Genomic DNA, 116,181 nt, shown 5'->3' with positions numbered 1-116,181 from the left:
GGAATTTTCCAAGCTGTTTAAAGGCACAGTCAGGTGGCGGGCACAATACAAATAGTCTGGTTAGCCAGTCTTATGGCTTGGAGGTAAAAGCTGTTGAGAAGCCTTTTGGTCTTAGACTTTACGGTAGCAGAGGGAACAGTCTATGACTGGGGTGGCTGGTGTCTTGGACAATTCTTAGGGCCTTCCTCTGACACTGCCTGGCGTAGAGGTCCTGGATGGCAGGCAGCTTAGCCCCAGTGATGTACTGGGGCGTACGCACTACCCTCTGTAGTGCCTTGCGGTCAGAGGCCGAGCAGTAGTCGTACCAGGCAGTGATGCAACCAGTCAGGATGCTCTTGATGGTGCAGCTGTAGAATCCTTTGAGGATCTGAGGACCCATGCCAAATATTTTCAGTCTCCTGAGGGGGAATAGGTTTTGTCGTGCCCTCTTCATGACTGTCTTGGTGTGTTTGGACCATGTTGGTTTGTTGGTGATGGGGACACCAAGGAACTTAAAGCTCTCAACCTGCTCCACTACAGCCCCATCGATGAGAATGGGGGCGTGCTCAGTCCTCCTATTCCTGTAGTCCCACTCCAATGTCAGTGAAGACATCTGCCAGTTGGTCAGCACATGCCTGGAGCACATGTCCTGGTAATCTGTCTGGCCCAGCGGCCTTGTGAATGTTGACCTGTTTAAAGGCCTTATTCACGTCGGCTAAGGAGAGCGTGATCACACAGTCAGTTTGTTGTCTGTAGTAGTTTGCAAGCCCTGCCACATCTGACGAGTGTCGGAGCCGATGCAGTACGATTCAATCTTACTCCTGTATTGGCGCTTTGCCTGTTTGATGGTTTGTTGGAGGGCATAGCAGGATTTCTTATAAGCTTCCTGGTTAGAGTCTCGCACCTTGAAAGCAGCAGCTCGACACAGTGTGAATGTTGCCTGTAATCCACGGGTTCTGGTTGGAGTATGTACGTACAGTCACTGTGGGGAATGACGTTCTCGATGCACTTATTGATGAAGCCAGTGACTGATGTGGTGTACTCCTCAATGACATCGGAGGAATCCCAGAACATGTTCCAGTCTGTGCTAGAAAAACAGTCCTGTAGTTTAGCATCTGCTTCATCTGACCACTTTTTTATAGACCGAGTCACTGGTACTTCCTGCTTTAATTTTAGCTTGTAAGCAGGAATCAGGAGGATAGAATTATGGTCAGATTTGCCAAATGGAGGGCGAAGGAGAGCTTTGTATGCATCTCTGTGTGTGGAGTAAAGGTGATTTAGATTTCTTTTCCCTCTGGTTGTGCATTTAACATGTAATATTGATGGTAAGGGCAGATATCCCACACTCGCCATCGGCGGCTCCTTACAAGGCACCCTGCCCTGTGTCCACTGTACCTGGGTCTCTTTCTCTTGCCAATGACAGGGATTTCGGCCTTGTCGTGTGTCTGAAGTACATCCTGTTGGTTGAAGAAAAAATCTTTGTCTAATCCGAGGTGAGTCATCGCTGTCCTGATATCCAGAAGCATTTTTTTTGCCGTAAGATACGGCAGAAACATTATGTACAAAATAAGTTACAAATAACGCAACAAAAAACACATAACAACACAATTGGTTGGGCGCCCGTAAAACTGCTGCCATTTCTTCCGGCGCCATCTCAGATTGGGAGTCCCATAAGGCGGCGCACGATTGGCCCAGCGTTGTCTGGGTTAGGGTTTGGCCGTGGGAGGACGTCAATGTATATAAGAATTTGTTCTTAACTGACTTGCCTCGTTAAATAAAGGTTAAATAAAAAAATGAATATGTAGCCCATGTAACTGATGCTGTCTGGACAGCGAAACAGCACCACTCTGTCTCAGTATGTGTAGACCATGTATCTGATGCTGTCTGGACAGTGAAACAGCACCTCTCTGTCTCAGTATGTGTAGACCATGTAACTGATGCTGTCTGGACAGTGAAACAGCACCTCTCTGTCTCAGTATGTGTAGACCATGTATCTGATGCTGTCTGGACAGTGAAACAGCACCTCTCTGTCTCAGTATGTGTAGCCCATGTATCTGATGCTATCTGGCTAGAAATAGTATGACATGCCATACTCTGGGTCCAGACAGCATCAGATACATGGTCTACACACACTGAGACAGAGAGGTGCTGTTTCGCTCCATTGGATGCTTTATCTGAGATTGATGAGTCTTTCTGTTGGGCGCATTTCAGTCAAATAAATGATAAATATTTAAACATTTTATTTGGACGGGCAAGGGGGTACGATAGGGCGGTCCAGGCCCCCTAAGGCCTGCCCATAATCCTAGCCCTGTGTGCTAGCATGCTAGTTAGCACGCTCCTGCCTGCTGTGTACCAGACTAGCTAAGCTAGCACACAGTCTCCTTCGCTCCTACCCGCCGAACACCTGCCCTCGCCGTCGTTAACAGAACTGCGGGAAAACTGCCTGACAGGAGGGGACGAAAGACACTGTCTACAGGTGTACAGCTAGCTAACTAGCGTTGTCACCCCAGACCCTTTTTTCTGTGGGGTTTATCGGCGGCTGGCATCCAATATTATTGTGCATTAACGCCACATACTCCACTGGAGCGCCCCCGCCTCTCACCTGTCCTAGCTTAAACATGGTCCAATAGAAATATAAAGAGGGGTTCCTGCAGATGCTGGAACGCCCACATGCAAGAACCCTTCTCGTTGTTCGGGACCACCAAGCCCTTAAACTCGGTTGCTATGACAGTTGTAAGTAAACATCGGCTAAAATATTGAATTCAATTGTAACACAGTTATAGTCACCAACCCTCATGATAACCTGAAAACACTCAGCAGCTCTGCTGGGGTGAGTAAAATGTTCAGAGGGAGGTGGATTTTGAATGTTTTATTACGTTTATTTGTCAGGGACCAATGCCACTGCACCAGATTTAGCTAGGTAGTTAATGTTCATCTCCCTGGACAGAAAACAATCAACATCATTACTTTAATACACACTATAAAAATATAGATATAAAATACAAATAATCCTAATATTACATCAGAGTTTAAATGTCCCTTGGTTCTACAGTATTTAAAAACATTTTTTTTAACTAGGCAAGTCGGTTAAGAACAAATTCTTATTTACAATGATGGCCTAGGAACAGTGGGTTAACTGCCTTGTTCAGGGGCAGAACGACAGATTTATACCTTGTCAGCTCGGAGATTTGATCTAGCAACCTTTTGGTTATTGGCCCAACGCTCTAACCACTAGGCTACCTGCCTCCCCCTCTAACCACTAGGCTACCTGCCCCCCTCCACTCTAACCACTAGGCTACCTGCCTCCCCCTCTAACCACTAGGCTACCTGCCCCATTCCACTCTAACCACTAGGCTACCTGTCTCCTCTACACTCTAACCACTAGGCTACCTGCCTCCTCTACGCTCTAACCACTAGACTACCTGCCTCCTCTACACTCTAACCACTAGGCTACCTGCCTCCTCTACACTCTAACCACTAGGCTACCTGCCTCCTCTACACTCTAACCACTAGACTACCTGCCTCCTCTACACTCTAACCACTAGGCTACCTGCCCCCCCCCCTACACTCTAACCACTAGGCTACCTGCCTCCTCTACACTCTAACCACTAGGCTACCTGCCTCCTCTACGCTCTAACCACTAGGCCACCATGCCGCCCCTCCACTCTAACCACTATGCTATCTGCCCCCCTACACTCTAACCACTAGGCTACCTGCCACCTCTACACTCTAACCACTAGGCTACCTGCCTCCTCTACGCTCTAACCACTAGGCTACCTGCCTCCTCTACACTCTAACCACTAGGCTACCTGCCTCCTCTACGCTCTAACCACTAGGCTACCTGCCTCCTCTACACTCTAACCACTAGGCTACCTGCCTCCTCTACACTCTAACCACTAGGCTACCTGCCTCCTCTACACTCTAACCACTAGGCTACCTGCCTCCTCTACACTCTTACCACTACGCTACCTGCCTCCTCTACGCTCTAACCACTAGGCTACCTGCCTCCCCCTCTAACCACTAGTCTACCTGCCTCCTCTACACTCTAACCACAAGGCTACCTGCCACCTCTACACTATAACCACTAGGCTACCTGCCTCCTCTACACTCTAACCACTAGGCTACCTGCCTCCTCTACGCTCTAACCACTAGGCTACCTGCCACCTCTACACTCTAACCACTAGGCTACCTGCCTCCCCTACACTCTTACCACTACCCTACCTGCCTCCTCTACGCTCTAACCACTAGGCTACCTGCCTCCCCCTCTAACCACTAGGCTACCTGCCACCTCTACACTCTAACCACTAGGCTACCTGCCTCCTCTACACTCTAACCACTAGGCTACCTTCCTCCCCCCTAACCACTAGGCTACCTGCCTCCTCTACGCTCTAACCACTAGGCTACCTGCCTCCTCTACACTCAAACCACTAGGCTACCTGCCACCTCTACACTCTAACCACTAGGCTACCTGCCTCCTCTACGCTCTAACCACTAGACTACCTGCCGCCTCTACACTCTAACCACTAGGCTACCTGCCTCGTCTACACTCTAACCACTAGGCTACCTGCTTCCTCTACACTCTAACCACTAGGCTACCTGCCACCTCTACACTCTAACCACTAGGCTACCTGCCTCCTCTACACTCTAACCACTAGGCTACCTGCCTCCTCTACGCTCTAACCACTAGGCTACCTGCCTCCTCAACGCTCTAACCACTAGGCTACCTGCCTCCCCCTCTAACCACTAGGCTACCTGCCACCTCTACACTCTAACCACTAGGCTACCTGCCTCCTCTACACTCTAACCACTAGGCTACCTGCCTCCCCCCTAACCACTAGGCTACCTGCCTCCTCTACGCTCTAACCACTAGGCTACCTGCCTCCTCTACACTCAAACCACTAGGCTACCTGCCTCCTCTACACTCTAACCACTAGGCTACCTGCCACCTCTACACTCTAACCACTAGGCTACCTGCCTCCTCTACACTCTAACCACTATGCTACCTGCCTCCTCTAAACTCTAACCACTAGGCTACCTGCCTCCTCTATACTCTAACCACTACGCTACCTGCCTCCTCTACGCTCTAACCACTAGGCTACCTGCCTCCTCTACACTCTAACCACTAGGCTACCTGCCACCTCTACACTCTAACCACTAGGCTACCTGCCTCCTCTACACTCTAACCACTAGGCTACCTGCCTCCTCTACGCTCTAACCACTAGGCTACCTGCCTCCCCCTCTAACCACTAGGCTACCTGCCACCTCTACACTCTAACCACTAGGCTACCTGCCTCCTCTACACTCTAACCACTAGGCTACCTGCCTCCTCTACGCTCTAACCACTAGGCTACCTGCCTCCTCTACACTCTAACCACTAGGCTACCTGCCTCCTCTACACTCTAACCACTAGGCTACCTGCCTCCTCTAAGCTCTAACCACTAGGCTACCTGCCACCTCTACGCTCTAACCACTAGACTACCTGCCTCCTCTACACTCTAACCACTAGGCTACCTGCCTCCTCTACACTCTAACCACTAGGCTACCTGCCTCCTCTACACTCTAACCACTAGGCTACCTGCCTCCTCTACACTCTAACCACTAGGCTACCTGCCACCTCTACACTCTAACCACTAGGCTACCTGCCTCCTCTACACTCTAACCACTAGGCTAACCACTAGGCTACCTGCCTCCTCTACACTCTAACCACTAGGCTACCTGCCACCTCTACACTCTAACCACTAGGCTACCTGCCTCCTCTACACTCTAACCACTAGGCTACCTGCCTCCTCTACACTCTAACCACTAGGCTACCTGCCTCCTCTACACTCTAACCACTACGCTACCTGCCTCCTCTACGCTCTAACCACTAGGCTACCTGCCTCCCCCTCTAACCACTAGGCTACCTGCCACCTCTACACTCTAACCACTAGGCTACCTGCCTCCTCTACAATCTAACCACTAGGCTACCTGCCTCATCTACGCTCTAACCACTAGGCTACCTGCCTCCCCTACACTCTAACCACTAGGCTACCTGCCACCTCTACACTCTAACCACTAGGCTACCTGCCTCCCCTACACTCTAACCACTAGGCTACCTGCCGCCCCTACACTCTAACCACTAGGCTACCTGCCACCTCTACACTCTAACCACTAGGCTACCTGCCTCCCCTACACTCTAACCACTAGGCTACTTGCCACCTCTACACTCTAACCACTAGGCTACCTGCCTCCCCTACACTCTAACCACTAGGCTACCTGCCTCCCCCTCTAACCACTAGGCTACCTGCCTCATCTACGCTCTAACCACTAGGCTACCTGCCTCCCCTACACTCTAACCACTAGGCTACCTGCCTCCTCTACACTCTAACCACTAGGCTACCTGCCTCCTCTACACTCTAACCACTAGGCTACCTGCTTCCCCCCTAACCACTAGGCTACCTGCCTCCTCTACACTCTAACCACTAGGCTACCTGCCACCTCTACACTCTAACCACTAGGCTACCTGCCTCCTCTACACTCTAACCACTAGGCTACCTGCCCCCCTCCACTCTAACCACTAGGCTACCTTCCTCCCCCCCTAACCACTAGGCTACCTTCCTCCCCCCCTAACCACTAGGCTACCTGCCTCCTCTACACTCTAACCACTAGGCTACCTGCCTCCCCCCCTAACCACTAGGCTACCTGCCTCCTCTACACTCTAACCACTAGGCTACCTGCCACCTCTACACTCTAACCACTAGGCTACCTGCCTCCTCTACACTCTAACCACTAGGCTACCTGCCTCCCCCACTCTAACCATTAGGCTACCTGCCTCCTCTACACTCTAACCACTAGGCTACCTGCCTCCTCTACACTCTAACCACTAGACTACCTGTCTCCTCTAAGCTCTAACCACTAGGCTACCTGCCTCCTCTACGCTCTAACCACTAGACTACCTGCCTCCTCTAAGCTCTAACCACTAGGCTACCTGCCTCCTCTACACTCTAACCACTAGGCTACCTGCCTCCTCTACGCTCTAACCACTAGACTACCTGCCTCCTCTAAGCTCCAACCACTAGGCTACCTGCCTCCCCACCAGCAGCCGACAGAGTCAGAATGTGTTAATGTTCACATAACTGGTTTACCTTCAGCCATCTTTTCAGGTTTTCTTTGAAGCTAGCATGGGTACTGCACTCTCTCACACTGGTTTCCAGGTTGGTCCATCATCTAGACGCTCTGACTGGAAAAGTTGTCTGGACAAATTTGGTGGATCTAAAGTGAGTTGAGCAGGCCCCTCTGGTTGAAGCTCTTGTTGTCCTGGTATTGTCCTTGCGATATGTAACAAACTGTATGAGGAGGTGGAGGGGTAAGGCTGTGAATGATCTTAAAAAGCAGAGAGGTGTCGGCAAAGCATAAGAACGCTCAGTTGGTTGTATTTCTTAATGGTATTGCAGTGGTGATAGGTGTTTTTTTTTTGAGTTTGTTTAAAGAGTTTTGGAGTGGTTTCATTGCTGTGTTGTAAAGGAGTTGGGATAGAATCATTGAGTGCATGTACAGTTTGGCAGCATCTATTGACATGTGGTTTCTGATTAATTTGAAATTTACCAGGTTGCATTTTGCTGTTCCATATACTTTTTTTTTTAAATGTGTGTGTGTTTTTTTTAAAGGAAAGCCTCAATCCTCTCTGTCCCTTTACAGTTATCCCTGGCTGATGGTGGCTCCCGAGTGGCGCAGCAGTCTAAGGCACTGCATCTCAGACTTAGAGGTGTTACTGCAGACCCTGGTTCGATTCTGGGCTGTATCACAACTGGCTGTGATCTGGAGTTCCATAGGGTGGTGCACAATTGGCCCAGTGTTGTCTGGGTTAGGGGAGGCAGGGGTGGGCAATCAATGTAAATAAGAATTTGTTCTTAACTGACTTGCCTAGTTAAATAAAAGATGGGTCTCACTTGCCTTCACTCATTGTGTGCTCTCTTGATTGTGTCTGCAAGTACAGTAGCGAGCAAGCTAGCCAACTTTAACCTGTTAGCTTGGCTGCCATCGTGAGGTCAAAATGCTCGGATCAACCAGTGTGCTCTCTGAACGCCCCGAGAGCGAAACGCACTGAATTTATGAACGGACAACTGACAAGCCTCTGAATTTATGAACTGACAAGGCTCTGAATTTATGAACTGACAAGGCTCTGAATTTATGAACTGACAAGGCTCTGAATTTATGAACTGACAAGCCTCTGAATTTATGAACTGACAAGGTTCTGAATTTATGAACTGACAAGGCTCTGAATTTATGAACTGACAAGCCTATGAATTTATGAACTGACAAGGCTCTGAATTTATGAACTGACAAGCCTCTGAATTTATGAACTGACAAGCCTCTGAATTTATGAACTGACAAGGCTCTGAATTTATGAACTGACAAGCCTCTGAATTTATGAACTGACAAGGCTCTGAATTTATGAACTGACAAGCCTCTGAATTTATGAACTGACAAGCCTCTGAATTTATGAACTGACAAGGCTCTGAATTTATGAACTGACAAGCCTCTGAATTTATGAACTGACAAGGCTCTGAATTTATGAACTGACAAGCCTCTGAATTTATGAACTGACAAGGCTCTGAATTTATGAACTGACAAGCCTCTGAATGTATGAACTGACAAGCCTCTGAATTATGAACTGACAAGGCTCTGAATTTATGAACTGACAAGCCTCTGAATTTATGAACTGACAAGGCTCTGAATTTATGAACTGACAAGCCTCTGAATTTATGAACTGACAAGGCTCTGAATTTATGAACTGACAAGCCTCTGAATTTATGAACTGACAAGCCTCTGAATTTATGAACTGACAAGGCTCTGAATTTATGAACTGACAAGCCTCTGAATTTATGAACTGACAAGGCTCTGAATTTATGAACTGACAAGCCTCTGAATTTATGAACTGACAAGGCTCTGAATTTATGAACTGACAAGCCTCTGAATGTATGAACTGACAAGCCTCTGAATTTATGAACTGACAAGGCTCTGAATTTATGAACTGACAAGCCTCTGAATTTATGAACTGACAAGGCTCTGAAGTTATGAACTGACAAGGCTCTGAATTTATGAACTGACAAGCCTATGAATTTATGAACTGACAAGGCTCTGAATTTATGAACTGACAAGCCTCTGAATTTATGAACTGACAAGCCTCTGAATTTATGAACTGACAAGGCTCTGAATTTATGAACTGACAAGGTTCTGAATTTATGAACTGACAAGCCTCTGAATTTATGAACTGACAAGGCTCTGAATATATGAACTGACAAGGCTCTGAATTTATGAACTGACAAGCCTCTGAATTTATGAACTGACAAGGCTCTGAATTTATGAACTGACAAGGCTCTGAATTTATGAACTGACAAGCCTCTGAATTTATGAACTGACAAGCCTCTGAATTTATGAACTGACAAGGCTCTGAATTTATGAACTGACAAGGCTCTGAATTTATGAACTGACAAGCCTCTGAATTTATGAACTGACAAGGCTCTGAATTTATGAACTGTCAAGGCTCTGAATTTATGAACTGACAAGGCTCTGAATTTATGAACTGACAAGGCTCTGAATTTATGAACTGACAAGCCTCTGAATTTATGAACTGACAAGGCTCTGAATTTATGAACTGACAAGCCTCTGAATTTATGAACTGACAAGGTTCTGAATTTATGAACTGACAAGGCTCTGAATTTATGAACTGACAAGCCTCTGAGTTTATGAACTGACAAGGCTCTGAATTTATGAACTGACAAGGCTCTGAATTTATGAACTGACAAGCCTCTGAATTTATGAACTGACAAGCCTCTGAATTTATGAACTGACAAGGCTCTGAATTTATGAACTGACAAGCCTCTGAATGTATGAACTGACAAGCCTCTGAATTTATGAACTGACAAGGCTCTGAATTTATGAACTGACAAGCCTCTGAATTTATGAACTGACAAGGCTCTGAATTTATGAACTGACAAGCCTCTGAATTTATGAACTGACAAGGCTCTGAATTTATGAACTGACAAGGCTCTGAATTTATGAACTGACAAGCCTCTGAATTTATGAACTGACAAGTCTCTGAATTTATGAACTGACAAGCCTCTGAATTTATGAACTGACAAGCCTCTGAATTTATGAACTGACAAGGCTCTGAATTTATGAACTGACAAGCCTCTGAATTTATGAACTGACAAGGCTCTGAATTTATGAACTGACAAGCCTCTGAATTTATGAACTGACAAGGCTCTGAATTTATGAACTGACAAGGCTCTGAATTTATGAACTGACAAGGCTCTGAATTTATGAACTGTCAAGGCTCTGAATTTATGAACTGTCAAGGCTCTGAATTGACTTACTACCCAGATCGCACTCTGCCACTCCAGACTGAATTTAAAAACGCACCATGTGATTGGCGGTAAAGATGATCTATTATATTGCCAAGATAGTCGAGTGACCGCCCTAACAATGGAAATACATGTCCTGAATGAGTGAAGGCAAGTGAGATCAGGTGGGACCATTCTAGCCAATGAGAGGGCGTATATGCGTGAGAACAACAGTCGTTTTTCCTCAAAGTTGCCGGAATGACACACGTCTCCACTTATATCAGTATATTTGTAACAGGCTAAACATTACGAAACGTATATTCTATAAACTAAGCCTCATGTAATTCGACAGACTATACTATCACTCCATAGAGAAAAGTCTTATCTGACGCGGACAGATTGTGGGCAGAGTAAATCCTCTCTGTTAGCGGCCGTAATAAATTGTTGGACGTGGAATCAGCGGATGAGACAGTTGAGGAATACGGACATCACAACGAGTTTGGACGTTTATTTATTTATTTCTGTATTAAAACCCGTTTCTTACGCCTATATATATATTTATTTTTTCTGCCGAAGACTGGCAGTATTTACGTGGATATAATAATGGTGTGAAGGTGGAGAAAACGGCCGGGGACCGAGGGACGGTATGTTGATCTCACCAACGCTTCTCCGGGATATCGGTGTTAATCAGTGTCTGAACGCCGTTTGACGTGAACATGGACATCACCGATGGAGTAGAGGAGCTTTCCTTGGAGGAGATCTTATCGTTGTACAACCAGCCGATCAATGAAGAGCAGGGATGGGCTGTTTGTTACCAATGTTGCAGAACTTTGGTCCAGAAACACCGGAGGAGACAGTCCAGGACCTCCAGCGCTTCAGTTGGGGATTTACCGAGAAGGATTGAAGGACCTGGAGATGTGCGGATTCTGAGAGATGGAACAGTGACGTTACACCACCGAGACAGCACAGGTAAACAACACAATGTCTGTCAAAATGGGAATAGAGTTAGGCTTCAAAAAGCTTAGTAGGTCCAATCTAGGCTCCCCTATTTGCATGGTTAACTGAAGTGTCCCTGGCTAATTGGTTAGGATATACATGGATAGACGCCATGCTTCTCTGAGATTGAATCGGATTTCCTCATCTTTACTCTGGCAGAGGCCTAAACCAATTACTTTATACATATTTGTTTCGTTTAGCCAAATCAAATGTATTTGTCACATATACATGGTTAGCTGATGTTAATGCGAGTGTAGCAAAATGCTTGTGCTTCTAGTTCCGACCATGCAGTAATATCTAACAAGTAATATAACCTAACAATTTCACAACAACTACCTTATACACACAAGTGTAAAGGAATGAATACGAATATGTACATAAAAATATATGAATGAGTGATGGCCGAACGACATAGGCAAGATGCAGTAGATGGTATAGAGTACAGTATATACATATGAGATGAGTAATGTAGGGTATGTAAACATTATATAAAGTGGCATTGTTTAAAGTGGCTAGTGGTACATCTAATTACATCAAGATGGCAAGATGCAGTAGATGGTATAGCGTACAGTATATACATATGACATGAGCAATGCAGGGTATGAAAACATGATCTAATTTCAACATATAAAGTGGCTAGTGATAAATTGATTACATCAATTTTACCATTATTGAAGTGGGTGGAGTTGAGTCAGTATGTTGGCAGCAGGCTCTCTGAGTTAGTGATGGCTGTTTAACAGTCTGATGGCCTTGAGATAGAAGCTGTTTTTCAGTCTCTCGGTCCCCGCTTTGATGCACCTGTACTAGAGGTCGACTGATTAATCGGAATGGCCGATTAATTTGGGCCGATTTCAAGTTTTCATAACAATCGGTATTTTTGGCCACCGATTTGCCTATTATTTAAAAAAAACAATTACACCTTAATTTAACTAGGCAAGTCAGATTAAGAACACATTCTTATTTTCAATAACGGCCTAGGAACGGGGGTTAACTGCCTTGTTCAGGGGGATTCGGGGATTCGTTAACGAGACGTTGTGTGATCATAACAACATACAGGAACTCAAGTCCTTTTGTTCATCCGACTTAGAATTCCTCACTATCAAATGCTGACCGCATTATCTACCAAGAGAATTCTCTTCGATCATAATCACAGTCGTGTATATCCACCCTCAAGCAGACACATCGACGGCCCTGAAAGAACTTTATTGGACTCTATGTAAACTTCCGGTTACTTGTCCAACGCTCTAACCACCTGCCTTACATTGCACTCCACGAGGAACCTGCGTGGCAGGCTGACTACCTGTTATGCGAGGGCAGCAAGAAGCAAAGGTAAGTTGCTAGCTAGCATTAAACTTCTCATAAAAAACTATCAATCTTAACATAATCACTAGTTAACTACACATGGTTGATGATAAACTAGTAATATCTAACGTGTCCTGCGTTGCATATAATCGATGCGGTGCCTGTTAATTTCTCATCGAATCACAGCCTACTTCGACAAACGGGTGATGATTTAACAAGCGCATTTGCGAAAAAAGCACTGTCGTTGCATCAATGTACATAACCATAAACATCAATGCCTTTCTTTAAAATCAATACACAAGTATATATTTTTAAACCTGCATATTTAGTTAATATTGCCAGCTAACATGAATTTGTGTCACTTCTCTTGCGTTCCGTGCAAGCAGTCAGGGTATATACAGCAGTTTGGGCCGCCTGGTTCATTGCGAACTGTGTGAAGTGTATTTATTCCTAACAAAGGCCGGAATTAATTTGCCAGAATTGTACATAATTATGACATAACATTGAAGGTTGTGCAATGTAACAGAAATATTTAGACTTAGGGATGCCACCCGGTTCCGTATTTCACTGAAATAATAAACGTTTCATTTTTGAAATGATAGTTTCCGGATTCGACCATATTAATGACCTAAGGCTCGTATTTCTGTGTGTTATTATGTTATAATTAAGTCTATGATTTGATATTTGATAGAGCAGTCTGACTGAGCAATGGTAGGCAGCAGCAGGCTCGTAAGCATTCATTCAAACAGCACCTTCGTGCGTTTTGCCAGCAGCTCTTCGCAATTCTTCAAGCATTGCGCTGTTTATGACTTCAAGCTTATCAACTCCCAAGATTAAGTTGGTGTAACCGATGTGAAATGGCTAGCTAGTTAGCGGGTGCGCGCTAATAGCGTTTCAAACGTCACTCGCTCTGAGACTTGGAGTAGCTGTTCCCCTTGCTCTACATGGGTAACGCTGCTTCGAGGGTGGCTGTTGTCGATGTGTTCCTGGTTCGAGCCCAGGTAGGAGCGAGGAGAGGGACGGAAGCTATACTGTTACACTGGCAATACTGAAGTGCCTAAAAGAACATCCAATAGTCAAAGGTATATGAAATACAAATCGTATAGAGAGAAATAGTCCTATAATTCCTATAATAACTTCAACCTAAAACTTCTTAACTGGGAATATTGAAGACCACCAGCTTTCTTATGTTCTCATGTTCTGAGCAAGGAACTTTAACGTTAGCTTTTTTACATGGCACATATTGCACTTTTACTTTCTTCTCCAGCACTTTGTTTTTGCATTATTTAAACTAAATTGAACATGTTTCATTATTTATTTGAGGCTAAATTGATAGTATTTCTGTATTATTTTAAGTTAAAATAAGTGTTCATTCAGTATTGTTGTAATTGTCATTATTACAAATAAATAAATAAAAAAATTGTCCGATTTAATTGGTATCGGCTTTTTTTGGTCCTCCAATAATCGGTATCGGCGTTGAAAAATCCTAATCCGTTGACCTGTAACCTGTGAAGTTATTTTCCAGACACCACACTCCGAGGGCCCTCACCTCCTCCCTGTAGGCCGTCTCGTCGTTGTTGGTAATCAAGCCTACCACTGTAGTGTCGTCTGCAAACTTGATGATTGAGTTGGAGGCGTGCATGACCACGCAGTCACAGGATAGGGCTGAGAACGCACCCTTGTTGGGACCCAGTGTTGAGGATCAGCAGGGTGAAGATGTTGTTTCCTACCTTCACCACCTGGGGGCGGCCCGTCAGGAAGTCCAGGACCCAGTTGCACAGGGCGGGGTCGAGACCCAGGGTCTCGAGCTTAATGACGAGTTTGGAGGGTACTATGGTGTTAAATGCTGAGCTATAATCGATGAACAGCATTCTTACATGGGTATTCCTCTTGTCCAGATGGGTTAGGGCAGTGTGATGGCGATTGCGTCGTCTGTGGACCTATTGGGTCAGTAAGCAAATTAGAGTGGGTCTAGGGTGTCAGGTAGGGTGGAGGTGATATGATCCTTGACTAGTCTCTCAAAGCACTTCATGATGACAGAAGTGAGTGCTACAGGGCGGTAGTCATTTAGCTGAGTTACCTTAGCTTTCTTGGGAACAGGAACAATGGTGGCCCTCTTGAAGCATGTGGGGACAGCAGACTGGGATAGGGATTGATTGAATATGTCTGTAAACACACCAGCCAGCTGTTCTGCGCATGCTCTGAGGACGCGGCCGGGGATGCCGTCTGGGCCGGCAGCCTTGTGAGGGTTAACGCGTTTAAATGTTTTACTCACGTTGACTACAGTGAAGGAGAGCCCGCAGGTTTTGGTAGCGGGCCATATCAGTGGCACTGTATTATCCTCAAAGCGAGCAAAAAAGTTGTTTAGTCTGTCTGGGAGCAAGGCATCGTTATCCGCAATGTGGCTGGTTTTTCTTTTGTAGTCAGTGATTGTCTGTAGACCCTGCCACATACCTCTTGTGTCTGAGCCGTTGAATTGCGACTCCACTTTGTCTCTGTACTGATGCTTAGCTTGTTTGATTGCCTTGCGGAGGGAATAGCTACACTGTTTGTATTCGGTCATGTTTCCGGTCACCTTGCCCTGATTTAAAAGCAGTGGTTCGCACATTCAGTTTTGCGTGACTGCTGCCATCAATCCGCAGTTTCTGGTTTGAGAAAGTTTTAATAGACGCTGTGGATACGACATCGCCGATGCACTTGTTAATGAACTCGCACACCGAATCAGCGTATTCGTCAATGTTATTCGCCGCTATGCGGAACATATCCCAGTCCACGTGATCGAAGCAATCTTGAAGCGTGGAATCCAATTGGTTGGACCAGCGTTGAACAGGCCTGAGGGCGGGAGCTTCCTGTTTTAGTTTCTGTCTATAGGCTGGGAGCAACAAAATGGAGTCGTGGTCAGATTTTCCGAAGGGAGGGCGGGGGAGGGCCTTATATGCGTCGCGGAAGTTAGAATAACAGTGGTCTAGGGTTTTGCCAGCCCTGGTAGCACAATCGATATGCTGATAGAATTTGGGGAGCCTTGTTTTCAGATTAGCCTTGTTAAAATACCCAGCTACAATAAATGCAGCCTCAGGATATGTGGTTTCCAGTTTACATAGAGTCCAATGAAGTTCTTTCAGGGCCGTCGATGTGTTTGCTTGAGGGTGGCTATACACGACTGTGATTATGATTGAAGAGAATTCTCTTGGTAGATAATGCGGTCGGCATATGATAGTGAGGAATTCTAAGTCGGATGAACAAAAGGAGTTCCTGTATGTTGTTATGATCACACCACGTCTCGTTAATCATAAGGCATACACCCCCGCCCTTCTTCTTACCAGAGAGATGCTTGTTTCTGTCGGCGCGATGCGTGAAGAAACCAGGTGGCTGTACCGACTCAGATAGCGTGTCTCGAGTGAGCCATGTTTCCGTGAAACAAAGAACGTTAGTCTCGGATTTCTCTCTGGAATGCTACCCTTGCTCGGATTTCGTCTATCTTGTTGTCAAGAGACTGGACATTGGCGAGTAGTATGCTCGGGAGCGGTGCGCGATGTGCCCGTCTACGGAGCCTGACCAGAAGACCGCTCCGTCTTCTACGTCGTCGTTGTTTTGGGTCGCCGGCTGGGATCCGATCCATTGTCCGCTTCTGGAAAGTCGTATTTCTGGTTGTAATGTTGGTGAGTTGACGTTGCTCTTATATCCAACAGTTCCTCCTGACTCTATGTAATAAAACCTAAGATTACCTGGGGTAACAATGTAAGAAATAACACAAAAAAACGAAATACTGCATAGTTTCCTAGGAACGCGAAGAGAGGCGGCCATCTCTGTCGGCGCCGGAAGTCAATGAAGCTGCTTAGTAATGCCTGTTAATTATGAATGAATTTATTTGTTCATGATTAATCACTGTATCAATCATTTTTGATTGCAATATGCCTAGTAATCAAATGATATATGTTTGTAAACAAGGCCTTTGACCAGGATCCATCACTCACAGACCTGATTCCCAAAGGGTATTTGTTTGGCCAGAGGTAGGTTGCGTCCAAATAATCTCTCCTTTCTCCCGTAGAGTTGTCTTATTCACTTCCCTTCATTGATTTTGAAAAGAAATGACTGGTATTTGGAAACTCCCTCTAGTCTAACTGATGCCTACGCTTTTACATGTGTGGGGAGTAGTGAACCAGTGCACACTTCGGGAGGAAGGAGAGATTATTGGGACGCAATCATGGAGTTAGAGCGGCTGCTTGCCTGTGTAGTGTTGGTGAGCCTGTGGTATAAAGCCGTAGTCTGTCTAGCATGTGGTTTAACGTCTGAGTAGGTAAGGGGGGGAGGATAATTAGTTGACAACACAGCCGCTTGATTTCCTTTTCATGCTGTTGTTGATATATTATTACCCTCTACCACACACACACTCTCTCACTGCCGGAAGCCATTGGATGGTGAGAAATAATGGCCCCCTGGCTGGGATTGGTTGTGTTCTGGTTTGGATTGGTTGTGTTCTGGTTTGGATTGGTTGTGTTCTGGTTTGGATTGGTTGTGTTCTGGTTTGGTTGTGTTCTGGCTGGGATTGGTTGTGTTCTGGCTGGGATTGGTTGTGTTTTGGTTTGTCAAACCTGCGTAACGTCACATCCAGAGCACAGTCTCTGTTAATGTGTGTATCACACTTCATCAGAAAATGCAAAAACAACCCTCCTGTTTGACTGAATCAGAACCTGAGTGGTTGTTGTCCAGCAGCTTTATAAGGTGAGGTATTTTGGGAAGGAAGGTCTGCCTGTCCTGCCTCTGATTATGGCGGGATGAAAAACACGTGAGGTCTATTAGGTTGATGCCTAGCGCTTGCTAGCTCTGCAGCTTACCACCGGAGCAGTGTTCTACAGTTGAAGTCGGAAGTTTACATACACTTAGGTTGGCGTCATAACTTGTTTTTCAACCACTCCACATATTTCTTGTTAACAAACTATAGTTTTGGCAAGTCGTTTAGGACATCTACTCTGTTCATGACACAAGTCATTTTTCCACCAATTGTTTACAGGCAGATTATTTCACTTATAATTCACTGTATCACAATTCCAGTGGGTCAGAAGTTTACATACACTAAGTTGACTGTGCCTTTAAACAGCTTGGAAAATTTCAGAAAATTATGTCATGGCTTTAGAAGCTTCTGATAGGCTAATTGACATCATTTGAGTCAATTGGAGGTGTACCTGTGGCTGTATTTCAAGGCCTACTTTCAAACTCAGTGCCTCTTTGCTTGACATCATGGGAAAATCCAAAGAAATCAGCCAAGACCTCAGAAAAAACATTGTAGACCTCCACAAGTCTGGTTCATCCTTGGGAGCAATTTCCAAATGCCTGAAGGTACCACGTTCATCTGTACAAACAATAGTACGCAAGTATAAACACCATGGGACCATGCAGCCGTCATACTGCTCAGGAAGGAGACGCGTTCTGTCTCCTAGAGATGAATGTACTTTGGTGCGAAAAGTGCTAATCAATCCCAGAACAACAGCAAAGGACCTTGTGAAGATGCTGGAGGAAACGGGTACAAAAGTATCTATATCCACAGTAAAACGAGTCCTATATCGACATAACCTGAAAGGCCGCTCAGCAAGGAAGAAGCCACTGCTCCAAAACCGCCATAGAAAATCCACACTACTGTTTGCAGCTGCACATGGGGACAAAGATCATTCTTTTTGGAGAAATGTCCTCTTGTCTGATGAAACAAAAATAGAACTCTTTGGCCATAATGACCATCGTTATGTTTGGAGCTGAAGAACACCATCCCAATCGTGAAGCACGGGGGTGGCAGCATCATGTTGTGCGGGTGCTTTTCTGCAGGAGGGACTGGTGCACTTCACAAAATAGATGGCTTCATGAGGAGGAAAATGATGTGGATATTTTGAAGCAACGTCTCTATGTATCTAGTGGTGGTGCTCGGGTCTGTGTTGGAGGTTGACGGATTATGATTTTAACGCCAATACTGATTATTGGAGGATTTGGCTTTTTTATTATATATATATTTATTTATTTTCTTTTCTTTTATTTATATATATATATATATTTGTGTTTTTAACAATGAGAATTACAACAATACTGAATGAACAATGAACCCTTTTATTTTAACTTCATATAATAAATATTATACATCAATAAAATCTATTTAGTTGCAACTAAATAATGAAACATGTTCAATTTGGTTTAAATAATGCAAAAACACAGTGTTGGAGAAGAAAGTAAAAGTGCAATATGTGCCATGTAAAATAGATAACATTTAAGTTCCTTGCTCCGAACATGAGAACATGTGAAAGCTGGTGGTTCAATATTCCCAGTTAAGAAGTTTTAGGTTGTAGTTATTATAGGAATTTTGACGTGTCGACTATACCTTTTGACTATTGGATGTTTTTATAGGCACTATAGTATTGCCAGCCTAATCTTGGAAGTTGATAGGCTTGAATTCATAAACGGCGCTGTGCTTCAAGCATTTCTAAGAGCTGCTGGCAAACACAGGAAGGTGCTGTTTGAATGAATGCTTACGAGCCTGCTGCTGCCTACCACCGCTCAGTCAGACTGCGTTATCAAATCATAGACTTTATTATATTAAACACACAGAAATACGAGCCTTAGGTCATTAATATGGTCAAATCCGGAAAATATAATTTAGTAAACAAAATGTTTATTCTTTCAGTGAAATACGGAACCGTTCTGAATTTTATCTAACGGGTGGCATCCATAAGTCTATTAATGTTACATTGCACAACCTTCAATGTTATGTCATAATTATGTAAAATTCTGGCAAATTAATTACATTCTTTGTTAGGAAGAAACACACTTCGCAACGAGCCAGGCGGCCCAAACTGTTGCATATACCCTGACTCTGCTTGCACTGAACGCAAGAGAAGTGACACAATTTCCCTAGTTAATATTACCTGCTAACATGCATTTATTTTAACTAAATATGCAGGTTTAAAAAAATATACTGTGATTGATTTTAAGACGGGCATTGATGTTTATGGTTAGGTACACTTGTGCAACGAATGGGCTTTTTTTCGCAAATGTGTTTTTGTTAAATCATCACCCGTTAGGTGAAGTAGGCTGTGATTCAATGATAAATTAACAGGCACCGCATTGATTATGTGCAACGCAGAACAAGCTAGTTCACCGAGTAATAGCATCAACCATGTGTAGTTAACTAGTGATTATGTTAAGATTGATTGTTTTTTTTTAATGAGAAGTTTAATGCTAACTTGCACCTTACCTTGGCTCATTACAGCTACAAGGTCCTGTTGACAAGGCACTCGCGTAACAGGTGGGCAACCTGCCGTGCAGTTTCCTCATGGATTGCAATGTAATCAGCGTCCAAAAAGGCAGATTACCGATTTGTTATGAAAACTAGTAATCGGCCATGTCGATTAATCGGTCGACCTCTAGTCCGTCGCGGTGTATATTTAATTAACTTCTCTCTTTTTCTTTCTAGATCAACCCAGACCTCCTAACACGTCCTTAGAGGTGAGCTACATATACCATGCTTCCAGAACTGGGCCTTGTATTCTGCTTTTAGGCTTTTACAGTAGCGTAAGACTGTGGTGTATAACATTTAGCCAGCTGTGTTTAATGGAATGAGAACCAACCCAGTTACAGAGCCCAGTGCCCACCATGAAAACCATTATAAACCGTCTGTACCAGCCTAGCGTGACCACTGTGGTTTGTACCAGCCTAGCGTGACGCGGTGGGGTTTGTACCAGCCTAGCGTGACGCGGTGGGGTTTGTACCAGCCTAGCGTGACGCGGTGGGGTTTGTACCAGCCTAGCGTGACGCGGTGGGGTTTGTACCAGCCTAGCGTGACGCGGGGGGGGTTTGTACCAGCCTAGCGTGACGCGGGGGGGTTTGTACCAGCCTAGCGTGACCACTGTGACGCGGTGGGGTTTGTACCAGCCTAGCGTGACCACTGTGACGCGGTGGGGTTTGTATCAGCCTAGCGTGACCACTGTGACGCGGTGGGGTTTGTACCAGCCTAGCGTGACGCGGGGGGGTTTGTACCAGCCTAGCGTGACCACTGTGACGCGGTGGGGTTTGTACCAGCCTAGCGTGACCACTGTGACGCGGTGGGGTTTGTACCAGCTTAGCGTGACCCCTATGCTCCATTGTGAAGCCCCACAGCATGGGCCCAGCATTCCCCCCACAGCATTCCCCCACAGCATGGGCCCAGCATTCCCCCACAGCATGGGCCCAGCATTCCCCCACAGCATGGGCCCAGCATTCCCCCACAGCATGGGCCCAGCATTCCCCCCACAGCATTCCCCCCCACAGCATGGGCCCAGCATTCCCCCCCACAGCATGGGCCCAGCATTCCCCCCACAGCATGGGCCCAGCATTCCCCCCCACAGCATTCCCCCCACAGCATTCCCCCCCACAGCATGGGCCCAGCATTCCCCCCACAGCATGGGCCCAGCATTCCCCCCACAGCATGGGCCCAGCATTCCCCCCACAGCATTCCCCCCCACAGCATTCCCCCCCACAGCATTCCCCCCCACAGCATTCCCCCCCACAGCATTCCCCTGCTGACATGAACTGTCATCATATTCTTCTTTTTATGACATTTTAGAACTTGTTTTCAAATAATTCAGATTCTTAATGTTCACAATCTCTCTGTGGGATTGTTTGCTCCACCTAAATAATAACCCTATAGTGTTGCCTCTCTCTCTGATGCGATTCAGCTGGTCTAAATGAGTTTCCCTCTGGGTCTAATCTCTGGCTCTAATCTGGCTCTCACTTGTGTGGATCCCTGACCCACTTTCACAGTCAACTCCTCTAATGGGATGGCTGCTGCAGCTTGGTTAGAACATGCATACAGAGGGAATTGGTCAAACTAGGTGCTGAGCGATTAACCAACAGTTTGTTTTTTCGTTTTTTTAAACGAATTGACCGTCTGTTCAATTATTTCAAATTCCATTACGTTGATTAGTTTCTGTAAAGATAATTTAGATGAAGTCTGAACTGTGCGATGTTGTAGTTTCTAACAGGCCGATATTCTAAGAAGTTTAGTGCAGAAAAAGTGTTAATTAACTACAATGACAATAATCCATTGCATGCCTGCTTAGACTTGTCTAATAAATCAATAAATAAAACACATTTTATTAAAGTAATGTGAATAAATAATGGTAAATCAGTAATGGGCAGTCACTACCACCATAAGACTTGTTGTCAATGTTGTTGCTAGGGGTGTCAACATTATATTTGGTGGTGTTGCTAGGGAGTGTCAACATTATATTTGGTGGTGTTGCTAACGAGTGTCAACATTATATTTGGTGGTGTTGCTAGGGGGGCAACATTATATTTGGTGGTGTTGCTAGGGAGGGCAAAATTATATTTGGTGGTGTTGCTAGGAGGGGTCAACATTATATTTGGTGGTGTTGCTTGGAGTGTCAACATTATATTTGGTGGTGTTGCTAGGGGGGGGTCAACATTATATTTGGTGGTGTTGCTAGGGGGGGGTCAACATTATATTTGGTGGTGTTGCTAGGGGGGGTCAACATTATATTTGGTGGTGTTGCTAGGGGGGGGTCAACATTATATTTGGTGGTGTTGCTAGGATGGGTCAACATTATATTTGGTGGTGTTGCTAGGGGGGTCAACATTATATTTGGTGGTGTTGCTAGGGGGGTCAACATTATATTTGGTGGTGTTGCTAGGGTGGTCAACATTATATTTGGTGGTGTTGCTAGGTGGGTCAACATTATATTTGGTGGTGTTGCTAGGAGTGTCAACATTTATATTCGGTAGTTTTGTGCTACTGTGGTGAATTTGTGAGGCATGCAAGAAAGTGAAGACATTGCGAGATGCAGTTTACCAAGACTGTCTCTCTGTCTCTCTGTCTCTCTGTCTCTCTGTCTCTCTGTCTCTCTGTCTCTCTGTGTCTCTGTGTCTCTGTGTCTCTGTCTCTCTATCTCTCTGTGTCTCTCTGTGTGTCTCTGTCTCTCTGTCTCTCTGTGTCTCTGTCTCTCTGTCTCTCTGGTAGACAGACAGGAGTTTAACCTAGTCGGTCTCTAGTTTAGAGATTACGTTGATATATTAAAGTGGGATTATGGGAAGCATCCTATTAGGGTGGTGTCCCAAATGACCTTTGGTGTCCCATGGGGCTCTGGTCTAAAGTAGTGCATTGAATAGGGTGCCGAATTCTGAACTAGAGGGTGGATGGCTTGTTCAGCTGTCAGCTAGGGCAGGGCAGTACTCTATCCTAGTTACATTCATTACAAAACGTTGCCCCTCCATCTTGTTCACTTCCCTTTTCAGGTCTCAGAGGACTGTTTGGGCCTGGTGATACATTATTGAACTAGTCTACTCCTTCAATTTTTATTTATTGTGTCAAGAACCTATGAAAATATGTTCTGTTAAGTAAACACAGATTACATGTTGAGAAACCATATAGAATTGCAGAGAAATGGTTTGGGAGAACCCCCCCAAACCTGCCAGATTGTGCACCCCTACTTTTAAACAAATAAATATACAATGAAGGGATTAAACTGAAAGACTATCGGCTTATTTCAATATATTTAATACCATATTAGTATCATTAGCTTTTATAACCTTCAGTCTGTTTTTCTTTTATCACATTTGGACCAGAATGAGGCTCTTTCTCCACTACCTATTGTTCCTGCAGTGAGGATTCAACATCATCATCAAAAGGTTTTCATAATTTATCTGCAGATAACAGCCATAAAGCACTAGGAGCCTACCACTATTAATCTGCAGATAACAGCCATAAAGCACTAGGAGCCTACCACTATTAATCTGGAGATAACAGCCATAAAGCACTAGGAGCCTACCACCATTAATCTGGAGATAACAGCCATAAAGCACTAGGAGCCTACCACCATTAATCTGGAGATAACAGCCATAAAGCACTAGGAGCCTACCACTATTAATCTGCAGATAACAGCCAAGAAGCACTAGGAGCCTACCACCATTAATCTGGAGATAACAGCCATAAAGCACTAGGAGCCTACCACTATTAATCTGGAGATAACAGCCATAAAGCACTAGGAGCCTACCACTATTAATCTGCAGATAACAGCCATAAAGCACTAGGAGCCTACCACTATTAATCTGGAGATAACAGCCATAAAGCACTAGGAGCCTACCACCATTAATCTGGAGATAACAGCCATAAAGCACTAGGAGCCTACCACTATTAATCTGGAGATAACAGCCATAAAGCACTAGGAGCCTACCACTATTAATCTGGAGATAACAGCCATAAAGCACTAGGAGCCTACCAGTATTAATCTGGAGATAACAGCCATAAAGCACTAGGAGCCTACCAGTATTAATCTGGAGATAACAGCCATAAAGCACTAGGAGCCTACCACTATTAATCTGGAGATAACAGCCATAAAGCACTAGGAGCCTACCAGTATTAATCTGGAGATAACAGCCATAAAGCACTAGGAGCCTACCACTATTAATCTGGAGATAACAGCCATAAAGCACTAGGAGCCTACCAGTATTAATCTGGAGATAACAGCCATAAAGCACTAGGAGCCTACCAGTATTAATCTGGAGATAACAGCCATAAAGCACTAGGAGCCTACCACTATTAATCTGGAGATAACAGCCATAAAGCACTAGGAGCCTACCAGTATTAATCTGGAGATAACAGCCATAAAGCACTAGGAGCCTACCACTATTAATCTGCAGATAACTGCCATAAAGCACTAGGAGCCTACCACTATTAATCTGCAGATAACAGCCATAAAGCACTAGGAGCCTACCAGTATTAATCTGGAGATAACAGCCATAAAGCACTAGGAGCCTAGCACTATGCGAAATAATGTCTCTCACCGATGCCATTCAGTTCACGCCGTTCTAAACGATCTGTCCAGAAAAAGCAGTTTGTTCCTGAAAAACCCATCACTAGGCTATACTGACGAGTCACTTCAGCCGTCACTGGTAGGGTCTCGACATGGGCTTTGAATCCAAGGAAAATACAAAACAAGATCTTTGGTTTACTTGTCCCGACGCGATACCATGGACATACATTCAGAGTATTAATACCCCTTGACTTAATGTTGAATTACAGCCTGAATTCAACATGGATTAAATTAGATGTATTTCTCCCATATATAATGCCCATGTGAAAACAACATGTTTCTATACATTTTTGCAAATGTATTGAAAATATAAATACAGAATTGCATCTCATTTCCGTAAGTAGTCACCCCTGGTGGCAGCATCGTGCTGGGGGGGATGTTTTTGGAGAAGGTCAAGGGGTCGAAATACTTTCCGAATGGCGGTGTGGTTTTTAATAAATAAACACACACAGGACTCTGACATTGCTCGTCCTAATATTTATTTATATATATTTTTTAATTCCTTTATTTAACTTTTTTAGATTTGTGTGTATTGTTAGATACTGCTCTTGGAGTTAGGAACACAAGCACCTGCAATAATATGTGTATGTGATCGATAAAATTTGATTTGATATCGTTCATTCTAGCAGGAGAAGGCTATACAGACGAAAAAGTAGCTGTCTGACAATGAGTCTGTTATCAGCTGTTTAACCTGGCCTGTGCTGCCTGTCAATCACATTCCTCCACATGCCCACCCCTGCCTGGTGCCCAGAGACACACGGATTAGGTTACATAATACTAAAACACTTCTGATGATTTACTTTAGCCATGGAGTGGATTATAATCCAACACATCTGATAACACGCGACCAGGGGAACGGGCTCACGCGACCAGGGGAACGGGCTCACGCGACCAGGGGAACGGGCTCACGCGACCAGGGGAACGGGCTCACGCGACCAGGGGACGGGCTCACGCGACCAGGGGAACGGGCTCACGCGACCAGGGGAACGGGCTCACGCGACCAGGGGAACGGGCTCACGCGACCAGGGGAACGGGCTCACGCGACCAGGGGACGGGCTCACGCGACCAGGGGAACGGGCTCACGCGACCAGGGAACGGGATCCATTTTATGAGCTGAATCGAAGCCTATACACGTTTCAAATTCAATCAATCAATCGGATTTTAAAAAGCCCTTTTTACATATGCAGTTGTCACCAAAGTGCTTTAGAGATACCAGCCTAAACCCCAAAGAGCAAGCAATGCAGGGTTATAGCACGATTTAATAGTGTCCAGTATGTATTTATTTATGACCTGTGAAGTGTCATTGAGAATGAGGTGTTCGTTAGGTCACAACTCACGATAAAAGTTTATTTATTTCATGAGAGAAATTACCGCTGCCACACAGCCCAATCAACACCCCTCGGTCCTCCCTTGGTCTGTCCTCCCTCCTTCCCTCTGTCCGTCCTCCCTCCTTCCCTCTGTCCGTCCTCCCTCCTTCCCTCTGTCCGTCCTCCCTCCTTCCTTCGGTCCTCCAGACAGACTGGTGCTGTACCCAGCCAGATGAGACACCGCCCTGGCAGCTGCTGGACCGTAGCCACCCTCACCCAGCCTCTCCCTGGATGACTGTTTGGGCACCTTCCTTCCATAACTACACCCCCTCAGAACCAGGGGTAATGACCCCTAACTACACCCCCTCAGAACCAGGGGTAATGACCCCTAACTACACCCCCTCAGAACCAGGGATAATGACCCCTAACTACACCCCCTCAGAACCAGAGGTAATGACCCCTAACTACACCCCCTCAGAACCAGAGGTAATGACCCTTAACTACACCCCTTCAGAACCAGGGGTAATGACCCCTAACTACACCCCTTCAGAACCAGGGGTAATGACCCCTAAATACACCCTCTCAGAACCAGGGGTAATGACCCCTAACTACACCCCCTCAGAACCAGATAGTACTGTGTGGCTAAATGTAGAGCTGTGCCCTCATCTGTCCCAGCGCTCACCTGCTGTTAGCCATCTGTCTGTCTGTGGGCATGGCAGCATAGCTGATTGTAGATGCTCTGTCTGTGGACATGGCTGATTTTGTAGATGCCCTGTCTGTGGACATGGCAGCATAGCTGATTGTAGATGCTCTGTCTGTGGACATGGCAGCATAGCTGATTGTAGATGCCCTGTCTGTGGACATGGCAGCATAGCTGATCGTAGATGCTCTGTCTGTGGACATGGCAGCATAGCTGATCATAGATGCTCTGTCTGTGGACATGGCTGATTTTGTAGATGCCCTGTCTGTGGACATGGCAGCATAGCTGATTGTAGATGCCCTGTCTGTGGACATGGCAGCATAGCTGATCGTAGATGCTCTGTCTGTGGACATGGCTGATTTTGTAGATGCTCTGTCTGTGGACATGGCAGCATAGCTGATTTGTAGATGCCCTATGTCCGCACACAGGGCATCGACTCTGTGAATACAGGTCCTGATCTATGTTCAGCACTCTGTTTTGGTCTGCTTGTTGGCCCCTCCCTCTTACCTAGTTAGAGGGATTATATCTGTAGAGGGGATGCCTGGCCTTGTTGGCCCCTCCCTCTGATGTGTCAGCAATTTATGTTATTCTTCAATAACACAAATTCCAAAGCAAATCAGGGGGAGAAAAATATCTTCATTTGAAAAGGACAAATCAAGATGTCATGCTGGGAGATGTTCAGTCTCCCCTGTCCTCAGCTTTTCTCCACCGAACAAAGGAACAGGAAGCCATTTATAACCCCCCCCCCACCACCCTAGCGTGGGGTTGACCAATCAGAAGTCCTTGCAGTACCACTGGGCCAATGGCCAAATAACAAGTATCCTGCTCCAGACTCGATGTAAAGAACGTAGCACACGTCGCTCTGAGTTCAGGAGTGACATTCCACAGATTCTAAACAGATGATGAACTGAAACACAACTCCTATTTACAATTCCCTATTGACCATTAGTACTCTAGTTTTTAGTCCTCTCATCCTCTGCGTTGTGTATTTATCTTCAAAATATTCTTATAGTCCCCCCTAGACCTTAAAAAAAATTAGTTCAAATGTCTTTTTAGAAAATATGAAGAAATAGATAGAATAAAATAAATTAGCAGTAAGCATAAAATCATTCACATTAAACACCTTGCATTCCTATAAAACACACAGGGCATATTTTACTTGCCGTTGCAATAAGAAATAGATTTCACCCAAAGTTATAGAAAAGAGCTCTTAACAGGTGTGATGCGACATCTGAGAGAGTATGGTTCATTTACAGCACCGAGGACAGTTACCACGGACACATTGACCAGTTGATCATGAGGCTTGGTGTGATGATGAAGACCCCTATGATCCCAACCACATTCTGGTGAACACCACTGACGCCCATCTACAAAAGGACACGGTTTATTAGTCTTATGATATCCCCTGTCACGTAACCGTTGGATTTTAGCAGACAAACATCGGGCTGTAAAGGGGATCCCTGGTCTTGTTGGCCCCTCCCTCTCACCTGGAGAGTGATCCTATATGGAAAGGGGATCCCTGGGTAGTGATCCTATATGGAAAGGGGATCCCTGGTCTGGGGAGTGATCCTATATGGAAAGGGGATCCCTGGTCTGGGTAGTGATCCTATATGGAAAGGGGATCCCTGGTCTGGGGAGTGATCCTATATGTAAAGGAGATCCCTGGGTAGTGATCCTATATGGAAAGGAGATCCCTGGGTAGTGATCCTATATGTAAAGGAGATCCCTGGGTAGTGATCCTATATGGAAAGGGGATCCCTGGCCTGGGTAGTGATCCTATATGGAAAGGGGATCCCTGGGTAGTGATCCTATATGGAAAGGGGATCCCTGGTCTGGGTAGTGATCCTATATGGAAAGGGGATCCCTGGTCTGGGGAGTGATCCTATATGGAAAGGGGATCCCTGGTCTGGGGAGTGATCCTATATGGAAAGGGGATCCCTGGTCTGGGGAGTGATCCTATATGGAAAGGGGATCCCTGGTCTGGGTAGTGATCCTATATGGAAAGGGGATCCCTGGTCTGGGTAGTGATCCTATATGGAAAGGGGATCCCTGGTCTGGGTAGTGATCCTATATGGAAAGGAGATCCCTGGGTAGTGATCCTATATGGAAAGGGGATCCCTGGGTAGTGATCCTATATGGAAAGGGGATCCCTGGTCTGGGTAGTGATCCTATATGGAAAGGGGATCCCTGGTCTGGGGAGTGATCCTATATGGAAAGGGGATCCCTGGTCTGGGGAGTGATCCTATATGGAAAGGGGATCCCTGGGTAGTGATCCTATATGGAAAGGGGATCCCTGGGTAGTGATCCTATATGGAAAGGGGATCCCTGGCCTGGGTAGTGATCCTATATGGAAAGGGGATCCCTGGGTAGTGATCCTATATGGAAAGGGGATCCCTGGCCTGGGGAGTGATCCTATATGTAAAGGGGATCCCTGGGTAGTGATCCTATATGGAAAGGGGATCCCTGGTCTGGGGAGTGATCCTATATGGAAAGGGGATCCCTGGTCTGGGGAGTGATCCTATATGGAAAGGGGATCCCTGGTCTGGGGAGTGATCCTATATGGAAAGGGGATCCCTGGTCTGGGGAGTGATCCTATATGGAAAGGGGATCCCTGGTCTGGGGAGTGATCCTATATGGAAAGGGGATCCCTGGTCTGGGGAGTGATCCTATATGGAAAGGGGATCCCTGGTCTGGGTAGTGATCCTATATGGAAAGGGGATCCCTGGGTAGTGATCCTATATGGAAAGGGGATCCCTGGTCTGGGGAGTGATCCTATATGGAAAGGGGATCCCTGGGTAGTGATCCTATATGGAAAGGGGATCCCTGGGGAGTGATCCTATATGGAAAGGGGATCCCTGGGGAGTGATCCTATATGGAAAGGGGATCCCTGACCTTTTTAATAGGGTCACATTTTTACTGACTGAGTTGTTTTCACAGGGTCCGGTTCTTATTCAGCGCTGTGTGTTTGTTCATTAATATTTAGAAGAGTCATATATATATATATATATATATATAACATTAAATTACACCTGGCCCTGCAACCAACCAAGTTCCACGTTTGGGATGATTGAGTTGTTTTTGCAGGGCATGGGGGGGACGGACGGACGGACAAGTACTTTTCACTAGAAGGACCACCCCAGTGGAACTTGGTATGTTCGTAGATTAATATCGGTTTGTGTGACGTAAGGACAGTCATGCGCTGACTTCCAGTCCAATGGAACAGGATTGACTGAACGAACCAATCACAGACTGAGTCACCACATTAGACAGATTTGTTATTTGGGTTCAGGAACTATTTTTTTATGTCATGGTTTCACTTGGACCTGAGGTCATGGGACATTGATTTGTCTGTCAGTTACCACCCTGATCTGGTCCAGGATGGTCCATCTGATACATGATGTATATGTCTGGACTGGTCTTCATATTGTCATTGGGGAATCCTAATGGTAGTAGGAGTTGGTAGCAGTTGGTTAGTGTTTACTGGCTCTGTATATGACTGAGTAACGGCCTGTTGTGTTTTTTTTGTCCTGTAGGTGATTGAATCTCTGGGAATCATGATCTACAAGGCGTTGGACTACAGTCTGAAGGAGAGCGAGGAGAGAGAGCTCAGTCCGCCTCTGGAACAACTCATCGACATGATGACCAACATGGCAGAGAAGGAGAGGGACAGTGACCCCTGCCCTGATGAAGGTTACGAGGCCACCGAGGAGGAGGAAGACGAGGGAGACCCAAACACTGTCTGTAATGTTAAAGGATTCAGAGACGTCATTATGGTTCGTCCTGTCTCACTGTCTCACCTATAGTTACCTGTACCAGTCTCACTGTATCCCCTATAGTTACCTGTAACAGTACTAGTATCCACTATAGTTACCTGTACCGGTCTCACTGTATCCCCTATAGTTACCTGTAACAGTACTAGTCTCCACTATAGTTACCTGTAACAGTACTAGTCTCCACTATAGTTACCTGTAACAGTACTAGTCTCCACTATAGTTACCTGTAACAGTACTAGTCTCCACTATAGTTACCTGTAACAGTACTAGTCTCCACTATAGTTACCTGTAACAGTACCAGTTGCTCCCCAGGGAACATCAGGGTTTACTGGCTAGGGCCCGTTGCTCCCCAGGGAACATCAGGGTTTACTGACTAGGGCCCGTTGCTCCCCAGGGAACATCAGGGTTTACTGACTAGGGCCCGTTGCTCCCCAGGGAACATCAGGGTTTACTGGCTAGGGCCCGTTGCTCCCCAGGGAACATCAGGGTTTACTGGCTAGGGCCCGTTGCTCCCCAGGGAACATCAGGGTTTACTGACTAGGGCCCGTTGCTCCCCAGGGAGCATCATCCATCAACAATCTCTCTCCGTCACACTCTGTTCTGGGCTGTCTTCTCAAGCTCTTTCCTCTAATGATAATGATTTGTGTATACGTTAAATGATCAGTTTATTACTGTGACCCCCCCTCCCTCCTCCCTCCAGCTGTGTACGTCCCACCTGCCCAGCCCGTCTGATGCCCCTAACCACTACCAGGCTGTGTGTCGGGCGCTCTACGCCGAGACCAGGGAGCTACGCACCTTCCTGGAGAAGATCAGGAGTGCCAAAGAGGTGAGAACGCCCCTGACACGTTTATTCACCCAATCACTGACACACTAGAGAGGTGAACGCCCCTGACACGTTTATTCACCCAATCACTGACTCACTAGAGAGGTGAACGCCCCTGACACGTTTATTCACCCAATCACTGACTCACTAGAGAGGCCCCTCACTCAGCAGCTGATCAATTTGACATAACGGGTGTTGGAGAGGCCCCTGACTCAGCTGGAGGAGAGGAGAGGAGAGGCCTGGAGTCTGATCAACAGCTCTACCAGTAGTGTTTAAATGATCAATTAGCTATAATGATCCCATATTCTCCAGACCTGCTCAGAATGAGGATCTTAACCAGGCACATCTCCAAAAGGAGACAAGGCTGCTTGGTGTTGTCAGTTCATCCATATTGGAACAGAAAACACTGTCCAGGTTTCAGCCTGTTCAGAAGGCTTCCTGGACCTAATTAATTCACTGAGTCAGTAAGGAGATGAATGATTTACTTGAGAGTTTCAACAGATTAATGATTCACAAGGGAGCGTTTCAACGGGGTCGAGTCCACCGCACAGTGAGCAGCCAGTCAGAGGGAAGCCCTGGGTGTGATGGGATGACAGCAGGGGATTGACTGGTTTAACTGGGTCAGTGAGGCAAAGGACACTGGGAGGTCTCCGTGCTGGATCTAAATAGATCTAAACAGTCCTTCCCCACTTCCCCTCTCGCTCTCCCTCACTCCTACCCCATCCCTTACCTCCCCCTCACTCCTACCACCATCCCTTACCTCCCCCTCACTCCTACCACCATCCCTTACCTCCCCCTCACTCCTACCACCATCCCTTACATACAGAAGGGACGTCGCGTGCGCCATCCGTATGGTTAGTGAGAAAGTCCATGTTGCAAATGTACCCTCCCTTACTAGACGTCCGACCACGTCCGATAAATCCGCGGACGGCGTCGGGCCGATCGCGGGGGCCGGATCTTCCAGGAAGTCATCGAACGAAGTCTCTCGGACCTTCGGTTTCCGTTTAATTAAATTTTCAAATTTTGGTCATTTTCTTGCAGTCCCGGATTATTCCACGAGAGGGCGTATGGAATCATATTGCAAATGTAACATATATCACCAAATGCGACACGGCTTTTTCTCCTAAACCGAAGATAATTCGAAGACGAAACTCGGTCTGCGTGGGTTTGGCATAATGGGCAGTTGGCCCCGAACAGGATGGAGTCGAGGCCTCGACGCTTTTCGAGTTAAGGCTATTTTTCTGGGATTGAAAGTCAAAGAGGAAAATAGAGTGCTGATTTGACCGCTTCACATCAAACTACATGAGCCTACGGTGTCAGGAGAAAAGGAACCATGCATTTACCAATGTTCATTTCAGAGAAATTGTACAATGACACATTGGTGATATTCAACAACAAGAGGGTTTTTTTTCAAAAAAGTTACATATCCAGTTGCAGCGTGTTCAGATGAGTCCGTTAAGGCAGGTTTCGGAGCTCTGCGAGATTTCTGTGATTTTCTGTGATTTTCTGAAACAACACACACTTGTTCAACCCTCTGTAAATAAGTCAGTTCTTAACAGAAACACTTAAAACTCAATATTCTATAAGAGCCTAACGTTCAGATTCCTGTGTCAACCAGAAATGCCTTATAATGGTGTCATAGGGGCTGCTTTGAAGGGTTAAAAAGGTCAGATCTTTCCACAACTTCATATGTGTGACTAGGCAACCATCATGAACTGTAAATCAGTCATTTATCCCATCAGATGTCAAAGAAAAGCTCTCTCAAACACACACACAGCAAGGACGGAGTGACACAGAGCGGTGCTTAAAGACACAAAGAGCCTGCAATGGCATTACCATTATCTCTAGGCTGAGACGAGTTCAATGAGACGCCCCGCTTGACCGTAGCTTGCTCGGTATGAGCGCAGCGACCGTGAGAAAACTAGGCCCAAAATGAGGCCTGCACCAATATGTCAAGTGCTTATGGGTGACAGTGAGAGAACCATTAGGGTTAGAAGCACAATTCAACCTCAGGAGCGTTCCTGAGGTCCTCCCGATCTGTGCAAGCCTAACCTTGACCCTGTGGCATTAACCCTTCACAGTGAAAAGAAGGTGTTTAGATCAAACTGTGTGCAATGACTTCTCTCCCCATAGGAATACATTGACAATTCTCCTAAATTCAACCTGAAGTCTATGTGGGTTATGAATGCCTTATGAACCTGTCTTCTATAACAATCCATCAGGCTACTGTGAGGTCTACCTGTGTCGATTCTAAGGTTCCTGGAGCAACCGGAAAATGTTAAAATCACCCTAGAGCTATTGTCATATAAGCAACCTGCAGATAGTGAAAATCACGCAACTCAACCATCTGTCATTCAGTCAATTCTTAAGGTAGAGACTTCATATTCAGGATTCTGTTTATGTCTACCCCAAAGACAACGTGTGTGAAGCAAGAGCTTCCTGTGACAACCGGAAGTACTTAAAAACAGCCAAGAGCTATTGTCATATGGTCAACCGGCATATAGTGAAAATCACGCAACTCAACCATCTGTTATTCAGTCAATTCTTAAGGTAGAGACTTCATATTCAGGATTCTGTTTATGTCTAACCCAAAGACAACATGTGTTGAGTAAGAGCTTCCTGTGACAACCGGAAGTTGTTAAAAACAGCAAAGAGCTATTGTCATATGGTCAACCAGCATATAGTGAAAATCACGCAACTCAACCCTATGTCATCCAGCCAATTCTTTAGGTAGAGACTTCATATTGAGGATTCTGTATATGCCTACCCCAAAGACAACGTGTGTCTATTCTTTTTGCAAAAAAAAACAAAAACACACACACACAATTTGGCCATAGGGACATAGTGTGGGGCTTAGAGTCTTATACCGCCTTCAATAGTTACTTTTGTTGAAACGATTCAAGAACCGTCAGACCTAGAGCTCCGAAATTTTAGAAACCTGTTCTAGAGCTCAAGTCGATAGTGCACGGTGATTTATGGGGCTCTAGAAGGTTCTCTGACCGAGAAACCACCTCGTACATTTGCAATATTTTCAATTCATTTTCAATATCACGGACATGGCGACATTTAGAAATGTCCCAGAGTCGCAAGACTAGGTGCATTGAAACCGCCTCGGCCCGTAGAGACGGACCCCAATGTCTCTGTCCGATAGCTCATTCAGGGACCCCGTAGTAACGCCCTGAAAAAGTGGATTTTCAGCACCAATTAAGGCCATTGCTTGGGCACCAAATGACCTATCGAGCCGAAACTTGGGATTCGGGGTCGCCTCACATAGGCCTACACATAATGTCAGAACTGGACCCGCAGCTATAACGTAACTATGTGTTTTAGGTTTTTTTATGGTTAAAATTGAAAGCACTGTGAATTATGGGCCTTCTCTGACATATGTGATAGTTGGCTTCTATACGAGTTGGAAAAAGTGGATTTGGTGTCAGATGCTATCAGTTTGGTGTCAGAATGACAACTAATTGACTGATGGACGCTGACTGCTGGGTGACGAGCAATGGAGATTAACCACAGTCACTGCCCGGCCATCCCGAGTTCATCGGGCCAGTCAATTATGCATTTCTGCAGTATTTTTGAGCATGCCTAAATTTGTGATGCTAAATGCCCATTAAATCATATTGCAAACGTAACGCGCTATATTGCAAACGTAACGTGCGTTTGCAATATGATTCAACAGCAGAAAATATCACCAAAGTTGACATGATGAAATCAACACAATGAGCGACAGAGAGGAACCACAGTCACTGCCCGGCCATCCCCAGTTCATCAGGCCAGTCAATTATGCATTTCTGCAGTATTTTTGAGCATGCCACATTTGTGATACTAAATGCCCATTAAATCATATTGCAAACGTAACGCGCTATATTGCAAACGTAACGTGCGTTTGCAATATGACTCAACAGCAAAAATATCACCAAAGTTGACATGATGAAATCAACACAATGAGCGATAGAGAGGAACCACAGTCACTGCCCGGCCATCCCCAGTTCATCGGGACAGTCAATTTTGCATATCTTTAGTGTTTTTGAGCATGCCAAATTCGTGATGTTGAGGCCCATTGAATCATATTGTAAATGCGCATCAGTGCACATGGTGACCCGAAATGGGTTACCAGGAGTAATTTTTTAGAAGGGTTTTAAATGCCTTTAGAGGGTGCAAGGGGTGCACGGTTGGGTAGGGAGCACCTTCCATCAGTGCCCATCCAGTATGGGGCGCCCCTAGTCATTTTGGACATTTTTCAAAAAAATTGCTAAAAAACGACAATCCCACTTCTCTCATGTCACCATCAAGCCATTGAGAGGAACCACAGTCACTGCCCGGCCATCCCCAGTTCATCGGGACAGTCAATTTTGCATATCTTTAGTGTTTTTGAGCATGCCAAATTCGTGATGTTGAGGCCCATTGAATCATATTGCAAATGCGCATCAGTGCACATGGTGACCCGAAATGGGTTACCAGGAGTAATTTTTTAGAATGGTTTTAAATGCCTTTAGAGGGTGCAAGGGGTGCACGGTTGGGTAGGGAGCACCTTCCATCAGTGCCCATCCAGTATGGGGCGCCCCTAGTCATTTTGGACATTTTTCAAAAAAAATTGCTAAAAAACAACAATCCCACTTCTCTCATGTCACCATCAAGCCATGGAGAGGAACCACAGTCACTGCCCGGCCATCACCAGTTCATCGGGACAGTTAATTTTGCATTTCTGCAGTGTTTTTAAGCATGCCAAATTCGTGATGTTGAGGCCCATTGAATCATATTGCAAATGCGCATCAGTGCACATGGTGACCCGAAATGGGTTACCAGGAGTAATTTTTTAGAATGGTTTTAAATGCCTTTAGGGTGGTGCAAGGGGTGCACGGTTGGGTAGTGAGCACCTTCCATCAGTGCCCAACCAGTATGGGGCGCACCTAGTCATTTTGGACATTTTTCAAAAAAATTGCTAAAAAACGACAATCCCACTTCTCTCATGTCACCATCAAGCCATGGAGAGGAACCACAGTCACTGCCCGGCCATCACCAGTTCATCGGGACAGTTCATTTTGCATTTCTGCAGTGTTTTTAAGCATGCCAAATTCGTGATGTTGAGGCCCATTGAATCATATTGCAAATGCGCATCAGTGCACATGGTGACCCGAAATGGGTTACCAGGAGTATTTTTTTAGAAGGCTTTTAAATGACTTTAGGGTGGTGCAAGGGGTCCGCGGTTGGGTAGGGAGCACCTTCCATCAGTGCCCATCCAGTATGGGGCGCACCTAGTCATTTTGGACATTTTTCCAAAAATCACAAAAAAAACTCACCATCAAGCCATGGAGAGGAACCACAGTCACTGCACAGCCATCCCCAGTTCATCGGGACAGTCAATTATGCATTTCTGCAGTGGTTTTGAGCATGCCAAAGTTGTGATGCTAAATGCCCATTGCATCATATTGCAAACGTAACACGCAATATTGCAAATGTAACGAGCATTTGCAACATGATTCAACAGCAAAAAATATCACCAAAGTTGACATGATGAAATCAACACAACGAGCGATGGAGAGGAACCACAGTCACTGCACGGCCATCCCCAGTTCATCGGGACAGTCAATTATGCATTTCTGCAGTGATTTTGAGCATGCCACATTTGTGATGCTAAATGCCCATTGAATCATATTGCAAACGTAACATGGAATATTGCAAATGTAACGCGCATTTGCAACATGATTCAACAGCAAAAAACATCACCAAAGTTGACATGATGAAATCAACACAACGAGCGATGGAGAGGAACCACAGTCACTGCACGGCCATCCCCAGTTCATCGGGACAGTCAATTATGCATTTCTGCAGTGGTTTTGAGCATGCCACATTTGTGATGCTAAATGCCCATTGAATCATATTGCAAACGTAACATGGAATATTGCAAATGTAACGCGCATTTGCAACATGATTCAACAGCAAAAAACATCACCAAAGTTGACATGATGAAATCAACACAACGAGCGATGGAGAGGAACCACAGTCACTGCACGGCCATCCCCAGTTCATCGGGACAGTCAATTATGCATTTCTGCAGTGGTTTTGAGCATGCCAAAGTTGTGATGCTAAATGCCAATTGAATCATATTGCAAATGCGCATCCGTGTATTTGCAATATGATTCAACAGCAAAAAATGTCACCAAAGGTGACATGATGAAATCAACACAACGAGCGATGGAGAGGAACCAGGAGCGTTCCTGAGGTCCTCCCGATCTGTGCAAGCCAACCTTGACCCTGTGGCATTAACCCTTCACAGTGAAAAGAAGGTGTTTAGATCAAACTGTGTGCAATGACTTCTCTCCCCATAGGAACACATAGACTATTCTCCAAAATTCAACCTGAAGCCTATGTGGGTTATGAATGCCTTATGAACCTGTCTTCTACAACAATCCATCAGGCTACTGTGAGGTCTACCTGTGTCGATTCTAAGGTTCCTGTGACAACTGGAAGTGGTTAAAAACACCCAAGAGCTATTGTCATATTAAGTGCGCATAGTGAAAATCACGCAACTCAACCATCTGTTACTCAGTCAATTCTTAAGGTAGAGACTTCTTATTCAGGATTCTGTTTATGTCTACCCCAAAGACAACGTGTGTGAAGCAACAGCTTCCTGTGACAACCGGAAGTGGTTAAAAACACCCAAGAGCTATTGTCATATTGCCACCTGCAGATAGTGAAAATCACGCAACTCAACCATCTGTTACTCAGTCAATTTTTAAGGTAGAGACTTCTTATTCAGGATTCTGTTTATATGTACCCCAAGGACAACGTGTGTGAAGCAATAGCTTCCTGTGACAACGGGAAGTGGTTAAAACAGCCTAGAGCTATTGTCATATGGTCAACCTGCATATAGTGAAAATCACGCAACTCAACCATCTGTTTCTCAGTCAATTCTTAAGGTAGAGACTTCTTATTCAGGATTCTGTTTATGTCTACCCCAAAGACAACGTGTGTGAAGCAACAGCTTCCTGTGACAACCGGAAGTGGTTAAAAACACCCAAGAGCTATTGTCATATTGCCACCTGCAGATAGTGAAAATCACGCAACTCAACCATCTGTTACTCAGTCAATTCTTAAGGTAGAGACTTCTTATTCAGGATTCTGTTTCTGTCTACCCCAACGACAACGTGTGTGAAGCAAGAGCTTCCTGTGACAACCGGAAGTGGTTAAAATCACCCAAGAGCCATTGTCATATTACGTGCGCATAGTGAAAATCACGCAACTCAACCATCTGTTACTCAGTCAATTCTTAAGGTAGAGACTTCTTATTCAGGATTCTGTTTATATGTACCCCAAGGACAACGTGTGTGAAGCAAGAGCTTCCTGTGACAACCGGAAGTGGTTAAAATCACCCAAGAGCCATTGTCATATTACGTGCGCATAGTGAAAATCACGCAACTCAACCATCTGTTACTCAGTCAATTCTTAAGGTAGAGACTTCTTATTCAGGATTCTGTTTATATGTACCCCAAGGACAACGTGTGTGAAGCAATAGCTTCCTGTGACAACGGGAAGTGGTTAAAACAGCCTAGAGCCATTGTCATATGGTCAACCTGCATATAGTGAAAATCACGCAACTCAACCATCTGTTACTCAGTCAATTCTTAAGGTAGAGACTTCTTATTCATGATTCTGTTTATGTGTACCCCAAAGACAACGTGTGTGAAGCAAGAGCTTCCTGTGACAACCGGAAGTGGTTAAAATTACCCAAGTGCTATTGTCATATTACGTGCGCATAGTGAAAATCATGCAACTCAACCATCTGTTTCTCAGTCAATTCTTAAGGTAGAGACTTCTTATTCAGGATTCCGTTTATGTCTACCCCAAAGACAACGTGTGTGAAGCAAGAGCTTCCTGTGACAACCGGAAGTGGTTAAAATCACTCAAGAGCTATTGTCATATTACGTGCGCATAGTGAAAATCACGCAACTCAACCATCTGTTTCTCAGTCAATTCTTAAGGTAGAGACTTCTTATTCAGGATTCTGTTTATGTCTACCCCAAAGACAACGTGTGTTGAGTAAGAACTTCCTGTGACAACGGGAAGTGGTTAAAACAGCCTAGAGCTATTGTCATATGGACAACCTGCATATAGTGAAAATCACGCAACTCAACCATCTGTTACTCAGTCAATTCTTAAGGTAGAGACTTCTTATTCAGGATTCTGTTTATGTCTACCCCAAAGACAACGTGTGTGAAGCAAGAGCTTCCTGTGACAACCGGAAGTGGTTAAAAACACCCAAGAGCTATTGTCATATTGCCACCTGCAGATAGTGAAAATCACGCAACTCAACCATCTGTTACTCAGTCAATTCTTAAGGTAGAGACTTCTTATTCAGGATTCTGTTTCTGTCTACCCCAAAGACAACGTGTGTGAAGCAAGAGCTTCCTGTGACAACCGGAAGTGGTTAAAAACACCCAAGAGCTATTGTCATATTGCCACCTGCAGATAGTGAAAATCACGCAACTCAACCATCTTTTACTCAGTCAATTCTTAAGGTAGAGACTTCTTATTCAGGATTCTGTTTATGTCTACCCCAAAGACAACGTGTGTGAAGCAAGAGCTTCCTGTGACAACCGGAAGTGGTTAAAATCACCCAAGAGCTATTGTCATATTACGTGCGCATAGTGAAAATCACGCAACTCAACCATCTGTTTCTCAGTCAATTCTTAAGGTAGAGACTTCTTATTCAGGATTCTGTTTATGTCTACCCCAAAGACAACATGTGTTGAGTAAGAACTTCCTGTGACAACGGGAAGTGGTTAAAACAGCCTAGAGCTATTGTCATATTAAGTGCGCATAGTGAAAATCACGCAACTCAACCATCTGTTTCTCAGTCAATTCTTAAGGTAGAGACTTCTTATTCAGGATTCTGTTTATGTCTACCCCAAAGACAACGTGTGTGAAGCAACAGCTTCCTGTGACAACCGGAAGTGGTTAAAAACACCCAAGAGCTATTGTCATATTGCCACCTGCAGATAGTGAAAATCACGCAACTCAACCATCTGTTACTCAGTCAATTCTTAAGGTACAGACTTCATATTCAGGATTCTGTTTATGTCTACCCCAAAGACAACGTGTGTGAAGTAAGAGCTTCCTGTGACAACCGGAAGTTGTTAAAAACAGCCAAGAGCTATTGTCATATGGTCAACCTGCATATAGTGAAAATCACGCAACTCAACCATCTGTTACTCAGTCAATTCTTAAGGTAGAGACTTCTTATTCAGGATTCTGTTTATGTCTACCCCAAAGACAACGTGTGTTGAGTAAGAACTTCCTGTGACAACGGGAAGTGGTTAAAACAGCCTAGAGCCATTGTCATTTGGTCAACCTGCATATAGTGAAAATCACGCAACTCAACCATCTGTTACTCAGTCAATTCTTAAGGTAGAGACTTCTTATTCATGATTCTGTTTATGTGTACCCCAAAGACAACGTGTGTGAAGCAAGAGCTTCCTGTGACAACCGGAAGTGGTTAAAATCACCCAAGTGCTATTGTCATATTACGTGCGCATAGTGAAAATCATGCAACTCAACCATCTGTTTCTCAGTCAATTCTTAAGGTAGAGACTTCTTATTCAGGATTCCGTTTATGTCTACCCCAAAGACAACGTGTGTGAAGCAAGAGCTTCCTGTGACAACCGGAAGTGGTTAAAATCACTCAAGAGCTATTGTCATATTACGTGCGCATAGTGAAAATCACGCAACTCAACCATCTGTTTCTCAGTCAATTCTTAAGGTAGAGACTTCTTATTCAGGATTCTGTTTATGTCTACCCCAAAGACAACGTGTGTTGAGTAAGAACTTCCTGTGACAACGGGAAGTGGTTAAAACAGCCTAGAGCTATTGTCATATGGACAACCTGCATATAGTGAAAATCACGCAACTCAACCATCTGTTACTCAGTCAATTCTTAAGGTAGAGACTTCTTATTCAGGATTCTGTTTATGTCTACCCCAAAGACAACGTGTGTGAAGCAACAGCTTCCTGTGACAACCGGAAGTGGTTAAAAACACCCAAGAGCTATTGTCATATTGCCACCTGCAGATAGTGAAAATCACGCAACTCAACCATCTGTTTCTCAGTCAATTCTTAAGGTAGAGACTTCTTATTCAGGATTCTGTTTATGTCTACCCCAAAGACAACGTGTGTTGAGTAAGAACTTCCTGTGACAACGGGAAGTGGTTAAAACAGCCTAGAGCTATTGTCATATGGACAACCTGCATATAGTGAAAATCACGCAACTCAACCATCTGTTACTCAGTCAATTCTTAAGGTAGAGACTTCTTATTCAGGATTCCGTTTATGTCTACCCCAAAGACAACGTGTGTGAAGCAAGAGCTTCCTGTGACAACCGGAAGTGGTTAAAATCACCCAAGAGCTATTGTCATATTACGTGCGCATAGTGAAAATCACGCAACTCAACCGTCTGTTTCTCAGTCAATTCTTAAGGTAGAGACTTCTTATTCAGGATTCCGTTTATGTCTACCCCAAAGACAACGTGTGTGAAGCAAGAGCTTCCTGTGACAACCGGAAGTGGTTAAAATCACCCAAGAGCTATTGTCATATTACGTGCGCATAGTGAAAATCACGCAACTCAACCGTCTGTTTCTCAGTCAATTCTTAAGGTAGAGACTTCTTATTCAGGATTCCGTTTATGTCTACCCCAAAGACAACGTGTGTGAAGCAAGAGCTTCCTGTGACAACCGGAAGTGGTTAAAATCACCCAAGAGCTATTGTCATATTACGTGCGCATAGTGAAAATCACGCAACTCAACCATCTGTTTCTCAGTCAATTCTTAAGGTAGAGACTTCTTATTCAGGATTCCGTTTATGTCTACCCCAAAGACAACGTGTGTGAAGCAAGAGCTTCCTGTGACAACCGGAAGTGGTTTAAAATAGCCTAGAGCTATTGTCATATTGCCACCTGCAGATAATGAAAATCACGCAACTCAACCATCTGTTTCTCAGTCAATTCTTAAGGTAGAGACTTCTTATTCAGGATTCTGTTTCTGTCTACCCCAACGACAACGTGTGTGAAGCAAGAGCTTCCTGTGACAACCGGAAGTGGTTAAAAACACCCAAGAGCTATTGTCATATTACGTGCGCATAGTGAAAATCATGCAACTCAACCATCTGTTTCTCAGTCAATTCTTAAGGTAGAGACTTCTTATTCAGGATTCTGTTTATTTCTACCCCAAAGACAACGTGTGTGAAGCAACAGCTTCCTGTGACAACCGGAAGTGGTTAAAAACACCCAAGAGCTATTGTCATATTGCCACCTGCAGATAGTGAAAATCACGCAACTCAACCATCTGTTTCTCAGTCAATTCTTAAGGTAGAGACTTCATATTCAGGATTCTGTATATGCCTACCCCAAAGACAACGTGTGTCTATTCTTTTTGCAAAAAAAACAAAAACACACACACAATTTGGCCATAGGTACATAGTATGGGGCTTAGAGGCTTATACCGCCTTCAATAGTTACTTTCGTTCAAACGATTCAAGAACCGTCAGACCTAGAGCTCCGAAATTTTAGAAACCTGTTCTAGAGCTCAAGTCGATAGTGCACGGTGATTTATGGGGCTCTAGAAGGTTCTCTGACCGAGAAACCGCCTCGTACATTTGCAATATTTTCAATTCATTTTGAATATCACGGACATGGCGACATGTAGAAATGTCCCAGAGTCGCAAGACTAGGTGCATTGAAACCGCCTCGGCCCATAGAGACGGACCCCAATGTCTCTGTCCGATAGCTCATTCAGGGGCCCCGTAGTAACGCCCTGAAAAAGTGGATTTTCAGCACCAATTAGGCCATTGCTCGGGCACCGAATGACCTATCGAGCCGAAACTTGGGATTCGGGGTCGCCTCACATAGGCCTACACATAATGTCAGAGCTGGACCCGCAGCTATAACGTAACTATGTGTTTTAGGTTTTTTTATGGTTAAAATTGAAAGCACTGTGAATTATGGGCCTTCTCTGACATATGTGATAGTTGGCTTCTATACGAGTTGGAAAAAGTGGATTTGGTGTCAGATGCTATCAGTTTGGTGTCAAAATGACATCTAATTGACTGATGGACGCTGACTGCTGGGTGACGAGCAATGGAGAGGAACCACAGTCACTGCCCGGCCATCCCGAGTTCATCGAGCCAGTCAATAATGCATTTCTGCAGTATTTTTGAGCATGCCTAAATTTGTGATGCTAAATGCCCATTGAATCATATTGCAAACGTAACGCGCAATATTGCAAATGTAACGCGCATTTGCAAGATGATTCAACAGCAAAAAATATCACCAAAGTTGACATGATGAAATCAACACAACGAGCGATGGAGAGGAACCACAGTCACTGCACGGCCATCCCGAGATCATCGGGCCAGTCAATTATGCATTCTGAGCATGTCAAATTCGTTAAAAATGTTAAAAGCAACAGAGTCCCACTTCTCCCTCATCATACATGACAAGTAGACCATCTGCGTTGATTGATGGCTCAACATAGGGATATATATCATTTGGGCAGTATAAATGCCATTTGGAACATGGTTCACTGACTTTTGGGTTTGGAAACCGACTTCCTATGATCGTACATGGCAAACGGACAAACATACTGATTTGGCACATTCAATACTTTCATACATGTATAATTGACAAAAAAAGAATTGGACATTTAATTTGCACATTTCTAATGGCATTTGGCAAAAAATATAAATATGTGACTTTTGACTTCCTATGAAATCATATTCCAAATGCACAAATCATATGCCTTATGCACAAGCAAATATGTCACTTTTGACTTCCTATGAAATCATATTCCAAATGCACAAAACATATTCCAAATGCCTTATGCACAAGCAAAAACAACCCAAAAAATTATGTCAATAAAATATGTCAAAAGTATGTCCATACAGCTCTTATACATGTGTAATTGACATAAAAATCAAAAAAAATTCGAAAAACGGTCCAGAAACCACTTTTTTAGGGTTGAAAAGTTTTCAAAAAATATGTCATTTTTTCAAAATTTGACACTTGGGACTTGAATTGTGTTACATTTGCAATATGAAAATTCACTGCGGAGAGCTCTAGCTATCTTTTGGATATTTGCTGTAATTTGGCACTTGCAATACTTCCACAAGTGACAAAAAAAAGCATTGGATATGTCATTTTGCAAAAAAAATGAAAAAAAAAATGTCACTTTTTTCCTATGAAATCATATTCAAAATGCACAAATCATATGCCTTGCGCACAAGCAAAAGCAACCCAAAAAACGACATCAATAAAAAACGTCAGAAGCATGTTCATACAGCTCTTATACATGTGTAATTGACATAACAATCGAAAAAAATTCGAAAAACGGTCCAGAAACCACTTTTTTACAAGATGCTACGTTTTCAAAAAAAATATCATTTTATCAAAATCTGAGACTTGGGTAAGAATTGGGTATCATTTGCTGTATGAAAAACCAAGGTGGAGCACGCTCGCCATCTAAAGGAAATTTGGGGTGTTACAATTGGCAATTGCCATCGGAAAATTGCCATATGATTGGCCCGGAGATGGGCCGATTTGGGTGGTTATTTCAATCGTGTGTATGATTCGTGCTATGCCAATATGTTGCCATGTTATTTTGTCCAAATCAGGGGGGTAATCCCTTACCTCCCCCTCACTCCTACCACCATCCCTTACCTCCCCCTCACTCCTACCACCATCCCTTACCTCCCCCTCACTCCTACCACCATCCCTTACCTCCCCCTCACTCCTACCACCATCCCTTACCTCCCCCTCACTCCTACCACCATCCCTTACCTCCCCCTCACTCCTACCACCATTCCTTACCTCCCCCTCACTCCTACCACCATTCCTTACCTCCCCCTCACTCCTACCACCATTCCTTACCTCCCCCTCACTCCTACCACCATTCCTTACCTCCCCCTCACTCCTACCACCATCCCTTACCTCCCCCTCACTCCTACCACCATCCCTTACCTCCCCCTCACTCCTACCACCATCCCTTACCTCCCCCTCACTCCTACCACCATCCCTTACCTCCCCCTCACTCCTACCCCATCCCTTACCTCCCCCTCACTCCTACCACCATCCCTTACCTCCCCCTCACTCCTACCACCATCCCTTACCTCCCCCTCACTCCTACCCCATCTCTTACCTCCCCCTCACTCCTACCCCATCCCTTACCTCCCCCTCTCCTACCACCATCCCTTACCTCCCCTCTCTCCCTCACTCCTACCCCATCCCTTACCTCCCCTCTCTCCCTCACTCCTACCACCATCCCTTACCTCCCCTCTCTCCCTCACTCCTACCACCATCCCTTACCTCCCCTCTCTCGCTCTCCCTCACTCCCACCACCATCCCTTACCTCCCCTCTCCCTCACTCCTATCACCATCCCTTACCTCCCCTCTCTCGCTCTCCCTCACTCCTACCACCATCCCTCCTCTCTCCCTCACTCCTAGCACCATCCCTCACTCTCTCTCCTGCATCCCCTCTCCCTCCCTCACTCCTACCACCATCCCTCACTCTCTCTCCTGCCTCCCCTCTCCCTCACTCCTACCACCATCCCTCACTCTCTCTCCTGCCTCCCCTCTCCCTCACTCCTACCACCATCCCTCACTCTCTCTCCTGCCTCCCCTCTCCCTCACTCCTACCACCATCCCTCACTCTCTCTCCTGCCTCCCCTCTCCCTCACTCCTACCACCATCCCTTACCTTCCTATTTAACAGATGTTCCTCCAGGTGTAGTGAAAGCCCCTAGCTTCAACAGTGCAGTAATACACACATCTAAAAAGAATGGAATTAAGACGAGCGATGTCAGTGTGTGTGTGTGTGTGTGTGTGTGTGTGTGTGTGTGTGTGTGTGTGTGTGCACTACCGGTCAAAAGTTTTAGAACATTTACTTATTCAAGGGTTTTCTACATAAATATAGTAACACTTTTTTGGTTACTACATGATTCCATGTGTGTTATTTCATAGTTTTGATGTCTTCAGTATTATTCTACAATGTAGAAAATAGTACAAATAAAGTGAAAAGCCCTTGAGTATGTGAGTGTTATACTAGACCTTCTATCTTAATACTTGCATAGAATAGTATTTACAGCAATATTTGAATAGGATGAAATTTCACTAGAATACAGTACATAATTTTTCCACATTTTGTTACGTTACAGCCTTATTCTAAAATTGATAAAACATTTTTAAAAATCAGTCTACACACAATACCCCTTAATGACAGAACAAAAACGGAAATATCACATTTACATGCATACATACATGCATACATACATGCATACATACATACATACATACATACATACATGCATACATACATGCATACATACATACATACATACATACATACATACATACATACATACATACATACATACATACATACATTATTACATACATTATTACATACATACTTTTTCAGACGGTTTAACTCAGTTCATTGTTGAAGCACCTTTGGCAGTGATTACAGCCTCGAGTCTTCTTGGGTATGACGCGACAAACTTGGCACACCTGTATTTGGGGAGTTTTTCCCATTCTTCTCTGCATTCAAATTCAAGTCTGGGCTCTGGCTGCGTCACTCAAGGACATTCTGAGACTTGTCCTGAAGCCACTCCTGCGTTGTCTTGGCTGTGTGCTTAGGGTCATTGTCCTGTTAGACTGGGGAGAAGGTTCACCTTCCATGGTCCTGAGACTGGAGCAGGTTTTCATCAGGGATCTCTGTCGTTTGCTCCGTTCATCTTTCCCTTGATCCTGACTAGTCTCACAGTCCCTGCCACTGAAAAACATCCCCACAGCATGATGCTGCCACCACCTTGCTTCACTGTAGTGATGGTGCCAGGTTTCCTTCAGAAGTGACTCTTGGCATTCAGGCCAAAGAGTTCAATCTTGGTCACCTCCCTGACCAAGGCCCTTCTCCCCCGATTGCTCAGTTTGGCCGGGCAGCCATCTCTAGGAAGAGTCTTGTTGGTTCTGAACTTCTTCCATTTAAGAATGATGGAGGTCACTGTGTTCTTGGGGATCTTCAATGTTGCAGACATTTTTTGGTACCCTTCCCCAGATCTGTCTCGACACAATCCTGTCTCGGCGCTCTACGGACAATTCGTGACATGCACTGTCAAGTTTGCGACCTTATATAGACTGTGTGTGTGTGTGTGTGTGTGTGTGTGTGCGCCTTTCCAAATCATGTCCAATGAATTGAATTTACCACAGGTGGACCAATCAAGTTGTAGAAACAGCTCAAGGATGATCAATGGAAACAGGATGCACCTGAGCTCAATTTCAAGTCTCATAGCAAAGGGTTTGAATACTAATAATCATAAGTTATTTCTGTTTTTAAATATAATACATATCCTAAAGTTTCAGCTTTTCGCTTTGTCGTTATGGGGTATTGTGTGTAGTTTGCTGAGGATTTTTGTTTAATCCATTTTAGAATAAGGCTGTAACAAAATGTTTCATTCATGTGGACAGGGAAACAACTCCAATCTTGAAGCATGGATTCCAATTGGTCAGACCAGCATTGAACAGTCCTTAGCACGGGTACTTCCTTTTTTAGTTTCTGCCTGTAGGAAGAGAGGGGTGGAATGGAGGCGTGATCTGATTTGCAGAAGGGAGGGTGGGGGAGGGCCTGTTAATCATTCTGAAAGGGTGAGAAGCAATTGAGTTTTTGATGCGCGAGTAGCGCAGCCAATGTGTTAGTAAAAATGTTGTAGCGTATTATTCAGATTAGCTTTTTTAACATCCCGTTACAAGAAATGTGGCCTCAGGATATGTGGTTTCCAGTTTGAACCAAATCTAGTGTATTTCCTTGAGCGCCGTCGTGCCAACGGCTTCAGGAAGAATATACACGGCTATGACGATGACCGAAGAGTACTCTCTCTCGGGAGGTAATGAGGTCGGCATTTGATTGAGGTATTCTCGGTTGGTTAAACAAAAGGACTTGAGTTTGTGTTCGTTACCACAATCGCACCATGAGTAAGTTACTCATGATGTACACCTCCAACTTTTTCCCCAGAGTTCTTTAATCCTGTCTGAAAACCTCCCCAGAGTTCTATAATCCTGTCTGTGCAATATACTGAAAACCCAGCTGGCTGTATAGACTGGGACAGTATATCCGGAGAGAGCCAGTGGGGCTCTGCTGTGACCAACAGTAGTGAGGAGCTGACAGACAGATGATTTTAAATGCATCATTAATTCCACATTGCTTTATCCCCACTGAGAAGTTCAATGTGGACTGTCTGCTTGAACAAGACCTATATCTGAATATATATCTAAAAACATATTGATTTTTAGAAGTGTGCCGGACATAAAACGGATAAATAACACTGCCCATGATCTTCTAGTGTTGACCCAGAGCCATAGTGCATAGCAACACAGGGAAAATAACTCCCACAGTGTATTAAACATATAACCTCTCACGCTCTCCATTCCTGTCTTCCCCCTTGTAGAACCTTCGGCGGATGGAACGAGACACTGGAGAGGAACCAATCAGAGATGTCAACGAGCTACAGAATGCTGACTGGGTAAGAGTAACCTAATGTAGCGGGCGCTACAGAACGCTGACTGGGTAAGAGTAACCTAATGTAGCGGGCGCTACAGAACGCTGACTGGGTAAGAGTAACCTAATGTAGCGGGCGCTACAGAACGCTGACTGGGTGAGAGTAACCTAATGTAGCGGGCGCTACAGAACGCTGACTGGGTGAGAGTAACCTAATGTAGCGGGCGCTACAGAACGCTGACTGGGTAAGAGTAACCTAATGTAGCGGGCGCTACAGAACGCTGACTGGGTAAGAGTAACCTAATGTAGCGGGCGCTACAGAACGCTGACTGGGTAAGAGTAACCTAATGTAGCGGGCGCTACAGAACGCTGACTGGGTAAGAGTAACCTAATGTAGCGGGCGCTACAGAACGCTGACTGGGTAAGAGTAACCTAATGTAGCGGGCGCTACAGAACGCTGACTGGGTAAGAGTAACCTAATGTAGCGGGCGCTACAGAACGCTGACTGGGTAAGAGTAACCTAATGTAGCGGGCGCTACAGAACGCTGACTGGGTAAGAGTAACCTAATGTAGCGGGCGCTACAGAACGCTGACTGGGTAAGAGTAACCTAATGTAGCGGGCGCTACAGAACGCTGACTGGGTAAGAGTAACCTAATGTAGCGGGCGCTACAGAACGCTGACTGGGTAAGAGTAACCTAATGTAGCGGGCGCTACAGAACGCTGACTGGGTGAGAGTAACCTAATGTAGCGGGCGCTACAGAACGCTGACTGGGTGAGAGTAACCTAATGTAGCGGGCGCTACAGAACGCTGACTGGGTGAGAGTAACCTAATGTAGCGGGCGCTACAGAACGCTGACTGGGTAAGAGTAACCTAATGTAGCGGGCGCTACAGAACGCTGACTGGGTAAGAGTAACCTAATGTAGCGGGCGCTACAGAACGCTGACTGGGTAAGAGTAACCTAATGTAGCGGGCGCTACAGAACGCTGACTGGGTAAGAGTAACCTAATGTAGCGGGCGCTACAGAACGCTGACTGGGTAAGAGTAACCTAATGTAGCGGGCGCTACAGAACGCTGACTGGGTAAGAGTAACCTAATGTAGCGGGCGCTACAGAACGCTGACTGGGTGAGAGTAACCTAATGTAGCGGGCGCTACAGAACGCTGACTGGGTGAGAGTAACCTAATGTAGCGGGCGCTACAGAACGCTGACTGGGTGAGTAACCTAATGTAGCGGGCGCTACAGAACACTGACTGGGTAAGAGTAACCTAATGTAGCGGGCGCTACAGAACGCTGACTGGGTGAGAGTAACCTAATGTAGCGGGCGCTACAGAACGCTGACTGGGTAAGAGTAACCTAATGTAGCGGGCGCTACAGAACGCTGACTGGGTAAGAGTAACCTAATGTAGCGGGCGCTACAGAACGCTGACTGGGTAAGAGTAACCTAATGTAGCGGGCGCTACAGAACGCTGACTGGGTGAGAGTAACCTAATGTAGCGGGCGCTACAGAACGCTGACTGGGTGAGAGTAACCTAATGTAGCGGGCGCTACAGAACGCTGACTGGGTGAGAGTAACCTAATGTAGCTAAAAGAAGCGGGAGCGGAGTCCCAACATCACTTTTTCAGGGGAAATGGAAGTTAGTTTGAAAATACTGTATCCCTGAAAACCAGAAAAAAAATCTGCTTTCTGACGACACTGCGGACGGTGCGGTAAGAAAGACCATAATTCTCTTATCCGTCAACACAGGAACAGGTCTGATACTTGACACCTAGATGCATACTGTAAAGATCTAAATGTTGACACTATTGTCTGTGGTTGGGGTCAATTTCAAAAATCAGGAAGTACACTGAAAGTTGCATTCCAATTCTCTAAAATGAGGAAAATGTAGAATTTGACATTTTGCTTTACTTTCTGAATTAGAAATGAAATGAACCCCAACCCTGCTATTATTATCTGGTGTTCCTCAGGCTAAGTTCTGGATGCAGGTGATGGGTGACCTGCGTAACGGGGTCAAGCTGAAGAAGGTCCAGGAGAGACAGTACAGCCCTCTACCTATAGAGTTCCAGCTCACACCTTACGAGATGCTAATGGACGACATCCGCTTCAAACGATACAAACTACGGAACGTCACGGTGAGGGAGTTAAACATGGAAGAATATTATCTTAAGGAATGATGGATGTTCATGTTTTTTGAAGTCATCGTGAAGGGAGGGTCTCATCTGTTAGCCTGTTTCTACGTCTCTGAGCTCGAATTCACTGGGGGGGCAGGGTAGCCTAGTGGTTAGAGAGGGAGGCAGGTAGCCTAGTGGTTAGAGGGGGGAGGCAGGTAGCCTAGTGGTTAGAGGGGGGAGGCAGGTAGCCTAGTGGTTAGAGGGGGGAGGCAGGTAGCCTAGTGGTTAGAGGGGGGAGGCAGGTAGCCTAGTGGTTAGAGAGGGAGGCAGGTAGCCTAGTGGTTAGAGGGGGGAGGCAGGTAGCCTAGTGGTTAGAGGGGGGAGGCAGGTGGCCTAGTGGTTAGAGGGGGGAGGCAGGTAGCCTAGTGGTTAGAGGGGGGAGGCAGGTAGCCTAGTGGTTAGAGGGGGGAGGCAGGTAGCCTAGTGGTTAGAGGGGGGAGGCAGGTAGCCTAGTGGTTAGAGGGGGGAGGCAGGTAGCCTAGTGGTTAGAGGGGGGAGGCAGGTAGCCTAGTGGTTAGAGGGGGGAGGCAGGTAGCCTAGTGGTTAGAGGGGGGAGGCAGGTAGCCTAGTGGTTAGAGGGGGGAGGCAGGTAGCCTCGTGGTTTAGAGGCAGGTAGCCTAGTGGTTTAGAGGGGGGAGGGGGGGGGGGCGGCAGGTAGCCTAGTGGTTTAGAGGGGGGAGGGGGGGGGGGCGGCAGGTAGCCTAGTGGTTTAGAGGGGGGGGGGGGGGCGGCATGTATTTTTCTGTTGTTTATTCCCACTATTCCAATTCTGGGGCTGTGTCTATACATTTACTACTGGCAGTGAGGCAGGCATTTGGGCCCGCCAGGGGGTTAACGGGGGGAGACTGGGGAGACAGCAGCCATTGTTCCTATCTCGGGCACAGGGGTAGTTTCTGGGGCCTGGACTTTCTTCTTTCCTTTGTTGGTTATTTCATCACGCTGTAACTGGGTCAGTCTTCTCTGAATGTCTTTTCCCTGTTCAATCGGTCTCTGTTCATCCTTCCTGTGTTTTTCCACAGCATGAATCATATAGTCACAGAACTCCTTGTAAGGTTTTGAAGTAAGTCCCACCACATCCTCCAGCCGGCTCCTTACTGGCTTCCACCACTGAAGTCCGGAACATAGTTATTAGTTCGTTCCCCTCTGGATCTTGTTCTGTCTCCATCCTCCATCTTTTCAGTTGTCCATGTAGGTATGTAGCCGGGTTTTCTGTATCTCCAATGGCTTCACCTCTCAGAACTTTGGGGTCAACTTTCGTTGGGTACGCTGTCCTTAATGCCCGCCAGATTGCGGGTCTATATCTGTTGAACATCAGTCCATCCATCAGCACTTCCTCTTCTGTGCCGTTGATGCCACCGTTCTGCATAATCTCTCCCATTCTCTGCACGCTCGTTACCCTTGCTAACAATGCCTTTAAGTCACCCACCGCCAGCAATTTCCCATTGTGTGTTCTTCAAAGGTACTGATCCACTTCCCTGCTCCCTTATGGAGATCTGGCAAGCAGGCAACCAACCCTTCCAGGTCCTGCGCAGCCCATGGTATATAGTGTCCCTCATGTCCTTTTATCAGGATTGGACCCTGTTTTCCGTAAAAGCCAGATTCTTTCCTTGACCCTTCTCTACGGGCCCTGGGGTAGTTGTCTGCAGGCTCATCCCTCATATCCTCATGCATAACTGTGGGCCACAGCCTCGTCTTGTCTTTCTTGCCTTCTCTTTGCTTTCTTCTTGTTTTGATTTGAACCATTGCTCATCTATTTTTTGTTCCATTACTTGACTTTCTCTTTCTAGTCTATCCTTATAGGATCTATCACTCTATTCCTCTTCTGCTTCACTGAGACTGTTCTGCTTGGTATTCTGCTAGTATTTTTAGGCCTTTCCTAAAGTTCTCTTCCTTTCTGTCTTTTGTTCTTCTTTTTTCTCTTGTATGTGGCCCTGATGACTCTCTTTCTCCTATTGCGGTTTCCATTGCTGTCAGTGCTTTCCTCAGGCCCCCATAGCAATTGAAACTGCTCTGTTCTTGTGTGCTTCACAGTCCTTGTCTTGCCTTTGTCTGTTGAGTGAGAGGGTGCACATATTGCACCAGCCTCTTCTCTTTCTTCCGGCATCTCTACTTCACCTTTTATTTCCATATGTCCAGTTATCATTGGAAACTGCCCGTTGGAATAAGGTGGGGGTTTAGCCGCCCGTTCTGCTTTTCCTTTGTTCGCTTCGTCATCTTTCTTCAGTGTTTCTCTTGCTGCCTTCATGTTTTGTAACAAACCCACTCCTTCTTCTTCTTTGAACATTCTCAGTATTTCATTTTCTCTTTCTCGTTTATTTTTCCTTTTCTGTTTTTTTGTCATTTGGTTTATGGTTCTTTATCAAAGTCTCCATTTCCTCACACAGAGAGACATTTAATGTCCCTACCTCTGGCCATTTGGTGTTCAGCTTTCTTGTGCATTTTTCCCATTTTTTTATAGAAGTTTTTATTATTTATTTTTGGTTTAGGGGGTGTCTAGCCCCTAAGATCTCCACTGGTGTTCTATTCATTTTATCAATTGTCTACTCTGTTGCTTTTAACTTTATTCAATGTAGGAAATCCTATTTAATACCCTTTTTCCTTCTAATTTAGTTATTTGTAATGTCTATCCTTTCTTGTCATTTCTTTATTTGCGATATCCTATCTTTTTATTACTTATTGTTTCGTTTCTGATTTTACTCTGTCTATTCTCAGCACCAGTTCCTATTTTACTAAATTTCTCTCTTCTGATGTCTGTTACCTTACACTTCTGTCCTCCCCTCAGACTGTAATCAAGGAGAAGCAGAAAGACACTGTAAAGAAGCAGATAGTCTTCTACGCAGGGTTATTACAGGGTTCTGCTGCTACACAGTGTTTATCTGTCCACTGTTTTCCTCCTAGTGGTTCTTCACGGTACTATAATATCTTTAGCTGGTACTATAGACTATACCACGGTATTGTTCCTTATGTATTTGTTGTCACTGTTTATTTTAGTCTGAGTTTATTGTAATCGTATAGTGTAGTTTGTGTTCATCCGTATGTTTTATTTTCCCACTTCACACCCCGTTATATACTATGTGTCTTGCTTAATTATTTTCAGCACATTTTATATAATCCGCAATGGTCACTTTAACACACTATTATGTCAATGTCCTATCTTTGCATAGCTTCTTTTGTCCACTATTTATTGATTTTGCTCTCTCTCTTCCCAGTTGAGAGTTAGATGCACTCTCCTTAACTTAATTCAATTACCTGTCACAGAGAGTCAGTCCCTCCTCTGGACACACACACACACACACACACACACAGCAGTTTCTAGCTTGCTCTGATGCACTTCCTCAACACAGAGAAACTTTCACTTCATTCAGGCATTTATCTTCCACTCATTCAGATTTTTATTCTTATTCGTTCACACACACTACGTTTTACCTATAACGACCTATAGTTTTTAGCCTGACCTGATTCAGTTCCTCAACACAGGAGACATTTTACAGGATTTTATGGTATGACGGAAGTTCTGCCTAATCGGGTCAGTCTCCCGTCATATCCTGTTCACCCACCTAGTGCTGGCCTCTGTTTTTTCCTTCAGAGCGGTATCGTGGTGTGACCTGCTGATTTACAGACCCCAGTTAGCTAGACGGAGCATTTTATCCGCAGGATTTGTTTTTGCAGTTGAACCTCGCCTAATCGGGTCGACGTTTTCCTGCACCCTATCTGTTCACCCAAGCAGACCCCCAATCTTGGGGCGTTATTGTGAACATGCCACCCAGGCAGATCTCTTTCTAATTGTTTAAGAACGATATCGTGGATTTTTATTTTATTTGTGTTGACAATATGTCCAGGCAGCCGAAGCCCCACACCAGGCCAGGCAGTCCAGCCAAGGAGAGCAAACAAATGCACCAATTGGGCCACACAAGGTCCCCAGATGAATGGCCCAGCGAGAGGGGCAACCCGAATCACACACCCAACATGATCCGCCTGATCAGGTTGATTGGGCTGTATTAACTTCTCAGGGCTACGTGGGACGCTACCGTCCCACCTGCGGGACGCTACCGTCCCACCTGCGGGACACACTATTCAACAGCCAGTGAAATAGCAGGGCGCGAAATACAAAACAGTAAAAATCTCATAATTTCATTTTCTCAAACAATCAACTATTTTACACCATTTTAAAGATAAGACTCTCGTTAATCTAACCACATTGTCCGATTTTCAAAAAGGCTTTACGGCGAAAGCATAAAATTAGATTATGTTAGGACATAAACTTCACAAGAAAAACCACACAGCCATTTTCCAAGCAAGGACATGCATCACAAAAACCAAAAGTACAGCTAAAATATTCACTAACCTTTGATCTTCATCAGATGGCATTCATAGGACTTCATGTTATGCAATACATGTATGTTTTGCTCGATAAAGTTCATATTTATATCCAAAAACAGCATTTTACATTGGCGTGTGATGTTCAGAAAATGTATTCCAACCAAAACTTCCAGTGAATATGCACATCAATTTACAATAATACTCATCATAAACGTTGATAAAATTGACAACAGTTATTGAAAGAATTATAGATACACTACTCCTTGACCCAACCGCTTTGTCAGTTTTCAAAATAACTTTATGGAGAAAGCACATTGTTCAATATTCTGAGTACATAGCTCAGCCATCGAAGCAAGCTATACAGCTACCCGCCAAGTTCTGGCATCAACAAAACTCTGAATTAGTATTACAAATATTCTCTTACCTTTGCTGATCTTCGTCAGAATGCACTCCGAGGACTCCTCTTTCCACAAGAAATGTTTTTGTTCGAAATACTCCATATTTATGTCCAAATACCTCTGTTTTGTTCGTGCGTTCAGATCACTATCCAAAGGCATAAAGCGCGAGCGCAGTTCCAGAGACGAAAAGTCAAATAGTTCCATTACTGTTCGTAGAAACATGTCAAACGTTGTTTACAATCAATCTTTAGGGTATTTTTAACATAAAACGTCGATAATATTCCAACCGGACAATAGCATATTCATTCAAGAAGAAAAAGGAGGGGCGCGCTGTCGGGCTCGCGCATCACCAAGTCGTTTGTCCTCAGGCAGTCAACTCATTGACTGAGCTACTATTCTCTGCCCGGTAACAGGAGAATGATGAAAAAACTTTCTGAAGGCTGTTGACAGCCAATGGAAGCCTTAGGAAGTGCAACGTGACCCCACAGACACTGTAGTTTCGATAGGCATTCAAAAGAACTACAATTCTCAGATCTCCCACTTCCTGGATGGATTTTTTCTCAGGTTTTTGCCTGCCATATGAGTTCTGTTATACTCACAGACACCATTCAAACAGTTTTAGAAACTTCAGAGTGTTTTCCATCCATATCTACTAATAATATGCAAATATTTGACTCTGGGCCAGAGTATTAGGCAGTTTACTCTGGGCATGTTTTTCATCCGAAAATGAAAATACTGCCCCCTACACCCTAAAAGGTTAACGCACATCCCAAAACAGGTCCTGAAACAGTCGAGCTCGGCCAAGCAGAATCAAACGGGACAACCCCACCCAACCGGCCCAAACATGCAGGTCCGTTGAACGGTCCAACCAACGCAAGTGCAAGCCCCCCCCCCCCCCCCCCCCCGGCTAAACACCCGACAACAGCAAGGTCCACAACCCCCCACAAACTCAGCCCTCACAAATGTGCATGCAAAATTACATTCACCAAAGCTTAAGCAATTTATTGAATTCAAAAGCTCTTAGAATTACTAGGTTGTTTAGAAATATAAGGACGTGTCGCCTCTCCTGCTGAGACCGAATCTCGGAAGCAATCTGCACAAACATTCAACTATGTAAGAACAAGCTTACCTGATATAGTTGGGTGGCCACCCGTTTGCGAGATCGCCCAGAAAAACTGTCGCCAGTCAAAAACGCCACTGTCGGATGGTCCCTTCAGCTCCTGGCTAGCTCGCCATTTATGTAGTGGAATATTGCCTCAAAAATATAACACTCTTACAAGAACTTGTGAATTCAATATAGGCTTTAATACAAAGTAGCAAAGCCGAGCTGGTCCATGGAACAACTGACTCCCCTCAGCACTGGCTTTGCTTTTATACACATACAGCATATGGGTACATCCCATATGTAAATGAAATTACTTCCCTTAGTCCTTCTGCCACCATTATCTTTTAGTTCGAGTTCTTTGCTTGTTTACGCCCAGTAACGCCCATCTCTGCTTCTGGTTAGATTATAATGGTGGCAGGACCCCTTATGTCAGACAAAAAATAATACATTTATTGTATACTAATATTTCACTTGTTGGGCATTTTACCACCATCCTCCTTCCTGTGTCCTTCTGACATTAGTACGTCTGACTGTCATAAATGTGCTTATGGCCCTGACTTAATGCTGCCATAAATGTACTTATAGCCTCAGCTAATGTATGTCCAGATGTAGCCAATGTAACCATTGTTCCTGTGTTTCCTTAACATAGCAGTTGCACCTAGTTACATTACATTAACATAGCAGTTGCACGTAGCTACATTACATTAACATAGCAGTTGCACCTAGCTACATTACATTAACATAGCAGTTGCACCTAGCTACACTACATTAACATAGCAGTTGCACCTAGCTACACTACATTAACATAGCAGTTGCACCTAGCTACATTACATTAACATAGCAGTTGCACCTAGCTACATTACATTAACATAGCAGTTGCACCTAGCTACATTACATTAACATAGCAGTTGCACCTAGCTACATTACATTAACATAGCAGTTGTACCTAGGGTCATTACATTAACTCCCACATCTCCATTACAATAACAGGGGATGTTAGCATTTTATATCATACCCCTAAGACATGCTAACTTCTCTCCATTACCATAACAGGGGACGTTAGCATTTGTGTGTACTCACTACCTCTCCTGTTCTGATGTGTTGTTACTCCAGCTGAATGGAGACATCCCTCCCAGGTTAAAGAGTGGTCATGAGGTCATCCTGGACTTCATCCGCTCCCGACCACCTCTCAACCCTGTGAGTACTGACCTGGTCTCTGACCACCTCTCAACCCTGGGAGTACTGACCTGGTCTCTGACCACCTCTCAACCCTGGGAGTACTGACCTGGTCTCTGACCACCTCTCAACCCTGGGAGTACTGACCTGGTCTCTGACCACCTCTCAACCCTGGGAGTACTGACCTGGTCTCTGACCACCTCTCAACCCTGGGAGTACTGACCTGTTCTACGACAGACATGATGGGGATGATGAGGAGGATGAATTGAAAAGATGGTGTATTGCTACGACTGAGAGCACAGTTGTACACTCTAGACTGTAATTGTTGCCCTTACTGTGACGCCTTCTTGCTCCTAAGGGGATGAATCCAGTTTTGTTGAATTGAAAGGAAGGGCAGCTGCTTCAGTGTGTTGCTTCAGTACGTGTTTTTATTGTGGATGGTTGATGAGCTGTCTCATTATCTGCTTGTCTGTCTACTTGTAGGTTACTGCTAGGAAGTTGAAGCCTCACCCAGCGTGGCCGCAGACCCTCCATGAGCGTCTCTTAGAGGGCATCAAACAAGAGAGGAAGCTACGGCCTGTATCACCTGACATGATCCGACGCAACCGCCTGGGTGAGCAGGGGACGCACGGACGCAGCCGGGACGCCCGACTCGGGCGGTGTTACACAAAAGTTGACCCTCGCTCCATTTCATACCCACATATGACACATGTTATATTAGTGTCACAGATTATAATTTTTTATTTTGTTAGCAGGTTTAGTATCATAATACTCGATACCAAAACGATACCACGGCAAGAAAAGAAGGCATATTAGCCAAAGTCACAGAATGGCACTTGATCCAGAGGCCTGCTCGCTGAAGTGTTTTAGGGAGTGTTTGACAGTGATGGGTGATCGTTTGACCGCGGACCAATTACGCACGCAGGCAATGATCGCGGAGATCCTGTTTGAAGACAGAGGTGTATTTGGAGGGCAAGTTGGTCAGGATGATATCTAAGGGGATGCCCATGGTTACGGATTTAGGGTTGTACCTGGTAGGTTCCTTGATAATTTGTGAGATTGAGGGCATCTAGCTTAGATTGTATGACGGCCAGGGTGTTAAGCATGTCCCAGTTTAGGTCACCTAACTGTACGAACACTGAAGATGGGGGGGCAATCAATTCACATATGGTGTCCAGGGCACAGCTGGGGGCAGAAGATGGTCTACAGCAAGCGGCAACAGTGAGAGACTTGTTTCTGGAAAGGTGGATTTTTTTTAAAGTAGAAGCTCAAATTGTTTTGGTACAGACCTGGATAGTAAAACAGAACTCTGCAGGCTATCTCTGCAGTAGATTGCAACTCTGCCCCCTTTGGCAGTTCTATCTTGTCAGAAAATGTGATTGTTAGGGATGAACATTTCAGGGGTTTTGGTGGCCTTCCTAAACCAGGATTCAGAAATGGCTAAGACATCCGGGTTGGCAGTGTGTGCTAAGGCAGTGAATAAAACAAACTTAAGGAGGAGGCTTCTGATGTTAACATGCATGAAACCAAGGCTTTTACAGTTACAGAAGTCAACAAATGAGAGCGCCTGGGGAATAGGTGTACTACTGGGGGCTAAAGGGCCTGGATTAACCTCTACATCACCAGTGGAGGAGTAGGATAAGGGTACGGCTAAAGGCTATAAGAACTGGTCGTCTAGTACGTCCGGAACAGAGAGTAAAAGGAGCAGGTTTCTGGGCGCGGAAGAATAGATTCAAGGCATAATCTACCATACCCTTGTCTGTACGATGTGAATACAGTGGAGGTAAACCTAGGCATTGAGTGACGATGAGAGAGGTTTTGTCTCTAGAGGCACCAGTTAAGCCAGGTGAAGTCACGGCATGTGTGGAGGGTGGAACAAAAGGGCTAGCTAAGGCATATTGAGCAGGGCTGGAGGCTCTACAGTGAAATAAGACAAATCACTAACCAAAACAGAAATAGACAAGGCACATTGACATTAAGGAGAGGCATGTGCAGCCGAGTGATCATAGGGTCCAGTGAGTAGCTAGGCTAGCTGGAGGCACGGTGATTCAGACAGCTAGCAGGCCGGGGAAAGCAGAAGGGCCTCAGAGGGACGTCGCAACATGATGCAGCCCAGACTCCCAGGCTAGCAGTGAGTTAGTGGAGATAACATGATGCAGCCCAGGCTAGCAGTGAGTTAGTGGAGCTAACATGATGCAGCCCAGGCTAGCAGTGAGTTAGTGGAGCTAACATGATGCAGCCCAGGCTAGCAGTGAGTTAGTGGAGCTAACATGATGCAGCCCAGGCTAGCAGTGAGTTAGTGGAGCTAACATGATGCAGCCCAGGCTAGCAGTGAGTTAGTGGAGCTAACATGATGCAGCCCAGGCTAGCAGTGAGTTAGTGGAGCTAACATGATGCAGCCCAGGCTAGCAGTGAGTTAGTGGAGCTAACATGATGCAGCCCAGGCTAGCAGTGAGTTAGTGGAGCTAACATGGTGCAGCCCAGACTCCCATGTTAGCAGTGAGTGGGGAGCTAACATGATGCAGGCTAGCAGTGAGTTAGTGGAGCTAACATGATGCAGCCCAGACTCCCAGTACAGGCTAGCAGTGAGTTAGTGGAGCTAACATGATACAGCCCAGACTCCCAGGCTAGCAGTGACTTAGTGGAGCTAACATGATACAGCCCAGACTCCCAGTACAGGCTAGCAGTGAGTTAGTGGAGCTAACATGATGCAGCCCAGACTCCCAGGCTAGCAGTGAGTTAGTGGAGCTAACATGCTACAGCCCAGACTCCCAGTACAGGCTAGCAGTGACTTAGTGGAGCTAACATGGTGCAGCCCAGACTCCCAGGCTAGCAGTGACTTAGTGGAGCTAACATGGTGCAGCCTAGCAGTGACTTAGTGGAGCTAACATGGTGCAGCCCAGACTCTCAGGCTAGCAGTGAGTTAGTGGAGCTAACATGATGCAGCCCAGACTCCCAGGCTAGCAGTGACTTAGTGGAGCTAACATGGTGCAGCCCAGACTCCCAGGCTAGCAGTGACTTAGTGGAGCTAACATGGTGCAGCCCAGACTCCCAGGCTAGCAGTGAGTTAGTGGAGCTAACATGATGCAGCCCAGACTCCCAGTACAGGTTAGCAGTGAGTTAGTAGAGCTAACATGGTGCAGCCCAGACTCCAAGGCTAGCAGTGACTTAGTGGCGCTAACATGGTGCAGCCTAGCAGTGACTTAGTGGAGCTAACATGGTGCAGCCCAGACTCCCAGGCTAGCAGTGAGTTAGTGGAGCTAACATGATGCAGCCCAGAATCCCAGGCTAGCAGTGAGTTAGTGGAGCTAACATGGTGCAGCCCAGACTCCCAGGCTAGCAATGAGTTAGTGGAGCTAACATGATGCAGCCTAGACTCCCAGGCTAGCAGTGAGTTAGTAGAGCTAACATGATGCAGCCCAGACTCCCAGGCTAGCAATGAGTTAGTGGAGCTAACATGATGCAGCCCAGACTCCCAGGCTAGCAGTGAGTTAGTAGAGCTAACATGATGCAGCCCAGACTCCCAGTACAGGCTAGCAGTGAGTTTGTGGAGCTAACATGATGCACCCCAGACTCCCAGGCTAGCAGTGAGTTAGTGGAGCTAACATGATGCAGCCCAGACTCCCAGGCTAGCAGTGAGTTAGTGGAGCTAACATGATGCAGCCCAGACTCCCAGGCTAGCAGTGACTTAGTGGAGCTAACATGGTGCAGCCCAGACTCCCAGGCTAGCAGTGAGTTAGTAGAGCTAACATGGTGCAGCCCAGACTCCCAGGCTAGCAGTGAGTTAGTGGAGCTAACATGATGCAGCCCAGACTCCCAGTACAGGCTAGCAGTGAGTTAGTGGAGCTAACATGATGCAGCCCAGACTCCCAGGCTAGCAGTGAGTTAGTGGAGCTAACACGATGCAGCCCAGACTCCCAGGCTAGCAGTGAGTTAGTGGAGCTAACACGATGCAGCCCAGACTCCCAGGCTAGCAGTGAGTTAGTGGAGCTAACACGATGCAGCCCAGACTCCCAGGCTAGCAGTGAGTTAGTGGAGCTAACACGATGCAGCCCAGACTCCCAGTACAGGCTAGCAGTGAGTTAGTGGAGCTAACATGATGCAGCCCAGACTCCCAGGCTAGCAGTGAGTTAGTGGAGCTAACATGATGCAGCCCAGACTCCCAGTACAGGCTAGCAGTGACTTAGTGGAGCTAACATGATGCAGCCCAGACTCCCAGTACAGGCTAGCAGTGAGTTAGTGGAGCTAACATGATGCAGCCCAGACTCCCAGTACAGGCTAGCAGTGACTTAGTGGAGCTAACATGATGCAGCCCAGACTCCCAGTACAGGCTAGCAGTGAGTTAGTGGAGCTAACATGATGCAGCCCAGACTCCCAGGCTAGCAGTGACTTAGTGGAGCTAACATGGTGCAGCCCAGACTCCCAGGCTAGCAGTGAGTTAGTAGAGCTAACATGATGCAGCCCAGACTCCCAGGCTAGCAGTGACTTAGTGGAGCTAACATGGTGCAGCCCAGACTCCCAGGCTAGCAGTGAGTTAGTAGAGCTAACATGATGCAGCCCAGACTCCCAGTACAGGCTAGCAGTGACTTAGTGGAGCTAACATGATGCAGCCCAGACTCCCAGTACAGGCTAGCAGTGACTTAGTGGAGCTAACATGATGCAGCCCAGACTCCCAGTACAGGCTAGCAGTGACTTAGTGGAGCTAACATGATGCAGCCCAGACTCCCAGTACAGGCTAGCAGTGACTTAGTGGAGCTAACATGATGCAGCCCAGACTCCCAGGCTAGCAGTGAGTTAGTGGAGCTAACATGATGCAGCCCAGACTCCCAGTACAGGCTAGCAGTGAGTTAGTGGAGCTAACATGATGCAGCCCAGACTCCCAGTACATGCTAGCAGTGACTTAGTGGAGCTAACATGGTGCAGCCAGACTCCCAGGCTAGCAGTGAGTTAGTGGAGCTAACATGGTGCAGCCAGACTCCCAGGCTAGCAGTGAGTTAGTGGAGCTAACATGATGCAGCCCAGACTCCCAGGCTAGCAGTGAGTTAGTGGAGCTAAGATGGTGCAGCCCAGACTCCCAGGCTAGCAGTGAGTTAGTGGAGCTAACATGATGCAGCCCAGACTCCCAGGCTAGCAGTGAGTTAGTGGAGCTAAGATGGTGCAGCCCAGACTCTCAGTGCTGGCTAAGTGGAGAAGGCACACTTACAAACTCCAATTCAGTCAGTCAAATCACCGTTTCCTTTGTGTTCATTAAATTACTCTGACAATATCACCCCCCCATCTGATGAATGTCATGTTCAACTTTTCAAATCTACCAGGTTCAGACCCAAACACTGACAGACATGCTTTAAAGTAATCCACTGGCAGCCGTCTGCACTGCCTTTTTGCCTTCACGCCCAGTCAGTGTTTGACAGAGCTGAGTGGAAATGTATTTCAGAACACTACCAAATGGTATCTGTAAAATCAACTGTCTTTGTGGGCACCTATTTGCGTCTCTCTTGCGTCTTTACTGACGGTATCATCAATATTTAGTTCAGTCTTCCTTCTCACAGTAATAATTGACGTTGCCTCTAGAGGTAAAGTAACCCCTAACCCCTAACCCCTAACCCCTACCCATACCCCTAACCCCTAACCCCTAACCCTAACCCCAACCCTAACCCTTAACCCTTAACCCTTAACCCCTAACCCTAACCTATTTAGTCCCATCGTAATGCTGGTGCCTTTTTTTAACAGTGTGTTTCTGTACTTACAACGTTTTATACAATATCACTAAGCTATATGGAATTGTTTTAAGAAGGTCATACCAAAGATCATTTTGATTTAGAATTTTAGGACCCCTTGAAGTATTCAAAATATATACAGTATACAAAATGATTTGATTAATGTTTAGTTGGCCTTACTGCTATTAGCCCATACAAACGCATTGAATAACAGATTGACCATATGAAACAACAGAGTCCCGTCCCTTTTAAAGGAGGTTTGTTCTGAAGTTTCTGTCCTATATCTGAGAGACATAAGAAAGATCAGGAAACCATTTATTTATTTTTGTACATGTATTTAACCCTTTAGTTTAGGCACTGAACAGTCTCCACTAACAGTCAAAAGTTTGGACTGACCTACTCATTCAATAGTTTTTCTTTAATTTTCCTATTTTCTTGTCTCCCTGTGACTAATCTTCTCCTTTCCTCTGTCCTCTCTGACTCCTCCCACAGACCTGTCCACTCCAGACGCCCCGAGGAAGCACGCCACCAGCACCCTGTCCTGTCCCTCAGCTCACGGGGTGGGAGGGGCTCTGTGTCAGAGGAAGAGGCTTCTGAAGGCGCCCACGCTGGCTGAACTGGGAAGCTCAGAGTCTGATGTACGTGTGTGTGTGTGTGTGTGTGTGTGTGTGTGAGAGAGAGTGGGGACAGTGTGTGTGGATAGATTGTTTGTTATCCATACCTCCAGCCCACGTCTAGTCCATACATCACCTACACAAAAGCCTCTTTCCTACTACGAGGAGAAAGCTCTTGACCTGCACACAGAAACAAGTATTTCTAGTCCTTTATCCAGCCCATATCCAGAGTCTGTCTAGTCCTTATTTATCCAGCCTGTATCCAGACCGCGTCTAGTTCGTATTTATCCAGACCGCGCCTAGTTCTTATTATCCAGACCGCGTCTAGTTCTTATTATCCAGACCGCGCCTAGTTCTTATTATCCAGACCGCGTCTAGTTCTTATTATCCAGACCGCGTCTAGTTCTTATTATCCAGACCGCGTCTAGTTCTTATTATCCAGACCGCGTCTAGTTCTTATTATCCAGACCGCGCCTAGTTCTTATTATCCAGACCGCGCCTAGTTCTTATTATCCAGACCGCGCCTAGTTCTTATTATCCAGACCGCGCCTAGTTCTTATTATCCAGACCGCGTCTAGTTCTTATTATCCAGACCGCGTCTAGTTCTTATTATCCAGACCGCGCCTAGTTCTTATTATCCAGACCGCGTCTAGTTCTTATTATCCAGACCGCGCCTAGTTCTTATTATCCAGACCGCGCCTAGTTCTTCTTATCCAGACCGCGCCTAGTTCTTCTTATCCAGACCGCGCCTAGTTCTTCTTATCCAGACCGCGTCTAGTTCTTATTATCCAGACCGCGCCTAGTTCTTATTATCCAGACCGCGCCTAGTTCTTATTATCCAGACCGCGCCTAGTTCTTATTATCCAGACCGCGCCTAGTTCTTATTATCCAGACCGCGCCTAGTTCTTATTATCCAGACCGCGCCTAGTTCTTATTATCCAGACCGCGCCTAGTTCTTATTATCCAGACCGCGCCTAGTTCTTATTATCCAGACCGCGCCTAGTTCTTATTATCCAGACCGCGCCTAGTTCTTATTATCCAGACCGCGCCTAGTTCTTATTATCCAGACCGCGTCTAGTTCTTATTATCCAGACCGCGCCTAGTTCTTATTATCCAGACCGCGCCTAGTTCGTAATTATCCAGACTGTATCCAGAGTGTCTCGTTCTTGTTATCCGGTGGCTGAAATGAGTCGACATTGTCACCTGAACTGATCATGTTTGCTGAGGAGCAGGTTAGTCTCTTTTGTAATGGTGTCTATGCCTTCATCAGTAATGTATATCTCCTCATTAACAGGATGAGCCCAGTCACCGCTCCTCCAGTTTGTCAGTATCCATGTTGGACGCCTCGTCTCCGGGATCTGTCCTGGGGAAGAACAGTAAGATACCTTAACTCTCTCTTTGTTGTTTTTCAAAGTTGTTTTTATAAAATGTTCACTATGATATTCATAAACCATTCCATATTCCACGAAAACATACACATTATTGAATGGAAAAGTACATTCCATAACACCATGTGTACTAGCTAGTACACTAGATCCGTCCACTCTTTGAAGGCTCCTGAGGTATACAACACTAATATTGCATCCCAAATGGCACCCTATTCACTAGATAGTGCACTACTGTTTTATCAAGCTATTTTGATTTGAAAGATTATACAGACAATACATACAAAACACTGTGATTCCCCCTAGCACATAAACACCCCTCATGCTCCAACAGAGTCCAACAGACTTTAATTCAACATTATATAGATATACACTTGAAGTCGGAAGTTTACATACACCTTAGCCAAATACATTTAAACTCAGTTTTTCACAATTCCTGACATTTAATCCTAGTAAAAATTCCCTGTCTTAGGTCAGTTAGGATCACCACTTCATTTTAAGAATGTGAAATGTCAGAATAATAGTGAGAGAATTATTTATTTCTGCTTTTATTTCTTTCATCACATTCCCAGTGGGTCAGAAGTGTACATACACTCAATTAGTATTTGGTAGCATTGCCTTTAAATTGTTTAACTTGAGTCAAACGTTTTGGGTAGCCTTCCACAAGCTTCCCACAATAAGTTGGGTGAATTTTGGCCCATTCCTCCTAACAGAGCTGGTGTAACGGAGTCAGGTTTGCAGGCCTCCTTGCTCGCACACGCTTTTTCAGTTCTGCCCACAAATGTTCTATAGGATTGAGGTCAGGGCTTTGTGATGGCCACTCCAATACCTTGACTTTGTTGTCCTTAAGCCATTTTTCCACAACTTTGGAAGTATGCTTGGGGTTATTGTCCATTTGGAAGACCCATTTGCGACCAAGCTTTTACTTCCTGACTGATGTTGCTTCAATATTGACAGCATGGCCAATGTATTCAACCTTTTCTAGCCTATGGTGTTGAATGTTTATCCTTTTAAGCTTGGAAAAGAGACCCTTAAACCCAGACTTGTACCACACACCCTCTCCACTGAATATCTGGTTAGTTATTGCTTTGCAACATTAATCAATCAATCAAATGTATTGATGAAGCACTTTTTACATCGGTTGACATCAAAGTGCTATACAGAAACCAGCATTCTGTGGTGGTGAATTTCTTAACTATCAAATGAGGAGAGACAAACTTATCACACAAGTCAGTTATACTTAAACGATATCTTTATTCACTTATTATTTAGGGAGCGGGTCAATACAACACACACATGCAGTGAATCGATTGAGTGCTCTACGATAACAATGGCTGGTCGACGAATCACCCTGAGATGATTCGTTGAGAAACAAAAGTACTTTTATAGCAAAGATACACCCCCTTCAGTCTACATGACGAACAACAGATGTATGGAATAGGTCACATGGTTAAGATTTGTATGAAAGATACTTATAATTTACAACAGACAGTATCTGCTGGTAAAATAGTACTCTTTGTGTAGAGACCAGGGTCTGGCCCTGGGGGGGTCATCTCTCCCTGGTACCTTTATAGAACAGAAACATTAACTTATGCTATGGAATGCGGTCTCATTTTTTGTTTTATCACCCAAAAGACATCATAAATCTCCTGTCAGCATTATCTCCCAGAGGCCCATCCTCAGTAGAACACAGATGAGCGTTCCCCTCATTCTGTTGCATAAAACAACCATTTAAAGCAATAACAAATCAAATTTCAAATCAAATTTATTTATATAGCCCTTCGTATATCAGCTGAAATCTCAAAGTGCTGTACAGAAACCCAGCCTAAAACCCCAAACAGCAAGCAATGCATGTGAAAGAGGCACGGTGGCTAGGAAAAACTCCCTAGGAAAAACTCCCTAGAAAGGCCAAAAACCTAGGAAGAAACCTAGAGGAACCAGGCTATGAGGGGTGGCCAGTCCTCTTCTGGCTGTGCCGGGTGGAGATTATAACAGAACATGGCCTAGATGTTCAAATGTTCATAAATGACCAGCATGGTCAAATAATAATAATCATTGTAGTTGTCGAGGGTGCAACAAGCACGTCCGGTGAACAGGTCAGGGTTCCGTAGCTGCAGGCAGAACAGTTGAAACTGGAGCAGCAGCATGGCCAGGTGGACTGGGGACAGCAAGGAGTCATCATGCCAGGTAGTCCCGAGGCATGGTCCTCGGGCTCAGGTCCTCCGAAAGAAAGAAAGAGAGAATTAGAGAGAGCATATTTAAATTCACACAGGACACCGGATAAGACAAGAGAATACTCCAGATGAAACAGACTGACCCTAGCCCCCCGGCACATAAACTACTGCAGCATAAATACTGGAGGCTGAGACAGGAGGGATCAGAAGACACTGTGGCCCCATCCGATGATACCCCCGGACAGGGCCAAACAGGAAGGATATAACCCCACCCACTTTGCCAAAGCACAGCCCCCACACCACTAGAGGGATGTCTACAACCACCAACTTACCGTCCGAAGACAAGGCCGAGTATAGCCCACAAAAATCTCCGCCATGGCATAACCCAAGGGGGGGCGCCAACCCAGACAGGAAGACCACGTCAGTGGCTCAACCCACTCAAGTGACGCACCCCTCCCATGGACGGCATGGAAGAACACCAGTAAGTCAGTGACTCAGCCCCTGTAATAGGGTTAGAGGCAGAGAATCCCAGTGGAAAGAGGGGAACCGGCAAGGCAGAGACAGCAAGGGCGGTTCGTTGCTCCAGCCTTTCCGTTCACCTTCACACTCCTGGGCCAGACTACACTTAATCATAGGACCTACTAAAGAGATAAGTCTTCAGTAAAGACTTAAAGGTTGAGACTGAGTCTGCGTCTCTCACATGGGTAGGCAGACTATCCCATAAAAATGGAGCTCTATAGGAGAAAGCCCTGCCTCCAGCCGTTTGCTTAGAAATTCTAGGGACAATTAGGAGGCCTGCATCTTGTGACCGTAGCGTACGTATAGGTATGTACGGCAGGACCAAATCGGAAAGATAGGTAGGAGCAAGCCCATGTAATGCTTTGTAGCTTAGCAGTAAAACCTTGAAATCAGCCCTTGCCTTAACAGGAAGCCAGTGTAGGGAGGCTAGCACTGGAGTAATATGATCACATTTTTTGGTTCTAGTCAGGATTCTATCAGCCGTATTTAGCACTAACTGAAGTTTGTTTAGTGCTTTATCCGGGTAGCCAGAAAGTAGAGCATTGCAGTAGTCCAGCCTAGAAGTAACAAAAGCATGGATTAATTTTTCTGCATCATTTTTGGACAAAGTTTCTGATTTTTGCAATGTTACGTAGATGGAAAAAAGCTGTCCTTGAAACAGTCTTGATATGTTCTTCAAAAGAGAGATCAGGGTCCAGAGTAACACCGAGGTCCTTCAGTTTTATTTGAGACGACTGTACAACCATCCAGATTAATTGTCAGATTGAACAGAAGATCTCTTTGTTTCTTGGGACCTAGAACAAGCATCTCTGTTTTGTCTGAGTTTAAAAGTAGAAAGTTTGCAGCCATCCACTTCCTTATGTCTGAAACACAGGCTTCTAGCGAGGGCAATTTTGGAGCTTCACCATGTTTCATTGAAATGTACAGCTGTGTGTTGTCCGCATAGCAGTGAAATTTAACATTATGTTTTCGAATGACATCCCCAAGAGGTAAAATATAGAGTGAAAACAATAGTGGTCCTAAAACGGAACCTTGAGGAACACCGAAATTTACAATTGATTTGTCAGAGGACAAACCATTCACAGAGACAAACTGATATCTTTCCGACAGATAAGATCTAAACCAGGCCAGAACTTGTCCATGTAGACCAATTTGGGTTTCCAATCTCTCCAAAAGAATGTGGTGATCAATGGTATCAAAAGCGGCACTAAGATCTAGGAGCACGAGGACAGATGCAGAGCCTCGGTCTGACGTCATTAAAAGGTCATTTACCACCTTCACAAGTGCAGTCTCAGTGCTATGATGGGGTCTAAAACCAGACTGAAGCGTTTCGTATACATTGTTTGTCTTCAGGAAGGCAGTGAGTTGCTGTGCAACAGCTTTTTCTAAAATTTTTGAGAGGAATGGAAGATTCGATATAGGCCGATAGTTTTTTATAATTTCTGGGTCAAGATTCTGCTTTTTCAAGAGAGGCTTTATTACTGCCACTTTTAGTGAGCTTGGTACACATCCGGTGGATAGAGAGCCGTTTATTATGTTCAACATAGGAGGGCCAAGCACAGGAAGCAGCTCTTTCAGTAGTTTAGTTGGAATAGGGTCCAGTATGCAGCTTGAGGGTTTGGAGGCCATGATTATTTTCATCATTGTGTCAAGAGATATAGTACTAAAACACTTTAGTATCTCCCTTGAGCCAAGGTCCTGGCAGAGTTGTGCAGACTCAGGACAATGGAGCTTTGGAGGAATACCCAGATTTAAAGAGGAGTCCGTAATTTGCTTTCTAATGATCATGATCTTTTCCTCAAAGAAGTTCATAAATGTATTACTGCTGAAGTGAAAGCCATCCTCCATTTGCGAATGCTGCTTTTTAGTTAGCTTTGCGACAGTATCAAAAAGAAATTTCGGATTGTTCTTATTTTCCTCAATTAAGTTGGAAAAATAGGATGATCGAGCAGCAGTGAGGGCTCTTCGATACTGCACGGTACTGTCTTTCCAAGCTAGTCGGAAGACTTCCAGTTTGGTGTGGCGCCATTTCCGTTCCAATTTTCTGGAAGCTTGCTTCAGAGCTCGTGTATTTTCTGTATACCAGGGAGCTAGTTTCTTATGACAGATGTTTTTAGGGGTGCAGCTGCATCTAGGGTATTGCGCAAGGTTAAATTGAGTTCCTCGGTTAGGTGGTTAACTGATTTTTGTCCTCTGACGTCCTTGGGTAGGCAGAGGGAGTCTGGAAGGGCATCAAGGAATCTTTGGGTTGTCTGAGAATTTATAGCACGACTTTTAATGCTCCTTGGTTGGGGTCTGAGCAGATTATTTGTTGCAATTGTAAACGCAATAAAATGGTGGTCCGATAATCCAGGATTATGAGGAAAAACATTAAGATCCACAACATTTATTCCATGGGACAGAACTAGGTCCAGAGTATGACTGTGGTAGTGAGTAGGTCCAGAGACATGTTGGACAAAACCCACTGAGTCGATGATGGCTCCTAAAGCCTTTTGGAGTGGGTCTGTGGACTTTTCCATGTGAATGTTAAAGTCACCAAAAATTAGAATATTATCTGCTATGACTACAAGATCCGATAGGAATTCAGGGAACTCAGTGAGGAACACTGCATATGGCCCAGGAGGCCTGTAAACAGTAGCTATAAAAAGTGAGTGAGTAGGCTGCATAGATTTCATGACTAGAAGCTCAAAAGACGAAAACGTCATTGTTTTTTTTTTTGTAAATTGAAATTTGCTATCGTAGATATTAGCAACACCTCCGCCTTTACCGGATGCACGGGGGGTATGGTCACTAGTGTAACCAGGGGGTGAGGCCTCATTTAAAACAGTAAATTCATCAGGCTTAAGCCATGTTTCAGTCAGGCCAATCACGTCAAGATTATGATCAGTGATTAGTTCATTGACTATAACTGCCTTGGAAGTGAGGGATCTAACATTAAGTAACCCAATTTTGAGATGTGAAGTATCACAATCTCTTTCAATAATGGCAGGAATGGAGGAGGTCTTTATACTAGTGAGATTACTAAAGCGAACACCGCCATTTTTAATTTTGCCCAACCTAGATCGAGGCACAGACACGGTCTCAATGGGGAAAGCTGAGCTGACTACGCTGACTGTGCTAATGGCAGACTCCACTAAGCTGGCAAGCTGGCTAACAGCCTGCTGCCTGGCCTGCACCCTATTTCATTCTGGAGCTAGAGGAGTTAGAGCCCTGTCTATGTTCGTAGATAAGATGAGAGCACCCCTCCAGCTAGGATGTAGTCCGTCACTCCTCAACAGGCCAGGCTTGGTCCTGTTTGTGGGTGAGTCCCAGAAAGAGGGCCAGTTATCTACAAATTCTATCTTTTGGGAGGGGCAGAACACAGTTTTCATCCAGCGATTGAGTTGTGAGACTCTGCTGTAGAGCTCATCACTCCCCCTAACTGGGAGGGGGCCAGAGACAATTACTCGATGCCGACACATCTTTCTAGCTGATTTACACGCTGAAGCTATGTTGCGCTTGGTGACCTCTGACTGTTTCATCCTAACATCGTTGGTGCAGCATTATAACACAATCTTATTTCCACCAGAGGTGCAACTCTGGGAAAAAAAGCAATGAAGTTTCTATTAATTTTGTCTCTGCATCCAGTATGAAGGAAGGTAGTTTCCGTGAGCCAATGCTAACTTGCGTTAGAGCAATGACTATTATCTCCTCCAAGTGGGGCGGCAGGTAGCCTAGTGGTTAGGGGGGGGGCTAGTAACTGAAAGGTTGCAAGATTGAATCTCTGAGCTGACAAGGTAAAAATCTGTCGTTCTGCCCCTGAACAGTTTAACCCACTGTTCCTAGGCCGTAATTGAAAATAAGAATTTGTTCTTAACTGACTTGCCTAGTTAAATAAAGGTTAAATAAAATAAGTACATAATGGTTCTTGTACCAAATCCAAGAGTTTGGTTCATGTTCAAAACATGTGCAATAAAGTAGCAGGAGTGATGGTGCACTACTTTAGTCCTCTGGGCCCTGGTCAAATGTAGTGCACTACTTTAGTCCTCTGGGCCCTGGTCAAATGTAGTGCACTACTTTAGTCCTATGGGCCCAGGTCAAATGTAGTGCACTACACTATAAAACTGCCTGTCTCAACTCTCGCTCTCTCCCCCCCTCCTGAACTCTGTAATGCTACTGTTCTCTCTCTCCCCCCTCCAGCACCCTCTAGGTTCCTTCCCATCTCCATGACTCCCCAGCCTGACAGTCACCCCTCCCCTCAGAGGAGACGCTCCATTGAGAAGGAGCCCCCCACCAGCGTACGACCCTTCACAGCCCCCACCAGACAGAGCTCCAAGTCTCTGGTATGTACACTACTGTGTGCTACAGACAGTCGAGCCTCTCCATGGTATTATAGTGTACACTACTTCACTACTGTAAAGAGGGGACTCCGGGATGCTGGCCTTCTAGGCAGAGTTGCAAAGAAAAAGCCATATCTCAGACGGGCCAATAAAAATAAAATATTAAAATGGGCAAAAGAACACAGACACTGGACAGAGGAACTCTGCCTAGAAGGCCAGCATCCCGGAGTTGCCTCTTCACTGTTGACGTTGAGACTGGTGTTTTGCGGGTACTATTTAATGAAGCTGCCAGTTGAGGACTTGTGAGGCATCTGTTTCTCAAACTAGACACTCTGTTCTTTGCTCTTGCTCAGTTGTGCACCGGGGCCTCCCACTCCTCTTTCTATTTTGGTTAGAGCCAGTTTGTGCTGTTCTGTGAACGGAGTATTACACAGCGTTGTACGAGATTTTCAGTTTCTTGGCAATTTCTCGCATGGAATAGTCTTAATTTCTCAGAACAAGAATAGACTGACGAGTTTCAGAAGAAAGTTCTTTGTTTCTGGCCATTTTGAGCCTGTAATCGAACCCACAAATGCTGATGCTCCAGATACGAAACTAGTCTAAAGGCCAGTTGTATTGCTTCTTTAATCAGAACAACACTTCTCAGCTGTGCTAACATAATTGCAAAAGGGTTTTCTAATGATCAATTAGCCTTTTAAAATGATAAACTTCGATTAGCTAACACAATGTGCCATTGGAACACAGGAGTGATGGTTGCTGATAATGGGCCTCTGTACGCCTATGTAGATATTTCATAAAAAATCAGCCGTTTCCAGCTACAATAGTCATTTACAACATTAACAATGTCTACACTGTGTTTCTGATCATTTTGTTATTTCATTGGACAAATAATTTGCTTTTCTTTAAAAAACAAGGACATTTCTATGTGAGCCCAAACTTTTGAACGGTGGTGTACCTTACCATCTCTACCCCTTCAGGACCAACTACCTACCTACCTTACCATCTCTACCCCTTCAGGACCAACTACCTACCTACCTTACCGTCTCTACCCCTTCAGAACCAACTACCTACCTACCTTACCGTCTCTACCCCTTCAGAACCAACTACCTACCTTACCATCTCTACCCCTTCAGAACCAACTACCTACCTTACCGTCTCTACCCCTTCAGAACCAGCTACCTACCTACCTTACCGTCTCTACCCCTTCAGAACCAACTACCTACCTACCTTACCGTCTCTACCCCTTCAGAGCCAACTACCTACTTTACCGTCTCTACCTTCAGAACCAGCTACCTACCTTACCATCTCTACCCCTTCAGAACCAACTACCTACCTACCTTACCATCTCTACCCCTTCAGAACCAACTACCTACCTTACCGTCTCTACCCCTTCAGAACCAACTACCTGCCTTACCGTCTCTACCCCTTCAGAACCAACTACCTACCTTACCGTCTCTACCCCTTCAGAACCAACTACCTACCTACCTTACCGTCTCTACCCCTTCAGAACCAACTACCTACCTACCTTACCGTCTCTACCCCTTCGGAACCAACTACCTACCTACCTTACCGTCTCTACCCCTTCAGAACCAACTACCTACCTTACCGTCTCTACCCCTTCAGAGCCAACTACCTACCTTACCGTCTCTACCCCTTCAGAACCAACTACCTACCTTACCATCTCTACCTTCAGAACCAACTACCTACCTACCTTACCGTCTCTACCCCTTCAGAACCAACTACCTACCTACCTTACCGTCTCTACCCCTTCAGAACCAACTACCTACCTACCTTACCGTCTCTACCCCTTCAGAACCAACTACCTACCTACCTTACCGTCTCTACCCCTTCGGAACCAACTACCTACCTACCTTACCGTCTCTACCCCTTCGGAACCAACTACCTACCTACCTTACCGTCTCTACCCCTTCGGAACCAACTACCTACATACCTTACCGTCTCTACCCCTTCAGAACCAACTACCTACCTACCTTACCGTCTCTACCCCTTCAGAACCAACTACCTACCTACCTTACCGTCTCTACCCCTTCAGAACCAACTACCTACCTACCTTACCGTCTCTACCCCTTCAGAACCAACTACCTACCTACCTTACCGTCTCTACCCCTTCAGAACCAACTACCTACCTTACCGTCTCTACCCCTTCAGAACCAACTACTTACCTTACCGTCTCTACCCCTTCAGAGCCAACTACCTACCTTACTGTCTCTACCCCTTCAGAACCAACTACCTACCTACCTTACCGTCTCTACCCCTTCAGAACCAACTACCTACCTACCTTACCGTCTCTACCCCTTCAGAACCAACTACCTACCTACCTTACCGTCTCTACCCCTTCGGAACCAGTGTAGCTGGATATATTTGGGGCTCCCGAGTGGCACAAGGCACTGTATCTCAGTGCTAGAGGCGTCACTACAGACCCTGGTTCGATTCCAGGCTGTATCACAACTGGCCGTGATTGGTAGTACCATAGGGCGGCGCACAACTGGCCCAGCATCGTCCGGGTTTGGCGGGGGGGTAGGCCGTCATTTTAAATAAGACTTTGTTCTTAACTGACTTGCCTGGTTAAGTAAAGGTTAAATAATATGATGAGCCTGGTGGCAGACAGCGAGAGCCCCCTTCTCTGGTATGATGAGTTAATTAGGATCCTCACCAGCTGCTTGCTTTCTTCTCCCTCTCCTTTTGTATGAATCTCATTTTCTATCAAAGTTGGCCAGCTCAGAAGAGCAGTTTGTACCAGACGGTGTTTTTGTCATCTTCAGAGGCAGATATAATGATAGAATGGCATTCTGGAGGAGGAGTCAGGTTAGTGGTCCTGTCAGGTTAGTGGTCCTGTCAGGTTAGTGGTCCTGTCTGGTTAGTGGTCCTGTCTGGTTAGTGGTCCTGTCTGGTTAGTGGTCCTGTCTGGTTAGTGGTCCTGTCTGGTTAGTGGTCCTGTCTGGTTAGTGGTCCTGTCTGGTTAGTGGTCCTGTCAGTAGTCCTGAGGAGGAGTCAGTAGTGGTCCTGTCAGTAGTGGTCCTGTCAGTAGTGGTCCTGTCAGTAGTGGTCCTGTCAGTAGTGGTCCTGTCAGGTGGAAAACCCGGCCCCCAGTAGTGGTGCTAAGGTGGTATGTCATGGCTGTATTATACCACTCCACTCTAACTATGGATGCGTCCCAGGTCGTCACCACATTGATGTATAATATAACAATATTCAGATATTATTGGACCCCAGACTCCAAAAAAAGATGACCTGGAAACGCACACAATTACTTCATCAATGATCACCTAATACAGCTTTTAGTGTTAAAACTAACACTGTTTGGGAAGACATTTTAGACATTATACACTCCAACTTACTACATGACTCACTGGGTGTTAAGATGTCCTCAGAGCTGCTGTGTTGCTCACTTCATTATTATCAGTCTGGGCATGCTCTGTGTGCTCCCTGGGAGTAATATCCTGGGGGGGGGGTTAATAACACAACGGGGGGGGGGTTAATAACACAACGGGGGGGGGTTAATAACACAACGGGGGGGTTAATAACACAACGGGTGGGATGGGGGGGTGTAGTGGCTTCCTTTCCTCTTTACCATAGCCACTGCCCAAGCCTGAAGCGGGGTTGTTTGGTACGCATACAGTCCACACTCAAGGTTTCCAAAAAGCCAAACATTCAATGTGATCCAGGGATATGGTGCAACAAAAATGTTTATTCTTCTTATATCTAACAGGAAAATGAATATCCAATCAACTTAAAACATAGGTTACTTGATATGGAAAATACACAATATGACCTGTCTGTATGTCTGTATGTCTGTATGGTCAAAAAACTATACCGCTCCCGCGTCTAGCAAGGACTCCTCCCCCCAAAGGCCCAACTTCCTGCTTTTATCCTAACACACTTACTGCAGTACAATGAATGGGCAAGAGGGGGGAACAAAAACTAAGTTACACTAACAACAAGTGAATACATCTCAATCAGGTAAATATAAATCATAAAGGTACGTACCTAATATTTCATCATATACATTCATATTTACACAAATATACATGGAGCTCTGAATGTTCTGTCTTTTATACAAATATGTCCAAATCGGCTCTAACAGGGGGTTTAATAACACAACGGGTGGGATGGGGGGTTAATAACACAACGGGTGGGATGGGGGTTAATAACACAACGGGTGGGATGGGGGTTAATAACACAACGGATGGGATGGGGGGGTTTAATAACACAACGGGTGGGATGGGGGGTTAATAACACAACGGGAGGGATGGGGGGTTAATAACACAACGGGTGGGATGGGGGTTAATAACACAACGGGTGGGATGGGGGGGTTTAATAACACAATGGGGGGGGTTAATAACACAACGGGTGGGATGGGGGGTTAATAACACAACGGGTGGGATGGGGGTTTAATAACACAACGGGTGGGATGGGGGTTTAATAACACAACGGGTGGGATGGGGGTTTAATAACACAATGGGTGGGATGGGGGGTTAATAACACAACGGGAGGGATGGGGGGTTAATAACACAACGGGTGGGATGGGGGGGTTTAATAACACAATGGGGGGGTTAATAACACAATGGGGGGGGTTAATAACACAACGGGTGGGATGGGGGTTAATAACACAACGGGTGGGATGGGGGGGTTTAATAACACAATGGGGGGGTTAATAACACAATGGGGGGGGTTAATAACACAACGGGTGGGATGGGGGTTAATAACACAATGGGTGGGATGGGGGGTTAATAAAACAACGGGTGGGATGGGGGTTTAATAAAACAACGGGTGGGATGGGGGTTAATAACACAACGGGTGGGACGCGGTGGGGGGGTTAATAACACAACGGGTGGGATGGGGGGGTTAATAACACAGCGGGTGGGACGCGGTGGGGGGTTTAACACAACGGGGGGATGGGGGTTAATAACACAACGGGGGGGATGGGGGGTTAATAACACAACGGGGGGGATGGGGGGGTTAATAACACAACGGGTGGGATGGGGGGTTAATAACACAACGGGTGGGATGGGGGGTTAATAACACAACGGGTGGGATGGGGGGGTTAATAACACAACGGGTGGGATGGGGGGTTAATAACACAACGGGTGGGATGCGGTGGGGGGGGTTAATAACACAACGTGGGGGATGCAGTGGGAGGGTTAATAACACAACGGGGGGGATGCAGTGGGAGGGTTAATAACACAACGGGTGGGATGCGGTGGGGGGGTTAATAACACAGCGGGGGGGATGCAGTGGGGGGGTTAATAACACAACGGGTGGGATGGGGGGAATTGAGGAGCCGCACTCTTCCATAATGGTGTTGTTTCCATGGTAACCAGCCACCATCTTGTTCTGTTGTGCTTAGAAAGAAAGTTGTTGTTGGGCTGTAGATTAACTCAAAGATGCTTTGTTAAAGTGATCATTTTCATGTCAGAATAAAGGTACCACTCCTCTATGGCATGTTGAGCCTTTCCTTTGTCATGGAGCTTTAATACCCTGGTCCCACACCGGTTTTGCATCACAAACAGGCTTGTACCCAGGCTACTTTGTGAAAGCTAAACAGCTGTCTCTGTCTCTGTGTTATTTCAGGAGGACTTCTCCTACCCTGTAGAGTGTCTGGCTCTAACAGTAGAAGAGGTGATGCACATCAGACAGGTTCTGGTCAAAGCTGAGCTGGAGAAGTTCCAACAGTACAAAGACATCTACAACGCACTGAGGAAAGGAAAGGTGAGACCTGGGCCTGTCTAGATACTGTACCAGCAGGGCTAGACCCTGGGCCTGTCTAGATACTGTACAAGCAGGGGCTAGACCCTGGGCCTGTCTTGATACTGTACCAGCGGGCCTGGGCCTGTCTTGATACTGTACCAGCGGGCCTGGGCCTGTCTAGATACTGTACCAGCGGGCCTGGGCCTGTCTAGATACTGTACCAGCGGGCCTGGGCCTGTCTAGATACTGTACCAGCGGGCCTGGGCCTGTCTAGATACTGTACCAGCGGGCCTGGGCCTGTCTAGATACTGTACCAGCGAGCCTGGGCCTGTCTAGATACTGTACCGGCGGGCCTGTCTAGATACTGTACCGGTAGGGGTGGGCCTGTCTAGATACTGTACCGGCAGGGCTGGACCTGTCTAGATACTGTACCGGCGGGGCTAAACCCTGGGCCTGTCTAGATACTGTACCGGCAGGGGTGGGCCTGTCTAGATACTGTACCAGTAGGGGTGGGCCTGTCTAGATACTGTACCAGCAGGGCTGGACCTGTCTAGATACTGTACCAGCGGGGCTAAACCCTGGGCCTGTCTAGATACTGTACCGGCAGGGCTAGACCTGTCTAGATATTGTACCAGCGGGGCTAGACCCTGGGCCTGTCTAGATACTGTACCAGCGGGGCTAGACCCTGGGCCTGTCTAGATACTGTACCAGCGGGGCTAGACCCTGGGCCTGTCTAGATACTGTACCGGCAGGGCTAGACCTGTCTAGATACTGTACCAGCGGGGCTAGACCCTGGGCCTGTCTAGATACTGTACCAGCGGGGCTAGACCCTGGGCCTGTCTAGATACTGTACCAGCGGGGCTAGACCCTGGGCCTGTCTAGATACTGTACCAGCGGGGCTAGACCTTGGGCCTGTCTAGATACTGTACCAGCGGGGCTAGACCCTGGGCCTGTCTAGATACTGTACCAGCGGGGCTAGACCCTGGGCCTGTCTAGATACTGTACCAGCGGGGCTAAACCCTGGGCCTGTCTAGATACTGTACCAGCGGGGCTAGACCCTGGGCCTGTCTAGATACTGTACCAGAGGGGCTAGACCCTGGGCCTGTCTAGATACTGTACCAGCGGGGCTAGACCCTGGGCCTGTCTAGATACTGTACCGGCAGGGCTAGACCTGTCTAGATACTGTACCAGCGGGGCTAGACCCTGGGCCTGTCTAGATACTGTACCAGCGGGGCTAGACCCTGGGCCTGTCTAGATACTGTACCAGCTGGGCTAGACCTTGGGCCTGTCTAGATACTGTACCAGCGGGGCTAGACCCTGGGCCTGTCTAGATACTGTACCAGCGGGGCTAGACCCTGGGCCTGTCTAGATACTGTACCAGCGGGGCTAGACCCTGGGCCTGTCTAGATACTGTACCAGCTGGGCTAGACCTTGGGCCTGTCTAGATACTGTACCAGCGGGGCTAGACCCTGGGCCTGTCTAGATACTGTACCAGCGGGGCTAGACCTTGGGCCTGTCTAGATACTGTACCAGCGGGGCTAGACCCTGGGCCTGTCTAGATACTGTACCAGCGGGGCTAGACCCTGGGCCTGTCTAGATACTGTACCAGCGGGGCTAGACCCTGGGCCTGTCTAGATACTGTACCAGCGGGGCTAGACCCTGGGCCTGTCTAAATGCTGTACCAGCGGGGCTAGACCCTGGGCCTGTCTAAATGCTGTACCAGCGGGGCTAGACCCTGGGCCTGTCTAAATACTGTACCAGCAGTAAAGTAGTCTGACTGTATTTTCTTGTGCCAGCCCTGTATCGCTTAATGTCTTTGACTTGATATTTACTTGATTTCTGAAATAACCGTACTCCTCCTCTCTCCTGTAGCTGTGTTTCTCCTGTCAGACTACAAGGTTCTCCTTCTTCACCTGGTCATACACCTGCCAATTCTGCAAAAGGTACATTTTATAGTACAGCTGTATTTATAGTACAGTTGTAGGTTTTTATAGTACAGTTATTTTGTAGACAGGGGTTGGAACCAAAATCATTTTCCAATCGTTTCGTTCTGAACAGAATGTAATTTTATTTTGGTTCCGACCTGCAAAATAAGGTTCTGAACCAATTTTTTGTTGTTGTTATTGTTCCTTTCTCTTCTGTTTTAAGCCTCTGAAATCATTTTTTTTATTCATTAGCTTGACATTAAATGACTTCACCAATCAGTGCAGATAGAGCAGCTTGCTATGGACATGGGGCAAGCTATAGTTGTTTTAGCCTATGCATATTTATATGTACATATTCTTATTCATTCCTTTACACTTGTGTGTATTAGGTAGTTGTTGTGAAATTGTTAGGTTAGATTACTTGTTAGATATTACTGCATGGTCTTAACTAGAAGCACAAGCATTTCGCTACACTCACAATAACATCTGCTAAACGTGTATGTGACCAATACAATTTGATTTGATTCTGCAGCCGATAGTGCATGGTTACTCTCGGCTGCCTACGCTATAGTTGATTACATGTGCGATGGACAGACAAGTGTAGGGCGTGAGATGCAACTGAAATGTTGTTGGTGTGAGAGAGAGCGAAAGAGGGTGGAGGAGGCTTGACTTCAAATGCTGGGCATGTTGTTATGAAATGCATTATCTGAATTATGCAGGCAGTTTACTACGGGCACAGAATTACACCTACGGAGGAGCGATTTCTATTTTTATTTTATTTATTTCACCTTTATTTAACCAGGGAGGCTAGTTGAGAACAAGTTCTCGTTTACAACTGCGACCTGGCCAAGATAAAGCAAAGCAGTGTGACACAGAGTTACAGTTCCTCTATGGAGGACCTTTGAATGGCTGAACTTCAGGGAGTTGGCTTAAAGTTGGACCAGAGCAAGCTAGCAAAGCTTGTGTGTGTAGAGCGGCACCAGAATTAAAAACAAGTCTTACAATTTTTGTAGTTAATAAATCCAATGTGAAACGTTATAACTGTAGTTATAACTGTAGTATCCGCAACTAGCATTGAAACGTTAATGCATTCTTCTCTAATTAAAAATCTCTCCCTAATTTCTGAATCACGCTTGTAACGTCAGTGCAGTAGCCTACGCTACGGAGAGTCCGGTTGCCAACACATACTGCCAAAAATGTTCAGCTGACCGCCAGACACTGGAATACATTTCTATGTGACAGAGTAAGGGCTTTGCATAGGCGCCTTGTGTTTTTTTGTGGGATGCCAGGGGGAAAAAAATATCTTGACGGTAAATGAGCGTTATTAACTGGTTCCCGTGCTTTTAAAACAACTGTTCTGTTCCGGAGCAGTATAGATCACTTTCGTTCCTGGTTCTCTTTCTGTTCCTCAAAAAAACGTAAAAGAACAACATTTTTGGTTCTGTTCCCTGAACCGGTTCCAACCCCTGATGTTTATTATTGTCTTTCTCTAAAGTAAATTTCACCCAAAAACAATCTCATCATAACGGCAGTATTTCTGTATTTTGAAAGTTCTACATCTTAACTTGATTGCTGACATGCGAAACAGTTTGGAACTACATCAACAATGGACTAATGATACAAATACCGAAAGTAGAGTTTTTGGGTGTAATTTTTGTTCAGAAATTCTCCAGAATTTTGGTGACTACGAAGTATTTTTCAAACCTCCCACTTTGGGCTGGATGTGTCAATGTATAGTTCATACATGCAGAATTAGTCTAACCTCAAATCCCTAGTTTGAAGCGACTGTTTTTCTAGAAGTTGTGCTGCACCATATTTCCTACATTTTCTCCCACATAGACCAGCCCACTAGCAATTTGAATTCTAGCCAATGAGCTTCAGCCCCTCGCCATTTGAGTGACAGCTAGCAAGATGCCCACGCACACACAGCAGAGAGAGAACAATGACGTATTTGTACGTGTGTGTGTGTGTGTGATGTACTACGCAATTTTCGTTGACCACTTTTGGCACTTAAACACTACTTTCAGGACTACTGGCTAAAAAGTATACAAAAATACCTGAGAATATCTTAACCTTAATCAGAATGAATGAGACTTGTTGTGTGACTGAATATTTCTCTCTCTCTCCAGGCCTGTGTGCTCGCAGTGCTGTAAAAAGGTGAGCCAAAGTCCTCCTTGTCCACCCATTGACCACACTTGCCCTTTAATTGTTGACAGATTGGATGTTCAGATCCTCTATTTATCTGACCGTCCTAACTCTGTCCCGTTGTTTCCAGAAGAGACTTCCATCTAAGCCGTATGCCAACCTGTCCATCTCCTCTCTGGGTCCTACTGCCACTCTACCCAGGGAGGAGGCAGAAGGGACATCAGCCTTGGACATCCCAGAGAACCCTTCCTCCAGCCAGCACCACATCCGGACCGTCTCAAGGTACTCAATAACATTATTATCGGTCTTTGGGCTTAGAGATGTGACGAGTAACATTTAAACTGCTATTCCTTTTATTGTTTTAAATGATAATAAAATAATTCACAATTCAGATATGGTCCTGAGTATGACCACTAGGGGACAGTACACTTCAATCTACTGCAGTCCTGGCTACCTACCAGACAGAGCAGTTCAATCTACCACAGTCCTGGCTACCTCCCGGACAGAGCAGTTCAATCTACCAAAGTCCTGGCTACCTCCCGGACAGAGCAGTTCAATCTACCACAGTCCTGGCTACCTCCCGGACATAGCAGTTCAATCTACCGCAGTCCTGGCTACCTACCGGACAGAGCAGTTCAATCTTGTTGGTCAGAAGGCTGCAGGGCTAGGTGGTTGGCTCGGTGCCTGGTCTTGTTACTCAGAAGGCTGCAGGGCTAGGTGGTTGGCTAGGTATCTGGTCTTGTTGGTCAGAAGGCTGTAGGGCTAGGTGGTTGGCTAGGTACCTGGTCTTGTTACTCAGAAGGCTGCAGGGCTAGGTGGTTGGCTAGGTACCTGGTCTTGTTGGTCAGAAGGCTGTAGGGCTAGGTGGTTGGCTAGGTACCTGGTCTTGTTACTCAGAAGGCTGCAGGGCTAGGTGGTTGGCTAGGTACCTGGTCTTGTTGGTCAGAAGGCTGCAGGGCTAGGTGGTTGGCTAGGTACCTGGTCTTGTTGGTCAGAAGGCTGTAGGGCTAGGTGGTTGGCTAGGTACCTGGTCTTGTTACTCAGAAGGCTGCAGGGCTAGGTGGTTGGCTAGGTACCTGGTCTTGTTACTCAGAAGGCTGCAGGGCTAGGTGGTTGGCTAGGTACCTGGTCTTGTTACTCAGAAGGCTGCAGGGCTAGGTGGTTGGCTAGGTACCTGGTCTTGTTACTCAGAAGGCTGCAGGGCTAGGTGGTTGGCTAGGTACCTGGTCTTGTTACTCAGAAGGCTACAGGGCTAGGGGGTTGGCTAGGTACCTGGTCTTGTTGGTCAGAAGGCTGCAGGGCTAGGTGGTTGGCTCGGTACCTGGTCTTGTTACTCAGAAGGCTGCAGGGCTAGGTACCAGGTCTTGTTGGTCAGAAGGCTGCAGGGCTAGGTGGTTGGCTCGGTACCTGGTCTTGTTACTCAGAAGGCTGCAGGGCTAGGTGGTTGGCTAGGTACCTGGTCTTGTTGGTCAGAAGGCTGCAGGGCTAGGTGGTTGGCTAGGTACCTGGTCTTGTTACTCAGAAGGCTGCAGGGCTAGGTGGTTGGCTAGGTACCTGGTCTTGTTACTCAGAAGGCTGCAGGGCTAGGTGGTTGGCTAGGTACCTGGTCTTGTTACTCAGCATTCTACAGGGCTAGGTGGTTGGCTAGGTACCTGGTCTTGTTACTCAGAAGGCTGCAGGGCTAGGTGGTTGGCTAGGTACCTGGTCTTGTTACTCAGAAGGCTGCAGGGCTAGGTGGTTGGCTAGGTACCTGGTCTTGTTACTCAGAAGGCTGCAGGGCTAGGTGGTTGGCTAGGTACCTGGTCTTGTTACTCAGAAGGCTGCAGGGCTAGGTGGTTGGCTAGGTACCTGGTCTTGTTACTCAGAAGGCTACAGGGCTAGGTGGTTGGCTAGGTACCTGGTCTTGTTACTCAGAAGGCTACAGGGCTAGGTGGTTGGCTAGGTACCTGGTCTTGTTACTCAGAAGGCTGCAGGGCTAGGTGGTTGGCTCGGTACCTGGTCTTGTTACTCAGAAGGCTACAGGGCTAGGTGGTTGGCTCGGTACCTGGTCTTGTTACTCAGAAGGCTACAGGGCTAGGGGGTTGGCTAGGTACCTGGTCTTGTTGGTCAGAAGGCTGCAGGGCTAGGTGGTTGGCTCGGTACCTGGTCTTGTTACTCAGAAGGCTGCAGGGCTAGGTACCAGGTCTTGTTGGTCAGAAGGCTACAGGGCTAGGTGGTTGGCTCGGTACCTGGTCTTGTTGGTCAGAAGGCTACAGGGCTAGGTGGTTGGCTCGGTACCTGGTCTTGTTGGTCAGAAGGCTACAGGGCTAGGTGGTTGGCTCGGTACCTGGTCTTGTTGGTCAGAAGGCTACAGGGCTAGGTGGTTGGCTCGGTACCTGGTCTTGTTGGTCAGAAGGCTACAGGGCTAGGTGGTTGGCTAGGTACCTGGTCTTGTTACTCAGAAGGCTACAGGGCTAGGTGGTTGGCTAGGTACCTGGTCTTGTTGGTCAGAAGGCTACAGGGCTAGGTGGTTGGCTAGGTACCTGGTCTTGTTGGTCAGAAGGCTACAGGGCTAGGTGGTTGGCTAGGTACCTGGTCTTGTTGGTCAGAAGGCTACAGGGCTAGGTGGTTGGCTAGGTACCTGGTCTTCCTAAATAAAGGAAGTAGTAAAAAGGACCCTCTTGAAGTCTTTGTCAGGTTGTCATTGTAAATGGGAATTAGTTGACCCACCTGGTTAAATAAAGTTTAAAGTGAAACCTCCCTTCTGCTCTCCTCCCCCAGGTTATCCAAACGCAAAATGGAGGGGTCTCGTGACAAGCTGGCTCTTCCCAAGGAGCTCACAGAGGATTGGTGTACCATGGAGGTCTGCATCGACTGTAAGATGTTCATCTCTGAGATCATCTCCAGCAGCAAGCGCTCTCTGGCCACCAAGCGAGCCCGTCTGAAGAGGAAGACCCAGTCCTTCTACTTGTCTTCAGCTAACACAAACGACTACAGACCCTCTGAGAGGACCGTCAACGAGGTTTAGACTACAGACCCTCTGAGAGGACCGTCAACGAGGTTTAGACTACAGACCCTCTGAGAGGACCGTCAACGAGGTTTACACTACAGACCCTCTGAGAGGACCGTCAACGAGGTTTAGACTACAGACCCTCTGAGAGGACCGTCAACGAGGTTTACACTACAGACCCTCTGAGAGGACCGTCAACGAGGTTTAGACTACAGACCCTCTGAGAGGACCGTCAACGAGGTTTAGCTTTAGGGTCAGACCTCTCTCTGTCCACTCCTTGGGGGCATCTCAAATCCAAATTGTATTTGTCACATGCTTCTAAAACAACAGTGAAATGCTTCCATTTCATGAACAACTTCTCCATACCGTGCTGCACTTTGACCAGAGCTCAAAGGGACCAGGCTGTTTGTTGGCCATCTAGCTGTGTGATGTATTTAGGCTGAGACTACTGACCCTGGCTGTCACAGTACTCTATAGACCCTGGTCTAAAGTAGTGCACTATATAGGGAATAGGGTGCCCTTTGAGACAGTCATACTGTTTCAGCTCTCTGCTGCTCATCACTGTGCAATAATGATAGAGGTGACCATTGTAGAAGATGTGTTTCGTATATATTACCTACCTGGATGGATGGTTCTAGACAGGTGTTCAGTGTGTTAGTGTATAGTACCTACCTGGATGGATGGTTCTAGAAAGGTGTTCAGTGTGTTAGTATATATTACCTACCTGGATGGATGGTTCTAGACAGGTGTTCAGTGTGTTAGTATATACTACCTACCTGGATGGATGGTTCTAGACAGGTGTTCAGTGTGTTAGTATATACTACCTACCTGGATGGATGGTTCTAGACAGGTGTTCAGTGTGTTAGTGTATACTACCTACCTGGATGGATGGTTCTAGACAGGTGTTGTGTGTTAGTATATACTACCTACCTGGATGGATGGTTCTAGACAGGTGTTCAGTGTGTTAGTATATACTACCTACCTGGATGGATGGATGGATGGTTCTAGACAGGTGTTCAGTGTGTTAGTATATACTACCTACCTGGATGGAAGGTTCTAGACAGGTGTTCAGTGTGTTAGTATATATTACCTACCTGGATGGATGGTTCTAGACAGGTGTTCAGTGTGTTAGTATATACTACCTACCTGGATGGATGGATGGTTCTAGACAGGTGTTCAGTGTGTTAGTATATACTACCTACCTGAATGGATGGTTCTAGACAGGTGTTCAGTGTGTTTAGTATATACTACCTACCTGGATGGATGGTTCTAGATAGGTGTTCAGTGTGTTAGCATATACTACCTACCTGGATGGATGGTTCTAGACAGGTGTTCAGTGTGTTAGTATATACTACCTACCTGGATGGATGGTTCTAGACAGGTGTTCAGTGTGTTAGTATATACTACCTACCTGGATGGATGGTTCTAGACAGGTGTTCAGTGTGTTAGTATATACTACCTACCTGGATGGATGGATGGATGGTTCTAGACAGGTGTTCAGTGTGTTAGTATATACTACCTACCTGGATGGAAGGTTCTAGACAGGTGTTCAGTGTGTTAGTATATATTACCTACCTGGATGGATGGTTCTAGACAGGTGTTCAGTGTGTTAGTATATACTACCTACCTGGATGGATGGATGGTTCTAGACAGGTGTTCAGTGTGTTAGTATATACTACCTACCTGAATGGATGGTTCTAGACAGGTGTTCAGTGTGTTTAGTATATACTACCTACCTGGATGGATGGTTCTAGATAGGTGTTCAGTGTGTTAGCATATACTACCTACCTGGATGGATGGTTCTAGACAGGTGTTCAGTGTGTTAGTATATACTACCTACCTGGATGGATGGTTCTAGACAGGTGTTCAGTGTGTTAGTATATACTACCTACCTGGATGGATGGTTCTAGACAGGTGTTCAGTGTGTTAGTGTATACTACCTACCTGGATGGATGGATGGTTCTAGACAGGTGTTCAGTGTGTTAGTATATATTACCTACCTGGATGGATGGTTCTAGACAGGTGTTCAGTGTGTTAGTATATACTACCTACCTGGATGGATGGATGGATGGTTCTAGACAGGTGTTCAGTGTGTTAGTGTATACTACCTACCTGGATGGATGGTTCTAGACAGGTGTTCAGTGTGTTAGTATATACTACCTACCTGGATGGATGGTTCTAGACAGGTGTTCAGTGTGTTAGTATATACTACCTACCTGGATGGATGGTTCTAGACAGGTGTTCAGTGTGTTAGTATATACTACCTACCTGGATGGATGGTTCTAGACAGGTGTTCAGTGTGTTAGTATATACTACCTACCTGGATGGATGGTTCTAGACAGGTGTTCAGTGTGTTAGTATATACTACCTACCTGGATGGATGGTTCTAGACAGGTGTTCAGTGTGTTAGTATATACTACCTACCTGGATGGATGGTTCTAGACAGGTGTTCAGTGTGTTAGTGTATACTACCTACCTGGATGGATGGTTCTAGATATTTGTTGAATAGACAGCATGGGTTCTCTTCCCCTAACCCCTAGTCTCAGGAACGATTGGATTAGTGTATTGTTACAGCTGTGGGCGGACGACTAGCTAGCCGTTGACAGAAACAAATTCACAGTATAATAGTCCATGGATAAAGTATCTACCACAGTACAGATGAGCTATTATAATATTTAACCATTTCTCATTCGCTCACGTTATGTGATTAACCCCAATATACTGAACAAACATATAAACGCAACATGCAACACTGAGTTATAGTTCATAAAAAAGGAAATCCAGTCAATTGAAATAAATGAATCAGGCCATAATCTATGGATTTCACATGACTGGGCAGGTTGCAGCCATGGGTGGGCCTTGGTGGGCAAAGGCCCAACTGCTTGGCTGCCAGGCCCAGCCAATCGGAATGAGTATACTCCTCAGCCCCCCGCCCCCCCTCCCCCCCAGACGATCCATCAGATGAAGAAGCCGGAAGTGGAGGTCCTGGGTTGGCGTGGTAACTTGTGGTCTGCGGTTGTGAGGCCGGTTGGATGTACTGCCAAATTCTCTAAAACGATGTTGGAGGAGGCTTATGGTAGAGATATTAACATTTAATTATCTGTAAACAGCTCTGGTGGACATTCCTGCAGTCAGAAGACCAATTGCGCACTCCCTCAAAACATAAGACATCTGTGGCATTGTGTTGTGTGACAACTTCACATTTAAGTGGTCTTTTATTATCCCCAGCACAAGGTGCACCTGTGTAATGATGTTTGTTTATCTTCTTGATATGCCACACCTATCAGGTGGATGGATTATTTTGGCAACGGAGTAATGCTCACTAACAGGGATGTAAACGAATTTGTGCACAACATTTTAGAGAAATCAGCTTTTTATGCATATGGAACATTTCTGGGATCTTTTATTTCAGCTCATGAAACATGGGACCAACACTTTACATGTTGCGTTTTATACTTTTGTTCGGTGTATTTAGGGGAGTTGAATTAGGGGGACCATTCAAACAGCTGCTGAGATCACCGAGGTGGTTGGTCGGTCGGGACACTGCCCTAGTCTAACAGGCAATGCACTATAGAGCCATCAGGTCTTAACAGGCTGGTTTCCATAGGCATGATCAATCTAGGCATTTTAATTCTAAGGCAGTCTTTGCCACGCCCCAGCCAATAAAATTAAACCAAATGACATACCTATGGTAGTCTCTGTCACGCCCCAGCCAATAAAATTTAACCAAATGTTACGCTACTCCAAATTTTTTGCCTTTTTTTTTTTTTTTGTCTTCTAAAATTGGATTGGCTGGGAAACAGGGTCAGGTCAGATGTCAAATGATTTGGTGTGTTTTAGTCACTTGTTTACTATGATGTATTTGGATCATTTCTGTGCCTGGTGCCAAACGAAATGCCCCTCCTGTCTGAATACCATGTCATTCTATGGACCTGTAGTATATTGGCAATAACCTTATGAGGGAGTGATATGGGGATTCTAGAAGCAGTATTTTCTTTTCTTTTTCTTTTTTTTTCTTGGTTCCTAGTTGACCAATAGGATCTCAGAATGGTGGCATGTGATTGTGTACATGCTGTATCTAAAACCGTCCATGATCTATTATATTCTAGTGTGTGTGTGTATATATATATATATATATATAAAACAATGTTTTTCCAGGAATATTATCTTAAAGATTTGTATATTTTTTTTTGTATGTAATATTGACTTTATCTCCTGTCGGGATCAGAACAGATCACATAGACAGTCCTTCTAGACCAGTTAGGTCTGGATCAAACCAGATAGATAGATAGACCTTCTCGGGCCAGTTAGGTCTGGATCAAACCAGATAGATAGGTAGTCCTTCTCGGCCAGTCAGGTCTGGATCAAACCAGATAGATAGGTAGTCCTTCTCGGCCAGTCAGGTCTGGATCAAACCAGATAGATAGGTAGTCCTTCTCGGTCAGTCAGGTCTGGATCAAACCAGATAGATAGGTAGTCCTTCTCGGCCAGTCAGGTCTGGATCAAACCAGATAGATAGGTAGTCCTTCTCGGCCAGTCAGGTCTGGATCAAACCAGATAGATAGGTAGTCCTTCTAGGCCAGTTAGGTCTGGATCAAACCAGATAGATAGGTAGTCCTTCTAGACCAGTCAGGTCTGGATCAAACCAGATAGATAGGTAGTCCTTCTCGGCCAGTCAGGTCTGGATCAAACCAGATAGATAGGTAGTCCTTCTAGACCAGTTAGGTCTGGATCAAACCAGATAGATAGGTAGTCCTTCTCGGCCAGTTAGGTCTGGATCAAACCAGATAGATAGGTAGTCCTCGGCTAGTCAGGTCTGGATCAAACCAGATAGATAGGTAGTCCTTCTCGGCCAGTCAGGTCTGGATCAAACCAGATAGATAGGTAGTCCTTCTAGACCAGTTAGGTCTGGATCAAACCAGATAGATAGGTAGTCCTTCTCGGCCAGTTAGGTCTGGATCAAACCAGATAGATAGGTAGTCCTCGGCTAGTCAGGTCTGGATCAAACCAGATAGATAGGTAGTCCTTCTCGGCCAGTCAGGTCTGGATCAAACCAGATAGATAGGTAGTCCTTCTCGGTCAGTCAGGTCTGGATCAAACCAGATAGATAGGTAGTCCTTCTCGGCCAGTCAGGTCTGGATCAAACCAGATAGATAGGTAGTCCTTCTCGGCCAGTCAGGTCTGGATCAAACCAGATAGATAGGTAGTCCTTCTAGGCCAGTTAGGTCTGGATCAAACCAGATAGATAGGTAGTCCTTCTAGACCAGTCAGGTCTGGATCAAACCAGATAGATAGGTAGTCCTTCTCGGCCAGTCAGGTCTGGATCAAACCAGATAGATAGGTAGTCCTTCTAGACCAGTTAGGTCTGGATCAAACCAGATAGATAGGTAGTCCTTCTCGGCCAGTTAGGTCTGGATCAAACCAGATAGATAGGTAGTCCTCGGCTAGTCAGGTCTGGATCAAACCAGATAGATAGGTAGTCCTTCTCGGCCAGTCAGGTCTGGATAGCACTTTTACTGTACCAATGTATTGTTGTTTTTGAAGTTCCTTCTCTTTACTCATTTAATTTAAAATCTTAATCTTTTGTTTGTTCCACGTTGTGAAGTTAGTGTGAAGTGACGGTATCCTAGAGTTAATGGTGTGTGTTAGAGGGGTTTGGAAGCAGGTGTCAGCAAAGCACATCTTTCTAAAAGTACAGGGTTTCATGTTTTTAACATCTCTTATTTCAAGTCATTTCAAGTAATCTAAATCTATTTACAAAGATTTTTAATGCCACCTTAAAATAATAATTTATTCACACACACGATCCATTCATAGTCTGCCTAGAGACAACACATGGACGCGTTGTCATTCATACACATAAATCCTACAGACACTCACCCAATCTGCAATGTTCTAATTGATTTATTTTCTGACCTCTTGTACCATCTGCGGCAGAAAGATCAGAAGTATAACAAGTTTGACATGAGTAATGCCAATATCATCCTCCCATTAAATGTTCATTTGGACCATATGGATACAGTGAGGAAGGAATGGTGTGCATGCTATAATTATTTTTTCTATTCTTTTTTTTCTTTTCTTTTTTTAAAATGGCAATAAAATTCTTTCTTTTGAATTCTGTGTTGTAGTATTTCTGCTCTTCAAACGACAAGGTTGAAATGAAGTATTCCTTTAATAAATTACAGTATTGTGTATGTCAGAGGTCAGCTCAACAGTTAAAAAAAAAAACATCCCAACTTGAGATGTACGCAACTGATAGAACATACCTATCAGCCATGGATATCAGCCATGGATATCACTGCATGATTAAAGTAGTGTTTATCAGACATGGATATCACCGCATGATTAAAGTAGTGTTTATCAGCCATGGATATCACCGCATGATTAAAGTAGTGTTTATCAGCCATGATTAAAGTAGTGTTTATCAGCCATGGATATCACCGCATGATTAAAGTAGTGTTTATCAGCCATGGATATCACCGCATGATTAAAGTAGTGTTTATCAGCCATGGATAAAGTAGTGTTTATCAGCCATGGATATCAGCCATGATTAAAGTAGTGTTTATCAGCCATGGATATCAGCCATGATTAAAGTAGTGTTTATCAGCCATGGATATCAGCCATGATTAAAGTAGTGTTTATCAGCCATGGATATCACCGCATGATTAAAGTAGTGTTTATCAGCCATGGATATCACCGCATGATTAAAGTACTGTTTATCAGCCATGGATATCACCGCATGATTAAAGTACTGTTTATCAGCCATGGATATCAGCCATGATTAAAGTAGTGTTTATCAGCCATGGATATCAGCCATGATTAAAGTAGTGTTTATCAGCCATGGATATCACCGCATGATTAAAGTAGTGTTTATCAGCCATGGATATCAGCCATGATTAAAGTAGTGTTTATCAGCCATGGATATCAGCCATGATTAAAGTAGTGTTTATCAGCCATGGATATCACCGCATGATTAAAGTAGTGTTTATCAGCCATGGATATCAGCCATGATTAAAGTAGTGTTTATCAGCCATGGATATCACCGCATGATTAAAGTAGTGTTTATCAGCCATGGATATCACCGCATGATTAAAGTAGTGTTTATCAGCCATGGATATCACCGCATGATTAAAGTAGTGTTTATCAGCCATGGATATCACCGCATGATTAAAGTAGTGTTTATCAGCCATGGATATCAGCCATGATTAAAGTAGTGTTTATCAGCCATGGATATCACCGCATGATTAAAGTACTGTTTATCAGCCATGGATATCACCGCATGATTAAAGTACTGTTTATCAGCCATGGATATCACCGCATGATTAAAGTAGTGTTTATCAGCCATGCATATCACTGCATGATTAAAGTAGCGTTTATCAGCCATGGATATCACCGCATGATTAAAGTAGTGTTTATCAGCCATGCATATCACCGCATGATTAAAGTAGTGTTTATCAGCCATGGATATCACTGCATGATTAAAGTAGTGTTTATCAGCCATGGATATCACCGCATGATTAAAGTAGTGTTTATCAGCCATGGATATCACCGCATGATTAAAGTAGTGTTTATCAGCCATGCATATCACCGCATGATTAAAGTAGTGTTTATCAGCCATGGCTATCAGCCATGATTAAAGTAGTGTTTATCAGCCATGGATATCTCCGCATGATTAAAGTAGTGTTTATCAGCCATGGATATCAGCCATGATTAAAGTAGTGTTTATCAGCCATGGATATCAGCCATGATTAAAGTAGTGTTTATCAGCCATGGATATCACCGCATGATTAAAGTAGTGTTTATCAGCCATGGATATCAGCCATGATTAAAGTAGTGTTTATCAGCCATGGATATCACTGCATGATTAAAGTAGTGTTTATCAGCCATGGATATCACCAGTCGGATCAACACTCCAAACAGCCTACCGACCGATCGGAGGCGTCCGCGTGGTCCTAAAGCACACCGTTGCATCGTTTTGTATCACATTTCAATAATAAAACTCGGGGGGACAAAAGTGCAAATTCAGAATGTGGGCATGCCCCCCCCCGATCCCCGGTGAAAGTTGTGCCCCTGGATTTAAGGGAAGATGCTACGCAGTGCATTTGGGAAGTATGCAGACATTTTGATACATTACAGCCTTGTTCTAAAATAGATTTTTTTTAAATCGACACAACACCCCATAATGACAAAGCGAAAACATTTTTTTATTTTTTTGCAGCTGTATACAATAATAAAAATGTACACCTTATTTACATAGCTATTCAGACCCTTTGCAATGAGACATAAAATTGAGTTCGGGTGCATCCTGTTTCCATTGATCATCCTTGATGTTTCTACAACTTGGAGTCCACCTGTGGTAAATTCAATTGATTGGACATGATTTGGAAAGGCACACACCTGTCTATATAAGGTCCAACAGTTGACAGTGCATGTCAGAGCAAAAACCAAGCCATTGTCTGTAGAGCTCTGAGACAGGATTGTGTCGAGGCACAGGGCTGGGGAAGGGTACCAAAAAAATTCTTCAGCATTGAAGGTCCCCAAGAACTCATTGGCCTCCATCATTCTTAAATGGAAGCACTTGGAACCACCAAGACCTTTCCTTAGAGCTGGCCGCCTGAGCAAACAGCAATCGGGGGAGAAGGGCGTTGGTCAGGGAGGTGACCAAGAACCTGATGGTCACTCTGACAGAGCTCCAGAGTTCCTCTGTTGAGATGGGAGAACCTTCCAGAAGGACAACCATCTCTGCAGCTCTCCACCAACCACACCTTTATAGTAGAGTGGCCAGACGGAAGCCACTCCTCCATAAAAGGCACATGACAGCCCACTTGCCTAAAGGACTCTGACCATGAGAGACAAGATTCTCTGGTCTGATGAAACTAAGATCCACTGCATTTAACCATGGAAAGAGGTCTGGTGATATGGCTGAATATAAACTGTAGTTATTCCCTCCGCAAGACAATCAAACAAGCAAAATGCCAGTACAGGGACAAGGTGGAGTCGCAATTCAACAGCTCAGACACGAGACGTATGTGGCAGGGTCTACAGGAAATCACAGACTACAAAAACAAAAATATCCACGTCACGGATACCGACGTCACGCTTTCAAACAAACTAAACACCTTCTTTGCCCGCTTTGAGGATAACACACCATTGTGACTTTCTAACAAAGACTTCTCCCCCCCCAGCAGCACTTATTTCTGTCATCATGAAGTGCTTTGAGAGACTAGTCAAGGATCATATCACCTCCACCTTACCGGCCACCCTAGACCCACTTCAGTTTGCGTACTGCCCCAACAGGTCCACAGACGACATAATCGCCATCACACTGCACACTGCCCTAACCCATCTGGACAAAAAGAATAACTATGTAAGAATGCTGTTCATTGACTACAGCTCAGCCTTCAACACCATAGTACCCTCCAAACTCATCATTAAGATTGAGGCCCTGGGTCTCAACCCCGCCCTGTGCAACTGGGTCCTGGACTCTGATGGGCTGTCCCCAGGTGGTGAAGGTAGGAAACATCTCCACTTCACTGACCCTCAACACTGGGGGCCCCACAAGGGTGTGTGCTCAGCCCTCTCCTGTACTCCCTGTTCACCCATGACTGCGTAGCCATGCAAGCCTCCAACTCAATCATCAAGTTTGCAGACGACACTACAGTGTTAGGCTTGATTACCAACATCGACGAGACGGCCTACAGGGAGGAGGTGAGGGCACTCGGAGTGTGGTGTCAGGAAAATAACCTCTCACTTAACGTCAACAAAACAAAGGAGATGATCGTGGACTTCAGGAAACAGCAGAGGGAGCAGCCCCCCATTATTATCGACAGGACAGCAGCGGGGAAGGTGGAAAGTTTGAAATTCCTGGGCGTACACATCACAGACAAACTGAAATGGTCCACTCACACAAACAATGTGGTGAAGGCGCAACAGCGCCTCTTCAACCTCAAGAGGCTGAAGAAATTTGTCTTGTCACCCAAAACCCTGACAAAGTTTTACAGATGCACAATCGAGAGCATCCTGTCGGGCTGTATCACCGCCTGGTACGACAACTGCACCGCCCATGACCGTAAGGCTCTCCAGAGGGTGGTGCGGTCTACACAACGCATCACCGGGGGCAAACTACCTGCCCTCCAGGACACCTACACCACCCGATGTCACAGGAAGGCCAAAAAGATCATCAAGGACAACCACCGCTATCATCCAGAAGGCGAGGTCAGTACAGGTGCATCAAAGCTGGGACCGAGAGATTGAGAAACAGCTTCTATCTCCAGGCCATCAGACTGTTAAACAGCTTCTATCTCCAGACCATCAGACTGTTAAACAGCTTCTATCTCCAGACCATCAGACTGTTAAACAGCTTCTATCTCCAGGCCATCAGACTGTTAAACAGCTTCTATCTCCAGACCATCAGACTGTTAAACAGCTTCTATCTCCAGACCATCAGACTGATAAACAGCTTCTATCTCCAGACCATCAGACTGGTAAACAGCTTCTATCTCCAGACCATCAGACTGATAAACAGCTTCTATCTCCAGACCATCAGACTGTTAAACAGCTTCTATCTCCAGACCATCAGACTGATAAACAGCTTCTATCTCCAGACCATCAGACTGTTAAACAGCTTCTATCTCCAGACCATCAGACTGTTAAACAGCCATCACTAACTCAGAGAGGCTGTCATCTACTTAGAGGCTCATATCACTGGCCACTTTAATAAATGGATCATTAGTCACTTAAAACAATGCCATTCTAAATAATGGCACGTTAATGTTTACATATCTTAAATTACTCATATCATGTGTATATACTGTGTTTTACTGCACCTTGTCTATGTTGCTTGGCCATCGCTCATCCATATTTATATGTACATATTCTCATTCACCCCTTTAGATGTGTGTGTATTAGGTAGTTGTTGGGGAGTTGTTAGATTACTTGTTGGATATTACTGCACTGTTGGAACTAGAAGCACATCGCTACAATTGCATTAACATCTGCTAACCGTGTATGTGACCAATAAGATTTGATTTGAGATTGAACTCCGGGAAATATAAATGGAGCAAAGTATAGAGAGATCCTATATGAAAACCAGCTCCAAACTGGAGTGAAGGTTCACCTTCCAACAGGACAACGACCCTAAGCACACAGCCAAGACAACGCAGGAGCGGCTTTGGGACAAGTCTCTGAACGTCCTTGAGTGGCCCAGCCAGAGTCTGAACTTGAACCTGATTGAACATCTCTGGAGAGACCTGAAAATAGCTGTGCAGCAACGCTCCCCATCCTACCTGACAGACTTTGAGAGGACCTGCAGAGAAGAATGGGAGAAACTCCCCAAATACAGGTGTGCCAAGCTTGTAGCGTCATACCCAAAAAGACTCAATGCTGTAATCGCTGCCAAAGATACTTCAACAAAGTATCTAAATATGATATTTCTGTTTTTTTTAATATACATTTGCAAAAATCTCAACCTGTTTTTGCTTTGTAATTATCGGCTATTGTGTGTAGATTGAAGAGAAGAAACAATTTAATCAAATTTGGAATTAGGCTGTAACAAAATGTGGAAAAGTGAAGGGGTTCTACTTCTACTAGTACTTTACGAATGCACTGAGCATTACAGTTGAAGTCGGAAGTTTACATACACTCAGGTTGGAATCATTAACTTGTTTTTTAACCGCCCCACAAATGTATTGTTAACAAACTATAGTTTTGGCAAGTCGGTTAGGACATCTACTTTGTGCATGACACAAGTCATTTTTCCAACAATTGTTTAGAGATTATTTCCCTTATTCACTGTATCACAATTCCAGTGGGTCAGAAGTTTACATACACTAAGTTGACTGTGCCTTTAAACAGCTTGGAAAATTCCAGAAAATGATGTCATGGCTTTAGAAGCTTCTAATAGGCTAATTGATATAATTTGAGTCAATTGGAGGTGTACCTGTGGATGTATTTGAAGGCCTACCTTCAAACTCAGTGCATCTTTGCTTGACATCATGGGAAAATCGAAAGAAATCAGCCAAGACCTCAGAAAAAAAAGTCTGGTTCATCCTTGGGAACAATTTCCAAACACCTGAAGGTACCACGTTCATCTGTACAAACAATAGTACGCAAGTATAAACACCATGGGACCATGCAGCCGTCATACCGCTCAGGAAGGAGACGCGTTCTGTCTCCTAGAGATGAACGTACTTTGGTGCGAAAAGTGCAAATCAATCCCAGAACATCAGCAAAAGACCTTATGAAGATGCTGGAGGAAACAGGTACAAAAGTATCTATATCCACAGTAAAACGAGTCCTATATCGACACAACCTGAAAGGCCGCTCAGCAAGGAAGAAGCCACTGCTCTAAAACTGCCATAAAAAAGCCAGACTACGGTTTGCAACTGCACATGGGGACAAAGATTGTACTTTTTGGAGAAATGTCCTCTGGTCTGATGAAACAAAAATAGAACTGTTTGGCCATAATGACCATCATGTTTGTAGGAAAAAGGGGGAGGCTTGCAAGCCGAAGAACACCATCCCAACCGTGAAGCACGGGGGTGGCAGCATCATGTTGTGGGGGTGCTTTGCTGCAGGAGGGACTAGTGCACTTCACAAAATAGATGGCATCATGAGTGTTACGCCTCTAGGAAGAGGGAACGCAACACCCTGCTACAACTCAACTCCCCGTGGTATGCGACTGTAGGTGCGAGTAAGGATGATAAAAGGCAGAGAATTACCATTTACAGGGAATTTATTCACACGGTAATTTTGGGGAAAAGGGGCTGGACGGAACCAAAGCAAAGAAAGTAAATATCAAAGCCCCCTCTCCTACCTTACCTGCCTACCCACTACTGACCTAACTAGCACCACCTGGTGCACTAACCAAAATACAGGGGATGGTCCGCCCAGGTCTTTCCTAGTGTGCAGTGTATATGTACGCCCGCGGGCCTCTTGCCTAAGCACTCCCTAGGTGCATTCCCCTTCCCCCTGGAATCAAAACAGAATACAAACGTAAGTACACAATTTCAATAATCAAAAACACTGCATCCTATGGGCACACGCATACCTTAAATCAGCGGCTACAAAAATACTTAACAAAAACCAACACAGGACACATTCATCTCCTAACAACAACCAACACTGGTTATCACCCTCATCTCTCTTCTCTCAGCTACAACCAACATGGGACACACTAATCATCAGCCTCATCTCTCAACAACACTAACCAAAATACAGGACATACTGAGAATCTGCCCTCTTCTCTCAGCAATCATCTGGTCCTCTTCTGAGCAACAGAACTCTGGCTTATAAAGCTTCAGAAGGAGTTGGTAATTGGAGACAGCTGCGTCCTGACGAGGGGGCGGGGTCAGCTCTCCAATTAGCAATGGGGGCCGACCAATCAGCTGCTTGGGAAGAATTTCAGGAAGCCATTTCCTGAAACACACACATACAAATAAACAAACCACAACACAGAAACTGGGGAACGTAACAATGAGGAAAATGATGTGGATATATTGAAGCAACATCTCAAGACATCGGTCAGGAAGTTAAAGCTTGGTCGCAAATGGGTCTTCCAAATGGACAATGACCCCAAGCATACTTCTAAAGTTGTGGCAAAATGGCTTAAGGACAACAAAGTCAAGGTATTTGAGTGGCCATCACAAAGCCCTGACCTCAGTCCTATAGAAAATTTGTGGGCAGAACTGAAAAAGTGTGTGTGAGCAAGGAGGTCTACAAACCTGACTCAGTTACATCAGCTCTGTCAGGAGGAATGGGCCAAAATTCACCCAACTTATTGTGGTAAGCTTGTAGAAGGCTACCCGAAATGTTTGACCCAAGTTAAACAATTTAAAGGCAATGCTACCAAATACTAATTTACATTTACATTTACATTTAAGTCATTTAGCAGACGCTCTTATCCAGAGCGACTTACAAATTGGTGCATTCACCTTATGATATCCAGTGGAACAACCACTTTACAATAGTCCATCTAAATCTTTTAAAGGGGGGGGGTTAGAAGGATTACTTTATCCTATCCCAGGTATTCCTTAAAGAGGTGGGGTTTCAGGTGTCTCCGGAAGGTGGTGATTGACTCCGCTGTCCTGGCGTCGTGAGGGAGCTTGTTCCACCATTGGGGTGCCAGAGCAGCGAACAGTTTTGACTGGGCTGAGCGGGAACTGTGCTTCCTCAGAGGTAGGGAGGCGAGCAGGCCAGAGGTGGATGAACGCAGTGCCCTTGTTTGGGTGTAGGGCCTGATCAGAGCCTGAAGGTACGGAGGTGCCGTTCCCCTCACAGCTCCGTAGGCAAGCACCATGGTCTTGTAGCGGATGCGAGCTTCAACTGGAAGCCAGTGGAGAGAGCGGAGGAGCGGGGTGACGTGAGAGAACTTGGGAAGGTTGAACACCAGACGGGCTGCGGCGTTCTGGATGAGTTGTAGGGGTTTAATGGCACAGGCAGGGAGCCCAGCCAACAGCGAGTTGCAGTAATCCAGACGGGAGATGACAAGTGCCTGGATTAGGACCTGCGCCGCTTCCTGTGTGAGGCAGGGTCGTACTCTGCGAATGTTGTAGAGCATGAACCTACAGGATCGGGTCACCGCCTTGATGTTAGTGGAGAACAACAGGGTGTTGTCCAGGGTCACGCCAAGGTTCTTAGCACTCTGGGAGGAGGACACAAGGGAGTTGTCAACCGTGATGGCGAGATCATGGAACGGGCAGTCCTTCCCCGGGAGGAAGAGCAGCTCCGTCTTGCCGAGGTTCAGCTTGAGGTGGTGATCCGTCATCCACACTGATATGTCTGCCAGACATGCAGAGATGCGATTCGCCACCTGGTTATCAGAAGGGGGAAAGGAGAAGATTAATTGTGTGTCGTCTGCATAGCAATGATAGGAGAGACCATGTGAGGATATGACAGAGCCAAGTGACTTGGTGTATAGTGAGAATAGGAGAGGGCCTAGAACAGAGCCCTGGGGGACACCAGTGGTTAGAGCACGTGGTGCGGAGACAGATTCTCGCCACGCCACCTGGTAGGAGCGACCTGTCAGGTAGGACGCAATCCAAGCGTGGGCCGCGCCGGAGATGCCCAGCTCGGAGAGGGTGGAGAGGAGTGTATGTAAACTTTTGACCCACTAGGAATGTGATGAAAGAAATAAAAGCTGAAATAAATCGATCATTCTCTCTACTATTATTCTGACATTTCACATTCTTAAAATAAAGTGGTGATCCTAACTGACCTAAGACAGGGAATTTTTACTAGGATTAAATGTCAGGAATTGTGAAAAACTGAGTATAAATGTATTTGGCTAAGGTGTATGTAAACTTCTGACTTCAACTGTAGATATGCGTGTTCACAAGCATTCTATTATAAAGGCTGTCATGGCTAACTGCAATATTAGTGTATTGTTTTTTTCTCAAGACTTGAGTGTCATTTGCAATAAAGTCTAGGCAACAAATGACATTGGAATGCTCTCAATTTGTTAGCTGTGAGTTAGGTCCACATTAACCACTATTTATTTTACACACAGGGACTGATCATGTAGATCATATTATTTGTTGTTTAATTAGTTTCAGTACAACAAAAAAAGTGTCTCCTTTTTGGGCCCTCACCAGTTGAAAGTCACTGAGCTCTTCAGTAAGGCTAATGTTTGTGTATGGAGGTTGCATGGCTGTGTAGCAATGGGTGTGGCTGAAATAGCCGAATCCACTAATTTGTAGGGGTGTCCACATGCTGTTCTTCTGTGTATATAGTGTACCACCCTACCCCCTCTGAGGAGATCTGGAAGGATCTGATTGGTGCAGTATAACAGCTCCACCTTGTCCTCTGGAGACTCGTGGAGTATTTGACATGGCCTACCTACACTTACCTCACAGGAGGTTGGTGGTACCTTAATTTGGGAGGGCTGGCTGAGGGGAATCAGTGTAATGGTATCAAAGACATTTAAACACACAGTTTCCATGTGTTTGATTCCATTACAGTTGTTGCGTTCCAACCATTATCATGAGCCGTCCTGCCCTCAGCAGCAACCACTGACTTGTCTTTGGTTAGATGTAAAGGGCATCGTGGTTGGGGGTTGATTTAGAACTGGACTCTGGCATCATGGTCCAGATAACGGATCATGGTAGAGAGAGGGAGGGACCAAGCTAATAGCCCGACATGGTGTGTTGACCTCTTCAGGGGCCTCATTTGATAAGTTGTGTAAATTTAACACTAAATATCTGCATGCGCCATTTCTGAAAACACTGTGCACAAAAATATTGAGATTTATAAACTTGGCGCACGCCATATGTAGGCATGTTTCCCGTTATAAATCAGACCTGTAGTAAAACAGTGCACACGTGAAAGAGCAAAACGCCCATTATTCACCAAGTACCTCTGGCTGCAGTGTGTAGTTCCGGGCAGGGCTCAGTGTTGGCGGAGTCAAATGTCTGACTCCGCCCACGTTTGACCCCACCCACCTTTGTTTTGTCCGTCTGAGGTTTGACAGTCACACAATGAATACAAAAACACACGTTTGTGCAAGACACACGTTGAATACAAACGTATTTCATTTTTGAAGATTGTAAGAAATATGATAAAGTGGTACAAGCACATGTAACACTTTCATACTATATTTGAGACAAGCTACTGATATTGTTGCAGTGAACAACAGAATTATGTCATGTACTGGTAAAATTGTGTTGATAAATGTTATAACTTTAATTATATTTCATTGAGCATATTTCATTGAGCATATACACTGTTACTACCTATCCTGATTTATAATGCTATTTACTTTCCTCATGAGAATGGAGACAGACTATACATATAGACATACTGACAAGCTAAATGTGCTTTGAACATTAAGTTATTGATATGAATAACCACACTCCCAATATAGAAACAGATGGAGTATAGTAAAGGTTTTTGACTGCAATCTGTTTTTGACTACAATCCGGAGCGAGGGAAGTATATTGCATAAAGGTACGAATTACCATTAAAAGCGTGAAGAAATAGGATCTCGGGTTATGTTATTGTTGGCTTTGACCAGACTGGGGTGGACACTAAGGTACCATTCCGGATAGCAGAAGTAAGCAAGAACACAAGCAATACCCCTGATAAAACGGACGTCACCCGTGGAGTCATCCAGAGTCAAGGACCTGTGCGAATAGTTCAAACTAAAGATCTCAAAGAAGTTATAGAGGTAGAAACAGGGTCCGTGGATACCAGTTTGTGGATGGAGTGGATCCAATATACAGCAAGGTCCATGGCTAAGGAAGAGTGCTATACCTGTGGAACAGCTAAACTAAGCTGTACTGCTTTACATTATTTGTATCCCTATGTGGCTATTAGATCTAGGCTTCCCCCCTTCGTAGTGGCAGGAGGAGACTATTATTGTTTGGCCCGGTACAACCCTCATGGGAGAGAAGTAGGGGAGGTGGCTAGATGTAACAAGACTGAGAATGTCACGACTGATGAGACTATTAGGGATCTGACCGGGTTGTTGAGCTCCGAGGACTTCAGTAAGATAAAGAGACCGAGAGCTGATGTCTGTTGGTTGTGTGGGGGAGTGGAATTATGGCCAACTCTACCTACGAATTGGACTGGCATATGTGCTCTTGTACAATTAGGAACGCCTTTCACCCTCATCCAACGCCATGACCTCATGCCAGTAAAGCGGGCAAGAAGAAGCTCTCCGTCTGGGTCTTTTGACGACAGAGTATATATTGACAATATTGGGGTCCCACGGGGGGGTGCCAGACGAATTTAAAGCAAGAAACCAGATATTAGCAGGGTTTGAGTCAAGCATTTTCTGGTGGTCAACTCTCAATAATGTAGATTGGATAAGTTATATTTATTATAATCAACAGCGTTTCATCAACTATACTAGAGATGAGATAAAAGGGTTAGCAGAACAGACAGAGGCAACTAGTTTATTTTTATTTTTTATTTTTTTAATTTAACCTTTATTTAACCAGGAAGGGCTCATTGAGATTTAAAATCTCTTTTTCAAGAGCGTCCTGGCCAAGATAGGCAGCGCCATGTCATTACAAAAATTACAGACAAACAACATGAAAAACTACAAGTAATCTAGTAAAAACCATAGAATATAACAAAATCAAAAACAGCAAATTAAAAACATTGACAGGTCAGGGAATCAGTCTCCAGATCATTCATCCGTGATTTAAAAATACCAATCGGGACAAGTTCATCCAGTTTAAAAGTATTTTGTAAGGCATTCCAAGACGATGGCGCAGAGTACTTAAAAGCCCTTTTACCAAATTCAGTTCGGACATTTGGAACAGTTAGCAGGATAAAGTCCCGCGAACGAAGAGAGTACCCACCACATTTCTGAACAATCAAAATGCCCAAATAAAAAGGTAGTAAACCCAAAATGGCTTTGTAAATAAAAGTATACCAGTGACTGAGCCTACGAGTGACTAGAGAAGGCCAGCCAACCCTGGTATACAAAGTGCAGTGGTGCGTAAGGGTTTTGCAATTTAAAATAAATCTCAAAGTGCCATGGTAAAGGGTGTCAATTGATCTCAAACACTGAGCGGAAGCATTCATATATAAAATATAATGGCAGAATAGAATAGCATTGGATATGTTACTGGCCGAGAAGGGTGGTGTGTGTGTGATATTTGGATCAGAGTGCTGTACTTACATTCCCAATAACACAGCTCCAGATGGATCAGTGACCTGGCCGGTTTAACCACATTAGCTCATGACTTAGCGGAGAACTCTGGGGTGGATACATCCCTGACTGGGTGGTTCGACAATATGTTTTGGAAATGGAAAAAATTTGTAATCACCGTATTGTGGGCTGCTTTCACTGGTATGAGTGTGTTGGTGTTGTGTGGTTGCTGTTTGATTCCGTGTGTGAGAGGTTTAATTACCAGGACTCTAGAGAGATCGATGACACAACAAAATGATGAGGTACAGACCGATTCCGAGCTCCGACCAATGGCATGACAACTACATGCCTTCAAGCACAGTAGATGGCACCGATTCCTTCAACCGCGAGGAGCCCATGTTGGATGAGACTATCTTCAATGTTTAGACAGACTGTTTATTTAACCCTTCGAAACAGCCTCTGTGACCCATATTTAAGGCACTTCGGGTTGGCACAGGAAGCTATAAGTAAACATATATCCTGATTGGGGTATGCTATTACAGAATCCTGAGTTTAAAGTCTTTACGTTAACTTCTTGGGGCTAGGGGGCAGTATTTGCACCGCCGGATAAAAAAACGTACCCGATTTAAACTGGTTACTACTCTTTTCCAGAAACGAAAATATGCATATAATTAGTATATGTGGATAGAAAACACTCTAAAGTTTCTAAAACTGTTTGAATGGTGTCTGTGAGTATAACAGAACTCATATGGCAAGCAAAAACCTGAGAGAAATCCTACCAGGAAGTGGAAATCTGGATGTGTGGGCTCTATTCAAGTCATTGTCTATTGAACACACCGTGACGTGGTAATCATTGTGCACTTCCTAAGGCTTCCACTAGATGTCGACATTCTTTCTAAAGTTGTTTGAGGCGTCTACGATGAACAGAGACCTTATGAGAGGGCTGGGAATTTGGTCACCCAGGGAAGGCCATCGCGTCATAGGTGCGCGCCCACGCGAGAGGTTGCTCCGTACCAAAACGTTTTTCAAGACGCTGGTTGCGTCCGGTTGAAATATTACTGAATCTTCACGTTCTCAAGGCTCTAAAGATTGATGCTTTACAACGTTTGACATGTTTGAACGAACGTAAATATATATTTTTTGACTGTTCGTCCTGAGATTTTCGGCGCGCTACCGTCATTTTCAGTAGCTGAACGTAACGTGCGAACAACATGGAGTTATTTGGACATAAATTATGGATAATATCGAACCAAACAACATTTGTTGTGGACCTGGGATTCCTGGAAGTGCCTTCTGATGAAGACTACTAAAGGTAAGTGAATATTTATAATGCTATATAATATATTACATGTACATAGCCCATCTATAATTTAGCCCAAACTACTACCTCTTCCCCTACTGTATTTATTTATTTTATTTATTTTGCTCCTTTGCACCATATTATTTATATTTGAACTTTGAACTTTCTTCAAACTACAAATTTACCATTCCAGTGTTTTTCTTGCTATACTTTATTTACTTTGCCACCATGGCATTTTTTTGCTTTTACCTCCCTTATCTCACATCATTTGCTCACATTGTATATAGTCTTATTTTTTTTTCTACTGTATTATTGACTGTATGTTGTTTACTCCATGTGTAACTCTGTGTTGTTGTATGTTGTCGAACTGCTTTGCTTTATCTTGGCCAGGTCGCAATTGTAAATGAGAACTTTGTTCTCAACTTGCCTACCTGGTTAAATAAAGGTGAAATAAAATAAATAAATAAAAAATATTAGATGCTCCAAAATGGCGGCTATCTGTATTGCCTAGTGTATTTTTCTGAGCTCACTACTCAGATTATTGCAAAGTGTGCTTTCCCAGTAAAGTTATTTTGAAATCTGTCAATGCATTCAGGAGATGTTAATCTATAATTCTTTGAATGACAGTTTAATATTTTATAAACGTTTTTGACGAGTAATTTTGTAAATTGTGGTGCTGATTCACCGAGGGAAAATATTTTATGAACGTCACGCCCCAATGTAAAATGCTGTTTTTATATATAAATATGAACTTTATCGAACAAAAAATGCATGTATTGTGTAACATGATGTCCTAGGAGTGTCATCTGATGAAGATTGTCAAAGGTTAGTGCTGCATTTAGCTGTGGTTTGGTTTTTTGTGATGCATGTAGTTGCTTGGAAAATGGATGTGTGATTATTTCTGGCTGGGTACTCTAGTAACATAATCTAATGCTTTGCTTTCGCTGTAAAGCCTTTTTGAAATCGGACAACGTGGTTGGATTAATAAGTCTTATCTTTCAAATGGTGTAAAATAGTCATATGTTTGAGAAATTGAAGTTATAGCATTTTTAAGGGTTTTGTATCTCGCGCCACGCACTGCCACTGGCTGTTGAGTAGAGTGGGTTGCTGACGTCCCAGGTGTTCCAGACAGGTTAAGAATTGACTGATCTACATAGGGTTGAATGCAGTGATTTTCACAATCTGCAGGCAGGTTATAGAAAAACATCTTTAGTGTGTTTTGAACCACTTCCGGTTGCTCCAGGAAGCTTAGAATCGACACAGGTAGACCTCATAGTGGCCTGATGGTATGTCATCGAAGACAGGTTCATAAGGCATTCATAACCCACATAGGCTTCAGGTTGAATTTAGGGGAATAGGCAATGTATTCCTATGGGGAGAAAAGTCATTGCAAACTTTTTGATGTAAACACCTTCTTTTAACTGTTAAGGGTTAATGCCACATGGTCAAGGTTAGGCTTGCACAGATTGGGAGGACCTCAGGAACATTCCTGAGGTTGAATTGTGCTTCTAACCCTAACGGTTCCGCCGCTGTCACCCAAAAGCACTTGAAATTTAGGGCCAGGCTTCATTTTGGGCCTACTTTTTCTCACGGTCGCTGCGCTCAGACCGAGCGAGCTACGGTCAAGCGGGGCATCTCGTTGAACTCGGCACAGCCTAGAGATAATGGTAATGCCATTGCAGGCTCTGTGTGTCTTTAAGCACCGCACTCGGTCACTCCATCCTTGCTGTGTGTGTGTGTGTGTGTGTGTGTGTGTGTGTGTGTGTGTGTGTGTGTGTGTGTGTGTGTGTGTGTGTGTGTGTGTGTGTGTGTGTGTGTGTGTGTGTGTGTGTGTGTGTGTGTGTGTGTGAGCTTTTCTTTGACATCTGATGGGATAAATTACTGATTTACAGTTCATGAGGGTTTCCTAGTCACACATATGAAGTTTTGGAAAGATGTGACTTTTTTAACCCTTCAAAACTGCTACTGTGACCCCAATTTAAGGCACTTCCGGTTGGCACAGGAAGCTTAGAATCGACACACGTTGTCATCACAGAATCCTGAGTTTTAAGTCTTTACGTTAAGAATTGACTGATTTACACAGGGTTGAATTGAGTGATTTTCACATTCTGCAGGTTGGTTATATCAAAACACCTTTAGGGTGTTTTTAACAACTTCCGGTTGATCCAGGAAGCTTAGAATCGACACAGGTAGACCTCACAGTAGCCTGATGGATTGTTATCAAAGACAGGTTCATAAGGCATTCATAACCCACTAGTGTGTGTTATTTCAGAAAATCACAGAAAATCACAGAAATCTCACAGAGCTCTGAAACCCACTTTAAAACCTGTTAGGGATAGGGGGCAGTATTTACACGGCCGGATAAAAAATGTACCCGATTTAATCTGGTTATTACTACTGCCCAGAAACTAGAATATGCATATAATTATTGGCTTTGGATAGAAAACACCCTAAAGTTTCTAAAACTGTTTGAATGGTGTCTGTGAGTATAACAGAACTCATATGGCAGGCAAAAACCTGAGAAGATTCTGTACAGGAAGTGGCCTGTCTGACCATTCCTTGAGCTTCTTGACTCTGTTTATTGAAAACTGAGGATCTTTGCTGTAACGTGACATTTCCTACGGCTCCCATAGGCTCTCAGAAGGCGGGAAAATGCTGAATGATGTAATTCCAGCCACTGGCTGAAAAACATTAGCACCTTTTGTAAGTGGTCTATCAGAGGACAATGGGCTTAGGCGTGTGCACCCGTCGACCCCATGTTTTTATTTTCTTTCATCTCTGAACCTAATCACGCTTTCCCGGTCGGAATATTATCGCTTTTTTACGAGAAAAATGGCATAAAAATTGATTTTAAACAGCGGTTGACATGCTTCGAAGTACGGTAATGGAATATTTAGAATTGTTTTGTCACGAAACGCGTCGTGCTCGTCACCGTTCTTTACCATTCGGATAGTGTCTTGAACGCACGAACAAAACAGAGGATATTTGAACATAACTATGGATTATTTTGAATCAAACCAACATTTGTTATTGAAGTAGAAGTCCTGGGAGTGCATTCTGACGAAGACAGCAAAGGTAATAACATTTTTCTTATAGAAAATCTGATTTTGGTGAGGGCTAAACTTGGTCGGTGTCTAAATAGCTAGCCCTGTGATGCCGGGCTATCTACTGAGAATATTGCAAAATGTGCTTTCACCGAAAAGCTATTTTAAAATCGGACATAGTGAGTGCATAGAGGAGTTCTGTATCTATAATTCTTAAAATAATTGTTATGTTTTTTGTGAACGTTTATCGTGAGTAATTTAGTAAATTCACCGGAAGCCATTTTTTCTGGGATTAAAAGTCAAAAAGTAAAATAGAGCGCTAATTTGACCACTTCACGTCAAAGTACATGAGCCTACGGTGTCAGGAAAAAAAGAACCAGGCATTTATCTATCATCATTTAAGAGAAATTGTACAATGTACAATTGGTGATATTCAAAAAAAAGTAGTTTTTTTCCCCAAAAATTACAGATACAGTTGCAGCATGTTCAGATGAGTCCGTTAAACAGAAATGCAATGGTTCATTGGATCAGTCTAAAACTTTGCACATACACTGCTGCCATCTACTGGCCAACATCTAAATAGAGCCTAGACTCCTAAGTCATATATTTGGCCTTTCTCTTGTATTTCAAAGATGATGAAATTTTTTATTTATTTTTCTTTGTATTATCTTTCACCAGATCTAATGTGTTATATTCACCTACATTAATTTCACATTACCACAAATTTCAAAGTGTTTCCTTTCAAATGGTTTCAAGAATATGCATATCCTTGCTTCAGGGCCTGAGCTACAGGCAGTTAGATTTGGGTATGTCATGCTTGGCAAAAATAGAAAAAAAGGGTTTGATCGCTATTAAGCACATTTATACTCCTGAACTTATTTAGTCTAGTCATAACAAAGGGGTTGAATACTTATTGTCTGCCTGTCTGCCTGCCTGCCTGCCTGCCTGCCTGCCTGCCTGCCTGCCTGTCTGTCTGTCTGTCTGTCTGTCTGTCTGCCTGCCTGCCTGCCTGTCTGTCTGTCTGTCTGTCTGTCTGTCTGTCTGTCTGTTTGTCTGTCTGAAATGTACTGTACATCTAAAAACAGTTTTAATATGATACTTGTTGAAGGTTGCTGAGACAAAGGAAAGTAAAGACGACAGCACCTGGTTTCTATGGTTACCTGGGTAGAAAAGAGCTTCACATCGCGACAGAGAATTACACCAATACCTGCCATTTTGGAGTCAACTAAAATCAGAAATAGGATTATAAATATTCACTTACCCTTGATGATCGTCATCAGAATGCTCCCAGGAATCCCAGGTTCACAATAAATGTTTGTTTTGTTCGATAAAGTCCATCATTTATGTCCAAATACCTCCTTTTTGTTCGCGCGTTCAGTCCACTACTCCAAATGTAGGAAGCGCGCGCAAAATGTCACAACGAAAAAAAGTTTAAAAAAAAGTAATATTTACATTCGTACAAACATGTCAAACGATGTATAGCATCAATCTTTAAGGTCTTCTTATCATAAATCTTCAATAAAATTCCAACTGGACAACAGCGTATTCATTACAGAGGAAAAAGAATGAACGGCGGGACCTCTCACTGGTCTCAGGCTTGTTGAATCAGCTATTATTCTCTCCCCATTCACAGTAGAAGCATGAAACAACGTTCTAAAGACTGTTGACATCTAGTGGAAGCCTTAGGAAGTGCAAAATGACCCCACAGACACTCCATATTAGAAAGGCAATCACTTGAAAAACTACAAAGCTCAGATTTCCACACTTCCTGGTTGGATTTTTGCGTGCCATATGAGTTCTGTTATACTCACAGACATCATTCAAACAGTTTTAGAAACTTCAGAGTGTTTTCTATCCAAATCTACTAATAATATGCATATCCTAGCTTCTGGCCATGAGTAGCAGGCAGTTTACTCTGGGCACCTTATTCACCCAAGCTACTCAATACTGCCCCCAGATCCCAAAGAAGTTAATGAAGAATGCAAAAATCTAAGAAAGAAATTGAGAATCCTGTCCAACCAAAAACAGAGACCCGGAAAACCTGAGTCTACGCCTTCACTATGGTGAATCACTAAAACAATACAGAAATACACTATGGAAAAAGAAGGAACAGCATGTCAGAAATCAGCTCAATGTAATTGAAGAATCCATACACTCTAACCACTTCTGGGAAAATTGGAAAACGTGAAACAAACAACAACATGAAGAATTATCTATCCAAAACAGAGATGTGTGGATAAACCACTTCTCCAATCTTTTTGGCTCCATAACAATGACCAAAGAGCAAAAACATATACATGATTAAATACAAATCTTAGAATCAACTATTAAAGACTTTCAGAACCCACTGGATTCACCAATTACCTTGAATGAACTACAGGACAAAATAAAATTTAAAACCCCCCAAAAAGGCCTGTGGTGTTGATGGCATCCTCAATGAAATGATCAAATATACATACAACATATTCCAATTGGCTATAATTAAACTCTTTTAACATCATCCTTAGCTCTGGCATTTTTCACTGGTATTTGGAACCAAGGATTGATAACCCCAATCCACAAAAGTGGAGACAAATTTGACCCCAGTAACAACCGTGGGATATGCGTCAACAGCAACCTTGGGAAAATCCTCTGCATTATCATTAACAGCAGACTCGTACATTTCCTCAGTGAAAACAATGTACTGAGCAAATGTCAAATTGGCTTTTTACCAAATTACCATACAACAGACCACGTATTCACCCTGCACACCCTAATTGATAATCAAACAAACCAAAACAAAGGCAAAGTCTTCTCATGCTTTGTTGATTTAAAAAAAGCCTTGTTCTCAATTTGGCTTGAGGATCTGCTATACAAATTGATGGAAAGTGGTGTTAGGGGAAAAATATACAACATTATAAAATCCATGTACACAAACAACAAGTGTGGTTAAAATTGGCAAAAAACACACCCTTCTTTCCACAGGGCCGTGGGGTGAGACAGGGATGCAGCTTAAGCCCTACCCTCTTCAACATACATATCAATGAATTGGCGAGGGCACTAGAACAGTCTGCAGCACCCGACCTCACCCTACTAGAATCTGAAGTCAAATGTCTACTGTTTGCTGATGATCTGGTGCTTCTGTCCTCAAACAAGGAGGGCCTTCATCAGCACCTAGATATTCTGTCAGACCTGGGCCTTGACAGTAAATCTCAGTAAGACAAATACAATGGTGTTCCATAGACACCATTGCCCTAGAGCACACAAAAAACTATACATACCTTGGCCTAAACATCAGCGCCACAGGTAACTTCCACAAAGCTGTGAACAATCTGAGAGACAAGGCAAGAAGGGCATTCTATGCCATCAAAAGGAACATAAAATTCAACATACCAATTAGGATCTGGCTAAAAATACTTGAATCAGTTATAGAACCCATTGCCCTTTATGGTTGTGAGGTCTGGGGTCCGCTCACCAACAGAATTAGACCCAACCAAATCATGAGAAAACAAAAAGACTATTACTTGGACACATTGGAAAGAATTAACAAAAAAACAGAGCAAACTAGAATGCTATTTGGCCCTAAACAGAGAGAACACAGTGGCAGAATACCTGACCACTGTGACTGACCCAAACTTAAGGAAAGCTTTGACTATGTACAGACTCAGTGAGCGTAGCCTTGCTATTGAGAAAGGCCGCCGTAGGCAGACATGGCTCTCAAGAGAAGATAGGCTATGTGCAACACTGCCCACAAAATGAGGTGGAAACTGAGCTGCACTTCCTAACCTCCTGCCAAATGTATGACCATATTGGAGACACATATTTCCCTCAGAATACACAGATCCACAATGAATTCGAAAGCAAACCTATTTTTGATAAACTCCCATATCTACTGGGTGAAATACTACAGTGTTCCGTCACAGCAGAAAGATGTGTGTCCTGTTGCCACAAGAAAAGGGCAACCAGTGAAGAACACCATTGTAAATACAACCCATATTTATGCTTATTTATTTTCCCGTTTGTACTTTAACCATTTGTACATTGTTATAACACTGTATATATACATAATATGACATTTGTAATGTCTTTATTCTTTTTTAACTTCTGTATGTGTAATGTTTACTGTTCATTTTTATTGTTCATTTCACTTTTGTATATTATCTACCTCACTTGCTTTGGCAATGTTAACATATGTTTCCCATGTCAATAAAGCCCCTTGAATTTTAATTGAATTTAGAGAGAGAGACAGAGAGAGACAGAGAGAGAGACAGACAGAGAAAGAGAATGAGAGAGACACACACAGAGAGACAGAGACACACACAGAGAGACAGAGAGATAAAGACAGAGAGAGAGAGAGAGAGAGAGAGAGAGAGACAGAAAGATAGAGAGAGACAGAGAGACAGACAGAGAAAGAGACACAGAGAGAGACAGAGCGAGACAGAGCAACAGAGAGACAGACAGAGACAGAGAGAAAGAGAGACAGAGAGAAAGAGAGACTGAGAGATACAGAGAGATAGAGACACAGAGAGATAGAGACAGAGTGAGAACAAGCGACAGTGAGACAGAGAGAGACAGAGAAAGAGAGACAGAGAGAAAGAGAGAGAAGAGGCACAGAGAGAGACAGAGAGACAGAGAGATAGAGACACAGAGAGACAGAGACAGAGAGAGGGAGAGACAGAGACAGTGAGAACAAGTGAGAGAGAGACAGAGACAGACAGAGAGACAGATACACAGAGAGAGAGCGACAGAGACACAGAGAGAGAGCGACAGAGACACAGAGAGAGAGCGACAGAGACACAGAGAGAGAGCACAGAGACAGAGAGAGAGGGCGAGAGAAACAGAGACAGAGAGAGAGAGACAGACACAGAGAGAGAGACAGAGAAAGAGAGAGAGAATGAGAGAGACAGAGAGAGAGACAGAGACACAAAGAGAGACAGAGAGAGATAGAGAGACAGACACAGAGATAGAGACAGACTGAGAACAAGTGACAGTGAGACAGAGAGACAGAGACACAGAGAGATGGAGACAGAGAGACAGAGACAGAGACAGAGAGAGAGAGACAGAGAGAGAGACAAAGACACAGAAAGAGAGACAGAGAAAGAGAGAGACAGAGACACAGAGAGAGACAGAGAGAGAGAGAGAGAGAGAGAGAGAGACACAGAGAGAGTTAGTCTCCACAATTCAGAAGTTAAATGCCTACTCTTCGCAGATGACCTATGCCTGCTGTCACCCACAGCACCTGGCCTACAGCAGAGCCTGGACCTGCTAGAGCAGTACTGCCAGACCTGGGCCCTGGCAGTAAACCCCAAAAAGACTAAAATAATGATTTTCCAGAGAAGATCCAGATCTCAGGGAATTAGACCAATTGGTACAAAATATATAGAGTACTGTACACACTACAATTACTTAGGTTTAAAATAAGCTCAACTGGACACCTTAATGAGGCAGTGAATGAACTGAGAGAGAAAGCACGCAGGGCATTCTACGCCATTAAAAAGCAAATTCAAATTGAAATACCTATTAAAATTTGGCTAAATCTAATTGAATATGTCATTGAACCAATTGCACTTTATGGCAGCGGGGTGTGGGGTCCACTTTCAAAACAAGATTTCATCAAATGGGACAAACACCCCATTGAAACCCTGCATGCAGAGTTCTGTAAGATTCTCCTACGTGTCCAGAGGAAAACTACAGACAATGCATGCACGGCAGAATTAGGCCAATATCCACTAATAATAAAAACTCAAAAAAGAGCAATTAAGTTTTGGAAACATCTAAAATACAGTGACCCCCTCTCATATCATTACCAAGCCCTGCAATGCCAAGAGCTGAGCAAAGAAAAGAGTCCCCTCATCCAGCTGGTCCTGGGGCTGAGTTCACAAACCTGTTCTACTAACACACTGAAGCCTCAGGACCAGAACATCCAATCAATCAGAATAAACCAAATTACAACACAGTCAAAACAAAACTACATTGCTTATTGGGAAACACAAGCACAAACACAAAGCAAAATGCAGTGCTATCTGGCCCTAAATCGACAGTACACTATGGCTAAATATTTAACCATGGTTACTGATCAAAACCTTAGAAAAACCTTGACAAAGTACAGGCTCAGTGAGCACAGCCTTGCCATTGAGAAGGGTAGACACAGGAAAACCTGGCTCCCTGTAGAGGAAAGGCTGTGCAACCACTGCACAACAGCAGAACCTGAGACGGAGCTGCATTTCCTGACAAAATGTCAAAAATATAAAACAATTAGAGAGTGTCATTTCCCCAAATGTGAAATCCTTATTCAAGGTTTTAAAGACCTCTCTGATGAGGATAGGCTACCCATCCTGTTGGGGGAGGACGCAGAGAGCTGTGGGTTGGCAGCGCACTACATTGCTGCCTGCCATAAGTTGAGGGACAGTGTCTGACAGACCAATAAACCTGCACATGTCCTCAACTGTATGCTTATTGTTATTGTTGAATGTATGGTTATTTTGACCGTTGGTTATTGTTGTTACTGTTGTCCCGTTGACAATTTTTGATTCTCATTTTTTTAATTTTTTTATATTGTAAATATCCAAAGTAAGCTTTGGCAATATGTACATTGTTACGTCATGCCAATAAAGCGAATTGAATTGAATTGAATTGAGAGAGAGAGAGAGAGAGAGAGAGAGAGAGAGAGAGAGAGAGAGAGAGAGAGAGAGAGAGACAGACAGATGGCTATGTTAACACGACAGAGAAAGAACAAGCGACAGTGAGACAGAGAGAAAGAGAGAGAAGAGGCACAGAGAGAGGCAGAGCGAGACAGAGCAACAGAGAGACAGACAGAGACACAGAGAGACAGAGAAAGAGAGAGAGAGACAGAGACACAGAGAGATAGAGACACAGAGAAAGAGAGACAGAGAGAGAGACAGAGACCGAGACACAGAGAGATAGAGACAGAGAGAGACAGAGTGAGAACAAGCGACAGTGAGACAGAGAGACAGAGAGAGAGAGAGAAGAGGCATAGAGAGAGACAGAGCAACAGAGAGACAGACAGAGACAGAGAGAGAGAGAGAGAAAGAGACAGAGAGAGAAGAGACAGAGAGAGAGAGACAGACACAGAGACACAGAGAGATGGAGACAGAGAGAGAGACAGAGACAGAAAGAGACAGCGAGAGAGACAGAGACACAGAGAGCTAGAGAGACAGAGAGAGAGAGACAGAGAGACAGTGAGAACAAGTGACAGTGAGACAGAGAGAAACAGAGACAGAGACACAGAGAGCGACAGAGACAGAGAGAGAGACAGAGAGACAAAGAGAGAGAGAGACAGAGAGACAGAGAGAGAGAGAGAGATACAGAGACAGAGAGACAGAGACAGAGACACAGAGAGATAGAGAGATAGAGACAGAGAGAGACAGAGTGAGAACAGTGAGAACAGTGAGACAGAGAGACAGAGAGACAGAGAGACCGAGAGACCGAGAGACAGAGAGAAAGAGAGAGAAGAGGCACAGAGAGAGGCAGAGCGAGACAGAGCAACAGAGAGACAGACAGAGACACAGAGACAGAGAAAGAGAGACAGAGAAAGAGAGAGAGACAGAGACACAGAGAGAGAGAGAATGAGAGAGACAGAGAGACAGAGAGACACAGAGAGACAGAGAGACAGACAGACAGACAGACAGACAGAGACACAGAGAGAGAGAGAATGAGAGAGACAGAGAGACACAGAGAGACAGACAGACAGACAGACAGACAGACAGACAGACAGACAGACAGACAGACAGACAGACAGACAGACAGACAGACAGACAGAGAGAGAGAGAGAGAGAGAGAGAGAGAGACAAGCGAGAGAGAGAGAGAGAGAGAGAGAGAGAACAAAGCGAGAGAGAGAGAGAGAGAGAGAGAGAGAGAGAGAGAGAGAGACAAAGCGAGAGAGAGAGAGAGAGAGAGCGAGAGAGAGAGAGACAGAGAGAGAGAGAGAGAGAGAGAGAGAGAGAGAGAGAGAGAGAGAGAGAAGAGAGAGGATAGATAGAGACGAGAGAGA

General features: G+C 44.9%; 1 protein-coding gene across 1 annotated transcript; it reads left to right on the top strand.

Annotated features, from left to right (window-relative positions):
* The first annotated feature begins 10,571 nt into the window (after positions 1–10,571).
* Positions 10,572–85,407, top strand: spire1a (spire-type actin nucleation factor 1a). Its single transcript, XM_029736102.1, has 16 exons — positions 10,572–11,273; positions 20,056–20,087; positions 29,989–30,228; positions 30,929–31,054; positions 48,538–48,612; positions 50,554–50,718; positions 57,694–57,777; positions 58,240–58,369; positions 63,966–64,111; positions 65,382–65,463; positions 72,345–72,487; positions 78,077–78,214; positions 80,066–80,136; positions 82,248–82,275; positions 82,394–82,545; positions 85,024–85,407. Exons 1-16 carry the CDS (start codon positions 11,021–11,023, stop codon positions 85,268–85,270), a joined length of 2,112 nt encoding a protein of 703 aa, XP_029591962.1. The 5' UTR covers positions 10,572–11,020; the 3' UTR covers positions 85,271–85,407.
* Positions 85,408–116,181: the final 30,774 nt, after the last annotated feature.

The sequence above is a fragment of the Salmo trutta genome, chromosome 36 (genome assembly GCF_901001165.1).
Source record: "Salmo trutta chromosome 36, fSalTru1.1, whole genome shotgun sequence".
In the NCBI taxonomy this organism is placed as follows: domain Eukaryota; kingdom Metazoa; phylum Chordata; class Actinopteri; order Salmoniformes; family Salmonidae; genus Salmo; species Salmo trutta.
The sequence above is the reverse complement of the archived record's forward strand: the minus strand, read 5'-3'. Positions and strand labels throughout refer to the sequence as shown.

Excerpts from the sequence above, each read along its gene's own strand:
- spire1a (XM_029736102.1), top strand. The coding sequence starts at position 11,021 with ATGGACATCACCGATGGAGTAGAGGAGCTTTCCTTGGAGGAGATCTTA. Across the intron at positions 65,464-72,344 it reads ATCTGTCCTGGGGAAGAACA|CACCCTCTAGGTTCCTTCCC; the intron begins GTAAGATACCTT and ends TCCCCCCTCCAG. Across the intron at positions 78,215-80,065 it reads ACGCACTGAGGAAAGGAAAG|CTGTGTTTCTCCTGTCAGAC; the intron begins GTGAGACCTGGG and ends TCTCTCCTGTAG.